Below are 144179 nucleotides of genomic sequence, written 5' to 3'. Positions count from 1 at the left end.
CTGGGATCAGCAAAAATGCAGGCACCACTGTGACTCTCGACTCAATGTCCCCCACAATGGGAAAAGCATGGGCCCCTCTGGGCCCTCTATAAAGAAATGATAGTCATTGTTGGAGCCACGTAGCCTTGAAACAAGCAATGCCAGCAATGTTAGTGCAGCCTGGTCTCCTGGCTGGACCGCTCAGATTCTGTGCCAACAACGGAAAAAGCCTGGGCACCTCTGGGCCTTCTATAAAATAATGGTGCCATTTTTGGAGCCACCTGGGCTCTAAAACAATTGTAACCCACGTTGGAGCGGCCCGCTGTTCTGACTGACACGGGGCCGCTCAGCACCATCACCGTACCTGGACCCGATACCAGCACAACAGAGCCCCATCGCATGCCACTCACCGGCTCACTCTGCTAACCGGCTGGACTCTTGGCTTCTCCCTTCCGGCATGCACTGGAGAGCCCCAGCTCCTCGGGGACTCTCTCTCTCTCTGTCCATTATGGTGGGCAGTCTCTTCTTCACCTGGGCCCCCTCCTGGGACCAGGAACTTCTCCAGATACTATGGGTCTCCCACCCCTCATGGGAGCCTCGCCGACCATCCGCAATACACCTTTCCTCTCCTCTCCTCACTGGGCCCCCTCTTGGGACCCAGGATTTGTTCAGCGGCACTCAAAGAGGCGGGGTAGGCTCATATCCTCCTCATGACGCAGCTGAGCTTCCGACCGCACTTCTCCTGCTTCCGTCCGCCCGGCCCCGCCCACAACCAGGCAGGCCACGGCGGAAACTTCTGCTCGCTAATGAGGGGTAGGCTCCCTCAGATAAAATAAAATTAAGAGGCGGCATAAGCGGGTGGGCGCCTGTATCTAGACATCCAAGTAAGCAAAGTGGGCTCATACAAATAAGAACAATGTGGGGTAAGCTTCCCCCATCACAGGCACCACAATGCGGGGTGGGCACCCGCTCCCGGCAGCATCACGGGGGAATCCCTCCAGTGGAGACTCCCTCAAGCAGCATGCAGCGGCGTGCTGCAGAGCTCCAGCACCTCTTCAGGAGCTCAACCTCAGCGCTCCCAGGGCACAAAAGCAAGAGGAAGCAAAAAAACACTCACCAGGTGCTCGAAGCATAGCCCACGGTCCCTAGGGACAAATAAAAAGCAAAAAGGACCCAAAAAGTCCCTGAAGCATCCAGGGGCACTGCAGGCCCAGGGAGGCAAGCACTCATGGCAGGCCCCTGGGCCCCAACAGCAGCATGCCCCAGCAGGACCAACAACCAAGCGCTGAATCATTTTATGGGGATACAGCCCTTATATTTATAATACATTTTCCCTTTGTGACACAGCACAGAACTGGGGGAAAACCAGATGCAACTGGTTTGGGGGCGCTTTGGAGCACTTTGTTGTGCTCAGCTCCTCTCTCCTTTGTCAGGTGTCTAGGTGCTCGGATGCACCTCAGTAGGTGGAGCCAGCATTGTGGAAGGAAGGCACGGTCCTATTGAGGTCCAAGGTGCAACTCCTCCCTCCCATCTACATGCAGATCTCCCTATTCACCACTGGGCAGACTTATCCTGGCTCCTGGAGCAACCCACATCATCCAGCACCTGTCAATCACAAGCCAGACATGCAATTCACATCAGGCAGGCATACACACAGTACACAGAAATGCCAACTTCTAAAAGTGGCATTTCTCCACCAGTCATCATAAATCTGCGCACAAGGTTATATCAAAAAAAGCCTTTGGATTCTCAAAACACATTAGAATAGTAATCACACAATATACACAGTGCCAACTGGCACTAGGCAATATTTATAAGGGGTTATCTACACATGACAGGGCCAGATGGACCACTGTCAGAACCATCATAAAGCGAATTTAGTAAAAGTAAAACAGATCATAAACGTACAACCAGTAAACACTGGGAATCACGGTACTTAGCATCAGCCTGTAACATAAACTACATTATGCACAGCATCACATCAGGCGCAAATTACATTCTGCGCCAACGTCACCAGCATAAACACATTATGCAATCCTATTGAAAAGTCTAAACGCATTAGACCCTAACCTCCTAAGTGTAACTCACATTAGGGGCATAAACCACAGAGAACATAATCTTGCTAGCATAAACCATAATATGCAAACCAACCTCATAACTATAAAAACCACATTTAGAGGTATCAAACCGGGTGCATAAAACATACTACACACATTACATTTCCTAGCACCACCATCACACTAGGGCCTGGTGCCCTATGATCCTAACAGTCCTCCTGGCCAACTGGCCATCCCAAAAGGGGCTCAAATGCCCTATGTCCCCAAGAGTCAGGGCGCGTTGCCAATGCAGCAAAAGTCAAGGGTGCACAATCTGCGCAGGCCCAAACGTGGCCGCTGGCCCTAAGTGCTGCACAACTGTGAAGGGATGGGGAAAAGGAGTGCATTTCACTCCTAACTCCAGAAAGACATGCCCCCAAAGAATTATGCGCCTGAACGGTGCAGCAGCCCACTACTTGCTGGGCAGCTGTAAATAATGGTGAAGACCTGGCACCTCTGTGCCACTTCTGTCCCTCTCAGGGACTCTCTCAAATAACGGCGCAAAAATGTTGCAGCTGCCTGCGCTCTCGCAGGGCAGCTGGGATCAGCAAAAATGCAGGCACCACTGTGACTCTCGACTCAATGTCCCCCCACAATGGGAAAAGCATGGGGCCCTCTGGGCCCTCTATAAAGTAATGATAGCCATTGTTGGAGCCACGTAGTCTTGAAACAAACAATGCCAGCAATGTTAGTGCAGCCTGGTCTCCTGGCTGGACCGCTCAGATTCTGTGCCAACACCGGAAAAAGCCTGGGCACCTCTGGGCCTTCTATAAAATAATGGTGCCATTTTTGGAGCCACCTGGGCTCTAAAACAATTGTAACCCACGTTGGAGCGGCCCGCTGTTCTGACTGACACGGGGCCGCTCAGCACCATCACCGTACCTGGACCCGATACCAGCACAACAGACCCCCATCGCATGCCACTCACCGGCTCACTCTGCTAACCGGCTGGACTCTTGGCTTCTCCCTTCCAGCATGCACTGGAGAGCCCCAGCTCCTCGGGGACTCTCTCTCTCTCTGTCCATTATGGTGGGCAGTCTCTTCTTCACCTGGGCCCCCTCCTGGGACCAGGAACTTCTCCAGATACCATGGGGCTCCCACCCCTCATGGGAGCCTCGCCGACCATCCGCAATACACCTTGCCTCTCCTCTCCTCACTGGGCCCCCTCTTGGGACCCAGGATTTGTTCAGCGGCACTCAAAGAGGCGGGGTAGGCTCATATCCTCCTCATGACGCAGCTGAGCTTCCGACCGCACTTCTCCTGCTTCCGTCCGCCCGGCCCCGCCCACAACCAGGCAGGCCACGGCAGAAACTTCTGCTCGCTAATGAGGGGTAGGCTCCCTCGGATAAAATAAAATTAAGAGGCGGCATAAGCGGGTGGGCGCCTGTATCTAGAGATCCAAGTAAGCAAAGTGGGCTCATACAAAGAAGAACAATGTGGGGTAAGCTTTCCCCATCACAGGCACCACAATGCGGGGTTGGCACCCGCTCCCGGCAGCATCACGGGGGAATCCCTCCAGTGGAGACTCCCTCAAGCAGCATGCAGCGGCGCGCTGCAGAGCTCCAGCACCTCTTCAGGAGCCCAACCTCAGCACTCCCAGGGCACAAAAGCAAGAGGAAGGAAAAAAACACTCACCAGGTGCTCGAAGCATAGCCCACGGTCCCTAGGGACAAATAAAAAGCAAAAAGGACCCAAAAAGTCCCTGAAGCATCCAGGGGCAATGCAGGCCCAGGGAGGCAAGCACTCATGGCAGCCCCCCTGGGCCCCAACAGCAGCATGCCCCAGCAGGACCAACAACCAAGCACTGAATCATTTTATGGGGATACAGCCCCTATATTTATAATACATTTTCCCTTTGTGACACAGCACAGAACTGGGGGAAAACCAGATGCAACTGGTTTGGGGGCGCTTTGGAGCACTTTGTTGTGCTCAGCTCCTCTCTCCTTTGTCAGGTGTCTAGGTGCTCCGATGCACCTCAGTAGGTGGAGCCAGCATTGTGGAGGGAAGGCACGGTCCTATTGAGGTCCAAGGTGCAACTCCTCCCTCCCATCTACATGCAGATCTCCCTATTCACCACTGGGCAGACCTATCCTGGCTCCTGGAGCAACCCACATCATCCAGCACCTGTCAATCACAAGCCAGACATGCAATTCACATCAGGCAGGCATACACACAGTACACAGAAATGCCAACTTCTAAAAGTGGCATTTCTCCACCAGTCATCATAAATCTGCGCACAAGGTTATATCAAAAAAAGCCTTTGGATTCTCAAAACACATTAGAATAGTAATCACACAATATAGACAGTGCCAACTGGCACTAGGCAATATTTATAAGGGGTTATCTACACATGACAGGGCCAGATGGACCACTGTCAGAACCATCATAAAGCGAATTTAGTAAAAGTAAAACAGATCATAAACGTACAACCAGTAAACACTGGGAATCACGGTACTTAGCATCAGCCTGTAACATAAACTACATTATGCACAGCATCACATCAGGCGCAAATTACATTCTGCGCCAACGTCACCAGCATAAACACATTATGCAATCCTATTGAAAAGTCTAAACGCATTAGACCCTAACCTCCTAAGTGTAACTCACATTAGGGGCATAAACCACAGAGAACATAATCTTGCTAGCATAAACCATAATATGCAAACCAACCTCATAACTATAAAAACCACATTTAGAGGTATCAAACCGGGTGCATAAAACATACTACACACATTACATTTCCTAGCACCACCATCACACTAGGGCCTGGTGCCCTATGATCCTAACAGTCCCCCTGGCCAACTGGCCATCCCAAAAGGGGCTCAAATGCCCTATGTCCCAAGAGTCAGGGCGCGTTGCCAATGCAGCAAAAGTCAAGGGTGCACAATCTGCGCAGGCCCAAACGTGGCCGCTGGCCCTAAGTGCTGCACAACTGTGAAGGGATGGGGAAGAAGATTGCATTTCACTCCTAACTCCAGAAAGACATGCCCCCAAAGAATTATGCGCCTGAACGGTGCAGCAGCCCACTACTTGCTGGGCAGCTGTAAATAATGGTGAAGACCTGGCACCTCTGTGCCACTTCTGTCCCTCTCAGGGACTCTCTCAAATAACGGCGCAAAAATGTTGCAGCTGCCTGCGCTCTCGCAGGGCAGCTGGGATCAGCAAAAATACAGGCACCACTTTAAAAATGCAGACACATTACATTTCCTAGCACCACCGTCACACTAGGGCCTGGCACCCTATAATCCAAAACATAACAGTCCCCCTGGCCAACTGGCCATCTCAAAAGGGGCTCAAATGCCCTATGTCCCAAGAGTCAGGGCTCGCTGCCAATGCATCGAAAGTCAAGGGTGCGCAATATGCGCAGGCCTAAATGTGGCAGTTGTGACGGGATTGGGCAAAGGAGTGCATTTCACTCCTAACTCAAGAAAGACATGCCCCCAAAGAAATGTGCACTAAACGGTGCAGTGGCCCACTACCTGCTGAGCAGCTGCATGTAATGGTAAAGACCTGGCACCTCTGTGCCACTTCTGTCCTTCTCAGGGACTCTCTCAAATAACTGCGCAAAATCGTTGCAGCTGCCTGCGCTCTCGCAGGGCAGCTGGGATCAGCAAAAACGCAGGCACCACTGTGCCTCTGGACTCAATGTGCCCCCACACAGGGAGAAGCATGGGCCCCTCTTGGCCCTCTATAAAGTAATTATAGCTATCATTGGAGCCACGTAGGCTCTGAAACAAACAATGCCAGAAACGTTGGAGCGGCCCGCTTTCCTTGAGGGACTGCTCAGATTCTGTGCCCAACACGGGAAAAAGCCTTGCCCCTCTGGGCCCTCTATAAAATAATGGTGCTATGGTTGGAGCCACCTGGGCTCTAAAAATAATTGCACCCCGTGTTGGAGCGGCTGGCTGCTAGACGGGGCCGCTCTGACTGACCGGGGCTGGTCGGCACTGTCACCATACCTGAACGCTGACGCTGAGAGAGCTCTTTTGATAAATATCCTGCACTTCGCCCCGCTGATTGCGAGCGGCGGCGCTTTTATGCTGCGCACTGATTTTAATTGTAATCTTACTGTACTTTTCGTTATGCAGGTTACTAACCTGAGTCTTGAGTTTCAGAGGTGAGCTGCTGGCTGGGGGCTGATTGTGGTCGCGGGTTCCCAGGGGTAGCGGGCGCCATCTTTTCTTGGGCTGACCTCCACCATACTCTATCCCTGACACTCCACTGATGCTCCGCCCCTATTTAGGAGCGCGACTTTCCCCTCGCCTAGTGTTTGCAAGTAGCCCGGTGGCAGAGGGCTGGCTTGCGGACGCTGAGAGAACTCTTTTGATAAATATCCTGCACTTCGCCCCGCTGATTGTGAGCGGCGGCGCTTTTATGCTGCGCACTGATTTTAATTGTAATCTTACTGTACTTTTCGTTATGCAGGTTACTAACCTGAGTCTTGACTTTCAGAGGTGAGCTGCTGGCTGGGGGCTGATCGTGGTCGCGGGTTCCCAGCGGTAGCGGGCGCCATCTTTGCTTGGGCTGACCTCCACCATACTCTATACCTGACACACCACCGACGCTCCGCCCCTATTTATACGGGCAGTATGTGTCAGCGCAGCTGACGAGCGCAGCGGGCGCGACGAAGGCGCGCCTGAGTTAAGCCCGTCTGCGCCCGTCCGCGGCCGGCCGGGGCAAGGGGCATGTCACTCTGCCTCTTTCCTCACTTATTCCCGCTCCTCCCTTATTTTATGTCACGACCTCACACTCCCCCCACCTGAGTCTTCCCCCAGGCTCGCTTTACTCGGCCTGTTCATGGCCAGAAAATCCTTTCCTGAGATCATTCCTCCCCCCCGCTAACCACCAGGCCCAGGTCCTGTACCTCTCCATCGGTAAGAACCTTAACATCCTCTCTGTCAGTGATGTACCTCAACACCCGGTCCCTGGTCAGCCACCAGTCAGATATTTTTTATCTTCTGGGATCGGAACAGCCTGACATTTTGTTTCTGACCGAGACCTGGCTCACAGATGACTCTTCCCCTGATATCCTGGCAGCCATCCCCTCAGGATATTATATACTGCAAGTCAACTGTTCCTCTGGTAAAGCTGGTGGAGGGGTTGCAGCCATTATTAGGCACCCTATTCGTTTCTCCCCAGTGCCCACCACCAGTATTCCCATGACTGATTGCCTCGTACTCAGATTGGAGCAGCCAGGGTCATCTCTCATTTGCGTACTGGTCTATCGCCCCCCCCCCCCAATCCATGCCCAGCTTTTCGGTCCAGTTTGGTGATCTTATCTCCCATCACACCATCAACAACGCTAACGTTTTGGTCCTGGGAGATTTCAATTACTGGCCGTCGGATGCTCATGAAACCCCAGGCTCACTGGCCATCTCAGACCTCATGTTTGGCTTAAATTGCACTCAACATATACACTCACCCACTCATGTCAAGGGCCATACTTTAGACCAGGTTTGGACCTCCTGCCTGGACATCTCTGCACCCCTTATTCTTCCCTGCCTTTGGTCAGACCATTTTTTAATTACTTTCACTCTAGCTATGCCCTCCCCTGTTACCAAGGTCCGAGAAACCAACTTCTTGGCACGCAATTGGAACAGGGCGGACTTAAACAAATTCACCTCCCTCCTTAGCTCATCTGCCCCACCCATCACTGGAACTTCTGTCTCTATCGATTCTCAGACACAGGGTCTCACTCACTGGCTTACCTCTGCTGCTGACTTGGTGGCACCCTTAAAACTAGTCAGAGCGAGGCGTAGTCATGACGCCCAGAGGTGGTTTACTGAGGACCTCAGAGCCCAAAAACTTGGTCTTCGTCAGGCAGAACGGCGCTGGCGCCGGGGGTACTCCCCCGAGACTAAAGAGATATTCTCCTCTCTGCTTAGAGAGTATAAGTCAGCGATAGCTTTGGCTAAATCTCTCTATTTTTCCAATAGAATTTTGGACTCCTCAAACAAGTCCAAGGATATATTCTCAATTGTTGAGGAATTGTCTAATCCGGTGAGAGTCACTATTGCCCTCCTCCCCTCCCAGTCCCTATGTGATTCCCTGAACCAATTTTTTGTGGAAAAGATTGTCAAGATTAAAACCAGTATCTCCGCCCAAGCCCCGCCAGTCCCCTCTCCGCCTATTGCTTCCTGCCATCATCTCAACACCCATATTTTAACTCAGATTCCCCCTATTTCGAAAGTCAACTTTCTTTCACTCTTGCACAAAGTCTCTTCTGGTTCTCCTGGCGACTGCTGCCCCCCCCCTCGGCCCTTCGGGAAGCCTTTACTTCCTGTCCTGAACCCCCCCTGGCCCTTTTAAACAACTCTCTGACCACTGGGGAGGTTCCTTGTTCCTTCAAACAGGCCGAGGTGGTTGCCATCCTGAAAAAACCCTCAGCAGACCCCTCCATCATGAGCAACTATCGCCCTATATCTCTTCTCCCCTTCTTCAGTAAAGTTCTGGAGTCGCATGTAACCCAAACCCTCAGCACTTTTGTTGAGGACTCGTGCGTTTTGGACCCCCAGCAGGCCGGGTTTAGACCTGCGCATTCCACAGAAGCAGTTATCCTCTCCGTGATGGAGGAATTGCGCAGAGGGGCCGACGCTAACATCTGTCAGGCCCTGGTTCTCTTGGATCTGTCGGCCGCCTTTGACACGGTCGACCATGATATCTTGGTCGACCGTGTCAGAGAGGCTGGCATCCAAGGTACCGCCCTGGACTGGGTTCAGTCTTTCTTGACTAAACGTCAACAAGCCATCAGGCTGTCCCAGTTCTCCGCTACTCAGGTCAAGCTGACCTGCGGCGTCCCGCAGGGCTCCTCTTTGTCCCCCCTCCTTTTTAATTTGTACCTGGCTCCTTTAATACGTTCCCTTCGTGGGTTGAGTGTCACCGCGTTTAATTACGCGGATGATATTCAACTGGTTTTTACCATTGATTCCTCTGACGAATCAATTACTACTTTTCAAAATACGCTCTGCTTCATTAGCAATTGGATGAGCTCAAACCACCTGAAGCTAAACCCCGACAAGACCGAGCTGGTTCTTGTCGGGGGATCCTCCAATCCTTGGCAACCCTCCTTTTGGCCGGCAAGTCTGGGCAATCCTCCTTGCCCTGTCAACTCAGCCAAAAGCCTGGGAGTCGTCATTAGCAACGATCTTTCTATGACGCTCCAGATCAGCGCAGTAGTGTCCTCCAGCCATTTCCAACTCAGGAAAATCCGTAAAATCTCTCGCCTACTCACTACCGAGGGCCTTACTTTGGCCTTACTTGCGTTAGTCATTTCTAGGCTTGACTACGCAAACGCATTGTATGTAGGCATTCCTGACTACCAACTCAAGAGACTTCAGTTAATCCAAAATCAGGCCGCTCGCTTGATTTACCACCAACCTAGAGATCAACACGTTTGTCCCCTTTTAAAAAGTCTCCACTGGCTCCCGGTATCTGCTCGCTGTAAATTTAAGTTAGGCTGCATTATCTCAAAATCTCTTGCAGGCCACGGTCCCCTTTTTATTTCTTCCCTTCTCCACCTGTATGTTCCTCCTCGCAATCTTCGGTCATCCCAGATGGCCTTGCTATCAGTTCCCAGATTTAAGAGGAAGAAACACGGTGGCCTTAGGTTTTCATTTCCAGCTCCATCTTTTTGGAATTCCCTTCCCCTTCCTCTTAGGTTGCCTTCTCCATACTCCAGGTTCAGATCCCTCCTTAAAACCTTCCTCTTTACCGAGTCCTATAATTAGTTGTTACTCTCACGCTCTTCTCTCTGCTCCCTCAGCACAAGCGCCAAGAAACCTAATGGTGTTAGTCGCGCTCAATAAATTTCTTTAACATTAGTAACATTAACATTAGATGAACCCGGTACCAGCACAAAAGAGCCCCATGACTTTCCGATCACCGGAGAGACTCTGGGCTTCTCCCTCACGGCATGCACTGGAGAGCCCCCGCTCCTTGGGACTCTCTCTTTCTCTCTGTCCATTGCGGTGGGCAGTCTCTTCTTCACTCGGGCCCCCTCCTGGACCCAGGACTTCTCCGGATACCGCGGGGCGCCCTCTGCTCATGGGAGCACCGCCTTCGGATAAAATAAAATTAAGAGGCGGCATAAGCAGGGTGGGCACCTGTATACAAACATCCAAATAAGCGGGCTGGGCTCCCGCTAATCCGCATTAAAATAAAAACAAAGCAGGGTAGGCTTACGCCATCACAGGCACCACAATGCGCGGTAGGCATCTGCTCCCGGCAGCATCATGGGCGAATCCCTCCAGTAGGGACTTCCTCAGGCAGCATGCAGCGGCGCATTGCAGAGCTCCAATACCTCTTCAGGAGCTCAACCTCAGCGCTCCCAGGGCGCAAAAGCAGGAGGAAGCAAAAAATCACTCACCAGGCGCTAGAAGCAAAGCTCACAGTCCCTAGGGACAAAGATAAAGCAAAAAGGTCCCAAAAAGTCCCTGGAGCATCCAGGGGCAATGCAGTGCCCAGGGAGTCAAGCTCTCATGGTAGCCCCTGGGGTCCCAGTAGCAGCATGCCCCAGCAGGACCAACAACCAAGCGCTGAACTATTTTATGGGGGCACAGCCCCTTTATTTATACTACTTTTTCCCTTTATGACACAGCACCGGGCTAGGAGAAAAACAGATGCAATTGGTTTGGTGGAGCTTTGAATCACTTTGTTGTGCTCAGCTCCTCGCTCCTCCAAAGGTGGGGGCTAGGTGCTCAGACGCGCCACAGGAGGTGCCACCAGCATTGTGGAGGGAAGGCACAGTCCTATTCAGGTCCCAGGTGCAACTCCTCCCTCCTATCTACATGCAGATCTCCCTATTTACCACTGGGCAGACACATTCTGGCTCCTGGAGCCACCCACATCATCCATCACCTGTCAATCACAAGCCAGACATGCGAATCACATTAGGCAGGCAGACATTAAGTACACAGAAATGCCAACTTCTAAAAGTGGCATTTCTCCACCACTCACCATAAATCTGCACACACCATTGCACAGCATTTATTCTCACGAGTTCACACATACTAAACTCGCCCCTGCACTCCTCTCATATCAGGAATTACCATAGACACACATACCCCCATGCATTCCTATGGGAGGGCAGGCTCATCTCACCACACATACACATGCACTTTACACTGGGCCAAAGTGCTAAAGTGCGCAGAAGCTTAAAATCACCAACACCAGGTTACAGAAAAAGGCTAGGAGAACGCAAAACGTTTCGGTGAACCTGCCAAAAGGGCCAAGTCCAACAACAACAATACCAATAACAGTAGGTTCCACATTCTTACTTGGACTTTTATAATGAGTTTGTCAAAAAAAAAAACATAGTTTGGTATTTCAGAGCACACTACATTAAACTTTCCAATTTCTTCTTCAAACTGTTCAGTGTTAATCACTTCCTCATCTCATCCAACATCGGTAATTTCACTTTTTATGAACTGCTATTCTGAACCAAAATATTGCATTTCAATATCATCACACTTTTGTTGAACATCTGATAAAGAACCATATACAAGACTTGTATTCAGTTCACTTAAACTTAATGCAGGACTTTTTACATAGAACAGTTTCTTTACAAACTTCCACATTTCTGAATGGTGTACTGCTAGCATCCTCAAATGATGAAAACCACTTTCACAAACTTTTTTTGAAAGACAAGCCAGAGAATGCCCATACTTCTCAGTATATTTTGTTTTCTTACATCACATGGATCTAGTCCTTGTAACAACTTAACCTTCTGTTTTATACTTTTCTGAGTATATTCTCATAGCAAATTTTGCATTACATCAATGGATTCCTGTTGAATACTACAAATACTACTACAACTCCACTTATACACAGGAGCTTGTGGATGTTTCCCTTGCACTTCTTCAGCTATTAACTCTCTGCACTTTTACCAACCATTTACTCCTTTGGAAGAGGACAACCATCCTGAACTTCGTAGCAACGACCTCCAGTATCAACTGCAACTAATAAACTATTTTCCTGGAAGTAACTTTCCTCATTAAAAAAAGGTTCAGTAGTAGAAGTATGTCTCCAATGTCCACTAAGAGTTTTACAAAAGTTGGTTCTGTTCACAAGTCTCATTTTTCTACTTTTGTCTTTCAATACTTTGACTATTTTATCCAATAGTTTCATTCTCTTTAAATAATAACTTCTGTCTTAAATTGAAAGCAGTATCCACTAGACATTCAATATGCTGCTTCTCTTTGAAAAGCAAAATTTTTCTTTGATATTTGCAGCATGTTTTCATTAAATTCTGAATCACTCTAGATCAAAAAGTCTCTGACGAATTTCTTGAAATTACTTTTGTCTCCAAGTAGCAGATACTATTTCTTTATCATGTTTACTTATCCTCGTATTTGAAATTGAACTCTGCTTCATCTTACTTGAAATATTCTTCCTTTTGCTTTGTGTGATCTTTTTTATTAAATGTTTGTAAAATCTTTTTCAAAAGTTGTCTTCTACTTTTAGTAGAACAAACTGTTTCTGTACTACTCACAATTTTTTCTACTTGAAGATTTTTACTTTTAGTCAAATCTATTTTTTTCTTCCCTTTTCTTTTTCTTTCACTTCTTCTAGGCATTTCCCAATTTTAATCCAAACAAAATAATTTTCTGAAAAACAAAATATAGATTCAATTATTTTCACATTTGTTCACTATGTTAAAATAATACCATACAATTACAAAACTTCCACTAATGACTTCCAGACCAAGTGCTGCAACATGAAGGAAAAGGAAAGAGGAGCACTAGGATGACAAGTGGTGCCATGGAACATACAGCAAGTATTTATTTAATTATTTACATACACTTTACAATTTATATATAACTGCACTACCTAATACTTTTCACCTCTCTGCCACATCCCACCAACTACACAGCACTGAGTCTGCAACCCACCGCAGACAACTTTATAAATAGTTTTTTTTTTAATGTAATTTATGTACTTAGGATGATATTGTCAACCAACAGCACACACAAACATTTCCATTATTAGCCTAACAATTGTATCTATAACTTTGCAAACATAACACTGCACCCAGGGCTTTAAATGGGGAGGGAGTGTCTCTGGGGATCCGACCACCAGCACTTTATTTTTGGGGGTCTCAAAACGGGTCTTTATAGGGCTCTATATTCGGGCCTCACAAATGTAATCTGTTTATTTTTTTTTATTTATTGCGCTGCAGTGACACTGTGAGAGCATGCACATTGCTCACTACCTAGAAGTGCAGACATCATGCCAAGTAACTCACATTTTAGGAGAAGGGAACTCCTTTAAAGAGAGCCATTTTCTCTCAGGAATTCCCTTCTCTTTCTGCAACGTAGGAACAACATCATTGTGGGGTGATTAGCAGACAGACCACCAGACGTGCAACGCCCATTGCATGTAACTCTCTGAGACAGCTTCCAGGGCGCACACACAGAGCCGCACCTGAGTACTTCACAGTTCTTCAAAAGATTCTTTTTTGTAAAGGAGACTCTGTTTTTTTTCACCCCTTTTTTAAAGCCCCTACATCCCCACTCTGCCTATTGCTGAAAGAATTAGGCTCTCCCGAAATTTTGCTCTGGTTGCACCTCTGCAAACGACCACAAGCAGGCAACCCCAGCACGGACCTGCTCTCACCTTACACACAGTCTTGTTTTAGTGCTATGAAAAACACACGTTGCCTGCCTCACTTAGTTCTCACACCACCTCTTTAATATGAACACAAAAGCTTTCCAATTACGTTTATATTCCTATACTCTGCTTCACATGGAAATATAGACCTCAAGGTTCTCACCACCCCAAATTAGCTCTCTAGTATACTTTCTCAAATGTAAGAAGTACAGGTATTCAGTATCTGTCAGTCATGGGCACTTTAAAACAGTGTACCTATATACAACTTGACAAAACGGTATGTTTCTAAATTAACATCTTACACTTAAAAGCTCCTTTACATTTCTTTTACTAGATGTACCTTTGTTTAAAACACCACCAGAGAAGGGTAGTGAAGTATGCTCCACAAAGAGCAACTCAAAGCTTTGTTATTCTTTATTCAAAAAATCTGCCTGTTAATGCTTTTCGCAAGCCTTTTCGATGCTTTAAGAGGGTAGGTTGATGAGTATAATACGTTGTATTTAGGTTCGGGGCAGACGATGCATGGAATTAAGAAAGTATAGTTGAATAAAGTGCGAGTGAATGCATGACCAGATGCATCAATGCATAGATACATGTATCAATGTATGGATGGATGGAAGTATGAATGAATGCAGGGACCAGTACTTCCGAGAGACGGGTGGGCTGATAGATGTTTAGGATTGGTTCTGGGATAGATGTATCTATGCATATATAGGTGTATGGCTGCATGAATGGCACAGTGCTTACTATAGGCGAGTGCGCTCATAGATGCTTATGATAAGCGCAGTAACAGATGTATGTATGTATATAAGTAGGACTATATGAATCAATTAAAACATGCTTGAATGGTGCAGTGCTTAGGATGGATGGACACTGCGCTGTAAATGGGGCGGGTCTGAGGACCAGCACTTATTTTCAGGGAGCCTCAAAGATAGTAAACATTTTTTTTCATTTCACTGCAGTGAGAGCATGCATATCGATGTACGGATGCTTAGTTTGCTCACTACATAGAACTGGAGACATCACGCTAGGGTACCCATGTTGTAGAATGAAGAGAAATCCTTTAAGAATGTTTTTTTTCCGAACGTAGTATAATTGGAGAGGATTTTCTAAAGCACACAATGATACTTATCTTGATTTACACCACGGCTCAACTTGCATAGCCCACATCCCTTCAAGAGCTTTGCCCCCCCCCCTTTTAGAGCACCCCCACTTTTTGTTTCTCCCACTTAAAACCCTAACTACACCTTATTAACAAAGAAACAGTGTAAGCTTCCATTGACATCTACAAGTTTCATAATTTTCCATCAATGCTATCAACTTTCTACCACAGTACAAGAGTGCCTATCAGCACAAAGATTTCTTATTCACAGAAATGTTGTGTCATTTGTGTACCTGTCTGCTGGAACACTCATCAACAAAAGGTATTAAAACATGGGAATTTGCCAGAAAAACATATGCCATGCCATAAAGCGATTCATAAATGGGCACACTGCCACTGCACCACCCTCTTCCCCATCCTTTCCTTCCTTAACCGTACAAAATCAAAGAAAGAGCTACACCAAACCTAGTAGACACACTATAGCAATAAAGGAACTTTGTTTCAACAACTGTCTGCCGGAACGTTCATGAGCAAAGCTTATTAAAACATGCAGATTTGCGAGTAAAACATATACCATGCCATAAGGCACTTTATAAGTGCTCCAAGTGGTACTACATCAACTTCAGTAGCTCGACATCTGCACGTTGTTAAATTCTGTGTAACCACCTCCCCCACACCCACCCCGCCCTTCCTTAACCATACCAAATCAAACAGAACCCCCCACCATTCCTAGTAGCACCACTATACCCATACACAGGCTTAATTTTAACAGGTGTCTGCAGGAACACTTATCAACAAAAAGAATTCAAGCATGCAAATTGGTGAAAATAACATAAACCATCCCAAAGCACAGTTAATTAATGGTCCCAGTGAAACTACATTACCTTTACTAACTACACATGTCCACGTTACAATGTACGTCTTATAATGAGCAACATACGCACTTCCCCTAACCCCACCCATGCCCTTGCTTAACCTTACATAGACCTAATGTCCACAGGTGTCTGCCTGAACGCTCATCAGCAAAAGCCATTAAAACCTGCAATTTTGCAACTCAAACATACACCATACCATAAGACGGTTTATAAAAAGTCACAGTACCACTACACTACCTCAACAACCACCCTTGCTTAACTTAACAAAATAAAAGAAAGAGCCCCAGCAAACGTAGAAGCACCACTATAGCCGTACAGAGGCTTAATTTCAACAGATGTCTCCTGAAACTCTCATCAGCAAATCATATTAAACATGCAAATTTGCAACTAAAACATACCCCTTGCCATACAGCACTTTATAAGTGCTTTCAGTGGTACTATATCACCTTTAGTAGCTCGACATCTACACATTTCTATATTCTGTGTTTCAATCAGCAACATAACTACCTCCCCCACACCCACCTCCGTCCTTGGTTAACCGTACAAAATCAAACAGGAACCCCCACCATTCCCAGCAGCGCCACTATACCCATATACGATGTTAATTTTAACAAGTGTCTGCCGGAACACTTATCAGCAAAAAGTATTCAAACATCCAAATTGGAGGGTAAAATATAAACCATCCTATAGCACGATTTATAAATTGGCCCAGTCGAACTGCACCACCTTTACTAGCTAGACATCAATATGTTACGAAAGTCCTTTAAACACTCTGTAGAGTGTTTAGCAGTGGATGGGGAGAGTAAACAAAGTTCTAATTCCCAAACTTTTGATAATTTGTCCCTTTACTGTATCTATATTAAAGACTTAAATGGAATGAATACATTGACAAGTGTCTCAAAAGGGATAGTGAAGCTAAGCATGGGTAAAACCCGGACCACTTCAACACCTACCTATATCAAGGACAGGGACACAGCCTAACAAATAGTATCACTTAAAATCACATGTAGTTCTCTAATGTCAACAAAGTAATACAGAAAATATACCGCATATTTTCATTTCTTTTTATCTCCCACACATTTATAAAACATCTCTTCTAAAAAAGCACTCCCCAACCACTTCTATTCCATAAGAACAGACAATAATGAATACGTTTACTACCATATATTTTAGTATATCTACCTTTTCATTAATCACTAGTAAGAAACTACAAAAAGTATTAACTATACCCAAATGCAAACCAGAAACCATGTTCATATTATATCTCTACCAAGGATCACATGATTCAAACTATGCGTACATATAAAAGGAATGTATCACTTTTCCTATCTTCATCTCCTCTCCATGCAATTTTCAAACACTGTAGACCGCCTCACAGTACAACAACCTACCTAGACTTACATTCAAATCTACCTCTCAGTGTCAAAAATGAGACCACAACCTGCCACATAACATTTCTGGGTTTTGTTTTATCGCTTTTAACTTAATAACACATACAACTCCTACCACCACCACCCCACACCATTATTTCAACAAAAAGTATAGTTTGCAAACATGCGACTTTTAGTTTATCTCCCTGAATACATTAAAAAGCCAAATTAATGCTGTACCTCATTTTCAAAACCATACAGTGTCGCGTTCTAATCTAGGACCCTGATCAATACTGTGACCTTATGCCCCTGTACGGCTTTAATCCCTTTGTACCCCTATATTGGCATAACCGATCAAATGCAATATTCAGAAACTTGTCCTCATCAGGGGAACACCAATAAAATTACACCACAGAACATACAGTCATGTCTTGGTAAAACACCCAAAAAACGGGAACAAATTCCTTTCTGGTTAGCGCAGAAAATTACTCAAATAGAGGCAGTATTTCCGAATACTACCCCTATTGAGAAACACAGAATCTTGACCATCTGCCTTCCTGTGGGGGTCGCACCACACGTGGAGGACTGGGACACTTGGGGTACAGTCTTTGCTTCCATTTACACAAAAACACATGGTGTTCCGTCAATGGCGGTAATACCAGAAGTGCTAAAACAGATTCAGAATGAATACGGTCCAGAACCTGCCTTAACTCTTGGTATGAAATTACTGAAAGACTTCAAGCAGGTCTCGGCTATATTATTAGCCAATATAAAAGGAGAAGCAGCATCTGTGGCGATCCGCCAGAAGTTGAAGGAAACAGATATAACAGATCAACCAATTGAGCTTGCCAGAATTATAGAAAAATGTTATGAAGAACTAGGTAGAGACAGCTTGGGTGGAAAACCAGTAAAGCCCGAACTGCTCAAAAATCCTGAAAAATTATTTATTAAAAATAATTCAAATACTCCTAAAAAGAGCTGGGATGGAAATAAACAATCCACTCCCAAGGAAAAAGTTTTCCAGTCCAGAGGAAGGTCTCCTCGACGGAGGGAAAGAACTCCGACTCGAGAACACCAGTCTCCCCAGAGAGAGCCCTCTGAGAAAAGATATAACCTTAGAAATAGGGATAATTTGAAGAAGCCTGATAGATATCAAAGTATTGATACACGTCCCTCTCGATCTTTTTCGCAGAAATCAGAAAGAAGAGGACGGTCAGACCCAGGAGAGCACACCAAGTCCAAATACAAGGAACCTGCTCAGAGTAAAAAATCTCAATTCCCAAAAAAGAAGGTAGCCAGTATTAAAGTAATCGAACATGCCGAGAATACTGAGGACACAGTTGAAAAATGGGGATTGGGCACAGACAATGCTAGACAGTGCAGCAGAAATCCGTATAGCCCGCAAGATCCTGATGAGTCATCTGGAGACAGTGGACATGAATGAATACATTCAGGTTGAAACTGCTGACACCAGGGTTAGCGAGCCCCATAAGATATACGAAATACCATTGCGTATAGAGGGTGATGAGACTAGGAAAATAAGGGGTCTATTGTGGGATAAACTCTCAAAAGGCTATGATATCCTGTTAGCTGAAAAAGATTGGCCCCCAGAGTTTGTCAGGGAGTGCCCTCGTGGCAAAGAAATGATTATGCCTGCCTTCTCGAATCACATTCCGATTCACAAAAAATATACATATGCAAGGAAATGGGCAGTAGCCCAGGCACCAGCATTATATAAAAATCATGTAGGATGGGATGAGGACTCTCCTCCCCACAAAATCCAGTTAAAAAGTCAACCGACTGCACAAAGGCAGTATCCCATTAAGCAAGAAGCTAACAAACAAGTCAGGGAGATTTTAGATCAACTTGAATACCAGGGGGTGATTGAAACATGCACCTCTCAAATGAACAATCCTTTGTTTCCTGTCTCCAAGCCAGACAATTCATATCGTCTAGTTTTGGACTACAGACACCTTAATGCATGTTGCAAAACATTTGCAGTACAAAATTCGCATAGAACTGCACTAATGAATAACATAGTTAGGAAAAAATATAAAACAACATTAGACATATCTAATGGTTTTTTTTGTCAAAACATTGCACCAGAAAGCAGATACTTGACCACTTTCTCAGTAATGGGGTCTCAAAAAAAATTCTGTAGGCTCCCACAGGGATTCAAGAACAGCCCAGGACTATACTCAGCTAGAGTAACAGAGTTACTACAAATATATGATGATGAGGCATTATCTTATGTAGATGATATCTATCTCACAGACGACGACTTGGAGACTCACTTGAAAAGAGTGAACACCATTATACTTGGGTTCGCAGCAGAGGGTTATAAATTCAACTTTAAAAAGTCAAGAATTGCCCATCTGACAGTATTATTTTTAGGATACAAATTGTCAAGTGAAGGAAAAAGCCTAGCAGACAACTTCTTAGAGAAGTGCGCTGTACTCCAAGCTCCGAAAACGCTGAAGAATTTACAATCGATTCTAGGTTTTCTGAATTTCGGTAGAACTTACATTCTAAATTACGCAGAGAGGGTTAAACCTCTCTACGAACTAATTAAACCTGATTTTAAACAAATCACCTGGACTCAAAAACACACAGAAATTTTGAGATCACTGCAAACAGACATGTTAGCAAAAACAAAATTAGATACACGTGACAACACACGCAATCTTGTAATCCGAGTCATCCCAGGAAGATGCGGATTCACGTACCTGACCTCTAATGAGGGATTAAAGGTACCAATTTCAATTAAATCTCACTTGTACACACAAGCGGAAAAAACATTCAGTCCAACAGAAAATACTGTGAAAGCAGTAGAAACTGTATTAGCGAATGAACGAGAAGTAGCACATGGCAAAAGGTTCAATATCCTCACAGCAGAATCCGCCTTCGAGTCTCTATTCAGCCCAGTAAACCTGCCTACAGTGTCACTGGATCCGAAATGGATACAGTGTGTAGATTCTCTTGGAGCTGAAGATGTGAAATACTATTTCGCCCCGCAATTGGAAAAACTGAATGATTTAGAATATGAAGAAGAATATCCTCTGCCAATCGAACTTCTGCCTCTCCCACAGTACGCCTGTATAATCTATACAGATAGATTTGTACAGCATTTCAACGTAGAGAGCAAATCCTACGATGCAGCCTGTGCAATTGTTAAAGGTCGCTGGCTGAGCGGTAAATTCAGACCGAAAATAACAAAAACTGAATCAGTGAGGTACTGTTCGGCTCAGCGAGCTGATCTCAGATCTTTAAAGATGGCGCTTGAAAATGCAGAACGTGAATTCCCGACACTAATCGTGTGCGATTCTCATTTTTGCGTCAACTCTTACAATAATAAGTTGCAGAGCTGGATTGAAAACGATTACAAAGATGACACAGGTGCCACAATAAAGCATAAAATGCTTTGGAAACAGGTAGCTCTTTTACAGAAAGAACTACAAAAGACTCACGTGATACACACTCTGAGTCATCAACGTGATGGCGTTCACGTTGCAGGGAATTCATTGGCTAATACAGCCACAGTGGAAGCAACTAAACCGGCTTCCGTAGCCACAAAAAAGCGTTCAGAAAAATACATAGACGGGGAAACTATGCTGGCAATCAAAGCGTCCGTAAAAGGCGACTGTGCAGCACTACCCGTGAACTATCCACTCAATTATGCATACGTAATCGATGCAAACTCCGTTCCTTTTGCTCGAATCCCAGGAGTGGGGGATAGGGTAATTCCAAACATGAACCGGAGAAAGTTATTAATAGCAGACGCACACATGGGTGAAGGTCCAAGGCACATACAGATGAAGGAATCTCTGAAAGAATTACAATCAGTATACTGGTGGCCAGGAATGAGCCTACACCACTACAAATATGTAAAGAACTGCCCGGACTGCGACAGGGATCGCAGCAATGAGTCAAGCGCATTAATGCCATGGTAGGCATAATGCTGTCTACATGCCATCCAGCGTCCTATTAATCAATAAGGCTAAACCCACTTAAAAAATGTGGCCCCAGCGCTCGGCTGACGCCAGAACGGTTATAAAAGATCTGCGAGTCTTTATCGGCACATACGCAATTGCCATGTTCCATTCTGACCAGGGTCCTGCTTTCAGCTCTTCGAGCTTATAAGGAGGCTATGGCCAGCATGGGCGTTGGATTGCGGTATTCTTGTCCATCACACCCCGAAGGGAACAGTGTGGTAGAAAGAAAAAACCGGGACATAAAGCAATCTATAACAGCGAAGGCATTAGGTTCAGGTGCTGGGTGGGTCAAACATTTAATAAGTGTCCAGTTAAGCCTAAACAACTTGCCAAGAAATTCTCTAAAAGGTTTCAGCCCATACGAACTATTTTTCAGAACTAGAATGCGAATTCAGGACTTAGATAGTCAGGTATCAGTGGTAGAAGATAAGAAAACAGACTTTGACATCAAAGATCGTTTGGCTGTTTTACAGGACTTGAACGAAACAAGAAAATCCTTAATCAACATAAAGTTAAAGCAACAGCCAGCTACCACTGACGAGGCACCACCAGCCCCAGCAAGGCCTGCCTGGATTCCAAAGATTGGGGATCTAGTCAGAGAAAAAATAGCGGTGAAAAAGGAATTTGGCCTTCTTACAGAAAAGCAGTACCTGTCTTAGCAGTCAACGCAACAAGATCAGTAGTACTACCGCCCCTTGTTTTTAAAAAGGAGAACAGAGTTGTATCAATCGACCTGGTAAAACCACAAGCATGTGGCCTATAATCAACAGTAGGCCCAGTGGACTCCCGAGAAACAACAGAATAACCAAACTTGCAACAATCCAAGAGGTTCAAACTGAAAGACTAATCACATTCGATCAGCCTGCAGTGCACAGAGAGGGACTATGCAATAATGCCATGGAACTCGTGCCTCTTGAAACACAGATTGAAACAGTTCGTCAAGAAACACCAGTCTACAATGATGTGGCATCAGAATGTGCTACCGAAAGACAAATTGACAGAACAATCCCAACAAGTGACAGAACTGCCTCTGGCTATTTCATCAATTTCGATAACTTTTCTGAGGATCAAAGCAACCCAGAAGTGATGCCAGAAACAAAAAAGACTTTTAAAGAAAAAGCAACCAAACTCTTTCATCAACTCAAGGAAATTTACCGTATTTCTCCATGGTTAGAGTTCTGGTTTGGTCTAGGTGTATTTTTTTCCTCCTACTTTGGCTCATCATGGTACTTTGTTTGGGAAAATTCATTTAGGGAAAATACAATACAATGGACACAGCAAGTCAGAACATCAACTTAGTCCTCAAACCACACAGATCATCCCACATGAAGAAAAGAGAACTGTCAACAGTAAATGTCACAGCCATTCCAATACCCGGTGGGGTAGTATGGGAGAAAACTGACTATGAAATATATGGTCCGGTCGAAATCCTGAAGTATCCTCATCAATTCAAGGTTTCCTTAAGTGACTTTGTAAAACCTAGTACATTCTCTGATGATTGGGACTTTGAAAGTATTAATAATATGATGTCTGATTTAGTAATGTCAGCTAGATTCACAGATCATGATTATTTACATGGTTCGTCTAGTTATGAACAGATGTTCTGCTACACACACTATGGTGATCATTACTTGCATAAATCTGCACAGCCTAGAAATGTTTTTAAATATAACCAATGGGAACATTGTACTACACCACCTAAAAGCAGTTCTAAAACATTCTTTGAGAAATTTCAGTACTTCTCAGGGTTTAACACCAGTGATGCAGACACGTTTTATTATAAACTGTTAGATAAAACAGGATTGAAAACAATGCTGACAAATACTAAATTGATATATTCAGAAGCATTTTATGAAAGAATGAGGACATTTGGTTTTGATTATTGGAAAAATAACATTGAAACAAAAACAATCTGGGGTACAAAAGAGTGGCAGGTACAAGGCCTAGAAGCATTTTTTCGAGCCTGCATGATCCCAGAACAAATAATGTTTTTAAATGAAACAATTCAACAAACAACCTGTCTTGGCCTAGCTAAGATCAAAGACCTTAACAAACCGTCTATTCCAAAGCCAATACCTGATAATGCAACAACAGATATTGAAATAGACGTATCTAAAATTTTACATTTAAACAGAACACATCCTGATTGGAAAAAGTGGTTAAACTGGCCTACTGGCACAAACAACTGTCAAGATAGATTCCTGAATAAAACACAGGAGTTAACAATGTCCAGACAAGACCCTAGATACTCCCAGAGACAACATCCAGGGATAGTAACAACATACAGTGTAGGGAAGCTGTGCCTTGAATGGCTAGAATCATCCACACTGGCTGAAATTAAGCAACACTTGTCTTTACTTAAAGATGGTGCTGATTAACGCAATTTCATTCTGGGACCACGCAAACAGCGTCAGAAATGCTTCATAGCGGCCAGCATCTATGCTGCATACAACGAGGCTTGGAAAGTCACGCAAATTGAAACAGCTGAAAAAATACGAGAAATTGATCGTATTCATTTGGAAAAATCACTTTCTGTAGTGGACAATGGGTTAATGACTCTGTCCTCCAGAATATATTCACTGGACAGTATTGTATCATCTGCCATAGATATAATAGACAAAGACTTGCTAATGTTACAGCATGGCCAGTCACAAGTGCGTTCTATTGTACAATTCGGCTGGACGCTGCAAAATCTTCGTTCAGGCTATGTGCCTTGGCGTTTAATCAACACAACGTCATTGTTTTCCATCTTTAACCTTACTGATAAACAAATCAGCTTGGCACAGAAAGGAGCAGACTATACAATCCTGAGCATCGAAAAACTTGAGAGATTACCTTTGACAATGTCAGAAAGCCCTGTCATTGAATGGATAAGACACGGGATTATCACAATTCCGATAACAACTTTCCAATTGAAAAATTGCCTTGAATACATACCTACTGGCGAGTATGAACGATTGGGTAAAGGATACATTAAGTCAGCATGGAAATTACCATACACACACACATGCTATAGTGACAGCAACAAAAATGTATTTCTTAGTGGTGAAAACTGTAAACGTTCACTAAGCGGTATACTTTTGTGCCAGGGTATTAATTTACACGGAGCCTGTGAAGGAAATTCTAATAACCTTTCATGCCACCAACATGTCACACCTGCAACGCAGATAGAGCCTTTCTTTATGCAACTCGCAAATGGGAGTTACATTCTAATAACGGATCACAGCTGTTGTGGCCTTTTGCCAGGAAAAGCCTATCTCGTAAGCGTAACATCCATGGTCAAATGCTGTATGCAAGCATTGTTTCCAAACGGCCCTGAAGATACCGAGACTCCCATATGGCCTCGTTTGAATTTCTCTTCTATACGAATTGATACTTTAAGCAGAATGAAGTCTGTGCTTTTACAGACAACAGTGCCCATCACGTCATCAAAAGAGACGTATGATCTCCTGGTTGCAAGGACAACATCAGAGATTCATGACCTTTTATCAACAAATTGCCCCGTGCATTTTGCAGAAATGCTGAGCCAACTCCTTAATATGTCTAGTGCCACAGGCATCCCAGGCATATTTAAGATGATTTTTACGGGACTGCTAACACCATTCAAAACAATTCTAGGAATCATTCCTAATTTTGTCCATTCAGTCTTTGGCGGCATACCCCTATTTTTGGGACTTGTAGCAGGCATTTTATTTTTGACCCTCCTGCTCCGATATGGCAAGCCAAAGCTCAGACATGACTCCTACAAAGATGGAAGAAATGATCCTAGGAATACGCTACCGGGACAGAATAACTAGAGTCCTTGGATTGGCCAGGCTGAGAGATCTAAACATGACCTGGTTCCTTTCATTCAGACCGATATGGCAATCCTGCATCTTACCTGTGCTTCGATGTATGCTATGCGGAGATGAGTGCGTGTTGGACATCTGTCTTGCACTTCCATCAGCAGTACCAATGGATATCGATACTTTGCTAAGTCCAATAACGGCTCACGCATTGTGTTGTCCCCAGCGGCTACCAATCCTGATGACGGCATTCGTTGAGACTCCTGTGTTACGACTAGGTGGTGACAGTGGAGCGAAAAACAAAAGCAACATCACCCAGGTACGACCTTCTGTGAGCATTGCTGATCCAGACTTTGATTATAGCAATCATTCTGACACCTGCCAAGTTACAGCACTATCGAACTTGGTCGAACTGTCACCTGATTTTGTAGACCAATTCTTTGAGAGCCTGTCTGTTATGATGTTCTCCCTTGACAGAAACAATAACTTCAGAAAAGCATTCCGACACACAGCGTTCCCATGAACTCTGAATTCGGCCTTCAGTTTTGATCAACAAAAACTGCTGAAAAGCGTTGAAACTCTATTCCCCCGTTCAACAAGAATTTTTTTGAATTGAACACTTTTTAAAAAATATTTACCTTTTTCTGGCACGAAAATTCTTTGCTTAAAGTAGACCTATTCATAAAGAGCAGAAGCTTCTATTTTTAGGTAAATCTAGAGACATAATAACTTTACATCATCCTCTAGCACATTTTATAACAAATGCATTTATATGTGATGAAATTATCTCACCCTTCTTTTCTGTATTAAGAGATATTTCATGTGTAATTTTTTTGCAAAATCGTTCATTGATTACATATGCTAATATTTTGAATGATTTCTATGCTTAAAGACGTACAGTACCGAAATTACCACGTATTTCAGATACGCCATTTCAAATGCATATATGTATTTTGGGGTGGGTAATGTTACACATGCATCTTTTGCTATAGTGTTAGTAAATTGATGGACATAGATTTGTGGAGTGGGTGTCGCGTTCTAATCTAGGACCCTGATCAATACTGTGACCTTATGCCCCTATACGGCTATAATCCCTTTGTACCCCTATATTGGCATAACCGATCAAATGCAATATTCAGAAACTCGTCTCTGGCCTCACACGATCAGAGCCACATTTCAGAATCTCTTTAGAGCAAATGACACAGCAGAAGCCACTATCTAAGATTCCTAGATTACACTCCGAGTTCTTCAACAAGATAAAACTCAGCAACCTGGGAAAACCCCGCTTGCTATGTTTTGATTAGTAATAGAACTCTAATGAGCACTGAGAGACGATCACTTCTTAGTGACATCTTTATTGACGTCTTATGTCCAAAAACTTACGTCAAACCAGGCACCTTTCAGGTATAAATATTACCAACGTTGCCTTAAGCAAACGCTGCTTCGCTGATACGGATGCTATCGCTGCTTCAACGACTTCAGCGAACGATGGTGTGGTGCACATAGGAGCAGAACAGCTGTCCCCTTCAGAGCCCAGCAGATATAAGCTGCCCGCAGATGCTGCCCCTCCTCCTCTTCCTCGACGCACTGAGAGAGACGCTGTCTTTTCTCCTGCCGAGAAATCCAGCTCCGGAGTTTCCAGCCTACTCTTGCGAGTGACTGGGATATCGAGTCCCTGGAAGGAGATACAAGACCTCCAACATTCTATTCCAGAGGTATGGTGTTGACTAAACCCTTAGAGAGGATTCTTGAAGCAAACCTTGGCAAAACCAACGTAACTTAAACTGCTACTTACTTACTCCCCTCCCAAGTATTAGGCTGAGGGCAGGTACACTGGGGTAGGCGTAGTTAGAAGCACCAGTTGAGTGCGTTAGCTAATGTATATATGAATGTATATATGTTTTATTCATTTTAAACCATTGTATGGCTAAGAAACCATATCAATGCTTTTACAGTATTATTTTGCAATCCTCATCTTACTGTACGCACTTTTTATAATAACTAGTCTTGCAATTGTGGCAATTCATTTCTCTTGCACGAGAAGAAAGACTGTTCAATAAATAATACCTTTTTATTGAAAACGCCCGTCTCTCTATTCTCTGCATATTGGTGAAAGTAATCTGCACAAAACTGACTGAGTAAAATAACTGTCTATTGTTTCACACGACTCTAGAGATTGACTCTTATTCTAAGGAGCAAAGTTGTCATGTTTATGTGGTTGTGGGAAAACTGAATCCCTTCTTGTCTGTACCAGGGAATCTGATCACTTCCTATTCAGTCAAGAAAGTTTCCAGTGACCTCTGAGCTAGTTGGTAACAAACCCAATTAAGTTTAGCATAGCCAGTGGAGACCTTGAAGATCCGCACTTCTACGTCCATACTACTGTTTATGTTATTCCAATGCGCAGGGCCTATTGGGAAAATAGGAACTACACTACAACAGTCCAATAAAGATGACAAACTACATTTCTTCTTTGTGAAAAATTCCTAAACATATATAAAGTACTTATTTAACAACAGCTCAAATGTTATGCATATTTTATAACCACTATCAAACACTACAATTTACTAGCACTATATTACTTTAAAATAAAAAATACTTTTAAAATTAAAAAGATCACCTCAAATACTTAATCACTACTACAGAACACATAACACACCTTTTTCATTTCTAACTCACCTTTGTAGTTTTTATCCAGACTTCAAATGTCACACACGCATATAATTCTTTCTTTGTCACATAGTACATGTAAAGCACCGATTTCATCAAGAATGGAACCCGGAATGGCACAATCTCTGTCGCTCCACACATAAACACATGTAAAGAACAAATCAGAATACTTAATTCCTTCAAAGACATTCCAAAACTTATCTCCATTGGTTATTGAAAAAAATTTCATACGAAAAGCTACTTAATATTCAGTGCCACATACAGGTCAAAAATTCAACCTATTTTATCACCACACTTTCTGGAACATTCTATGACACCTACAGGTTAAAAGTTCATCCTTTTTTTTGTAACCTAACAATATACTTTTGCAACATTTTATCAAACATGTAATGGCGCGTTCAGGTTAAAAGTTCACAATAGGGGTAAGTAGTTCATCAGCTTTAGCCCCAACTCCAGCAGCACCTCACCTTACGCCCCAAGAGCCATCAAACCCATAGGAGTCAGTGCTTTCCACTTTCCAAATACCAAATTAATTTCACACACACAAATTTACCTTCGCACTCCCTACATAACACCCTCTGAGCTCCGTACACAAGCTACAATGTTTGAAACAAAAGATCCTCCAAGTATCTATAACTACATACTGACTCTATTTGGACAGATGTGGCACAGCGGCCAGAGCATATGACTTCACAGCATATGACACACACAGTTTGGGCTCACGCTTTCATCCCGAGTCCTGCAGCAGTTCAGCAGCTTAGCAGCATGGGACTCTACACACTACCTGACATATTTTCCGTACCCCAGGACTTTCAGACCAGTACGGGTCAGTAGTTCATCCTAATAGTTATAAACACATGCTGACACTACTTCTACAGCTGTAGTGCAGCAGCCACGGCACATGACTTCACAGCATAAGACACAATTTGGGCTCACACTTTAATCTCCGAGTCCGCACCAGCTCACCTTAGCAGCATCAGACTCTAGGCAATACCTCTTTTAAATTTTCGTAGCCTAGTTCTTTCAGACCGGTAGGTATGAGTAGTTCACTTAGAACCCCCTGTATAGCACACCCTAAACACCCCACAGAGGTTACAGTGCTCCTACCCTCCTCTTTCCTACTTTTTTTGCCCTTTTTTCCCCTTACTCGCTTCAACGGAATCATAAAATGGTGGCCAACACTTCCTAGTTGCAGCCACTCGCATCACTTGCGGCCAATAAGCAGCAAGCTTGTGCTCGAAACGCCTCAGCCAATCAGATGGCAGAATTCCCAAATATTCATATCTGTAAATCTCGATATTTCGCAAAAGCTACTGAACAGATTTACACCAATGAAACAGAAGCGTGCTTTCTAGACCAAGACCCTTCTCGCTGCAAACTTTGGGATAATTCTGTTCACCCGTTGGACCTGTAGCCTTGTCTAAAGTTTCCTATGGAAATTAACATGGAAAAAACACGTTTTGGGACCCCCCTTTTTTCTTGCCCCCCCTTGACGAATCACAACCAAGATTTCAACATAGGAGCTGATATCAACAAAGAATATGTTTTGAAAATTTGGCGAAGATTCATCAATCGGCGCCAAAGTTATTGGGAATAGAATGTTGTGATTTTCCTATGGTAACTCCTGACTATAACTACCTACTGGCAAGGTAACTTTTCAATTTGAAGAACGTAGGAGCCACACTGATCCAGGTACGATTAAGTTATTTTATTCTTGGGCAAAAAACATATAAATATTACAACAACTAGTATCCAAATTCTTTGACATCAAATGGAAAACACACACTGGAGCAGTTAGTTAAAGTATCCAATACTGGATACACTATCATTCTCCTACCACGGGCTGAACAATTGCTGGCCATTTTGTTACGTGGTATTGTGTGTCTCATACTGTATATTTCAAGCAAAATAGTGAGTGAGTATAAAAAAAAGATAATACTTTTTTTTTTAAATCGTCATGTATTGGGCTGTACATTAATTCATACAAGCACCCAGCTGACTCCGTCGCCAGGTTATGTCTACATGAAAAAAGTCATTATGCAATTCTAGACTTCCGGCAAATAAATCAAGCAGTTACTTTGTATTCAAAATATATATCAGTGCGTTATTTCAACATTTCAAATTGCATCATAATTGTGCCCTGAATGGACTTTTACCAAGCAGCGATTTCATTTCACAAAACATTTGAGTTACCCACGTTTCTATTTAGCCCTAATGGGCATATTGTTCTACTCTAATCAAACACTTAATCATAAAGTACATTCACCTCTACAAGAATATATAATTTCAGAAGTGGCATATATATTCAATTCATGTCTCCTGTCATATATTTCCAGATGCACCCAAAGTTCTTCATCATTATTAAGCCAATCGGGGCCTTTGTTTGAAGATCTATGATTTACCTGGACTCCAGTATGAGTAGTCTTTTGGTTCTATCGCCCCCTCTTTCCCCTCTCTCGTGGAATTGTTCAAAGTGACGTGCCACTGCATAGCTCGCATCTTTGTTTGTTATTGCGCGCATATGCTCAAGGATACGCTTTTGTGCTAGATTGTTCGCACTTCCAATATAGCACTTATGACATGGGCATTCTAAACAGTATACCACATACTCTGGGTTACAATTGAGAAACTTTTTTATTACTTTGGTCGGTCTAGGATCCCCTGGTCTTCCCATGTAGGTGGTGTTTTTGTTTACTAAATTTACGTGCTTTGCAGCGTAAACATGGACAAAAACCCGAAACATTCATCTTGTTGTTGGTTGCTGTTGTCAGATCAAAATGTGTTAAATGATCACTTAAAGATTGGCAGCGTTTGTACGTTATTAATGGACGAGACGGTAAGTGATATTTTAGGAGCTTTCCATCTGTAAAATGTGCCGATTTTTTTGAAAAATGTGCACCTCTGCACTAGATCTACTATTAAAAGTAGTGATCATTCTTATATTGTTGTCCTGGGTGCCAGGTATTTTCGTTTTGGCCACCAGAAGACTCTTTAGTTCCAAATTCTCCACTCTGACCTCAGCCTGTTTTAAGATGGAATTACCATATCCTTGTCACTTAAATCTTTCTATAGCTGTGTTTTTGGCTAATTCAAAATCTTTACTGTTAGAACAATTGCATTTAATGCGCAATAGCTCCCCAAACGGAATATTCCTAATAAAGCTTCTCGGATGATATATGGCTGTATGTAATACCGCATTTCCAGCAGTCAGCTTTCGAAAGAGTCTAGTTTGTAAAGTCTTGTTCTCAATAAAAACGTCCAGATCTAAGTAGTTTAACAAGACTTCAGTGATTTGTCCTGTAAATTCCAAATTCAACCCATTGTTTTTTAAGGAGGATATGTACTCCTCAGCCGAGGAGCGACTTTCCCTCCAAACAACAAATAGATCGTCAATATACCTGGCCCATATAATAATACTATCTAGCCAGATTTCAATTGCCTCTCCCCAGGCCACGTGCTGCTCCCACCAGCCCACTAACAAGTTTTCGTAGCTGGGGGCGAAGCACGTGTGCATGGCGGTACCACGTTGTTGCTGGTACAATTTGCCAGAGAATAAAAACATATTGTTGTGTAAGCAAAAATCAATAATTTCTAACAACATGGTGTTATGTGTTTTGAATTTTGGAGCCCTTTTGTTTAAAAACATTTTACTGCTTTCAAGCTATCTTGGTGGCGAATTCAGGTAAAAAGACCTGTAATATCAAGAGTAATTAAAATCATATCCAGCTCCCACACAATTTCCTCCATCAGTCGTAAAAAAACTTGTGTATCTCTGACATATGATGCCAGGTCTTTGACTAGCGGGCTTAGAAAAGAATCTATATACAAGGATGTATTTTCCAAGAGGCTATTGATTGATGCCACAATAGGCCTACCAGGGGGGTTAACAGGGTCCTTATGGATTTTGGCTAAGTGGTAGAATGTTGGGAGAACCGATGACTCACAATATAAAAACAAGAATTCATCTTGATTCAACATCCCCTCAGCCCTACACCCTGTTAAGAATGCATGGTGGTTTATTACACAGTTAGAATGGTCTACTCTATTAACCCCTTCGCTGCTAGGCCTTGTTACCCTCCTGTGCTAAGCCTTTTATTGGCTGTTTGCGGTAGTACGGGCTTAGGCCCCTGTAACTTTTTGACCACATATGGTTTCCACGCCAATTTTGTGTCCTTTTCTTTCAACATCATGGGGATTCTAAAAGTACCCAGGGTTTGTGGATTCACTTTGAGGGGTCCCAGAAATTAGCCAAAATACAGTAAAATTGTGTTTTTTCAAAAAATGGGAAAAACGGGCTACAAATGAAAGCGCCTGGGTTTTTCCCTGCAAATGTTATCAAAAAAGGGTTTCTGGGGCTGAAATCACCATTTTCCCAGCTTTTAGGGAATGACAGTCTTTTGTCAGAAAACCAAAATTTTTTACAAAGCTTTGGCATTTTCTTGGACATGGCCTATTTTTGCTATTTTTTGTGCTTTCAGCCTCCTTCCAGTTAATGGTAAAAATGAGTATGAAAGCAATACTGGATCCTGGAAATCTATACATTTTAGAAAAGTAGGTAAAATTCTGAATTCATAAAGAGGTCATTTGTCTAGATCGATTAAGGTTTCTTTATAGAAACTAACAGTTAAATATTGGAAAAATTGAAAATTAGTTTTGAAAAACAGCCTTTTGTGTCAATGTTTTCACCTGCAACTTCTTGTAATTATGACAGCTCTTTGAAAGCAATATACTGTTACATCCGCTGGACCTTCCTGGTTGTGGGGATATATAGAACTTGCAGGTTCACCAAGAACTAGACGAACCCAGAGTCAAAAACTGAGTAGCAATTTGCAATGGCTTTTTATTATGTACCAGGTTTATAGCAATTATTGTGCGAAAATGTATACATGGAATAATCGGTATGAAAGACAACCATGTATTTCTGAAATGGGTACAAATTATAGAATTTAGAAACAGTACATATTTCCACATTTTCAAAATTGGGAATACTCATACTAGCATGAGAATTATTGGTGATTTTTCAAAATGACTTCTTTTTTACACAATGTCTTTCATTCGGAAGGCAGAAATGCATCAAAACTCAATAGGCAATAACAGTTGCTTTACAAATCTGAATTATCCTAAGTCTCCCGATAAAAATGGTACCTCACTTGTGTGGGTAGGCATAGTGTCCACGACCGGAAAGGGCTCCAAACCCAACGTAAACACACCACATTTTCACATGGAAAATTTACCCTTTTTTTGCAAAGTGTGTAGCTGTTGTTTTTAACCCTAGCTCTGCCGGCACATTTCTGTGGTTGAAAGTTTTGGAATCTGCGTGGATCCACACATTTCTACCCACCCTGAGTTCCCCAAAGTCTTACAAGAAAAACTTTACCTAACTTGTGTGGGTCGACCTAGTGCCCGTGACAGGAAACGGCGTAAAAAACCACATGGTCACACCTCAATTTCGCAGTGAAAAATGACCCTTTTTTGGCAAAGTGCCTAGCTGTAGTTTTTGTACCCTAGCTCTGCAGGCACCTTGGCAAACCTAGCAAACCTATACATTTTTCAAAACTAGACATCCAGGGGAATTAAGGATGGGGTGACTTGACTGCCTCCCACCAGGTTCTGTTACCCAGAATCCCTTGCAAACCTAACAATTGTCCAAAAATACACATTTTCTCCACATTTCTGTGGTGGAAAGTTCTGGAATCTGCGTGTATCCAAGAAGTTCCTTCCACCCCGCATTCCCCAAAGTAACAAAATGGTACCTCACTTGTGTTGGTCGGCCTAGTGCCTGTGACAGGAAATGGAGCAAAGCGCAACGTGGTCATGCCTCAATTTCACAGTGAAAAATGATCCTTTTCTCGCAAAGTGCCTAGCTGTAGTTTGTGAACCGTAGCTCGGCCGGCACCTAGGGAAACCTACCAAACCCACACATTCCTAGAAAGTAGACACCCGGGGGTTTCCAAGGAGGTAGGACTTGCGTGGATCCCGCAACGTTTCCATACCCAGAATCCCTTGTAAACATCAATTTTATCTGAAAAAATCAATTTTTCACACATTTTTGTGTGGAAAAGTGTGGCATCACTGGGCTCACACAAATTTCCTACCACCCAGCATTCCCCCAGGGCTTCCAATAAAAATGGTGCATCACTTGTGTGGGAGGTGCAAGTACCCGCGACAGGCAAGGGCCCAAAACATAGTAAGGCAACATCAAACATGCTTATCTCAAAACCACCTGCTTTTGCAAGGGGGATCACCTGGGTTTTTGGCCCCATGCTCGCCAGTGTGGGAGGCACAAGTGCCCGCGACAGGCAAGGGCCCAAAACATAGTAAGGCAACCCCAAAAATGCCTATCTCAAAACCACCTGCTTTTGCAAGGGGGATCACCTGGGTTTTTGGCCCCGTGCTTGCCAGCCATCTAGGGAAACCTACCAAGCCCACACATCTGAAAAGTAGACACCCGGGGGCTTCCAAGGAGGTATGGCTTGCGTGGATCCCCCAACGTTCCCTTACCCAGAATCCCTTGCAAACCTCAATTTTAGCTGAAAAAGTCACGTTTTGGGCCCTTGCCTGTCAAGGGTATTTGCGCCTATGATGCAAGTGAGGCACCATTTTTATCGGGAGACCTGGGAGAACGCTGGGTGGTATGAAATTTGTGTGAGCCAGGTGATGCCACACTTTCCCACACAAAAATGTGAGATTTTTTCAGCTAAAATTGAGGTTTGCAAGGGATTCTGGGTAATGGAACGCTGGGGGATCCACACAAGCCATACCTCCCTGGAAGCCCCCGGGAGTCTAGTTGTCAGAAATGTGTGGGTTTGGTAAGTTTCCTTAGATGACCACAGAACATAGGGCCAAAAACCCAGGTGACCCCCCTAGTTAAACCAGATCGTTTTGACAAAATTAGTTGTTTAGTTCTTCAGCGTGAGAATTTTGGCACAATATTGCAAGGAAAATGTGACAGACATTGTGAGGTTTGCAGAACATAATGGATAAAATAACTTCTTAGAATGCACCGGAGAGACATCACTATGTTCTCCCATGGGTTTTCAACAATAACTACAGTTGGTAGGTTATTCTTAGGTGGAATGTACACCTTGGCAGAGAGACTAAAAAGACAAAGATTCCTGCACAGCCATCTATTCCTCAAACACACACATTCTGGTTGGATTTGGCACTAGGGTGAGTGATAGTTCAGTATATAAAATGTTATTAACAAGAGATTTCACAAAAATGAAATGTACTGTCAATTAAATGGACAAAAAAAATTAACCATTGACTCACAGCTCTTGAGCTATAAAGCCACAACAAGGCACCAACCTCTTTACAGGCCATTCACACCACCAGGCACGAAAGCAACACATCACAACATTCACAAAAAGGGACAAGGAACACCCTGCTTCAAAAAGACAAAAAGACATATTACTGCAAAGCCATCTAATCCTCAAACACACACACATACTGGTTGGATTTGGCACGAGGGTGAGTGATGGTTCAGTATATACAATTGTATTAGCAAGTGATTTCACAAAAATGAAATGCACTGTTAATAATTGAAAGGACGCGAAACTGAACCATTGACACACAGCTCGTGAGCTGTAAAGCCACGACAAGCCACCAACCTCTTTACAGGCCATTCATACACCTTTCATACATGTGACACATACAAAACATTCACACCGCCAGCCGCGGGCCCATCACATTATAACAGACAGCGTCATTCAAGGGCCCATCACTTTCACATGCCCACATTCCTAACACAGCAACTACACAAACTGATGGATTGCATGGAGTGGCGCTCAGCTACCAGTGTGTGTAGTGACCAGCATCAAGTCACTGCTCACACACCGCCAGCCGAGCGTCAGTCCATGCACACCGCCAGCCAAGCACCAGTCCACGCATACCGCCAGCCAAATGCCAGTCCATGCACACCGCCAGCCAAGCGCCAATCCACGCACACTCCCAGCCAAGTGCCAGTACAAACACACTGCCTGCCAAGCATTAGTACACACACACTGCCAGCCAAGAGTCAGTACAAGCACTCCGCCAGCCAAGCGCCAGTCCACGCACACCGCCAGCCAAGCACCAGTCCAGGCACACCGCCAACCAAGCACCAATCCAAACACACCGCCAGCCAAGCGCCAAACCACGCACACCGCCAGATAATCACCACTCCACTCAAACCACCATCACATTTAGGATTTTTTTTATATAAATAAGAAAACACAAACAAATTGCAAATTGATGCATATCTACTAATACAACAACTAAAACTAAATACACTACAAAAATGCCATCCTTGAAACTGAACAAAAATTATTAAACAATAGAGGCCAGGCAGTTCACTTTACAAGTCAGGGATGCTGCCAAACATTATTTTGTGTGTGGTACATTCTAAAACAAGCAGGCGCGCACAGCCCAGGGGTATAAGGACACTCGGGCAGTACATTCAAACTTCCTTCCGCATACCTCTTCGCCAACAGACTCTACATCTCCTACTGGGAAAGTCTTTTGAGGATGTGGGAGGAATGTGATCAGGAAAGTGGCGATCTTTCAATCTAGCAACATCCTCCATCACTCCAACTCTAGGAACACTTGCCTGTTCCACTATAAACAAGGCTGCCTATTGCAGACTCCTGAAACTTTACAAAAGTCATCTTTGACTCAGGACAAGATTCCTGGAACACCACAAAAGCATTAAAGGTTGCCAAGTGGAAAAGATGGATAGCCAACTTCTTGTACCAAATGTAAACCTTATGAAGTGCAGCATAAGGTTCCAGCCTCTGATCTACTCTGTCAACACCACCCATGTGCCTATTATAGTCTAAAATGCACACAGGTTTGCACGCTTCAGCAACCTCTCCCCAAACAGTCACCGGTTCAGTGCTTTCTTCAGGGATGGTAGTCAACATGTAGACATCTCTCCTGTCTGAAATTGATGTTTGCAAGGGATTCTGGGTAAGGGAACATTGGGGTATCCACGCAAGTCATACCTCACAGCTAGAAGTTCCATGCAACGCAATGCACTGCACTGTCCCCGCACAAGCTTTTGACAAACAAGTTCTTTTGGGAAACCTTTACGGTTACAGCAGATTATGCCACAAGCAACAGTGTCCACTTTGGCCAATTCCCTGAACAACCGCACACCAGTTATCTACATATAAATGGTGGCCTTTGTTAAATAATCCTCTACCGAGTTCCCACACAATTTTCTCAGTCACTCCAAAAGTGGGCGGACAACCAGGGGGGTATTCCTGGATTCCTTACCAGTGTACACCCTGAAATTAGAGACATATCCAGTCCGACTGTCGCACAGCATATACAGCTTAATTCCATAGCATGCCCTCTTACTAGGAATGTATTGCCTAAAAACCAAGCGGCCCTTGAACAACACCAAAGACTCATCCACTGCAATTTCTTTCCCTGGAGCATAGATCTCAGAAAATCGATCAACAAAGTGATCAATGACAGGCAAATCTTAAAAAGACGGTCAAAACCAGGGTGATCTTGTGGCAAAGCTAAACCATTGTCGACAAAATGCATCAAACGAAGCAGAAGCAAATACCTATCACGATTCGTGACTGCCGGAAATATAGCAGTTGCCATCAAGGGACTAGTAGACCAATATGAAGCCATTAATGGCTTCCTTAGCAAGCCCATCAAAAAAGTTAAACCCAAGAACCTCTTCATCACTTCCGGATTTGTGAGAGTACACCGGGTAGCTCTAGAGAGGGTCTTAAGGCTGGCACTGTTGTCCCTCAAAGGCTGTTAGGCATACAAATTAGTCTGCTCAACAATCTCTGCCAAAAACACATCATCCATAAACATCTGAAAAAATTGTATTGGCAAAATGTTTTCAGTGTTCACCCTACACCCTGGAACACCAGTAACATCTGGCAATGCCAGCTGCACCATGCCTGGGGCAACCCAGAGGTAACCACTTTCAACAGGAAATCTTGCAGCCCAGGCTGCCGGCCAGCTGCCTCTTGTCTCACTATATCAATGGGAAGTCGTGCAGCTCCAGGCTGCAACCCAGATGCCTCTTGTCTCACTATAACAACAGGAAGTCTTGCAGCCCCAGGCTGCAACCCAGATAACTCTTGTCTCACTATACCAACAAGAAGTCTTGCAGCCCCAGGCTGCAGCCTAGAAGCCTCTTGCCGCACATCAATGTCCTCCTCTAACACAGGCACTTGCCCCTCACCAAGAGTAGCTTAATCTGCACTGAGAGTATCTTCATCATTGGATGATGTCATTTGGAGAGAAAACTCACTGCCTGAATCTTCCCCTCCCACCTCTGCCTCAGAATCAGAGTCAGTCACTGGACCATGGTCAGAGGAAGAATCAAAAAGCATTCCAACAACCTGCTGAGCTGAAATCCGGCGGCTAGCCATTATCCTTACTAAGAATGGAGACTGCAGAAATAAGTCAACAACCAACACTGTGCAAAGTAAGTAAAAGAAATGTGTGCCTTTATCACAAAGATCTATATACTCAAAAACGATACAATTCAATTCACTTATAAGAAACAGGTACACTCACCAGCACCTACTCAGCAAAGACAAAGCAAAAAGTCAACGATATCCCACTAGAAAGAAGAAAAAAAACTATTAATCTACAAAAAAAATACACATCAAGCACAAATGAAAAACATTTTAGACACTCAAAAAACAGAAACCAAACATACTGGTATTATTACACACTTTGCAAAAAACACATTTACATTGTAATTGTACAAAAAAAATCTCTTACCAAACACATGCAACTACACAAACAGCAGAACCACCAGTAATGAAACTGCAACCTGCAACAGTCTAAAGAGCAAAAGCCTTGAACTAGAACAAAAAAAGGGGGAAATAAAACATTACAATTCACAAGAAATAAAAACAATACACATTATACCAGGCTATGCCACTACACAAATGGGGGCAGAAAGGCCAAATAAACTAGCTGAATACACATAAACAAATATATGTCCCCTGGAAGCAACCAATTTCTGCCCCCCCCCCCCCCCCCAGGCCAGAAACGCCAAAAATATAGGTGATCTGACCCCAAGGGGGGGAGAGGGGGGCAGAAAAGTCTTACAAATTAATTAAGCCCATAAGGAAGCGACCCTTGCCAAGGGGTTGCTTCCTTTTTTATATATATTTTTATTGTTCCACAGTTGTAATATAAGAGAGAACGCAAAATCAATAAGTATGAAGCCCTTATAAATAATAAAAATACACCATCATAATAAAAAATACATGATACATCATGTCTGCATGTGATCATGGAGGACCCCCCAAATATACATACCCATTGTACGCGTTCTTACCCTCTTTACAGAATACAGACTTCATTCCAAATTAAATAAATTATACAATTTGGCCCACCAAAATTCAAATGTAGGAGGCTCCGATTGCAGCCAATCTGATGCTATGCATTACCGTGCAGCTGTCATTGCAACAAATAAGAAATACCTGTGTTTATACAAGGGAGTCCCTTTTTCAACAGCTTGACCTGTCCCTAATAACATAAGAGATCTTAAGAGTAGTTCGAAGCATTTCTGACAAAAAATGTTCAATACCATACAGAAAATAAGACAGTATACCACACATAAAAAATATGAAGACTGTCTGCCTTGTTGCTTCCACTTCGAAAGCATTTGACATCATATCGACTTCCCCAGTTACGCATGCAATCCGGGGTAGAATACAAATTAAATGCTGTTTTAAAAAAATGTGATTTAAATTAGCTGAGAGAAGAACTTTCTCAGAGGTCATAATAGCATTTTCTATTGAAAAACCTTCTTCCCCCAACAATGACTGCTAATATGCATTATATTTCTCAATATCATCTGGTCTAGTTAATAATATTTTATATAATCCCCCTACTTTCTCTTGCCGTCGGACAGCCTCTACCAAGCCATTAGGAGTAAGGGCCATATGCTTTCGCCTAAGAAAGTCACAAATTTGGAGGTATTTAAAAAAATTGAGAGTTAGGTAAATCATATTTCCTCGCTAGGTGTTCATACAGCAATCCCCCAGCCTCATAAAAATCTCCAATTTGCACAATGCCCTTATTCTGCCAGTCCCTAGCAACCATGTCCCAAAATATAGAAGGGAGCAATTTAAACGCATTCATTGGTGTATAATAAGTTAGTCCATCCAGGACCAATATTTTACATAGCCTCCTCCATACTTTAAATGCAGCTTCCAAAACTTTGAACCTGGTCCAGGTCCATGGGGTTGCTTCCATATAAAATTTAAAACACTCCCTGGTGTCTAGTGGTGTTTTCTGCTCCCGCCTGTGGGCAGAAAGGGCAATTAAACAAACTGATCTGCCCGGGGGGGTAGAATATACTTTAACACCTTGGCTGCTAGGCATATTTTTCTCCTGTGCTGACCTTTGATGTTTACCCATTGTTCATGACGAGCTCAGCTCGTTATCAGCACAGCTCCACTGTGCCTCATGACGAGCTGAGCTCGTCATGAGCATCGAAGGGGTTAAAAAAAATATGGCCCCTGGAAGCAAGGGGTCGCTTCTAATTTGAAAAAAAACAATTCCCTGGCTCTAGTGGACTTTTCTGCCCCCCCCCCCCCCCCTGGGGACAGAAACACCACAAAATCAGGCTATCTGTCTCTAGGGGTCACTTCCGATTTTGTTAAATAACTAATCACTGGCTCTAGTGGGCTTTTCTGCTCCCCTGGGTCCAGAGTCAGCCAAAAAAAGGCAGATCTTCCCGGGGGGGGGAGGGGGGGCAGAAGAGTCTGAGGTATTATTTGCCCCCAAAGAAGTGACCCTTGCCCTTTTCACACAAAAAATCCCTGGTGTCCAATGGGGGCATTCCTGGTGCACAATCGTGACGCTGTGTACGATTGTGCACCAGGAATGCCCTGCATTGGGACATCAGGGTAGAGGAAACACTGTTTCCTCCCCCTATGCCTCAAGGCACCGAGAAATGGCCCCACCGGAGGCCCAAACCTACCTCCTCTCCCTGGACGCCCTGGAAACAAATGGTTTCCAGCGCGTCCAGCGCTTCCTGATGACGTCGGCGAGCGCTTTGCGCGCTGACGTCATGGGGAAGCGTGTGGGAGGTCGGGGTGGCAGCGGAAACTCTTCCACTGCCATCCCTGTTTGTGTGGCAACATCGATGCCCCGGGGGGGAGCGCCAGCTCTCCCCCCAGCGCTTCTGTCATCAGCACAGCCCAACCGATGCAGCTCTCTGGCACATACTGGAGGTACCTGGTGTTCTAGTTGGCCCCAAGGGACCCTCAGGATTGAAGAGGAATTAAATCACCAGCTTAAAATATACCACAGGGTGTGTTTGCAGACATGTCACCTCAGGCCCCTCCCCCTTCCTTTACCATTGTGCAAACGCGCCCCCTGGCGAATTGTAAGTTGGAGAACTAATTCCTCTTCAATACTGAGGGTCCCTGAGGGCCAACTAGCCCACCAGATACCACCATTATGCCCCAAGGAGCTGCGTTGCAGAGAGGTGTTAAGAGGCCACGCCCATTGTTTACACCTCTCTGCAACACAACACAGCTCTGTGGCGCTTACTGGAGGTACCTATTGGGCTAGTTTGACCCTAGGAAACTTCAGGATTCAAGGGACTTAATCTCCCAACTTAAAACAGACACAGGGTGTGTTTACACAGTGGGGAAGGGAGGTGACGGGCCTGACGTAACATGTGCAAACACGTCCTGTGGTGCATTTTAAGTTGGAGAAATAATTCTCCTTCAATCCTGAGGGCCCGTGGGGTCTATCTAGCCCACCAAGTGCTTTCAGTAAGCGCCACTGCGCTGCGTTGCAGAGAGATGGTCCAGGCCATGCCCCTTTTTATACCTCTCTGCAACGCAGCTCTTTGGGGATTACTGGAGGTACCTAATGGGCCAGTTGGACCCTAGGAACCCTCAGGATTCAAGGGGACTTAATCTCCCAACTTAAAATGGCTACAGGGTGCGTTTACACAGTGGTGAAAGGAGGGGATGGGGCCTGAGGTGACGTGTGCAAACATGCCCTGTGGCGCATTTTAACTTGGGGAAAAAATTCCACTTCAATTCTGTGGGCCCCTGGGGGCCAACTAGCTCACCAGGTGCTTCCAGTACGCGCCACTGTGCTGCGTTGCAGAGAGGTGGTCTAGGCCATGCCCATTTTTACACCTCTCTGCAACACAGCTCTGTGGCACTAACTGGAGATACCTGGTGGGGTAGTTGGACCCAAGGGACACTCAGGATTGAAGAGGACTTTATCCCCTAACTTAAAATGGCCACAGGGCGTGTTTGCTGACATGTCACCTCAGGCCCCCCCTCCCTTCAACAGTGTGTAAACGCGCCCTGTGGCACTTTTTAAGAGGTAGTTTTAGTCCCCCAGCCCTATTATGTACTAGGAGCTTACAGAGGAGCCCATGGTATTCACAGGGGTACCCCAACGCATAGTGTTCCCTAGTGAATGTAGGTTTTTTCACTGAATACTAAATGTTTTTTTAGCATAACACTAGCGGGAGGACTGGTTAGTTAGAGTCAGTTACCACCAGTACCCATCAGAAAAAGTTGAGGGTACAGGATGTTTTTGCAACAAGGCCTCTTTCTACTCCTCTGTTGTTCTTACTGCACGTTTTCCTTCTTCCTGCACTTTTCTTCTTCTTTGAGGACTTCTGTTGCTTTTTTTGCTTTTCTTTTGCTTCTTTCTGCGCTTTTTTTTTCTTTCTTCACATGTCCTACCTCTGAAGGCACAGTTAGAAGCTAGCATTAAAAAAACCTTTGAAATTCACTGAAAAAAGCATAGGTTTCAGGCACGTTATAGTTAGAAATTAGCATTTAAAAAATCTTTCAAATTTATTGAAAAAACCAAAGGTTTCAGGGGCGTTATAGTTAGCTGGACATTTCACTCGTACAAAACCATTAGTTCAGCTAACTATAACTTGCGCGCCCGCAATGCACTAACTATAACGGGGGAATTTCAATGGTTTTGTACAAGTGAAATGTCCAGCTAACTATAACCCCCTGAAACCTTGTTTTTTTTCTGCGAATATATATATATATATATATATATATATATATATATATATATATATATATATATATACATATATATGTATATATTCCTGAACTTCGCCACTCGTCCACATAGGGAAAAGGGAACGGACCACAGTAATGTGCCTTCTTAATACTTTATTTTTCCAGGGTGCAAAGTCTCGCCACATATATATATGTATTCGTGCCATATATATATATATATATATATTCAACTACAAATGTTTGCATCTACCACCCTCTCTCACCCATGTCAGCTGGAGTGTGATGCCAGCGAAGCCCACGGGACATATTATAATTTCAAAAACAGAGTAGACGCTCACTCACTGATGGTTTGTCCACAAAGATTTAATCACAAGTAACGCGTTTCGGAGAACCACATCTCCTTTCTCACACACCGGTCAAAATGTCAAACATGTCAATACATGATGGAACTTGTGCTTCACTGTACAAGGGGAATGGATTAGACAGCACATCCTGTGATAAGGAATGCCAAACTGAGAACTGTATTCACACTAGTGGCTTTGGGCTAGCATTGCATAGCCCGGTCTAAGCGTGAGCTCAAAATCCGTTCCGCTCGCAGATTTCGCGGATTTTCGGTAAATTCGCAATCCGCGAACTCCCGCGAATTTACCAAAAATCCACAAATCCGTGAGCGGTGGATCCAGGGGGCAAAAGTTCAAGCCTTCAAGCTTGAAGTTGTTGTAACTATTTTAGGATGGCGCCAGCAAGCTGCAAACGCCATCCTAAAATAGTTACTAAGTTAGCTTCAACAGGAAGCACTAATAGATAAAATAAAGCAGGTGCTCGAGCACCTGCTTTATTTGATCTATTAGTGCTTCCTGATGAAGCTAATTTAGTAACTATTTTAGGATGGCGCTGGCAGCTTGCCGGCGCCATCCTAAAATAGTTACAGGATGATGGACAGCTCACTCAAGGGACCCCTGCGCACATCGGTGCGATTGCATAGTCACACACACATGGTCACTGGAACTAGTTGAAGCTCAAATTTAGTGACTCATTCATCAGCCCAAAAACAATCGTGAGCATTGTCGAGGCTGGGCAGGTGTGCCTTCTTCCCAAATCTACAGTCAAAATCAGCTGTGATGCTGGATGGAGGCCTTTGCATCCTTGACTTTCACAAGCGCAATCCTCGTGCTGTTCCTGTGACCAGGAGCTTCTTTCTCTTGATCTGCTGCTCTGATCGGTCTCTGACCTTTTATACACACAAGAGGCATGTGAACTCGCATGGAAGCCCCGCCTGTTTGGCCCTGCTCACACACTGGCGGTGTGCACCGTCTTCCCGCCATTTACCCACTATGATGGACAGCTCACTCAAGGGAGCCCTTCGGGGCTATTGCATAGTAACACACACATGGTCGCTGGAACTAGTTGAAGCTCAAATTCAGTGACTCATTCATCAGCCCAAAAACAATCGTGAGCGTCGTCGAGGCTGGGCAGGTGTGCCTTCTTCCCAAATCTACTGTCGAAAATCAGCTGTGATGCTGGATAGAGGCCTTTGTATCCTTGACTTTCACGAGCGCAATTCTTGTGCTGCTCCTGTGACCAGGAGCTTCTTTCTCTTCATCTGCTGCTCTGATCGGTCTCTGACCATTTATACACACAAGAGGCAGTTGAACTCGCACAGAAGACCCCCCCATTAAAAAAGTCTGCAAAATCCGCGAATCCGCAAATTCGCGGATTTTGCGAATCCGCAAATCTGCAAATTCGCGGATCATGGATCCACGAAATCTACCCATGCTTAGCCCGGTCCTCCTACTCGGTGGGTCATACGAGTGTTGTAAACTAATATGGTAGAACCCTTCCACTGTCTTATGTTTATGTATCCTTTCGCCAAGTTGCAGAAAAATGTCTATTGTTCCTGGCCTTCTCCTTCTATTCTATCTGTTACTGGTAAGTAGTTGTCTAAAATTCCATGTTGCTTCTATGTATGTGGTTGGTGGACACTAGCTTATAGTGAACACACTCCTCCTGTGAGGACCGCTACCCTAAGTCGGTACTCCTATATACATGTATACAAAGAAAATCAATAGCATAATAACAAAACAGTCAACTTATCTACAAGGCGCTCTTAAATCACGAAGACCGATTTTGAAGAAAAGGGTAGGCGACCTCTGTCAGCATCTCCTCTCAGGAGAAAGAAACGCATAAATAACATGACATTCTGTTTTCTATGGTCGTAATACCAGTGAAAAAGGAGTCTCTACACTGTTGCTTAGGACTGGGAAACTTAATCTTCCTGTTAATGTATTTCTAATTCCTCATCTAAATTCACACATCCTGACATTCTTGTCTGGAGTTCAATGATATGCCATGATTCCCTCTGTCTAGGTTGAAGGCCCCTGTTCTCCCCTCTCAGACTCTTTTGTACTTGCTCAATAGCATAGTATTTGAGCATAGAACTATTGGACAGATGGTACTTTTCGAAGTGCCTGGCCACCTGATAATGACTATCCATGTTGTTTATGGCCCTCAGATGTTCCAATATCCTCTTTTTGGCTGCAAAGTTAGTACTCCTTATGAACATCAGTTTACAAGGGCATTCCAGAATGTATACCACATGTTTAGTTCGGCAAGTAAGAAATTAATTTATAGTTTTATTTTGTTAGGTGTTTCATACGTTTTCTTCATGTAGCTATACTTGCATGCTTTAGAGTGACCGCAGGGAAAAATCACTGCAGATTTTGAAGTCCTGTGAGTCTGTTACTGATGTCACTTTTCACTAGAAGGTCCCTCAGGCTCCTACCTTTTCTGTAAGTTACCATTGAACGATTTGCTAGTTTGTGTCCTATGATACGATAACTTGTCCAATTGTGTTGGATACCAAGTTATGTGTCAAAATTACCTTAGGTGTGTTGTTGGCTATTTCCTGATTGTTCTTAATAACTGTATCTGTCAGGGTTTGTTCTCTTGAAACTGTCTTTGCTTTGCTCATAGCTCTTTTGAGTACCCAATTCGGATAACCTCTTTTTTGAAATCTTTCCATCATATCTTTACTTTCTGCCTGGTATGCTTCATCAGTGCTAAAGTTTCTTCTTGCCCTCAGCAGTTCCCCATAGGGGATACTCCATTTAAGTGTATGTGGGTGGCTGCTGGAGGCAAGGAGCAAACTGTTCCCAGCGTTCACCTTTCCATGTAGTTTGGTAGTCAGTGTTTTGTTCTTGACCTCTACTAAAACGTCTAGAAATTCAATGGATTGTCTGCTCGTTCTTGGTCAGCTTCTTAATGAGGTTTGTAGAACTTTCTTCACTTCCTTTCCAAATAACCAATACATCATCTATATACCTCATCCATATAATGGCTTGATTCAGCACATGGGAGATAATTGATTACAAGCTTGGAGAAGTTTATAACTGGGCTGATATATATGCAAGAAGACGTCAACAAAATTACCCATCAAACAGACAATCTGATGAAACATCATCTTCAGATGACTCTCAATCCAGGAGACAACCACCGAGACCTCAACCCCCAAGAAAAACTCAAGAGCAACCAGTGGCTCAAGTAAAAATGGGAATTCTTTTTTGGAGAGAGGCCAAAATCAACCGAAGAACCAGGAGGGGCAAAAGGTCAAATACCAGAAGACTCAATCTCCAGAAACACCAGGAGTCAAAAACCTTAGTTATAAACTTATCTAACCATCCAATATCAAATGCAGAGATAAAAATTTTACAAAAGGGAACTACATTTGTATCAACCTTCCATTCAAAACTTTTGGATACTCAAATATGCATTTACAAATTCATGAGGAAGTTACGTTTGAGGCACTTTTTCAGCAATGTCGTCCAAACCACAGAAGAACCTCCCAAGGACACCTTAAAGGGTCTTAGAAACAAAAGCAAATTCATTCCCCCGGTGAGCCATAAAGTTCTAGACGCATATGAAAAGGTCATAAGTAAAGAAATAGAGAAACTTTACAAGCAGCCTAAATCAAAAGTTTCCAACCTCTCAAACAAAGAACGGAACATTCTGAAAACACTAGCAGAAAACACGGATATTACCATCCGTCAAGCGGATAAGGGAGGTGCTCTTGTTATTCTAAACACTGAATACTATGAAAACCAAGTCAACGAACATGTCAATGATTCAAACATCTACTACAAAACAGATACAGATCCCACGAAAGAGTTCACCGATATCCTGTCCTCACTCATAAATCACACAATGGATTCAGGCGTAATTGGACCCAAAGAAAAACAATACCTCATCAAAACCAATCCATCGGTACCATATATATACATGATACCAAAGGTACATAAACATCCTACTAACCCTCCATGTAGACCAATCGTGTCCACAGTCAACTCTACACGAGCCCATTGGAAAGTACATTGACCGACATTTACAACCTTTGGTACAATCCATGTCTACTTATATCAAAGACACCACTCACTTTTTAAACATCCTTGAGGACCAAAAAGATTCCTTCACCAATGAAATGATACTGTGTACTATTGACGTTCAGTCATTATACACCTCAATCCTGCACAATCTTGGTTTGGATGCAACTGCGTCATTTCTCATGACTTCAGAAATGGAAGAAGGCTTGAAGTTATTCATCATGGAACTTTTAAATTTCACTCTATACCACAGTTACTTTTCATGGAAGGAATCATTTTACATTCAAAGCTCAGGTACTTCTATGGGCAATTGTGCCGCACCGGCCTACGCAAATCTTTTCATGTACAGGTTTGAATTGGACAACATTCTGAGCAATGAACAGTGGTCAAAAAATCTCATAACATACAAGAGATATATTGATGACATATTCGTCTTATGGAAGGGTACACAAATGGAGCTGGAACAAGCCATCAAAAATTTAAATGAAGTCAATGACCGGATCAAATTCACTCACAACATACAAAGAAATAATTTACCATTCCTAGATGTTTTCATCCAGAAAACCCAAAACAAACTCGAAACCAGTGTCTTCACTAAAAAAACGGACAGAAACAACCTCTTACACTTCGCCAGTTTCCACCAATATTCACTAAAAAAACATCTACCATACTCACAACTTCTACGAATAAAGAGGATCTCTTCCACCACTGAATCATTGAACCAAAGCACACAAATCTGCATTGACAAATTCCATGAGCGAGGGTACCCTATGGAGATTCTAGAAGAAGCCAAAAACAAAGTATCCATAACTGACAGAACATCTTTACTACAAACTCCACCTAAGCCCAGAGATGAAGAAAGAATGGTATTTGTTTCAAAGTACTCCACTGAAAGCACCAGATTCAAGAAAATCATATTGAAAAATTGGTCTTTATTGACACTAGAGGAAGATTTCAGAAACATCTTTCATCAAAATCCACGATTCGCTTTTCAAAGATCTTTAAACATCAAAGAGATACTAAACAAAAAACCACAAAGCGGCAGCAACACATACAAAGGAACGTTACCTTGCCACAACTGTGGTAACTGCAATGCAATCATAAAGGGAACAGAAATCAAACATCCAACTCAAGGGTTTTCAATAAAACTGAGAGTTACAGCAACGTGCGACAGTCGGAACTTGATTTACTTAATCAAATGCCCTTGTGGCTTGGCTTACGTGGGAAAAACTGAAAGGAAAATAAAAACACGTATGATTGAGCACAAAAGCAACATTCAAACCAAGCAAACAAAATCTCCCCTGGCTTCACATTTCAACAATCACAATCATTCTCCCAGTCAAGTTTGCTTTCTTGTGTTGGAACTAGTCCCGGTTCTACCGGGCAGAGACAATACCCAACATCTACTAAGAAGAGAAATAATTTGGATTTCGCATCTGAACACGGCACAGCCGAAAGGGCTCAATGAACGTGTGGACTTTAATTGCTTCTTGTAAATAGTCACATCATTGTTTGAACTTTATTGAACAATGCGTGCCAAGAAATCGTTCAAAAAAACGGCCAACGTGTGTTAATGGACTGTACACAGAAAGTATACACATGCTGTTTTATTAAGGACTTGGTAAGGTATTCACCCTTCTTCACCAGAGGAATCCTATTCATTACTATCTGTGCTCTTGATTGATTATGAGTATTTGACATGTTATATATTTAAGTTTTTGACTTATGAAAATTGTATCATTTTTGACACCCGAGCAGTCGCTTCAGGTAGTGTACCGTTCTCACATAGACTCCACACATCTCGTTCTCCTACCTATTTTACCATTATTATTATTTTTATTATTTTTTTCAATCAAGCACTCGGTGCTCGTATGTTTAACTCTTAGAAACTACACAGTGTCGGTTCTTAGTTTCTTATCCCAACTCATCACTTCCGGGCCGGGAAGGTTACACGTCCGACTCCGGTTTAAAACCCCGCCAAACACAACTTCTTCAAACACACGGCAGGAAGACCATGGTGTTTTCAGGAAACGCCAGACTTTAGGTGAGTGTTCAGCAACTTCACATCTCGTTGAATTGCGAGTCTATTCTTGTTTGATATCGGCGCATAATACTGAACCGACATGGTTCTTTTTTCAGAGCAAAATGTATTGACCCGAGCAAAACACAGATCACGCCCTAACCTGATGGTGGCTTTCTACATTTCCAGGTACGACCATTACAGTAACTATCGACTTTACACACATTTTCCGATAGACCGATTTTTTTTACAAAACACTGTTTCATTTACCACAGGTTAGCTGTCTTGGGCTTACGTGCACCGACTTAATACTGACTATACACTTCCTTCAACGAGGAAGGTATGCTTGGCTCATTTTTTTTTCTTAGATTCGCTAGTAGAACATTCTTAGAGTGACTGGTTGTTTCGTTTCTTTTACAATTTTAAGACACTGTTTTTGCTTAACATTGAAGGCATGAGATGGGGTTATTCATTTCTTTCTTGTACATTGTTTTTCTGTACTGTTGATAAGTTGTGTGGGTATACACTACCGGAAGACAAGTAACATCTTGTGTACACTTATGAGAATGCGTTTTTATGTTTCATGAAGTCATTGTTTACTGATGTAAGTTCATTCAAACATGCCTGTGTATAGGTGTTATAACACACCATTAGTACGATTATGATTTTTGACATGCAATGTATTACGAATATATTACAGTTGTGTTTCATCTTTTTGTAGAACATCAATGCCCCTGAAGAAGGGCAGCATTGCCCGAAATGCATTGGGCCAATTATAAATTTGATTTATGAAATATGTGATAGACTAAGGATTACAACATTCAACGTCACAAATAAAACTTTATTTTGAAAGAAAACTACAAGTTCAAAGGAATTTTTTCTACCCAGTGTGCGTCGGGGGCCGCCATTCCCGACTGGAATGGCGCTATCATAAGTAAAGCGATTACATCCATGGTCATAAGCATATAATTATCCTCCCATGTGACATTATTCAATTTACTCAGTGGTGTCACATATGGTCTCAGGAAATGGTCCACATATTTCAATATGTTTTCTGCCACATTTCCAATGGAGGATACAATAGGTCTTCTGGGTGGTTCTGCTGGATTTTTATGAATTTCGGGGAGTGGATAAAATATGAGGAGTCTTGGATAGTCTTTTTTAAGATACCTGAATTCTTCTTCTTGTGTGATACCTCTCTCTCTCCAGTCATTCAGCTGGTTCCACACTATGATGATGCTTTCATTATATTCTATACTATCACTTTTGGTATAAAATGTTCTATCTTTTATTTGTTTCAGAGCTTCTTTTATATAAAGACTTTCAACTCAGACCACAATTTTTCCTCCTTTATCTGCCAGGTGAATAACAATGTTTTCGTCGCTGGCCAGAGATATTATTATTTCTCTTTGTGCAAATGTCAGATTTATTTTTGGTTTTTGACATTAGTCTTTCTTCTTGCTTGCATCAACTCCTGTATGACTGTGTCAAGAAACTTGTGATATTATCGTGGGGCACGTTGGGGTAGAATTTAGATTTTGGTTTGAAATCTGTGATAGCTAATTGGTCCATAGTAACTTCCATCCCTTCCCAAATATTCACTATGTCTGGATTAGTTTCTAAAAGTAGACCTTGCAAGATGAGTAGTCTATTTGCATCTTTGACTGTCAGGAAGGTTTCAATGTCATTACTCATTCCAATGGTGTTCCCAGGTTCTTCTCTCCCTCTTTCTGTGGTAGCTAAAATGTTCTAATGGACAAAAGGAGAGGCCTAGGCACAGTGTTTGTTTGTCTAGAGTGTTAAGTGGTCGATTGGATAAGTTCACAATGGTTTTATTTACCAATATTTTGTCCATCATATTTGGTTCTTGGGACCAGTTCCTCTGTTTATCGTTGGTCCTTTTTCACATCCTCTGTCTCTTCTGTTTCTCTGCCTCTCTCGCTCTCTTCTCCGTGTGTTTCTTCCCAGGCTCTTCCCCAGCCCCTTTCACTCTGACCCTGTTCTCGTATTTTGGTGGTAGGTGTTGCTCTCTGTGTTTGTTGTACCATTCTCAAATGGGGTTATTCATCTAAAAAAGTGGTCTGAGTTTTTGCTGTGCTTTCCTTTGTCAGCGTTTGACTTGAAGTTGGGTCCGGCGGGTCCTCTGCATCACTGCTTGTAATGGACTCTTTTTCACTTGAAGCTGCTGTCATGCCTTCTATTGATTCTCCTTGTATGTGTTTCTCATACATGTGGTCATTTTTATGGCTCTAATTCAGATACTACCTGATTCATAATCTGTACAGTCTCTGTGCAACCTCCGTTGTTGGCGTGCTTTTATATAATCCTCATATAGTATGAGGCTATGTTTCAAGTCCTCTGTATTTTCATATTATTTCTTGTTCTTTGTGAGTCTTTAGATCTTCTTCCAATGTTTTTAATTCTTGTCGAATGCCTTCCCCATCCTCCCAGAAATATTGAACTGGAATTGTTAGCATTGTTTTAGAACTTCTCATGGAAATCTCAACCCATTCCTCAAGCATTCTAAGATTGAGGGATTCATGAGAGGTGGTGGTATAAATCCGCAGACCGTGTGGGACCATCTCCTTATCTATATAATCTTGGAGTGAGATTGCTTCCCACCATTTAGACGTTTCGGCTTTTTTTAGTTTTTCAAGGTTATTAAGTTTGTCATGGAGAGCTGTATCCTTCATAGTCGGTCCTTTGGTGGGTTGGCCCTTGTTTGGTGCTCCTCAAAAGAGGCTTAGGTCTGTTGCCCTCCTTTCTGCTTCCTTTTGTATGCCTTTGGTGATGACATTTGTGCGTTCCTAAAAAAGAGTGTTACTTTACGCTAGTGTATGGCAAGCTAGACAAATTTCCCCCTTCCTTACTGTGTGGAAAGTTGCTACTGCTGAGAGAGATTTCCCATGCCTGTCCCTTTATGTTGACACGTTCTCAAAATTGGAAATTGGAAGACAGTTATAGAAGTCCTGTTATATGCAAACAGGTGGCTTCCAATCGTAGGATTGAGGCTTTGTATTTATTGTTATAATGCCTGGATCATGCTGGAAATATTTGCAGGTGAGTATATCACTTGATGTCTATTCAATCGGTATGCCCGACTCTCTATTTTTTCATGTCATGCCTTGCGAACGGGGGTGCAAGTGCTCAATGTCTTGGTAGCTGATCGCCATCCAGAGACATAAAGGGGTTCAGCCGGCGTAGACAGGTGCTAGGAGAGATTGCACGCATCTTCCGACCCGTGAAAATCCCCCCAACCAACCCTCCACCACCTGACTGAATCCTCCTCACCTCTGGGATGCGGTACTCAGCGTTCTCCTCAGTTTTCATCTCCCAGAGTGGTTGATAATTCCTGATTGGCACTAGCAATAGTTCCTCATAGCCCCATATGGTTTCTCTAGCCTCTTACTGACTCCTCGCAATTTACCTTCATTAGTCGATCAATAAATGAACCATAAATTATTAGTGCTTCTTCCTCTCATCGGCCGGCAATTATAAGGCATCCATAATATTTAAATACAAATGTTTGATTCTACCGTCCTTCTCTCGACCATGGCAGCTGGAGCATGATGCTGGCCACCTGCGCACTTCAAAGATATGCCTCTAGAAGCTTCTCCCCTCTTCAAAGGCACACCTGTATATAGATACTACACCTCAAACCTGTGGAAACTCGTCCAGGACGAAGGACTGCTATGCTGATGAAAGGATTGCCACTAGGCTGAACTGCTGCTCTGAAGGAACTCCTGCCCTCCTGTGCTGACCTGCCGCCTTCTTGTCTGGAGATAAGGAACTGGACCTGTAACTTTATCTTGAACCCAGGGTTCCTAGAGTGACTTTATACATCGAAGAGGAGTGAGAAGTATATGGTAAGGGTATACACTCGGCTTCCCTATTTTACTATGCAATTAACACAAGGAGAGGGGAGATCCAGTTATTTGTGACAGAGACTGTCTTGCCTGTATCTGAGAAAAGTACGCGTAATGCACCCAGGTAAATCAGTGCTTCCTTCACAATTTCTCAGACATTAAACTGTCTCTGAGATGGTGTAAAAAAGAAATATATTTCAGGGAAGTTATAGTTAGAAATTAGCATTTAAAAAACCTTAGAAATTCATTGAAAAACATAGGTTTCAGGAACGTTATAGTAAGCTGGACATTTCACTCGTACAAAACCAGAGAAAGTCGGCCATTATAGTTAGTAGAGTTAACTATAACTCACGCCCCCGCAATGCACTGCTGATGACGTCAAATATCACTTCACTCATTACATGGTCAGTGACATCACTGATGACATCACTGATAACATCTCAAATGACTTCACTGACGACATCATCCAGTGAATATGTGTTTCTTTAAAGTTTAAATTTGTTTTATAAACATTTAAGCTAAGGTGTATTGAAGAATGAGTGGGTGTATGTGTCTGAATGGATGATTTAGTAGGTGTGTGACTGATTGTATACGTGACTGATTAAGTGTATCTTACTGAATGCATGAGTTAATGAGTAAACTGTGTAAATATCTGTATCATTCTGCCAGTTGGTGTATAAGCGGCTGCATGGGTTGGTGAGAAGCTACATGGCTATCTATAGGGATTATTGATTGGTTGTCTGAGTATCTGTATGGGTACCTGAGTGTCTATGTGAGTGGGTGGGGGTGGATGACTCTGTGCATAGATTTGTGAGTGGGTGATTCACTGGCTGTATGGGTTCAAGAGTACATCTGTGAAGTGGGTGGGTGAGTGTGGGTATGGGTGTGTTGGTGAGTGAATGGCTGTCCCAGTGGTATATGTGTGAATAACAAAGGCAGTATATGTGAGTTTTGGGGTATATATATGACTCTACATGAGAGTGAGTGATTGTGAGAGTGGCTATATGGATGAGTGTCTGCTTATATGAGTGATTGTATAAGAGTAAGAATGTGCTAGTATTTGTATATTTAAGTGAGGTGGTCTGTGTATAACTGTATAGGTGAGTAAATGGGTGTGAATGATTCTTTACATGACTGAAGAGGTGTTTGAGTAAGTCTATGGATGAGTGGCGGTGAGTGAGTGTATGTATAGGTGTATGAGTGCATATGATAGTGCTGTATTGATGAGTGACTACATGTATGAGTTACTGTAGGGGTGAATGAGTGGATGTGTATGTAAACCTAAGAATCAGTGTGTGCATATGTAGTAACTAGTATTGGTGTGTCTATGGTTTCGAAAATTGTAGTCTGTATTTTAGAGTGGGTGCATAAAAGGTTATATTAGGGTGTGAGGAGGTGCATCAGATTATCACATGGATGATTTAATCAGTGATGTCATCAATGATGCCATTTGAGATGTCATCAGTGATGTCACTGACCATGTCATGAGTGATGTAATATGTGATGTCATCAGCAGTTCATTGCAGGGGCACGAGTTATAGTTAGCTCTACTAACTAAAACGCCTGAATTTCTCTAGTTTTGAACGAGTTAAATGTCCAACTAACTATAACGTCCCTGAAACCTATAGTTTGTTTCAGTGAATTTTGTATGGCTTTTTAGATGCTAATATCTAGCTATAACATCCCTTAAATCATGATTTATTCAGTGAATTTCTAAGGTTTTTTTTAATGCTAATTTCTGACTATAACTTAATCATAATGTTCATTAAACCTATGTTTTTTTCAGTAATTTTGACATTTTTTGTGTGATATTTTGTAACTTTACTATCCTAGAAATAGTTTTTCTAATTTTTTGTGTTTGTTACTAAAAGAATATAATGTCTTCTTTTTTATTAAATGCTAAAGTATATATATATTCTTTTCAAAAATGGAGTTGCACACCCATCATGTTCCTATTTCGCTGAGTGCGCAGATTCAACCAGCCATATTGGTGAAGTCGTGAAAGATGCGTGTGTCAGCCAGCCCACTCCACTTACGCTTACAGGGAAGGACGACAGATCTTTCCTATAGTGATCTGCTGGTCACAGTCTAGTTGTCAGCATGCCACAGCCACTCCCTCACAACTGGTTTACTCCCACAACATACCCATGCAGCACAGGCATCACAGAACATCTCACCCTGTCAATAAAAAGGACCGGCGCATGTGCTCAACGCCATTTCCATTCTCTCCCATGACTTGAAGTGCACAGAGTTGGTGGCAGCCAAGGCACTTTGCCCAACACGGGCCTCCCACCATGTGGTGCTGACTTGAGTTTGACTGAGTTAGTGCCACCAGAGCTGAGCGGGTGTGCAGCCTGCGATGATGCGTAGGCCTAGATGCACCATCCTGGCAATCAAGGCCCGATTTGAATTGTGAGCTCGGATTGACCACGTGTGCGCCACACAAAGAAGAATCCTCGGCGCAGTGCATTGATATGTTCTTGGCCATTGCGATATCAAGACCCAGAATCAAATGTGTGACCTTCTGGCTGCCAAGGACGCGGGCCCTGGGCACGTCGTGGGCCTTCGTGGACACATGCTGGTGGCTGAAGGTGAGCAGAGATGCTTGTTTGCACAGAAGCGGGCAGTCACCTCTGGACGGCGGGAGTGGATGGGGTGCAGCAGCCTGGGTGCACAGGGGCGGGACAGCGATGAAGATGTGTGCAGTTGTATGTACTCTGCCATTACTGAGTCAGATGAGTGAGCTTGAGGTCTGCAGTATGTCCCAGCATGTGATTGGAGATACACCAGTGGTGAGCTGTGAGGGTTTTGTCCGTAGTGTCAGCACTCACCCTCCCTCTCCATCTCTTTCTTTCCCTCTCTCACTCTATTTCTCTCTCTCTTCCTCTCTCTCACTCTTTCTTTCTGTCTCCTTTGATGGGCGCATGATGCACATTCTTATCTTGTTTTTTGACTGCTTTTTTGTCAGCAGTCTGTAATGCATGCCTTTATATCATGTTTGCACAAACTTAAAATCTAGTTGACCCAGCAGTGCTCTTGACCAGCAGGCGTCAATTTCCACAGCTCTCTCAGGAGAAAAAAAAACATTTTTCTGTATTTGTAATGTCCTGACAAAGTTTAATCTTTGTTTGTGTGTCAGACAGCTTCTTCTCAGTGAGACAACTTAAACACAGCTGTTTGAAAGCTTTTTTTCTAGTGTTGAAAGTAAGCATGGTCACAGTCTATTTAAAAGTCAGGCATTTCAAGCCAGTCAAAATCTATTGTTTTGTAATGTTGTGTTTATTTCAGCAACAACCAATTCACTCAGATGATGTGAATGCCATTTAATATCTAATACAATGTTTCTAAGGAGAATGCTGTAACATTTAGTATTTTAGTCCTAGTTATTGTAAAGCACACAATTTCATTTTTTTTTTCTTCCTTGCTATGAGGCCTATTTCATTCCTATTGAATGTGAATTGTAATTTATCTTTATCATTGTGTCAATTTGCACATATCTATAGTTTCTTACTTTGTCAATTTAATGGTAGCGTGCAGCTATTTAGCATATGTTACATAATTCATTTCAGTTTTTTTTTAAATGTAATTTATTCAACGACATTTGCATAACAGAATGATGACAGAAAAAACACATTGAGTTAATTCCAGATATTTTCAGAAGGGGGTTGTGAGAAGTTGGCCTGGCATATGCTGTCCACTATTCTAGTGAGCACCTTGCACGAGTCCAAACGACCCTTATTGATGGTAGGTTTAAAGACAACTTATATAGACAGCTGTCCTAGTGGTAGCTGTGGAGAGCAGCCTTCAGGCTAAGTCTTGAAGGAATGTAAAGCAGCTTGTTTTACCAGTCTATGAGCTCATGAATGACCAAATGAAAGGAGAACCACACCAGGTATATATATAAAATATATGTATTTATTCTAACCACATCCCTCTAGTCTCTTTATGAGGCTAGAGGCAAAAGTACAGAAGGTAAACTTATTTAGCACACAGTAAATTAGCACAGTATATGTTTAGCCCTAAGGGCCTCACAAACCATATACTAAGAAAGTGGAATAAGAACCACGACTGACAAAGTTACAAGGCTTAGAGCCTGTAGAACCGCTGGGGTCACCAGGAACCACCCAAGGTAGTGACACAGGGGCCCTACGGGGGACGCGTGCAGTGTCTAGACACAGCCGTGAATCACCATTTACTTCTATAGGGGTAGTCGCGGTTGGAAAATTACAAAGGAAGGATACATAGAGGAGGACTTGGAGCAAACCCCTTTAGAACTAGGCAGTTCTAAAGTCAATACCCATAGGAGCACTGGGGTACTCGAGTTACCTCACCCCGGGAAGCCAGGTGCATAGGTGTTTTTTGATGTCGGGTTTTGTCGTCGTTTTCAATGGCGAGCTGGGGAAAAGTGCTGCAGGCGACCAAGTCGAAAGTGTCCGGATGGATCCAAGCCTGGATCAGAGTCAAGAAGAACCTGAAAGCAGAGGGGACAGAGTATGGGTCACTAGCCAGTGACTAGAAAGGCAAGGAGATAACGCCAACCAAGGTCAGGCGATTTCAGGGGAAGAAGGTAAAGCTTGACTCTTCAGTCACAAGGACCAGGAGGCGTCGATGATGACTAGGAGCTGGATTCAAACTGTCCCATGAAGAATGTTGAGTGCTGCAGTGTCGGATTCTAGATGGGACTCAACAAGACTTGCCAACAGCAACCCATGCAGAAAGCAGAGATTGGCTTCGGTGCAAACCAGCAAGGATTGTGAGACTCACCCTTTGGAGCGGAGTCAGGGCATGTCTGGGGCAACTAGGAAAGTCCAAGAAACAGAAGAGTTACCTTTGTAGGGACCCACCAGTTGACGAACCAGTGATCGCAAAGGAGCCTCAAGTGGAAATGCTTGAAGCTGGCCAACAAAAAACTCGTGGAGTTTAAACCCACAATCTTTGGAGCAAATGGTGTTCGGGGCTTGGACTATGAGTAGCCCAAGGCACAACTTCGGGAAAGCTCGGGAAGTTGATGCACTTGCAAATGTGCTCAGTGTCCAGGAGTTATGGTCCCACGTCTCTCGTGATGGCTGCGGGTCTCAGCTTTGCTGGGATCTCGTGTCGGCCTCGGACATGTCTGGAAGTCCTGTGTCACAAATCCATCAGGATCCGGCGGAAGCCTTGCAAATGCAGACTGGCAAGATTCTTCTTTGGCGCCTGTTTGAATAGGGGAGTCACTCCTTGACCCCAAGGGAGATTCTTCTGTCTTCTAGTCAAAATAGAATGTCGAAGTTCCAGGATATATGTTGCAGAGTTTCATCCAGGGTAATCTAAATTTCTAAGGACTGGGTTCCTATACTTATAGTTGGACTTACTCTAGGGACCCACCTGTGGGTGGATCCAGGAAGTGGGTGGTTACACCCCTTTCCATTTGTCCAGTTTCGAGCCAAAGCAGGGGATGAGTGCCCCTGCAACTGGTTTGAACTGGGATATGCACAGGGACACCAAGTGTGCCCCCAGCAGTGTCTGAAAAGCATTCACTGAATGCACCCACCCAGCCAAAATACACTAAAGCCTGACTGGGGAGGTGGTTACACCATGCTGTGACAGGAAACCTATTGTCCAGGCCTCCCCTGCTGGAGTTTCGTCCAGCAGCAGGAGGTCAGACTCGTGTCTGTGGCTGTAGCATCCATTCTGTGATGCTGGGGCTCTTTTAAACTATTACCGTTCAGGTAATTGTGAACATGACTTCTCCCTCTAGAAGGGTAGAATTCTACCCCCACCATTAGGAATGGCAGGGGTAGGATTCCAAAGTGTTTGACACCAAACACGACATGTTTCCATGCAGCCATTCCAAAGTTAGCATTTACCCCGAGATTATAATGCACTTAAGAGTATGTGGTCTGGCTGCATCACAGAAAAGCTACAGAGAATAGATTCCGAAAGCTGCAGAGGGGTCCTGCTCATGCATGGGCACCCTCTCACACAAAACCAAGCATTCTGCCTTCAGGATTGATAAGGCCTGCCATAGGAGTGTCTTATAGGTTTATATGTGTCAGTGATTAAGGGTAGATATAGGTAGCCTATATCTTAGTAAGGGGTGTATGCACCACCTTACCCAGGTTGCAGAAGCAGACCTGTGGTGCCACTTCGGAAGGCTTCCCAGGGATGGCATAATACATGCTTCAGCTCTTGGTAGGCCTAAGGGGTACATATGCCCTTAGTACCTAAGGTACCATAACTAGGCACTCCCAAGGATAGCCTAGTAACCAATCTGGAGTGTACCTAATGCACATGCAATCAATTTAGAGAGGAAGCAGCTGCGCTGGGGTCCTGGTTAGCAGGGCCCCAGCCAGACTAAAGTCGAGAAACAGTGAAACACCAGCAAAAAGTGGGGGTAGCCATAGTAAGCAGATCCTACTCTCCTACAGGGGTCATACACTCAGAGCACACAATACAGCGGGCCCGATTCACAGAATGAACTTAAGACTCAATCCTAAACTTACTACTATTTTGGTATTCACAGAATGCACTTACTTATTTCAGTATTCACAGAAGGCACTTACTCATTTCAGTATTCACAGAAGGCACTTACTCATTTCAGTATTCACAGAAGTTATTAGTCCTAACTTTAGGACTCCTAAATGCCTTCTGTGAATACCGAAAGTCTTAAAATTAGTATTTTTCTCAGTTTAGTAGTAGTAAAGTTAGGAGTCCTAACTTTAGGACTCCTAAATGCCTTCTGTGAATACCGAAAGTCTTAAAATTAGGATTTTTCTCAGTTTAGGAGTCCTAAAGTTAGGAGTCCTAACTTTACTACTACTAAATTGAGAAAAATCCTAATTTTAAGACTTTCGGTATTCACAGAAGGCATTTAGGAGTCCTAAAGTTACTAAGACTACTAACTTCTGTGAATACCGAAATGAGTAAGTGCCTTCTGTGAATACCGAAATGAGTAAGTGCATTCTGTCAATATGAAAATAGTAGTAAGTTTAGGATTGAGTCTTAAGTTCATTCTGTGAATCGGGCCCAGCGTGCTTAAGGCTAGCCATTGTTACACAAAGAGCGCAATCACTACTCACTCACACAAGTACCACCAATGTCAAATCACAAACCACATAGACATTCAAACACACAATCAACCCACAAATCAACACTTAGGACAAAACAAAAGACAGCCCACAGACTGTACTTCAACTAAACCTTTTAAATACTAATTATAAGTCATATTTGCAAGAAAAGCTCTCAAAAGTAGTCCAAAAGAATGCACAAAAACAGCCCAAAAGACAGTTCAATGTTCAAGAAGCCAAAATACACCAAAAAGCGCACTGCATATCACCACTTATGAATGTTACTAAGTGCGCAGATCAGGATCCTTTTTTATGTACATATTTAGTGCCATGGGTTACTTAGTCATCAAGGAAGAAATACCTTTTGATACCTAAACCTATTTAGGTATCCCCTCTAGGGCAACAGGCTGAGTTCATTCAAGATTCACATTGGTACCTCCAAGAAAGCAGCACATTCATTGAAGTGTGCTTAAAACAGGCATGCCAAGAATATTGCAGCATATACAATATTATACACAAAGTAGCACTTAACTTTAAGTGTGCAATTTAAGTTTTCTCAATTTAGAGAAAAATCTCCTCATTACCTGCCTAAATAAATTGCAATTTACATATAATCACACAAATCACGATAATCATATTATTGGCCAATACAAGTCAAGCACATGTCGACGATCTTACCAAGCACAAATCTCCAGCCTCTCACTGCAAAGTTCTGAGTGACCTAATGGTCGTTTTAAAATACTCACGCCGAAGTTCTCAGTTGGCAGCGGCAAACACTTGGAGGATCAGATCAGAAAGACCAGAAATATACTGGGCTGGAAGGACAAACAATCTCCATGCACAGGATACCTCCTCAGTAGTTTCCTGTCCTGTCCCCCTCAGTAGATTCCTGTCTTCTGTCAAGACCACTCCCTTGGATAGCCACTTTTCCCATGAGATCCACGTTAGGGCACCATTTGAAGAAATTAAAAATTTCTAAGGGGTTCTCTGACACACCTGGTCCTTTAAACCAACATAGAAGAAATTGGCAAGGAAGCTGTAATATATACACAATGTATTTATTAACCTCACATGAGGGAGACTGTGTCGTACAGTGTCCTCAGGCCACTGCAGGAGACAGTCCAAGGAGTACAGAGAACAGGGGCCTTATATATGCATTTATTACATAGTCAGCATAAAACCAAGGGGAGGTCCTGGCGCATACAAGCATGCTTATTGGCTAATATGGGTATACAAAATGTGCTTGCTCCACAAAGTGGGAGGGGAGACATTTCTCCTTACATCAGCAAGAATAGCCTGACAGTTCTATACTAGGAGCAGGTGCATTCTACCAGCTAGGCCTTTCTGAGCATGTGCAAGGCTCTGGAAGAGGGAGAAAGCACATAGCGAGTGCATGGCTAACTAAAATGGCTGCTGTTTGACTTGGCCCTTTTGGCAGGTTCACCCCTAAACTTTTTGCCTTTTATGTGACCTGATGTTAGCAGTTTTTGGCCTCTGCGCACTTTAGCACTGTTGCCGAGTGTAAAGTGTGTGAGCACTCTGAGTGCGTGTGGTGAGATTGGCCTGCCCTCCCGTAGGAATGCATGGTGTATATGTGTGTGTCCATGGTAATTTCTGATATGAGAGGAGTAAAGGGGAGTGTTTTGTATGTGTGAACTCGTGAGAATAAATGCTGCGCAATGGTGTGCACAGATTTATAGAGACTGGTGGAGAAATACCACTTTTAGAAGTTGGCATTTCGGTGTACTGTGTGTCTGCCTGCCTGATGTCAATTGCATGTCTGGCTTGTGATTGACAGGGGCCGGATGGTGTGGTTGGCTACAGGAGCCAGGATGAGTCTGCCCAGTTGTGAATAGGGAGATCTGCATGTAGATTAGGGGTGGGCAGGAAATTCCGTTCCGCTCACAAAGTTTGCGAAATTTCGGCGTTTTCGCATTCCACGCGGAACGCGAAAATGCCAAAACATCAGCGATCCGCGGAGGAACAGAATTGTATTGAAAAACGGTGGTGTCTTCTTGGATAAATATGCAGGGCAGGATTCTTTCTGGCACAGTGCTCCTGTCACAAAAATTAAACCTCAACAGGAAGCACTTACAGATAAAAATAAAGCAGGTGCCCTAGTTGAAGCTCAAATTCAGTAACTCAATAATCAGCCCAAAACAATTGCGAGCTTTGTCAAGGCTTGGCAGGTGTGCTTTGCCTTTCTCCCCATATCTACCGTCAAAAATTAGCTGTGATGCTTGATGGAGGCCATTGCATCGTTGACTTTCACAAGCGCAATCCCCGTGCAGTTCCTGTGACCAGGAGCTTCTTTCTCCTCATCTGCTGCTCTGATTGGTCTCTGACCTTTCATAAACACAATAGGCATGTGAACTCACATAGAAGCCCACCCGTTTGGCCTGCCCCACACACTAGCAGTGTGCACCCTCTTCCCGCCCTTTACCCATTACGATGGACAGCTCACTCAAGGGACCCTGGCACCCTTAGGTGCGATGGCAAAGTTACACACACATGGTCACTGGAGACAACCCTTCTCGCCCTTTACGCCGCTGTAGTGTAGGAAAAACACTATACAATTACGCAACAAGGTAGCACTTACTGATTAGCCTGTAAGAAGTATTCCAGTTGGGTTGAGGTATCTCACAAAATAGTGGTGTCTTCTTTGATAAATATGCAGGGCAGGATTCATTCTGGCACGATGCTCCTGTCACAAAATTAAACCTCAACAGGAAGCACTTACAGTTGCTTGAGTTGAAGCTCAAATTCAGTAACTCATTAATCAGCCCAAAAAAATCGTGAGCTTTGTGGAGGCTGGGCAGGTGTGCTTATTCCCCATATCTACTGTCGAAAATTAGCTGTGATGCTTGATGGAGGCCTTTTCATCCTTGACTTTCACGAGCGCAATCCTCGTGCAGTTCCTGTGACCAGGAGCTTCTTTCACCTCATCTGCTGCTCTGATCAGTCTCTGACCTTTTATAAATGCAAGAGGCATGTGAACTCGCATAGAAGCCCGCCCGTTTGGTCCCGCCCCACAAACTAGCAGTGTGCACCATCTTCCAGCCCTTTATCCAATAGGATGGCAAGCTCACTCAAGCGACCCTGGCGCCCTTCGGCGTGATGGCAAAGTTACACACACATGGTCAATGTAGACAACTCTTCAGGCCCTTTAAACAGCTGTAGTGTAGGAAAAGCACTATAAATGTATCCAACGAGGTAGCACTTACTGGTTACCTAGTAGGTAGTACTTCAGTTGAGTAGAGGTATCGCACAAAACGTTGGCGTCTTCTTGGATAAGTATGCAGGACAGGATTCATTCTGGCATGATGCTTCTGTCATAAAAATTAAACCTCAACTGGAAGCACTTACAGATTATTAACGCAGGTGCCCGAGCTGAAGATCAAATTGAGTAACTCATTAATCAGGCCAAAAAAAGTGTGAGCTTTGTCGAGGCTGGGCAGGTGTGCTTTCTCCCCATATCTACTGTCGAAAATTAGCAGTGAAGCTTGATGGAGGCCTTTGCATCCTTGACTTTCACAAGCGCAATCCCTGTGCAGTTCCTGTGACCAGGAGCTTCTTTCTCCTCATCTGCTGCTCTGATCGGTTTCTGACCGTTTATAAACACAAGAGGCATGTGCACTCACATAGAAGCCTGCCCGTTTGGCCGTGCCTCACACACTAGCAATGTGCATCGTCTTCTCGCACTTTACCCACTATGATAGACAGTTCACTCAAGGGAACCTGGCGCCTTTTGCCGCGATGGCAAAGGTACACATACATGGTCACTGGAGAGACAACTCTTCTGGTCCTTTACGTAGCTGTAGTGTAGGAAAAGCACAATGAACTCGCAAAGAAGACCCACCCCTGAAAATCTCTGCAAACACGCAAAATTCGGCGTGTTCGCAGAGATTGTTTGCAGAAGTTTGCGAAATATAATGTAGATGGGAGGGAGGAGTTGCACCTGGGACCTGAAAAGGGCTGTGCCTTCCCTGCACAATGCCGGCTCTACCCCCTGTGGTGCATCTGAGCACCTAGCCCTCACCTGACAAAAGAGAGAGCAGCTGAGCACAACAAAGTACTCCAAAGCTCCCCCAAACCAGTTGCATCTGGTTTTCCCCCTGCCCTGTGCTGTGTGTGACAAAGAAAAGGGGTGTATAAATGTAGTGGCTGTGAACCCAGTGTTCTGCTGTGCTGGTCCTGACGTTGGGGGCTGCTGCTGCTGGGCTTCAGGAGGAACCGCCACAAGGGAGTGCCTCCCTGATGGAGGACCCTGTGTGCTGGCCTTCCTGAGCCCAGCCTTGTGCCCCCCTGAACTTTGCCTTTATTTGGAAGAGCGCTTTGCTCTTTATTGCTGGCCAGAGCGCTCCATTCTTTTCCCCTGGATTTGGGACTTTAAGCGCCTGGGAAACGCTATATCATTATTTTCTGAAGAGTGCTTTATTTTTAATTTCTGGAGAGCACTTTACCTTTGTTGGGAAGAGCGCTCCTGTTGTTCATTCTGCAGCGCGGGCTGCGGCCTGGCAATCCACACAGCGGGTGCCCATCCCGCTTTATGCTCATTTCGTGAACAGGTGCCGACCCCGCATTTCGGTGCACGAGCGGGTGCCCACCCCGCATCTTTGCTGGTTTCTGAGCATATTTACAATATTTACTTACAACGGGAGCCTACCCCATATTGCCTCCAACCTTGAAGAAATCACTGCGGTGACCCGGAAGTCCACAGAGCGGCCTTGTTGTGGGCGGGGTGCTCCAAGAACCAGAAAGCGTCCTGGAGCCTACCCCGCGCTCCTGTGTCGATGGGAGAAAGCTGGGTTCTCTCCACCGGGCACCCGACAGTGAGGGAGAGCCCCCGAGTGCCAGCTAAGTAGAAGAGGAGTGCTGCAGTGACTGGCGGGGCTCCCGTGTAGTGAGCGAGAGCCCCGCAACGTGTGCCCACCCGAAGCTTGAGGGATCCTGGAGGCAGGGCTCCCGCAGCTGTGGTGTGAGCCCTGCGTGTCCTGCCTGCTTGACGAGTAGATTACAAAAAACAATTTGATGGACAGAATGTAGATCAATGTCTTACATTCACCCCAGTACAAGGATCTGGGCCTAAATCCATCGTTTTTTGCACTCCACACCACCCTGGTTCAGATAATGGCTTTATGCAAATCAGCTCTGACCCTGTGCCCCATGGGAACAGTCCAGTCCGAACTACAACAGCCATATCTTTCCCAGACCGGAATCAAGCATCCGAGGACCGGACCGGTTTCGAGGTAACACCTCTCATCAGCCCAGCTAGCTTGACTCCAGTGGTGTGGAGGCTCTGGGACCCACGTCTGAGCTACCCCAGTACACTCAGGGAGAAAATTACAAAAAACAATTTGATGGACAGAATGTAGATCAATGTCTTACATTCACCCCAGTACAAGGATCTGGGCCTAAATCCATCGTTTTTTGCACTCCACACCACCCTGGGTCAGATAATGGCTTTATGCAAATCAGCTCTGACCCTGTGCCCCATGGGAACAGTCCAGTCCGAACTACAACAGCCATATCTTTCCCCGACCGGAATCAAGCATCTGAGGACCGGACCGGTTTCGAGGTAACACCTCTCATCAGCCCGGCTAGCTTGACTCCAGTGGTGTGGAGGCTATGGGACCCACGTCTGAGCTACCCCAGTACACTCAGGGAGAAAATTACAAAAAACAATTTGATGGACAGAATGAAGATCAATGTCATACATTCACCCCAGTACAAGGATCTGGGCCTAAATCCATCGTTTTTTGCACTCCACACCACCCTGGGTCAGATAATGGCTTTATGCAAATCAGCTCTGACCCTGTGCCCCATGGGAACAGTCCAGTCCGAACTGCAACAGCCATATCTTTCCCAGACCGGAATCAAGCATCCGAGGACCGGACCGGTTTCGAGGTAACACCTCTCATCAGCCCGGCTAGCTTGGGGCACAGGGTCAGAGCTGATTTGCATATCGCCATTGTCTAACCCAGGGTGGTGTGGAGTGCAAAAAAACGATGGATTTGGGCCCAGATCTTTGGACTGGGGTGAATGTGTGACATTGATCCACATTCGGTCCATCACCTGTTTTGTTTGCTTGACGAGTAGAGCCACGCGTGCAGCTGCAGAGTAAGCATGGGCGCAAAATCCGTTCCGCTCGCGGATTTTGCGGATTTTCAGGAAATTCTCAATCCGTGAACTCCAGCGAATTTGCCAAAAATCCACGAATCCGCGAGCGGAACGGATCCGGGGGGCAAAAGTTCAAGCTTCAAGCTCGTGTGTGTATAGGCATTTATATAGCGCACTACTTACCCGGAGGGTCCCAAGGCGCTTCGACCGCTGCGAAACCCTTCCTGGCTTCCCTGAGAGATGGTCCCTTAATGGGTATTTCCAGGGTGAGACCAGGCATCCCCGGCGGTCTGGTGGGGCCGTTAGTGAAGATGAGGCAAGCTAATGCCCAGAGTTGCCGAGTGTGATCGCTGATCAGAGTGGGCACCGAGGCGAGAGAATTATCGAGTCCGCTGACCCTGGTCCAGAAACCTGCCGCGCCGGGAATCGAACCCTGGTCCCGGGCCGTCCTCTGCTCTCGGGTCTGCCGCCTCTAACCAGTGAGCCACACTACTTCACTACGTAACTATTTCAGAATGGCACCGGCAAGCTGCCAGCCCCATTCTATAATAGTTACTAAGTTAGCTTCAACAGGAAGCACTAATAGAAGCAGGTGCTCGAGTTCAACTGAATTTGAGCACCTGCTTTATTTTATCTATTATGGCTTCCTGATGAAGCTAACTTAGTAACTATTTTAGAGTGGCGCTAGCAGCTTGCTGGCGCCATTCTAAAATAAAACAGGAGTGGGGCAGAGGGCAGAAGGGCACAAAGACGAGTGTGGCAGAGGGCAGAAGGGCACAAAAACGAGTGGGACAGAGGGCAGAATGGCACAAAAACGAGTGGGCAGAGGGCAGAAGGGCACAAAAACGCGTGGGGCAGAGGGCAGAATGGCACAAAAACGAGTGGGGCAGAGGGCAGAAGGGCACAACAACGAGAGATCTCGCAAAAAAAACAGCAAACACGCAAAGCGCCCCGCGAACACGCCAACAAAAAAAATCTGCAAATTCGCACAAATTCGCAAATTTGGCGGATCGCGAATTCGCAAATCTGCAAACTCGCGAATTACGAATTCGGAAAATTCGCCCATGCTTACATGCAGTTGCGGGCCGCTGCAACATTGTGGGCAAAGCCTATTTTCAGAGTTCCGGTGGGGCCCACGAGGCATCAGGAGTGCCAGACAGTAACAGTGCATTCTTTTGCAGCTGCCCTGCGAGAGTGCAGGCAGCTGCAACCTTGGGGGCATTCCCTTTTTGGGGGCAGTTGGCACAGAGAGTGCCCACATTTTTGCCTTCATAGCTGCCCAGCAGTTAGTGGGCAGCTGCCACATTTAAGGCAGTTTCGCTCACTTTGCTTTGCTGCTTTTGCAGCCCGCCCTGACATTCTGGACGTTGCGCATTTGAGCCCCTGGAAGAGGCCAGTTTGCCTGGGGCCAGGTTCAATGTGTTGTGCCCCCGATTGGGGCACACTGTTTGTATGCTAATCTGTTGCCAAGGGGTTTATGCTTGTGATGCCTAATGTGATACTATGGTGCGGCCTTCTGGTAGGTCGCTCCCCCCTCCTCTGCAGCGCCACCAACTCCTGTGCCAGCCTTGCCTTGCCACCTCTCCTCTGCTCCCCTCGCCGCCTCCACTGCCATTTTCACTCCCTGAGTTCCTGTGACCCTTTTCTCTGTGTGCCCCGTCTGCTTGCCAGCCTTGCCTGCTGCCACCTGCCGCCGATCGGGCCTGCCTGGTTCCCTGGCCTCGCAGTTTCTTTGCTGTCTTTCCTTCCGTTTTCCTTCACACCGCTGCCTCCCCTGTGGCCCCGCCCCGGTGCCCATTCGCTGCCCTCTTTGCCGCCTCCCAGCTGACCCTCCCTCCCCACCTCCCCTATATGTCGGCCACTGCGCAGCCGCGCCACTGGCCCCCCAAAGCTGCGCCCATCGCACCTGGACCGCGCCCAGTGCCAGAATCCCTTGCCCCCATGCTTGCGATGAAGCAAAACTCCACTACGACGCCAACACCCTCGCCGCACTCAACCATGGACGGCCCTCCAACTGCTACAAAGCCACCCCCAAGCACACCCAAGGCCCTTTCATCTGCGAAAACTGCACCTTCACCTGCACCAACGATGCCAAAGTACCAACAGCAACGGGACCCAACCAACTGCAATGCATCCTGCTCAACAACCGCTCCGCAAACAAGCACGCCGTCGAGCTCTGGGACCTACTCACCACATCACCAGACATCGCCTTCCTTACCGAGACCTGGCTGAACGAAACATCCACCCCAGCAATGGCCATCCTCAATGGATACAAGATCTCCCGCAGAGACCGTGTCAACGGAGTCGGAGGAGGAATCGCCATCATCCAAAAGAACACCATCAAGGTTTCCACTAACACCGACGACACCCTCACCACCGCCAAAAAACATGCACTTCAAGATCCACATGGACCTCAACTTCATCGCCGACTTCATCAGCACGCCCGCACTGACCTCTCCCAACTACATCCTGCTCGGCGACCTGAACTTCAACCTGGAAAACAAGAACGACAGCAACTCCTCCACCCTGGTCGACAACCTCGTCACCTTCGGACTGAAACACATCGTCACAACCCCAACCCACAAAGCTGGCCCCACGCTCAATGCCATCTTCTCCTCCAGCCCACATGTCGCCTTCGGCCACGCCTCCGAGCTCACCTGGACCGACCACCACTGCATCCACTTCACCTTCCAGAAACCCGTCACTCACCACCGCACCCCACAGATCCCCCGCCGACGCTGGGGCAAAGTAACCAAGGAATTGCTGGAAGATCACCTCACAATCAACCCACCGACCAGCCCCACCGACCCAGAGGAGGGGCCCGCACCCTCAGACTCTGGATGGAAAACTGCGCCAACACCGTAGCACCAGTGCGACTATCTGCCGACAGAGACACAGCCAGAGAGCCAGCTGGTTCACCCTAGAGCTCCTGGCCTCCAAGCGCACCTTCCGGAAACTCGAAAACTTCTGGCTCAGCGATAGAACACCCGCTAACTACGCAGCCACAAAGACGCCAGTCGCAACCATCACCGCCTCATCAGGACCACCAAAAGAGCCTCATTCAAAGACCGCCTCAACAACAATGCACACAACAGCAAAGAGCTCTTCAACATCGTGAAGGAACTCTCCAGTCCCAGCTCCTGCACCAACGACATCCCGCTGTCGCAAGCCCTGTGCGACACCCTTGTTGCCTTCTTCCACCACAAAACCACCAACATCCACAACAGCTTCAACCCCCAGACAAACCCAACGAACCCCACTATGACGAACACACTCAACCCCACTGACCACTACCTTCTGACCACATGGACCAACGTGAGCTCCGAAGACATAATCAAGACCATGAGCACCATCCACTCAGGCTCTCCTTCGGACCCTCTCCCCCACCACATTGCCAACAAAGCCAACAGCCTCATCGCACTCCACCTGCGTAAACTCATCAACCTCTCCTTTGAAACCGTCCCTCTGCCTGAGAGCTGGAAGCACGCCAAGATCATTGCCCTACTAAAGAAGCCCAAAGCGGACCCGAGCGACCTCAAGAACTTCCGGACCGTCTCCCTGCTCCCCTTCCCAGCAAAAGTCATCGAAAAGACTGTCAACACCCAGCTCACCCGCTACCTGGAAGACAACAGTATCCTGGACCCCTCCCAGTCTGGCTTCCGCAGCAACCACAGCACCGAGACTGCCCTCATCGCCGCCACAGACGACAACAGAATCCTCCTCAACAACGGCGAGACAGCAGTCCTCATCCTCTTGGACATCTCCGTAGCCTTTGACACCGTCTGCCACCACACACTGCGCACACGCCTCTTCGATTCAGGGATCCGAGACAAAGCCCTGGATTGCACCACCTCCTTCCTCACCGACAGAACCCAGAGAGTCCTCCTTCCCTCGTTCCAATCCGGTACCACCAAAACCATCTGCGGCGTCCCGCAGGGATCCTCCCTCAGCCCGATGAGGTTCAAGATCTACATGGCTCCCCTCGCTTGCATCGCCAGACTACACAACCTCAGCATAATCTCCTATGCCGACGACACCCAGCTGATCCTCTCCCTCACCAAGGACCCCCTCATCGCCAAATCCAACCTGCACCAGGGTATGAAGGCCATCGCCGACTGGATGGAGGCAACCAGACTCAAGCTGGACACGGACAAGTCGGAGATCCTCATCCTCGGGCCCAACCCCTCGGCGTGGGACGACTCCTGGTGGCCTCCATCCCTGGGAACCCCCACCCAGCACCGACCAAGCACGCACGCAACCTAGGGATCATCCTTGACTCTACGCTCAGCATGACCAACCAAGTCAAAGCAGTCTCCTCCTCCTGCTTCCACAACCTCTGCATGCTCCGCAAGATCTACAGATGGATCCCGACAAACACACGGAAAACAGTCACCCACGCCCTCATAAGCAGCCGACTCGACTAAGGAAACGTCCGCTATGCTGGAGCCCCGTCCAAACTCATCAGCAGACTCCAAAGAATCCAGAACGCCACTGCACGCCTGGTCCTAGATGTCCCGCGCAGAGACAACATCACCCCTCACCTGGAAGACCTACACTGGCTACCCATCAACAAAACAATCACTTTCAAACTCATGATCCACACACACAAAGCACTCCACAAGATCGGCCCAGCCTATCTCAACAGCGGACTCTCCTTCTACGTACCCAACAGGATACTCCGCTCTGCCGACCTTTCCTGCCCACCGTCCCACACATTCACAAAACCAACTCCGGGGGCAGATCCTTCTCGCACTGCGCCACCAAGACCCCTCCTCCTACGACAGACCCCAGACCTCCTGGCATTCAGAAGACTGCTCAAGACCTGGCTCTTCGACCACTGGCTGCAGCTCCCCCCCTCCCCACCCAGCACCTTGAGACCCTAGCGGGTAAGTGGCACGCTTTGCAAATTCCTTGTTTGATTGATTGATTGATTGATTGATGGTGCTTATGCATAATGTATTTATGCCCCTGAGGTTTATGCAGGATATGTTTTATACCTAATGCTAAGGTGATAATGCTGAGGTCATTATTGCGCCAGTAATTACTGGCTGTGCTCTACATCTATCATTTGTGCTACAGTTATTTTATGTTCTACATTTGCTAATTTCTACTAAGTGATGATTCATACGGTGGTCCATGTGGCCCTGTCCTGGGTATATAATCCCCTGTAAATACTGCCCAGTGCCAGTTGGCACAGTGTGTATTGTGTGATTACCATCTAATGTGTTTTATGATAATACAAAGGCTATTTTTTATATAACCTTATGTGGAGTTCCTTTTGTGGTGTGCCTAGTGTTGCTGCTGTGTGTGTGTGGTGCGCAAACGCTTTACACATTGCCTCTGGGATAAGCCTGACTGCTTGTGCCAAGCTACCAAGGGGGTGAGTAGGGGTTATCTTGGCATGTAACTCTCTTGCCCTGACTAGAGTGGTGGTCTCTGCCTGGCTTTGGCACAAGCCTTAGCCAACCAGAGATTCAATTACTAACAGCTGCCAAGAACAAAGAGGCTTTCGGCTCATCCTAACAGCGATTCCTGCAATCTTTAACACCATTGCAAAATGATGGAACTGATATTTGAGGTCATTCTTGCCATAAGAGATTGTAAACTTGTTTAATTGGGAGTGTCAATGCCAAAATGCCTACCAGAGAGAATCTTTAAAGGTACCCATGATATTGCTGAAGTACCCATGACAAATGTATTGCACTGTCACAGTGTATGTACTCCTTGGCATAATGTTTCAACAATGTAAAAATGCTTAGCGGAAGTAATTTCTGACTTGAGACATTTTTTAAAAATGTATCTACTCCTAGTAAAGACCAGGCTTCCCTAACGCCCCATTATAGTACTGGAATTTTTCATGAATGCCCTTTAAGGGTCTGGCGTTTTTACAAATTTCACCCTACAAGTTAAAAAGAATTCTCTGGGAAGAAGTCCATTCTCCCTTAAACCACCTACAAAAAATCTGTTTAATCGTTTTGGACGCTGACATTTGGGGAAATATCACACCGTACTACTTACATAGATCTTTAGCCTGCACTAGTAAGCAGAGTTTGCAGGGTGTAGAGGAACAGTTTATGTATTTTGTAGGTGACTGAACTCCCCTCAGAAGCCAACAGGAGTACAATAAACACTATTTCTCAGTGGCATCCCACGCCTTCTGCCCCAAAAAATATTATACTCAAGGTAAGCAACCTGTGTCCAAAGACAAAGCCCCGCTCCAGGGTCGGCTTCTTAATGCTCTTTTTCTGTTAATCACATATGGGCAGGTGACTGCTGCGATGAACATCCATTTTGTAAAAAGTTAAACTTTGATGTAGGTGGCTCATTACCGGTCCGTAAACCCAAACTTCTGTAAATTTCAGGCTTACCGACCGGGATTGAGCCATTTGCAATGTAGGTGATGATTTGGTAAATACCGAATCGGTATTTACCGATTCGGTATTTACCGAATCATTATTTACCGATTCGGTATTTACCAAAACGGTAAATGGTATATAGGAAGTACTGTTAAGAGTGCTTATGTGCTCTAAGGATTTGTTATTTACGACCAACTATAAGTTGGTGGTAAATACTGAATACCTTTGAAAATGCAAATCTGTGCATTTTCAACAGTGCCATGTGACAGACATACATGCCCTTAGGGCATGAATGTGTGCCACATGTGCACACAAGCACTATTCAGGGGTGTAACAGGGTGTCAATGTGACACCCTGCCACCCTTGAATGTTTCCCTATTTTACCGAATCAGTATTTACTAATTCGTTAATTCACATTCATTCCTATGGGATTTCAGGCCCATAGGAGTGAATGGAATGAATGGGAATTCCCGAATCGGTAAATACCCATTCGGTAAATACCGAATCGTACCGATTCGATAATACTTACTGAATATTTATTTACATAGCTTTTACCGATTCTAAAATACCAAATCGGTAAAATTGGCTATTTTAAAATCGGTAAATTTACATTACCTACATCTAGCCCCAAATCTCAGAAGTTCTGAAACACATCCGTTAACTATGGTGCTTTCAAAAAACACATCACAACACTTTACAAGTATTTTAACTTTTCCACACTGATGCATGGATTTATGTCAATGGTTGCAGCGCATTAGTCATTATCAGTTGTAAACACATTTTAAATTGTATTTGTCTTATTTTCTCGAAGTTTTAAGCATGAAAGGAGAAACAACACCTGACTTAGGTGATTTTACTAACTTTTGTCCTTGCCATGTCATTAAAATTCAGTCAGGCCTGTATAAAAATGGTATACGCCAACCTTATGTGTGGAATGTAACAACCCCAAGTGTTTGAATATTGAGCTGTAGCATTTAGACTAGGGCAATGATCTATTTTAGAGCGACTGAATACTTTGGGTGAAAGCTAGAGATGTTGGCATGAGGATAGGACAGGTGCACTAAGGCCGGTGACTCACTGGCTACTCCACTGATAGCAGCAAGAAATGAAGGGTCCTGGAGGTGAGGCTTTTTACATTTGTGTTTCGAGCTTAATATTACAGTCAACTATTCTTCTTCCTCAACTATTCAAGGTCTCATGATGTGAGAACACAGTACACCTTTCTTTATTCTGCATTGGGGTCAGCTGACTGGTGTTGTGGGATCGCCTGGACCATAATGGAGCCAGATAAATCCCAATGTCGTACCCTAAAATGATGGGGCCCCCTTACAGAATGTATTGAGGGGCCCAGAAATACCCATATCGTCCAGATGTTCATTGGCCTTGAGATGACTGGTCTCAGATCATTAATCCATTATTAGTAGTCACCATTTGTGCACAATTGTATATTGAGGATGGGTGCTGGTATCTGGAAGGAGGAGCCTAGCTCCTGCTTAGGGGTACAGGGTCTGATCTACTGCTTTAAGTGGAAACCAACTGTTGTGAAAGAGACAAGCACCTTTAAAGTTGATGTAGGCTGGCCTACGAGACAGTTGCAGGCCTGGTGCTTGTGTTTATGAGTTGCTGTTGGCTCTACTCCACAGCCAGCATCACTGTGTTTTGTGTAGTTGCCGTAAAAGACTAAATGAGAGATTAACCCTTTGAAAGCTACCATTAATCAGATGGCTGTGTGAAAGGATGTCAGCAACCAGCTTCCATTCTGTCTGAAATGAAAGGTGGCATCTTGTTGAAGGACCGCATCTTGAAATTATGATTAAATGGCACCCTGACTCTCATGGGATATGGGCTCTTTGGAGGTAGACAGCTGTTACTCTGGATTCACTCACTTCTTTTGGTCCCTCAACATTTGAACTCAATGATTTTCTTCTGTACATCTTCGCTTTTTGAGTCACTGCTTTGCCACCAGTTCTTGTAGATTTCCGTTTTCTGTACTCCTCTTACTAGTTGTCTGAGATGATGAAGCAGTGGTTTTAACAGTTCCATGTAATATGGTGTCCCCAAACTCCTTTGCAAACTACATGAAGATTACAGCTGGAGAGTTGGTGATTTCAATCCCAATTCCAGCAGTTCTTTCTATGCCCAATTCCATTTAGGAAGCTTTCTGGAGGTACAAGAAGCATTTGCCTGCGTGTAGGGTGACAACTTCCTGCCATGTAAACACGGACACTGCTTCCAGTCATGCATTTCAAACTCAGAAATCATTGGTATTCAGTGTTTGTCTAATTCATTCGATAGAAAGAAACTAAGTCTACAATACAGCTACCACACACAAAATGCCTGGACCACTACCCACCCCTAAACCGTAAAATGAACTTTAGCTCAATTAACCACTACTCTATCCTCAATATGCTCTGTATATAAACTAAATCTACTATTTGTATTGTGGTGCCTGCTTGAAAGTAGATATGATGGAATCCAGGGCTTGTAGGCTACCTCCCGTAGGACCAAAAAGTGGGCCCTCCATGGCCCACCTGAAGGCACCCTTGGCCCATCCAGATGAAAATTCCTGAAGCTGGCCCTGATGCATACCCCCACCCCTTCCTGTTCTCACCAATTCCGCCAGGCACAGGACTGAATAGACCTATATGCATGTAGAGTGGTGGGAAGAGTAGCACCTGGGCCTGAATAGAACCGTGCCTGATTTTGCAGTATAAGGATTGGGGCCCAGATCCCAGGACTTTGGATCACTTCTGGGAACACAAGACAAACATTTGCCAAGGAGAAGAACCAAGGAAGCTGAAGGAGTTGGGACTGCCCATTTGCTAGTGTGCTGTTTGTTGGGTTGGTCTGCAGAGGTTTCTTCATTGCCAAGGAAATGAAAAGGAACTTTCATCATCTTGCAAAATATTTCTCCAAGGGCTTGAATCTGAACTTGCCTCCTGACCGAAGTCTCAGGGATACCTGACTTCACCCCTTCTGTTTGCCTGCATCTTGAACTTGCTGTTCTAGCTCCGACAGAAGGTATTCTGCAACACCGATGCCGGCGAGTGATGCCATCATCTGCATTAAGGCTGTGAGCGCTGCTCCGACTTGCAACGTAGACCCGATGCCGGCCGCCATGGTACCTTGACGACAGCAAATGACATTGTAAGCCTGCAATAGCCATGAGAACTACTCCGATTTGCGATGTAGGCCCGATGCCTGCTGCTGTGCGGCATCGACTCCGAAGCCGACATCATTGCGGAACCGATTCTCGACGTGGGTGGTCAAGAATCTATCGACATCATGACATCGTGCAGAACCGTAGTTTCGGCACCATTGTGACGTTACCTCCTCTCCCATCAGGATCCAACGTTTCCCCTGCCTGCGCAAGCATCCAGGTCCCGACGTATCACCTTCCCCGAAGCAAGGAACTGATGCCGCAACGCGCCGACGATGCCACACCTCCCCGACACCGTGAGCTTTCTTTGTTTTTGCTTTTCCAAAGTACTGTTCTCTGTGGGTCTGTTTTGACTCTGGGCTTGACAATGCTCACCTCGTGGTCGGCACTGTACTTTGTGGATTTATTTGACTTTGGGTTCGTGATAACTCCAGTTGGGGTTATCTGTTGCTAAAGACTGCTTTTAAGTTAATAACCTATTTTTTAACTATTCCTACCATCTTGAAGAATTATTATTGATTACAGTATTGTGGATTTTTGTCGTTTATGGTCTTGTGATTAGTCTATATGAACAATACTTATTTTTTTAAAACCTGTTTGGTGTCCATCTGTAGTGTTTTCACTGTATTACTTATGTGTTCACAAATGCTTAACACACTGCCTCTGAGATAAGCCTGTCTGCTCGTGCCGATCTACCACGGGGGTGAGCAGGGGTTATCCTGTAGTGTAATCCCCTTTCCCTGTCTTAGAAGCAAGGGTCCCTATTTGGTCAAAGGGGTATACCATTGCCAACTAGAGACCCCGTGTTCTAACAGGTGTCTTATAGTAAGTTAGTGCTCAATAAGCATGATAATGGTGCCTTTTACCAGATATCCTCTAATCCCTAGAGTAGGTTTATCAACAAGGGTGAAAGCTAGCTGTGTAGGGAAAGTGGCCTTAAAACAATACATTTATTTGAATGGAAGCTAGTAGTATAGGGAAAGCAGCTGTATTTAACATATTGGACTGCAATGGTGAATTGAAATGGCTGAAGTTGCTGCATTTTGAGTGGAACTGAAAGACGAACTGGGTAGGGGTTACTATTAAGAGCCATGACATATCATCCTTTAAGTTGATGATGTTGTTTTCTCAAGCAATAAACCCACGTCTGATCCTTTAAATAGAGACCAAAGTAGTTGGGCACACACTCCAGTACCACCCATTCTTGTTCCCATTAGCTTCATATTCTGTGAAGTGATGTGTCATGCAGGTGGTACTGTGCTTAGATCTTCTGTCACTTTGATGTTCCGGTATATTTATTTTGAACTTTCTTGAGTTCATGCCGATGTACCTGAGATTGTAAGGAAATAAGTGGAATTACAATGTATATCTTTTCCAATTCCCCATGGTACAGGAGCATCTCCTGCAGGGGTATTGGCCTGTTACAAGGGTGAAACCTCATATTGTAGTATCTATTTGTACTGCAGGATGTTCCTTCTGTTTTGATTCTGCTTATAGGAGATCCAAGTGGGCTCCTATCCTATCCCGGTGGCTTCAACAGCTTCCCATGTTTAGAGACGCCTTCTGCATACTATTCAAGAAATGAGAACACGTAGCAATGTAGGTGATCCTGCCTGATTTTGGTTTACTATGATATTCTTAAGTGAACTCTCTATTGTTATTTCATGCCCATTAAAGGAATGGTTTGATGATCTTTTCATAGGAAGTGTTGGGCCCACAATTTGTGTGATAGCTCCTGTGCTTGTTCATTACAGTTTAGTGTGAAGAAACAATTCTGAAGTATAATCAGATGTTGTCCATAACATAGATTATTCTCAAGGCCCATGGGAGGTAACTTTTGAACCCGAGGAGATTATTTCTGTCCCTAGATTTTTGATACACGTGAATTTGGACCCCTTCCTAATTCACTGTGATCTCTGAATCAAGGAACACAACACTTCTCTCACCAAAGGGGGGTGGGTAAATTTTAAGTAAATAACTTGGTTAGGGAGCCACTCAATGAAGTTATAGATGTATTAAAGTCATATATCCATATAATTAACATATCATTGATGTATCAACACCATAGCTTAATATTAGAAAGGAAGGTGTTATTGTTGTAGATGTGTTCCTCCTCAAACTGGTTCACATAGAGGCAGGCAACACTCCAGTTGAAGTTATTGCCCTTCGGGGTGATTTGGATTTGATTATACATGGGCTTGTCATACTCAAAAAATGTGTGGTACAAGCTACTATGTAGCAGGACTCATTAGCTGTCTGATGCCTTCTAACCCTGGATTCACTCCTCTCCATGTTCTGTAGTCTTTGCTGGCCCTTTTGACTCTTATTGTACTTTGGGCATTTTGGAACTACAGCTGCAACTTTTAGCGTCCTACTGCTATGCAGGGCTTGTTTATTTAAGGAGGTATTCAATATGAGAGCCTTCTTGTGCTTAAACTATGTTTACTCTTTACCAAGCAACATATTCCGGGTGATGGTGCACATTATTCAGGAAGCATCAGGAGCAGAGGCATTCCTACAGAGAGTCTCCCATTCATGAGGCTGTGCTTTGGAAACAGATTGAAGGAGATCAATCTCATGGTCTTACAGAGGGACTGGTCTGGTCCCAAGGTAAGGAATGTTTGAAGTGTTAAAGGCCCACTAGGGCACCACCACCTAGGGTGCCCACGCAGGAGGATTTACCTGCCTCTCTGCATGAGTATCTTGACTTCGGTCGGGCTTGTTATCAAACATCAGGTTATCAATAAATGAAACCAGTGTAGGCAAGTAGTTAGTTTTGATGTATTACACTACATCCTGATGTCTGTGCTTTTATTTAAGCGAGATCCAGCGCCACACTACATTCGTGATGGGATGTCTGCCCAACGCTGCGGCCTACTCACATGGCCTGAATAGTGGAGCTACCACTGGCACCTGTTACAGGGGAGGCCCTTACCAACCTCACTGCAAGCAGCCTACAGCTGCCTACCAGGTGGGCACTACCTATTGGCCCTGAGTGTCATGACATCAATCTGACTTCTGCCAAAAGTTGATTACTCCAGGGAGCACCTGTTCACTGGGGGTTTTGCTACACTTCGGCCAACTGCCGACTGCCCCATGGGAGAGCATGCTTGCCTTGCAACCACGCAACGCTGCTGCCTGCTATTTCCACCTGCCTGCAGGGCCACAGCCATAGAGTGCCTCACCTGCTCCTCCACTGTAACGCTTCCGGGCCCAATGCTCACCCTGCATCACATCCTGTGACTCCTCGTGATCACCTATTGTGCCATTGGCTGCTTCCAATGCCTCCCGTAGTTCAGCCATGCTTTTCTTGCAGTCACCTGGGGAAAGTAGTACAAAGGGGGCAGATATCAACCTGCAACAGGCCCTGCAAGCTGCTGCTACTACCCCAGCATGAGGCACATCCCTGCCCTGGAACGCCGACAAAAGCCTTGTGTAGAGTGCCTTAAGACATACTTCAAGGTCTTTGCATTGAAGACAGTAGGAAGCGTCTTCTGCTTTTTCACCTGGATGGGGCTGATGTGCATCAGGTGTCCTCTTGTGAAGGAGTTACCGCATAGGAATTGCCAAGTTTTTAACTATGCCGATGATACCCAACTGCTTGTTCAGTTGGAGAATTCGAGGGAGGTTCAGGAATCGGTAAAGAACTTGCTTAGATTCACTGTAAATTGGATGACCAGCAAACTTCTGAAAGTGAATGCCGAGAAAACGGAGGTGTTGGTTATTACCAATCAAGAAAACCCCTGGTGTGATTAGTTCTGGCCCTCAGAATTAGGGAAAACACCAACTCCAGGAAGAGTGGTCAAAGGTTTAGGTCTGAAGATTGATGCAGACCTTTCTATGGCCCCCCAAGTTTCGGCAGTGGTAGGTTCCTGCGTTGGTGTGCTCAGGCAACTCCTGAAGCTGGTACCCATTCTGTCTACCCGCACATTGCAATCCATAGTGTCCACCACCATTATCTCTCGGTTGGACTATGGCAATGCTTTGTATTTTGGCCTCCCGCAGAAACTCCTTAGGAAACTGCAGGTTGTGCAGAATGATTCGGCCAGGTTTATCTACTCTCTGCCGAGGAGCTCTCATGCGACCCCCCCTTCTTTTGAAGCTGCACTGGCTGCCCGTCAAATTTAGAGTACAGTTTAAATATCTTTGTGTGGCCCACAAAGCCATTTTTGGTAAGGCTCCTAAGAATATCATAGAGCGCTTGAGGAAGTACACTCCGGGGAGAGCCCTACGGTCGGGCAAAGCCTGTAAATTGATTGTACCTAGATTTAAGCTTAAATCTTAAGGTGGCAGGGCTCTGTCCGGACTCCTTCCACAACTTTGGAATGAGCTACCTGCATTCCTGCAGGAAGACTCACAACTATTTTCTTTTAGAAAGAACTTAAAGACCTATCTGTTTAAAAGGATAACATCAACACCCTAATGAGGTTTGATGGTGGAGGGCGCTTTTTGGGTTGTAGCAGGTTATGTACTTTTTCTGTGAAAGCGCTTAGAGACCAGTGGTGATTTGCGCTATACAAAAACATTGTAACATAACAGAACATAACAAATTCGTAATGGAATCTGGTCTACCGTACACACACACAACGTTCAGAATGCCTTCTCCACCCACTTTAAACTCTTTGCAAACCCTAACTATGAACGCTTTCTCCTCCACTAAGCATAGCAGAAACCAGACGAATGGGTAGTTGTGTTCCACTCCTGGCTGCAAAATCTGGCGAGTAAGTGCACCCTGCCAGATCAGGACGATGAGGTGAGGGAGCAAGTTTTCCAAGGACACGAATCTACGAAACTTAGAGACACATTTTGCAGGAGCCCAACATGTTGATGTGGGACATCCTGTCACTAGGGTTGTCTAAGGAGCTCTCCAAAGCAAGAGCGGCACACATCAAAACAGCAATGAAGGCATCCATCGAAGAGCAGCACATCCGTAAAAAGACCGGGAAGACAAAGCCAGAGACAGACAAACCCAAACCAGGAAGCCGACACTGCAGGTGGTGTGATGGTCTCTACCCCACCAAAGCGACTGCGCAGCACAGGGTAAGAAGTGTGCTGCATGAGAGAAATAGAATCATTTTTCCAAATGTGCTGCTCCACCCAGAGACAGCTTGTGCCCCAGCCAAAACAAAGTTCCCGCTCCGTCAATATGCACCCAACATGCTGACCGAAAGTGACATGGATAATGACAAGCAAGAAGTTGTTTATGTGGTGCAATCAATCACATCACCATGGACAAGGCCCCAGTCAATGCACATGTGACCCCTCAGAGGTTGAGGCCAACCGATTACCAACCTAGTCAATACAGGGGCCACTATCAACCGAATGGCCGTAAATGGCCGCGAACCTATACCACAACCTGCCTACCCTGCCCACCGTTCACTCCACCAAAGTCAAAGTCTACGATTTTGGCAATCATTCACCCCTGCAGCTTGTGGGAGTCTTTCACACTTGAGTTCACCATCAAGCCACCTCTGTCAATGCCAAAATCTATGTTTCTCAGGAAAGTGCTGGCTTCCTCCTAAGTTGCCAAATCGCCCAAGATCTCAAGCTGGTGTGTTTCGCTTTCAGTGTCCACGCATGCGTCATCGACAACCTGACACAAGAATTTGCCCCCCTGTTTGATCGCATAGGATGTCTCAAGGGCAAAGCACATTGATAAATCAATTGAACCCATTCGGGGATCCTGCTAGCGGATAGCATTTCATCTTTGCCTCAAGGAGGAACAAGAACTAAAGCACCTTGAAGAGGCCAGTATAATTGAGAAAGTGACAGGACCTACTTCTCGGGTGTCCCACCATCATAGTGGCTAAGAAACCCAAACAGCCTAACGCTGTACGGATCTAAATTGAGATGAGTGTGCACAACCTGGCCATCAAATAAGATCGCCATCTGACACCCACCATAGATTACATCATTGAGGAACTCTCTGACTCAAAATGGTTCTCCATAAAATAGCTCAGGTCGGGCTATCACCAGATAATGTTACACCCAGACTCACACTCCATAACAACCTTCTCAACCCTTGTGGGTCTCCAGAGGTATATACAACTGAACTCTGATATAGTAAGTGCTGCAGAGGTCTTCCAACACATAATCAAAGAAGTGTTAACTGGTCTGCTAGGTGGGCAGAACATTAGTGAGGACATCGTGGTGCATGCCCCAATTTTGGAGAGCAACATTACACGCCTCCTGGCAGTGTTCGCCATGCTGAAGGATCATGGCGTGACAATTCACAGGGAAAAATATGAGGATTTATGAAGGAGCAATAGTTGTTTTGGCTACCAGTTCTCCGGTTGCCAAATAGGGCCCGACCCAGTAAAGGTGAAGGGCATTCAATGCGCCCCAGCTCTGACCTCAGTATCAAGGGTCCACAGCTTCCTCAGCATAGTGACCTACTGCGGACAGTGCACAGAGGAAGAGTCCCAGCTTGCAGTGGACGCCAGCATCATCGGACTGGGAGGTCATGCTGTCTCAGCCTCAGAACTGTAGAGAGTGGGCGCCTATGCGAGCTGAAGCTCACGCCTACTAAACAACACAAATGTAGAGGGAAGATATGTACCTCTATGGCTAATCTACGGCTACCCTTTCACCAACCACAGGGATCACAAACCATTAATCCTGTTATTCAAAGGTTCTACATATAAACCACCACTAAGAATTGACAAATTGATCCTGCAGTTGCAAGAGTTCAACTTCAATGTAGACCGGCAAGAGACTCACATACCTGAAGACCTCTTGTCACGCCATGCTCAACCAGCCATTTCCGCTGAAGCTAAGGAGGCCTAGGGAAACCAAAGTGTATATCTGCCTCATGGTAAAGAGGTCCAAACTGATCACCATGTCCTTGTCAAATGTCGTGGAGGCCACAGAACAAGATGACTGCCTGCAAATCACAATTAAAGCCATACTAACCAGTGAATGGAGCACATTCTGTCCATCACACACAGGAGAAGCAAAGCTGACAATCCAATCTTTATACGATGTTCGGCAGGAACTCTGATTGACAGTAGAAGGCTATGTCCTGCTAGGCCCTTAATTTGTTCTCCCTGTAGCTTGAGACACTGTGCCATCCTCCTATCTCACTGAGCCCACCAAGGGGTGGAAAAATTCCAAAACAGATTTAAAAGCAAAATCTGGTTCCCCTACCTGGGTCAACAAGTGGAGGAAGCCGTCAAAGACTGCCATTCTGCCAGGCAGCCGGTCAGCTTGAACCTCCAGCACCTGTCATCATGCAGGAGAGACCCACCACACTGTGGTAACATGTCAGTGCAGATTTCAGAAGCCTCTTAAACAGCACAGTGCCTTACACCACGGGGATGGAAGTCATCCCAGAAATTGGGAAAATCATAGCTGCCCATGGATTGATCGAAGAATTTCACACCAACAATGGCCCACCACCCCACAGCCAAGAATGGGCTGAGTATCTACAGTCACATAACGCAAAGAGTCGACACATCACACGGAGGTTGCCACACACCAATGGAGCTATGGAGGGGTTGGTAAGACAAAAGTCATATGCATTGCCCTAGGAGAAGCCAAGAATGTGGAGTGTGCCATTTATACATTCCTACAAGACGTCTCCCTCCACCACTAGCATAGCCCCTAACTGCCTGTGCCTGGGCCAGACCAGGACCAACGTGGCCCTCCTTACTGCCGTGAATCTTGACGAGTTACCAACAGTGAATACACCTCACACTGGCGGTATGCCAGGCATTGCACCATTCACCCAGGAAACAGGGTGCTCGTTAAAGACCGAAACCCATGAGGCAAGTTTCACCTACCATTCGAAACAACATCAATGGCTCTCATTAAAGGAACTATGATAACTGCCAACCACAGACTCAGAGGGGAGGCACAAGGCGATATCATCTGAGGTCCAACCCGACCCCATCCCAACGATATGCTGACATCATGGCTGACTAAAAGAAGGAGGGTCCAGTGTAACTCCCCCAGAGCCTCTCCCTAATTTCTGTCGAGTTTGTATTGCTCAGTGACTCAATTAATGAACTTTCTATTTTGTTCAAGTTTTACTACTCTGGGATAAGGGAGGAATGTAGTGTGGCAGGCCTGCTAGTGCATCACCACGTAGGGAGCACATGCAGGGGGATTTAGCTACATCCCCCATGAGCATCATAACCTTGGTTGGGCCTGGCATCACACATCAGGTTATCAATTAATGGAAGGGAGTCAGTGTTGATGTATTACAGCACATCCTGGTGTCCGTGTCTTATTTAAGCGACATCCCACTCCACACTGCAGCACTGAGACGCTTACTTAAGTCTTGAATGTTATTGCCCAACCTGTTAACAGAGAGAATGTTTTGAGACTTGGGCATGGTGGAGAAAAGACTTGTATATCTTTTGGTGAGGCAAACAGAATGGCTCAAAACCTAGAGAAGTGAATGATTATTGCGTGGCAACTCAAGTTGTGTGAAAAAGGGCGTTTAGTTTCATAAGATTTTCTAGTCAATCAGCAATGTACTACCTGCTGAAAGGATTTAGTTCAAGTTCAAGAGACTATGATTGATCTGTACTGTGAATGGGAGGTGTATTGTACTGCTTATGGTGAAGTGCGAAGAAGCCTTCAGCGATCAGAGAATTACGTTGTGGTATGTGAATATTTTCCTAGTACTCTTCCACTGCACTGCTTGTTGAATCATGACTGTCTTAAGGAATATAAATTAGCCAGGCAATATCTGTTACATTGCGCCCAACATTACACAACCCAGTTTCCAAAAGTCCCACCTGATAAGGAAGTTGTTCTAGAGAGAGAAGATGGGACTAATCATCGTTCTTTCAGGTGATGACAAAGCATATGATGCAAAGTCATCATTTGCAATTTCCCTAAAAAGGACTAGGCTAGGGAAGCTAATAGGTTATCTATTTCTATTTCAGATCTCCTCCCCTGCTGTTCCCACCCTAACACCCTTTCCCACGCCTGGCAAAGGCAAACTTCTGTGCCTAAACGGCAAGCAGAATTGGTGCTGCGGGGAGGTGGGCCATTTGAGGATTGCACCGATCCCGAGAAGCGACGTCCCTGACAGCATGTCCTTGCTTGAAAAAAGCACCTTTTCAAAGATATTTACCCCAAAAATAACATGCCATGAAAAAATTACATAATGGCTATCGAAATATGATCCTATATAGCCTCGGGGTTCCGGTGACATTTACAAACCACTCAGCACCGTCCCAGGGTTTATGATCTCCCCATAACCCTTTGTTGGGAATATTGGACCATGTTACATGGTTACCCATTATGTATCCTCCATGTATGTGTTATATGGGTAATTATGTATCTCTTGCTCAGAAGCGAATGATAAAAGTGACGTAATGTTATGAATCATCTAAATGAAGACACTGCAGATCACAGTTCGCCTAACACTGATGTCATTGATGACGTCATTTGAATAGTCTTTTGGGATCTCATCATTGATATCATCAACTTTATTTGATATGCTATCAGTGATGCCATGCATGATGCCGTTTGAGATGTCACCAGTGATGTATGTGTGACGTCAAGAATAGCAGTGCAAGGTGCAGGTGTGAATTATCATCAGGTAGCGAATTTCAGTGTAATTTAGGTACTTATGAACATATGATAACGCCATACGATTAAATGAAAACTTAAGTTATTACCCCTAACAAGCAATCCTACTTGTTTATTTTCTTCGTTCAAATTGATTAAGTCCGAATTTTAGCTTAATGTCATGTTTAGAAACGCTCTGTTGATTTTAGTTTTTTGCTGTTTTTAAAGCAGAATATAAAAGAAAATGTACCCTAATGGCCATCACTTGTGAACACTCGAGAAAAGATTTGCTGCACTTTCAGTGGAGTGAAGTAGAGACGTGACAAATAGCTCGGCGGGAATTGCATTAATATTGATTGAGCTGGTATCTAATTCACTTCAGCGGTTTGCCTTTGCTGAACGCTGGGCAGCCAGTCAGCCACAAGAGCAAATTGTATTCTGAAAAAATCTATACTAATGAGGGTCCCAGAGAGGCACTTGCAGAGAAGAGGATGAACAATTATCATTCAGTCTTAGCCCTGAAATGGCATTCTCTCCATTTAGAACACCATTGGAGGCTAAAATTGTGTTATTGTAAATTAGGTTACAACATTCAGTGGCCCAAATGCGATGATAAACAGCCCTACACTTCCATCTTGAAGCCAAATACTGTTTTAGGTAGAATCATTTTAATAGATTTTTTAAGAAGGGCTATAGGCCGAATGGCAGGTTATTTTAAAAGGCCACATTTTTTGTCTGCTGCTTTGCAGGATGGTTATTGCAATTTTAAGTTAATAGCTGAGATGCTGCTCTATCGAGGGCGCAGAGTTTTCAAGTCAGACGTTGTGTTCTTCACAGAGAGATGCATGCCGGTGCGTTGATGTTGCAGTGACACCATGTTGTTTACTTGAGCCTTGAGCTCTCTTCATGCTTTAACAATGCTGAATTACCATAGAATCCAGTGGGGGGAGCAGCAGCTTCTACGGGAGGTTTTCCAGTGAAGTAATAGGAGATAATGAGATTTGTCACCACCTTAGAGGCTGCAGCCTTCTGTGGTATGGAGGAGGCCATGCATAAAAAGGATCTCAAGCAGTGGTCACCCTTTCTTCATCGAAGGAGCACAAATATGTAGAAAAAGTGACAGAAAACTGTGAGTGTAATTTGACTTTTGATACCCTTCGATACTGACAACAAAGAAAACAACCCTGTAGGAACAAAAGTACATCATTAGATATAAAAAATGGCATCGTCCAGAGCAGTGCCTTCTCAGATAGCGGCAACCACCTACCATCTGCGGAAAATTTCATCTACCAGACTCACTCCGCTAAGATGGCCTCTATATCTTCTCAAAAAGGACACAGAGAAAAATAGATGGGGTATGTTGAACTGAAACACAAATTAGCATAGTTAAGGAGTGAGAGTTTGGGTCAGAGATATAGAGAAAGAGTTGAGGTGAGGGAAAGTCAAAGGCATCAGGGAAGATGCAGTGATATCCTGGAGAAAAAGAAAGCACCGGAAAGAACCAGTGCAGAAGGTGTTGACCAGAGCCAGAACAAGCTCGGCAAGCTTTCAGTTTGCTCTATGTTTATAGGTACCCTGGTTTCAGAGAAGATGCTACGTCTTGAGTTCAAGTCAAGTCAAGTCGGAATTTATATAGCACACTACATACCCAGAGGGTCTCAAGGCGCTTGATGAAGGGGGGAGGTTTATTTATCGAATATCCAGGTTTTAAGCTGTTTTCTGAAGGCTAGGTGGTTTTGAGTAAGGCGTAGGTGGGTGGGAAGGGAGTTCCAGGTTTTGGCCGCTAAGTAGGAGAAGGATCTTCCCCCCATTGTGGCTTTGTGGAAGCGCGGCACAAAGGCGAGGGCTTGGTTGGACAAACGCAGCTGGCGGGTGGGGGTGTAAAAGGAAAGGCGCGTGTTGAGACAATCAGGTCCAAGTTCGTATAGGGCTTTGTGTGCGTGGGTGAGGAGACGGAACGGTATCCTCTTGTTGATGGGGAGCCAGTGAAGGTCTTTCAGGTGAACGGAAATGTGGTCTGTGCGGGGGATGTCTAGTATGAGTCTGGCTGAAGCATTTTGGATGCGTTGGAGTTTTTTCTGCAGTTTTGCGGTGGTACCGGCGTAAAGGGTGTTTCCGTAGTCCAGACGGCTTGTAACCAGTGCGTGGGTGACCATTTTTCTTGTTTCAGTGGGGATCCAGCAAAATGTTTTTTTGAGCATGCGTAGTATGTTGAAGCATGATGATGAGACGGCGTTGACTTGTCTGGTCATCGAGAGTGAGGAGTCCAGGATGATGCCTAGGTTCCGTGCGTGATCCGTCGGTATGGGGGCTTTTCCTAGTGCCGTTGGCCACCAAGAGTCGTCCCAGGCGGAAGGGGGTGCGCCTAAGATAAGGACTTCCGTTTTGTCCGAGTTCAGTTTCAGACGGCTGTGCTTCATCCACTCGGATACTTCTTTCATCCCTTCATGTAGGTTGGTTTTGGCGGAGATTGGGTCTTTGGTGAGTGAGAGGATCAGCTGAGTGTCATCAGCGTAGGAGATGATGTTGAGGTTGTGTTGACGTGCGATGGTTGCGAGGGGGCTCATGTAGACGTTGAAGAGGGTGGGGCTGAGTGATGATCCTTGCGGGATGCCGCAGATGACTTCGGTGGCCTCTGACTTAAAAGGGGGGGAGGCGGACTCTCTGAGTTCTTCCAGCGAGGAACGAGATGATCTAGTCTAATGCTTTTCCTTGAATTCTGATGTTTCTGAGGCGTTGTATCAGGGTGCTATGGCAGACTGTGTCGAAGGCTGCAGAGAGGTCAAGGAGGATGAGGGCGACTGTGTCTCCGTTGTCCAGTAGTGTTCGAATGTCGTCTGTTGCTGCGATGAGGGCGGTCTTCCATGCTGCAAATGCACCATTAGGGTTTTTTTCATAAGTTAATAGGTACCCCCTGCCCAGAATTGTCTCTTGGACTTGGTGTTTCAAGAGACAGAAAACAATGGCCAAAAAGCACATAGTTCCAGAAAAAATATCCTCTTTCCCACTAAATGTCCTAAACCTATGCTGAGGGGTAGTCTTGTTTCTCAATCATCGAGTATAATCAATAAACCACCCCCACCCTTTGTCTATGAACCTTTGTTAGCCAACAAGGAGAGATGATAAGAAGGAATTATTTACTTCAAACACCATGATCAGTCAAGTTCAATTGGGGCTCCACAAGAATATCGATAAAGAGATTTGGTGTGTATTTAAAGAGTTTTATTAACAAATTAATTGATATCAATTTATTCATTCAACAAGAATTAAATGTAGTCATCATTGTTACTGACTTAAATAATTGAAAGGCAGACCTTTCTATGATAACGTCCATGAGGCGACCTCCAACAACAGGCCGCCGTTAGTTTGGTCAATGATAAGGATTACTTGCCGGCCTTAGGATGGCCAGAGTAGAACGGGCTGCAATATAACAACTAACATTTCTCATTGGTGTGAATTACAACGTATAGATCGCCCTAATTATATGGGCATACTAAATGTCATGACGCTTTGGAATAATATAAGCCACGCACTGGATTAACATAACAGTGGGGATGACAGTCCCATGAGATTAATCGCCTGGCAAGAATAGGAGCCTTTTGAGGATAACTTCCATGATTTGAGGATTAATTCCATTGTTAAAAGAATTAGGCACCATTTCACTTCCCCTCCCCCGTCCTGAAGAAGACCCATCCATGACCTATAATTTAGGCGTCAACAGGGTCGAAACGTCGACAAATCTTTCCAATAGGACCATTTTGCTGGGGTCAAGTAACTTGAGTCTATTAGGGAGGCTTACTTGACCAAAGAGGCATCATTTAGAAACTGGCCTTAGGACAAAATATTTTTCCATTTTACCCCCTTTTGTACCTTTTCACAATTGTATATAGAGCACTATTTATGTCACTGAAGTCACTGAATGTCACTATTCACTTTTTATATTGTTGCGCCGTTTAGTAGGAAATATTAATGGCTTCTTTTGTTTCCAAAGCATCTATAGAGGGTCTATCACATGTAAGATATGGACTATAAATTTAATGAATACAGTGATTAAAACTGCTTATGACCCTTACTTATTTGGTTGGTTTTGCATTTGGTGAATTTTTCTAAATTTGTTCTGAATCGTTCTTGAAGAAAACAAAGGATATGTTGATTTATAACACATATGTTTGTTGATAAGATTTGCTTCTTATTGTAAAGTGAGATTACCCGACAGAACCATTGTTTGTATCTAATTAAATAATTCACTAGTCGATATTTTGACAGACGATAAAATACTACATTAGTTAGAATTTCAAATGGAATAGAGAAAATGCAGCGAGTGTGTTCCATAAAGGAAAATCAATATTCTAAAATAATGGGTTTCTGAAGCATAAAGGGTAAATTCTTCATGAGGCAAGGTAAGGTATCAGTTTCACTGATGTGAAAATAAGAATGCATAGGCATGAAACCTTAACACTCAAGCAAAGGGAATTAGAAAAAGCTGGGAAGTATTCACAGCTCAAAGTCAGCAGACATCCCCAAATTCTACAATCTAAATTCTGTAGCAAGCTCTCTGTACCTAGTTTTCTGGGTGAGAAATGGAAGCTTTCTGAAGGCTAGAGACCTCTTTGGGAAGGGCTCTAAAGGTGCTGCAGAAGAGCTCTGACTAATCTATGGAATGCACACTGATACATTTCTACCAAAAATCATTAACAACAAATCTTGCATTATCCATTCCCATCAACCAATCATTCTCATGTCTTCACAATGCACTATTAAAGTGTTTCCTTAGTTCATTACATTTGATCAAATCTTGTGGGTCGGACAGTTCTTCAGAAGAACCATGTTTCCTGCCATCTCTTCTCCTCCCAGTTAGAACCTCACTATCAGTTTTTCAATACATAACAAATGAGATTCATTACCTATCAGAAGGCTTCTGGAAAATTGCAGCATCTGCAGTAGGAAAGAGAAAAACATCTGGTGCAAGGCAACAGCTTAGTATCAAAAAGAAGCCTCTGACCCCTAACATGTAAAGTTGACATTTAAAATGGCATCAGTAGTTAGACTAACTGAAGTCAATGCATTATGTACCTAAGTGTCATTACCTACAACAATTTAGTTTTTCATTATTTATGTGTATATTATTCAGCATTGTAGTTTCGCATTTCTCACTTAAATGTGTTACATTTTCAAATAAGGACATTTGCTGTATCCTGAGGTAGGAGAAAGCAAGGGGCACCATAATAGAGTCTAACGTGAATGAAGTAGTGGGAGCGAAGCACATTTTCAAACCAAGTCCATCAATAAAGAATGCTGGAAACTGGTTACAGATCACTTCATATCCAGGTGCCTCATGGGCGGCTGTCTGTGAATAAAGAATAAACATTGCTGTAGTATTAAAAGTATTGTATGATGCACCCCATGCTGCTCTCCATAGCCTGCTTATTTTCAATAAAAATAGAGATAGCTGAGCTAGTAAAATGCACTGTACAATGACGTTCAGCAAAGACAAATGATAGTAAATCTATAAAACTAGAATTACAAATAATATTAAAAAAATATTGGCAACAGACTCCACATATTTAAATACTAGGGGCCTCATTTATGAGACTGTACGTCACTTTTACGCCGCTGGTGCGTCACTTTTTGTGACGCACCAGTGGCGGAAAAAAAGCACCTTGTTGCGCCATATTTACAAAGTGACGCATCTAGGTAGATGCGTCACTTTGTAAACCCCTGCGCGACATTATACCTGCGCCAGGTATAATGTATATAAGGGGGGCGTATTGACGCAAGAAAGAGTCGTAGAAGTGACGCAGTATAATCTATAAGATTTCACTGCGCCACTTCTGGGATGCAAATGCGTCAATATCTTACGCCTGCGTCACAGCAGGCATAAGACTGACGCAGGCCCTTTCACATGGGGCTTGCCCCATGTGAAAGGACGCATTGCTAGAGTTGCATCACTTTTGTGACAAACTCCAGCAATGCGTCGCTTTTGCGCCATACAGATACATCAGAAATACTGACGTATCTGTAACTCTGTGCGCAATGATGCGTCATACTGTAAATATGACGCATCATTGGTGTCGCAAGGAGGGCGCAATGAAAAGTGACGCATCGCTGTTTTCACGCAGCGATGCGTCACTTTTCATAAATGAGGCCCCAGGTACTATAGATAGTCTGCCTCAATACCCACATATCAATTCATCAATCATGGACTGGTGAAAGCAAGAGCAGGCCCTGACATGATTCATCACATCGGTAACTGAAGGTCTCTCTATGTCTCTTTTTATATCTGCCATCATAGTATCAAGCACACAGTCAAAAATGCTAATAAACGCTATTCTAAATTTTATTACAAGAAATGGAGGATCTATCATACATTCATTTCTGCTATTTTATTTTCACAGTAACCTCACCGTTTTTTAAGAAATCTAACAAAATACAAAATATTAAACTACATTTCCTATCATTCCCACAGCAAAAAGAGAAAAAGATCTCATGCCCTCTAGTCCACATAAGGAAGCGTTCTCCCATTTCCTCTTTCCTTGCTGCCACGTACTGGCTACAGATACGTAAATTTACACCAGTTAATTGCATTTGCCAGGTTGCATTTCATGCACATTTTCTGATTGCTGCGGCGTAAGCATGCAGCACTTCCGATTATCCTAGTTCAAACAGTCAAGCTGCCTGTTCTGAAAAAATGGGTGTTTGTTATAGCGATCTTGTATGCTTTGGCTCTTTGTGAATTCTATTCACTGCATATCTGTCCACTTATAAGAGGTAATCAGTGAACTCTGGGGGGTGATGATAATGAGATAGACGAAGAGGAGCTTGTTAAGAAATCATTATATACATTTTTAGACACTCCGATGTGACAGTCTCTATAGGCCGGTATGCCCGCCACCCCTCCCAACACCAATTCCCCATGGGAGGAGACAGACACAGATTTGAACTTTTGGAAGGCGGGGGGGCCTCACGACCCCCCCGGCCATATTTATTAAAATATGAAAGAAAATTTAAAACTTTAAATTAAAACGTTTCATGAATCATGTACAAATTCAACTTCAATTACATCTTGATGAAGACAGGTTTTTCAGGCTAACCTTAACAAATCTCTAATACAAAGGTTTCCTAGCCGAGTCTAGCATCCTGATAAATGCATTACATTTGAATTTGTACAACCTAACATTAAGGGCCAACGGCAAGGTCTTAACTGGTGTCAGATCCCTATCACCAACTTCCCGCCCTCACGGTGTGAGTGGGGCATGCGCAGAGGACTTTACCCTCGCCGCCAATTGTAACTTCCCTTGTCGTGGGGGCCCCCTTTCACTCGACGCCATCTTAAGGTCGTCTGAGTTCGTGTGTGAGGTATCCGTAAGAAGGACAGCGTGGACACCCCCCCTTCCCCACACTCTCTTCCGCCGGAGCGGATATCCGGCCCCCGTGAAATTCGTGGGAGGGTCATATAGCCGTCTCCCCCTGAGAGGGGCCTATGACCGTCTCCCCCTGGGCGACCCATCCGTAGTGGGTGCCACCCCCCGTGGGAGGGGCCAATGGCCGCCTCCCCCCGGGCGCTCCCATCCATAATGGGTGGCGCCCCCCCTAGGGACCTTGAAATCACTGCTCACCGATCATGACCTTACCGCCCGACCAAAAAATAAATACGACAATTGTTTTACCTACTAAGGAAAGAAAACTATGACTAAACTTGCAACAGCTTGATAAATTCACAGACTTCAACATTGCTACAAAGGGAAAAAAGGTCCTAAAGCAAAGCACAATCTTTATTGAATCCATTCCTTTACCTTTCTACAAAAGAAAAAATGGCCTACAAGCAAGTATTTAATTACATGCATACCCTCGTCATACATTTATGATGCAAGAAATGATTGCCATACATGTTTTATTACATCAAATAACACCATTCGATATTTCTTTATTTGCAAACTCTGCAACAAGGGGCTGGTGGGTGGGTCAAAAAGGTGCAGCTTGTTCCCTTGAGGGCTCACGAGCGGGAGGGCGGGGCCAAGCCTTAAGCACACCCATCAGTGCACGGACTTCCGGGCGGGTGTTTAGGACAACCTCTTTTGGGCGGGAGGAGCGTGTTCCGGCCACGCCGCTTCGGGCATACCAGCCGGGACACGCCCCCGCCCACAATGGTTTCCCGGGGGATCGGGGCACCCATCCATACGTTCGGGGGGACCGAGTGGTCTCCCCTTTCCATATGGGCCGGGATGTCCGCCACCCCTTCCAACACCAATTCCCCATGGGAGGAGACAGACACAGATTTGAACTTTTGGAAGGCGGGGGGGCCTCACGACCCCCCCGGCCATATTTATTAAAATATGAAACAAAATTTAAAACTTTAAATTAAAACGTTTCATGAATCATGTACAAATTCTACTTCAATTACATCTTGATGAAGACAGGTTTTTCAGGCTAACCTTAACAAATCTCTAATACAAAGGTTTCCTAGCCGAGTCTAGCATCCTGATAAATGCATTACATTTGAATTTGTACAACCTAACATTAAGGGCCAACGGCAAGGTCTTAACTGGTGTCAGATCCCTATCACCAACTTCCCGCCCTCACGGTGTGAGTGGCGCATGCGCAGAGGACTTTACCCTCGCCGCCAATTGTAACTTCCCTTGTCGTGGGGGCCCCCTTTCACTTGACGCCATCTTAAGGTCGTCTGAGTTCGTGTGCGAGGTATCCGTAAGAAGGACAGCGTGGCCTCCCCCCTTTCCCACACTCTCTTCCGCCGGAGCGGATATCCGCCCCCCGGGAAATTCGTGGGAGGGGCATATAGCCGTCTCCCCCTGGGAGGGGCCTATGGCCGTCTCCCCCTGGGCGACCCATCCGTAGTGGGTGCCGCCCACCCCATGGGAGGGGCCAATGGCCGCCTCCCTCCGGGCGCTCCCATCCATAATGGGTGGCGCCCCCCATAGGGACCTTGAAATCACTGCTCACCGATCATGACCTTACCGCCACAGGCCAGATAGTTGACCGACTATCTGGCCCCCCCACACCTCCTATAGGTCATGTCTCCTCAAGCCCACTAGCCAAGCTACGATGTCTCCTATCAGTAAGTCATTACCAGTCCTGGACAGGTGCACCCCACCATTCGAATAACAGTGATCGCCCCTGATACACCCATGAGAAATGCTTTGGAGATGAGCAGAGCGAAACAGTTTCTCAATGTTATTGTTGATCCTCTTTACCGAGTGGTTCAACGCTGTCATAGACAAACCTCCCCGCCATATCCTCCTGGGAATCATGTGGGACCAGGCAATCGTACATCCCGGGAGCCTTTTGGCTAACCAGCTAACTACAGACAGTATGTGCTCAACTAACACCCGTCTTCCCAGTCTCACCAAGTCATTGCCCCCTACGTGCACTATGACTACAGATGGCGGTGACCTGTGCCGCCCTAATAGTTCCTCCACAAAACTTTGCAATCGGTCAATACAGAGGCCGCCCTTCCCATGGAAGGTCACTCTGAACCCATATTCCTCAGATGTGTGGATCGCATCACCTGCTTTGAATATGTCCCCGGCACGCCTCACGTATGAGTGGCCCACGACCCAGACCACTTGATCTCCATTCCGTGATCCTTTCCCGCTGGTCAGCTGATGCTGGGCCGATCCCAATTTCCGCCCTGCGTCACAGGCTCGCGAAACTGTAATCCAAACACAAGACAACAAGCGTGAGTGCATTTCACTAGTCTTTTACAACATGTGCAGTGGCACATATCTCTTGAAACAATTCAAGGACCAACGGCCTAATTGTTTCACCTCGTCTGCCTGCAGACCCCGAGCCGTAGCTTCTGTAGCGCCCCCTATTCTAAATGAATGGGTCCCAAAATCACACGGGTTCAAGCCCGCTGCTGCAATCGTAATTGCCAGCACCCTCTGAAATTGAAATCTCGTCAATGGGGTGCCGTCCATATGTCTAAGCAGGGCCCCCCCCCCATGTTGTCAACCTCTGTTTCAGGTAGGCCTCCACATGCCTCACTGGACAACCGGGATTCCCCAGAGCGCGCTGCAACACCACACTATTTCCCAGTGCCTCCTGGTCCGTTTTTGACCTGGCTATCGAGATCATCAGAGAATCCCCCCTTACTTGGATGTGATCCCTGCGTAGACCTCCTTCCACATCTCTCTTATTCCCTGCCACAAGTTCACTCACCCGCAGGGCCCCATAGAATGCCAATGTGAAAGCTTCTCGGAATAGTATTACCTCGCTGGGCGAGGAGCATGTCTCATCCAGTTTTGCCAGTAAGGTGGTCAATTTATCAAACCCAATCGGGTGCCTGGTATCCTGTCTGCGACCCTCCTGGTGCGCCAGCCGCGGAGAGCCTTCCTGACTAAGAAGGAGTTCATCGGGTCCCTTATCCCGTGGAGCTGTGCCATAAATGATATGGCGGCCTTATACCTATTGGCGGTTGCCGCCGACCGGCCTTCCTTATGAAGTGCCACCAAAAATTGGAGCAAGGACTCCTCCTGCCCCCATCTATGCTCCCCTACCGGCCCCAGAAAGGCGCAGTATGAACGGAACGCCCCTTCATAAGCTTTCCTCGTCCTGGGCGCTAAACTGGCTGCCACGAGGTTTTGCAGTCCGGGGCACCGATCTGCCATAGTGCTTGGGGAGAGGTGCCGCCACTAGCTGCGCTGAGGGTAGACAATCCCTGAAAGCCTGCATTTTGGAACGAGAGAGCGCATCAGCTGCATTATTTAGTACACCCGGCACATGTTTTGCCCTGAACTGTACGTTCAATCGCATGCATCGCAATACAATCTCTTTCGTAAGATCCATTTGCAGCGTGCTGTCTGCTGGTTAATGCACTCAACCACTGTCTTGTTATCTGACCAAAACACCACCGAGCGGTCCCTAAAGTCTTCCGGCCATGCCACCAGAGCCACCCAGATGGGGAATAGTTCCAGGAAACCAATGTTACTCGTCAGGCCGCTTGTTCGCCACCACGCCGGCCATGTTTGTGCCGACCACCGGTTTCCGAAGATTGCACCAAGCCCCACGCTGCCCGCCGAGTCGGTCCATAAGCCGAGTTCCACCGACGAGGCTGGGGGTTTGCTCCATACTACTCGGCCGTTGAAGTCCACCAGGAATGCCAGCCAAATGAGCATGTCCTGGCGAACCTCTGCCAACAGTCTTGTGCAGTGGTGCCCTTCCCTAAGGCCCACCATGGATTGCGCAATGGATCGAGAGAAAGGGCGAGCCATCGGTATCACTCTCAATGCAAAGTTAAGCTGACCCACTGTCCGTTGTAACTGGTGCAGGGTCACTTTCTCCGTCCGGAGACACTGTAACAGGGAAGCCCTAAACTTGGCAACCTTCTCCGTCGGCAAACGGAAGCACCCCTCCTCCGAGTCTAGTTCTATACCCAGAAACTCGAGGGAGGTAGTCGGCCCTACCGTCTTACCTGGCGCCAACGAAACCCCGCATGAGCACGCAGAAGTCCTGCAATGCCCCCGCGCAGTCCCGAGTGCCCGCTGGGCCAAGAAAGAGGAAATCATCAAGATAATGCATCACATGTTTGTGCCCTGTGGCATTCGTGAACACCCATTCCAGAAACGAGCTAAACATTTCAAAATAGGCACACGAAATTGAACAACCCATTGGCAGGCACACATCCATGTAGTATTTCCCCTGAAACGTGAAACCCAGCAGGCGCTGGTCTTGAGGATGTACTGGGAGCAACCTGAATGCAGATTCAATGTCTGATTTAGCTAACAATGCACCGGGGCCCAGGCGATTCAACAGTACTACTGCGTCATCGAACGATGCATACTTTACTGAGCATACCTCGGGGTCAATCGCCTCGTTTACTGAAGCCCCCCTCGGGGCCGATAGATTGTGAATGAGTCTATACTCCCCCGGGTCCTTCTTCGGAACCACTCCTAATGGGGGAACACACAAAATCAACCACTGGTGGGTCGCCAAATGGTCCTGCCACTCGCCCCAAGCTAACCTCTGTTGCTATCTTTTTGGCGGCAACTGTTGGGTTGTGTTGAATGGACAACTGGTTTTTACAGGAAGTGTTCCCACGAAAATTGCCCGCCGGGATCCTGAAGCCATATGAGAAGCCATCCCTCAGAGTCCCGGCGGACGCATGATCAGGGTATCCGTTTAGCCAAGGGGTCAAAGCCAAGATATCTACGGGCGAAGATGTTTGCTTCCGAGGCACCGTATCAATCCTGCTTGGGCCCCCCCTTCCCTCCTGTGCCATTGGCCTTAGATCGGCAACTGGTTTCCGGGTGTGAGGGGTTTCCACAGCCCGAGCACGCGTGCCGGAACCTACACGTTCCTTGGGGCCTGTTACATGTTGAAGCCCCAACACACCCCTCGCCTGCTTCCGTTCCCGCCCGATCTAGACTGGGACTCCCCCCGGAGTTCGCACGAAAGGGCTGTGACTGCCTCTGAGGGAATACCCCGGAGCCGTTCGTGCTCGACCCTGAACCACTCGCTGATCCTGGCAAGAGCTTTGCATGCCATGATACTGTATCCAGACAATCCCATGTCAAGGCCTCGTTAAACTCCTTCGTTTTTCTAAAAGCCATATCATAGCCTTTCCATTCATCACCTCCATACGTCGCATGGAAGTTTGTGATCCTGCTCTGATAACGTGCCAAGTCACTCAACACATCTGGTGTACGTTCTGCGATAATCGCCACAAAGATAGAAAAGGCCCTGATCCAGTTCATCATTGTCTCATCGACCCTGAATTCCGCCATCTTAGCCCGCCATTCACTGGGGTGCCATAAATCCTTCTGGGTCTTTGCATACTCTAACTCTCGATGATCAGTCAACAGTGAAAACATGTTAATGTACTTGTTGGCCCACACCATCTCTTTCGTAACCATGGGAACATGTTGAGCCAAACTTTCCCGCCTTGAGGGTACCGCGCCCTCCCCCACCATTGGTAACGATCTCTTACCGGCTTCCGCCGCGCTTCCAGCCACATCCATTGCTTTCTCTTGGTTGTCAGCCGTGACCACCTTCGCCACTTGCGGGGAAATAGAAGGCACATTCGCTGTCCCGGCATCCCTTGCCTGCCGCAACTGCTCGATAATTATTCTGGCCTCTTCGGCCGGGTCTCCCGCAGCCGCAGATCCCCCCGCTCCCTTTTTTTAGCCACGGTAACACTGCCGCTAACTGAAGCGCTAATTCCGGGGGCATCTGGTCATCCACCAGCGGTGTGATAACCACGGGGATAGGCAACCCCCCATCCGGTCCTGGTACCAGGCTGGCCGCTGGTGCTACTGGAATTGGTGGAGTCTCTACCGGAACTGGGGCCTCGTTAGGACCCGTTTTCCCCTTCCTCTTCTTACCCTTATCCCCTGGGGTGAAGTTCGGCAAAGCCGGTCCTATGACCCTCTTAGGTCGTCCCGAGGGGGCATTCTGGGCCTCCACCTGTTTCCTGAGGGCCGCCAAGCCGCGATCTAGCCGGTCTACTTTACCGAATTTTCGGTCCGTCACCGCCACTTGGTTCACCAACGTGCGCAGCATCCTTTCCATCTCGGAGCTCTTTCCGGACTTCTTGCCAGGCATGTCTGTGTTTGATCCGCACGACCTGTCTCACGGAAACGACTCGATTTCCAGCTACGCGTTGATGACTGAAAGAGAAAAACAAAGATTACAAGTTCTCAAAAAGGTGCAGCTTGTTCCCTTGAGGGCTCACGAGCGACGAGTGGTGCAGCCTTCAGAGCGCAGGAACAAGAGGAAGCTTCGTTGGATTCCCGCAATTTTTATCCAGCTGCGGGAGGGCGGGGCCCAGCCTTAAGCACACCCATCAGTGCACGGACTTCCGGGCGGGTGTTTAGGACAACCTCTTTTGGGCGGGAGGAGCGTGTTCCGGCCACGCCGCTTCGGGCATACCAGCCGGGACACGCCCCCGCCCACAATGGTTTCCCGGGGGATCGGGGCACCCATCCATACGTTCGGGGGGACCGAGTGGTCTCCCCTTTCCATTCAGAATGTCGTATCATCTTCTTTCAAAGATGTGGCACTTGCCATACAAACATTTATTGCCAAAGAACCTTTAGACAAGATGACCCTACCTGCGGATAATAGTAGATTGTGCCTCTATCGTAGCTATCCTGTGTCAGCCCCCCTCCAACGCCTCTGGCTACCCCTACCTGGCAGCAGACCTCCATCCACCGCTGTGTGCAGGGTTGCCTTCGTCCAGCCCTCTGGCAAGTGCTTCTCTGCTTGCCTGCCTTTGCTTCCCTTAACCATAAGGGTTGTAAGTGCAACCGCTCTGTCACATTATCTGCCGTTTTCACCACTTGTAGGGTCCTGCCCCTACTGCTTTTGTGCCATTTCTGTTGAACTACTGTGTTCATGTTAACTTTATTTATATACTTGTTGCCATTAGCACTGCTCAAGTCAGTTATCCTTCGTTTCTGGATTAATTAGCCCCACGGGCTGCTCCTGTTTTCCGCTTTGCTTTTAGCCCACCTCTTGCCACTCAGTGTCTCTCCCTCCCCCAGGACCTTATTGGAGGCTGCAGCGTGCCCCCATTGAGCAGGTCCTGTGCAAGCTCCTGATGCCTTTTACCACCTCTGCCTGGTAGTGGACCTCCATCCACTGCTGCATGCAGCGTTCCATTGGCCCAGCCCTACGGCAGGTGCTTCTCTGCTTGCCTGCCACTGCTTCCTACTTGACCGTATGGGTTGTAAGTGTACCCTCTCCGCCCCATGGTCTGCTGCTTTTTCCACTTGTAGTGGCTTACCCTTGCTGCTTTTGTACCATTACTGTTTAGATGCTGTGTTTTCTTTTTTTACGTTATTTGATTGTAGACACACGGCACAAATTTGGTGTCACTAGCAACACCCACAATGCACAGTAATTGACAGCATTAATGATCTCAACATTTTCAATAGTATCAAACCTATGTTCATATAATAAACTGTAGTAACCAAGCTGACACACGATTGGTATGCTGGTTATTTATTGGCTACATGGATAGCAGAGCCAACAGCTCCAACAGGAATCTCTTGGATCAACACAGTTGCTAAGAGACCACACATTCTAGAGTCTAAGCATCATCACAAGATTAAAGGAGAATACATAAGATGCAGCACAACATATCTTCTCTTCCTCCAAAACAATACAAACAAGAAAACAAAAAACACAAGCTGTACCTGGCAGGCTTAACGATATTTCTAGAACATTTCCTAGAACATATTTGGTCAATACAAATTGAATCACTTTCTTCTGAAGATGAGGTGGCATTTCTTACTGAACCTTCACCACCCTGTTGAGATTCCGCCAATGACCACCCTCGACCATTATTGCATTTTCAAGAATCTTAAATAACTTTCAAAGGTTGGCTGTACTTACTATCACCTTTCTTAGCATGAACAGCAGTCTTAGTCTTGATCATGTCCCCCACTTCAAGCGGAGCCACTTTTACACCTTTACAGGAATCAAACCAGAGTTTCTGTTTAGCTTGTGAAACCAACATGTTCTCTCTCACCAAAGACATTAACTGGGCGATATTGGATTCAGACTTAACCCATTTGCTCATCCAAGCAGGCCTGAAACTAGTATTCGGCTTCTGTCCCCTCAACAGTTTGAAAGGAGAAATTTTAGTGACAGAATGAGGTGTAGTCCTATAGAACCAAACCATGGCATCAAGTGCTTTACAGATATCATGACAAGCAGACCTAGCCCACCTAATACACTCCCCCACCAACCGATTCATTCACTCAACCAAACCATTTGTTTGAGGGTGATAAAGTGAGCTCTTGAGGTGTTTCACACCAGACTCCAAGAGGAAAGATTAAAACTCAGTACTGATGAACTATTTTCCATTATCTGAGACCAAAATCTCCAGAAAACCCTCTCTCAACCACACGTTTTTAAGAAACTCAATAATAATCTTCGTGTTAGCTTAACTTCAGGCCACTTTGACGTGTAGTCCAGGAGAACCAAAATAAAACGGGATCCACCTGGAAGACTCAAAAGGCCCCATGACATCAATGCCAAGTTTCAACCACGGACCTTTGGGGCACTCAATCGGCATCAACGGGGGAACAGACACTTTTAAAGTTTTTTCAGCAGCACCGCAGACACAATTGTTGAAAACTGAATCAATCCTGCCATGCATCCCTGGCCACCAATAAATGTCCCTGATGCGCCGCTTGGTGAGAGAAGAGCCAAGATGACCATCATGAGCTCTTTCCATGATTGTTTTGTGAAAAACACAAGGGGGCACACATTTTTCCTCCCTAAGCGACAAGCTATCCTCAATGGAAAGTTCACTTTCAACCTTCCAGAAAGGTTGGAGAGAGGTAGGGAGCGCTTTTTCTCTGGGTCAACCATTTCTGACAAAGGCACAAACTTCACGTGTCACACAATCAGGTTTAAGGGCTTGCACCCAATCAGTCTCAGAACCTAGACTCAGATCAGGAAGATCTAGCAAAGCAACCAGACAATTATCACAATCTTCACTAGAAAACTCATGCAAATGACATCATCGTTTTCACTCGACTTGATGGGAAAACGTGATAAGAAATCTGCCCTTCTGTAGTAGAAAGATTCACCAGAAGACATCTTTTAGTTTAATCAGGTAAGTAGTTTATTTGCATGAATCTTCAACCACGGCCAGGAGCAGCGCATCCATGAAGGTTAGATCTTCAACTGAAGAAACTGATCGAACCTCAGAAGATGCAAACTCTAAGCTTGTGAACCATTAGACAATTAGGTATGCAATACCTAATACTACACGTCACCACAGCAATAACGTAATTACAAACCACTACACACCTCCACCTTTACACAACCAAAAACAAACAAAAATACAATTCTTTAATATGTCAATATGTAAGAAAATCCTTGTACCTATATGGAGGTCTTCTAATACAACCACCACCTGTTTGAGTTGCCTCCTGATGCACTGAACTACCGACAGAATCACTAACAGAAGAACAAGTCTCTTTTGAGGACCCCTGACTGTCAGGAAATCAATGAGTCCACTCCAAATCATGTTCAGCAAGGTTGGATTTCTTGCTTTCTATTATTAGAGCGTGTACTTACTTACCCTTACCAGTTGCCTTTTGTTCCATCAACCTTTATCTTGTTAGAATGCTGACCTCTACTGACCCTACAGACTAGTATGGGATTTGAAAACACAGATTCCCCTTTCTTCACCTTAAAATGGCTTTTTAAACATAACCCAATCCCCCACAGCTATTTCTAGGATCGTAGAAGGATTTCCTCTGTCAAATTATTCTTTCATTTTTACTTGTCTTTCCATCACCACCTCTGCTACATTTTTATCACCATCACTTCCACCAGACATTTTTTTGTTGCCCAACCAAGATGGCAACAAAGTAGAATTGACCTTTCTGCCCCTTAAAAGTTCAAATGGGGATATACCAGTTGAACAGTGTGGAGAGATATTATAGTTCCAAACTATCTCTTCCAAAAATGTTTTCACATCATGCCCAGTGGCCAGCGCTGTCTGAATTCCTTCTTTAGGAACTTTATTACCCCTTTCCACCAGTCCATTCGCCGGTGAGTACAAAGCTACTTTCAGACGTTTAATATCATGACTCTTCAAAAATTTGCGCATTTCATCTGAAATAAAATGTGTTCCACTGTCAGTCACCAATGATCTAGGAGTTCCCTCAAGTAAGAATACCTTACTCAAAAACAAAACAGTTTTATCAGTATTAGGAGAATCAACAAATCTGTAATACATCCACTTGGAATTAAGTATGGGAGGAAAATCCGTTACGCTCGCGGATTTTGCGGATTTTCGGTAAATTCGCAATCCGCGAGATTTGCGAATTTCCCGCAAAATTCGCACGCAGCGGATTTTTTTTTCTTGCTGATACAATTTTGGGGCGCGCGACGTTGGTGATACAATTTTTATCATCGTTTGCCGAGTTGTTTTTCTCGATATTTTGCGAGTGCTGCGCCATTTTGGATCTTGCTGCGGGATCCCGCGGGTATTTGGCGAGCGCGATTACGTCATCGCGGCTTGCCAACTTGCACAGCGAGAGTTTGTCAACGCGAGTACGGCGAGATCACGTCTCGCGGTACTTCGCAATTGCGAGATTTGAGATGCGGCGAGCAGCAACAATCTTGCACAAGCAAAAATATAAAATTTGCAATTCTGCACAAGAAATCCACCAGCAAGCAGCATAAACCTTCTTGAAATGATGATTTTTATCTGAATAACTCCTTAGGTTGACATTTGCCTGCACTTTTTTAGCGAGGAGTCCATTTTGGGGAGGGGGGTGGGAGGAAGGAAGTGCCCCACAGTCTTCAACTTCCTGTTCCTGTCCAGCAGGCTCCTCCCAGTGCTTTGTCCATCTCCTGGTCACTTTTCATTTGGATCTGGAGCTGGAAGGATTACTTTTTGTGGATGCTGCTGGATATTTGGATTTGAGGCCTTTTTGACTTTCTTTGGATCACTGTTGGATTAGAAATGTTACAAGTAAGTTTGTTTGGGGCATTACAGTTGCTGCAACTACAATTTTGGAATTTTCGATTTTTGGGCTGTTTTGGGGCCTTTTGCCCAGGGGTACTCAGTGGTGGGTGGGCTGAGTCTTTCTGTGGGGAGTCTTGAACTTAAACATCATGGAGGGCATGGATGGATTGGGATTGTGCTGATTTTTCAGTGATTTTCGTTTTTGGGGGCTGTACTTGTGGCCTTTTCACCAGGGGTATTTGAGTCTAGCATGGGCCTAGTCTTTCTGTGGGGTGTCTTGAACTTAAACATCATGGAGGGCATGGATGGAATGGGATTGTGCTGATTTTTCAGTGATTTTCGTTTTTTGGGGCTGTACTTGTGGCCTTTTCACCAGGGGTATTGAGTCTTGCATGGGCCTAGTCTTTCTGTGGGGTGTCTTGAACTTAAACATCATGGAGGGCATGGATGGAATGGGATTGTGCTGATTTTTCAGTGTTTTTCGATTTTTGGGGGTGTTCATGGGGAGGGACAGGCCATGTGGCTGGTGGCCATTTTGAGTGCTGCTACAGGGCCTGGCCATGTGCTGGGAGGCAAGTGGCCATTTTGAATGCAGGCATTGTTGTTAGGCCTGCAACCATTTTGCCTACTTTTCAACCTTTATGCCCAGGGGGAGTGAGTCTTGCATGGGCCTAGTCTTTCTGTGGGGTGTCTTGAATTTAAACATCATGGAGGGCATGGATGGAATGGGATTGTGCAGATTTTTCAGTGATTTTCGTTTTTGGGGGCTGTACTTGTGGCCTTTTCACTAGGGGTATTTGAGTCTAGCATGGGCCTAGTCTTTCTGTGGGGTGTCTTGAACTTAAACATCATGGAGGGCATGGATGGAATGGGATTGTGCTGATTTTTCAGTGATTTTCGTTTTTTGGGGCTGTACTTGTGGCCTTTTCACCAGGTGTATTGAGTCTTGCATGGGCCTAGTCTTTCTGTGGGGTGTCTTGAACTTAAACATCATGGAGGGCATGGATGGAATGGGATTGTGCTGATTTTTCAGTGTTTTTTTATTTTTGGGGGTGTTCATGGGGAGGGACAGGCCATGTGGCTGGGGGCCATTTTGAGTGCTGCTACAGGGCCTGGCAATGTGCAGGGAGGCAAGTGGCCATTTTGAATGTAGGCATTGTTGTTAGGCCTGCAACGATTTTGCCTACTTTTCAACCTTTATGCCCAGGGGTAGTGAGTGTTGCATGGGCCTAGTCTTTCTGTGGGTTGTCTTGAATTTAAACATCATGGAGGGCATGGATGGAATGGGATTGTGCTGATTTTTCAGTGATTTTCGTTTTTTGGGGCTGTACTTGTGGCCTTTTCACCAGAGGTATTGAGTCTTTCATGGGCCTAGTCTTTCTGTGGGGTGTCTTGAACTTAAACATCATGGAGGGCATGGATGGAATGGGATTGTGCTGATTTTTCAGTGATTTTCGTTTTTTGGGGCTGTACTTGTGGCCTTTTCACCAGGGGTATTGAGTCGTGCATGGGCCTAGTCTTTCTGTGGGGTGTCTTGAACTTAAACATCATGGAGGGCATGGATGGAATGGGATTGTGCTGATTTTTCAGTGATTTTCGATTTTTGGGGGTGTTCATGGGGAGGGACAGGCCATGTGGCTGGGGGCCATTTTGATTGCTGATACTGGCCCTGGCCATGTGCTGGGAGGCAAGTGGCCATTTTGAATGTAGGCATTATTGTTAGGCCTGCAACCATTTTGCCTACTTTTCAACCTTTATGCCCAGGGGTAGTGAGTCTTGCATGGGCCTAGTCTTTCTGTGGGTTGTCTTGAATTTAAACATCATGGAGGGCATGGATGGAATGGGATTGTGCTGATTTTTCAGTGATTTTCGTTTTTGGGGGCTGTACTTGTGGCCTTTTCACCAGGGGTATTTGAGTCTAGCATGGGCCTAGTCTTTCTGTGGGGTGTCTTGAACTTAAACATCATGGAGGACATGGATGGAATGGGATTGTGCTGATTTTTCTGTTTTTTTTTTTAAATTTCGGGTGTATAACTGAACTGATGTTCCTCTGTCTTCCATTGTTTTTAGGTGCACAAGACTCAAGAGAACCACCAGTGCCAGGAAGAAGTCCTGCAGCGGTGTGTGTGTGCAGCATAACCTCACGCGACGTCACGCCTGGCCTCAGACAACTCTACAATTCGTGCAACTGCGGCCTGCTGTCTGACCTGCTCTGAAGAAGATGGCCCCAAAAAAAGGTCTCCGTAGCTCCTCTAGCAAGAAAGTTGCTAGTAAGGAGCAGAAGAAGCAAGTTACCAAGGAGGCTGGTGTGCCAACCGCCACGTTTTTTGGGAGCAAAAAAAAAAGTACGCCTGCAGCAGCAGGATCTGCTGGGGACCAAGCTGGGAGCAGCACCCCCGCTCCATTGGGTTCAGTGCCTCCACCACCACCCCAAATTAAGTCAAAGCCCTTGAGTGCTTCAGAGGCAGTCAGTGTACTTCTCCAATCACCATCGACCAGTGATGTTGGCTCATCGCAAGAAAGTAGCAGCAATGTCCCTGAATCAACACAGGTTGTTGTAACTCATCTGACAAGTGTTGAACAACCACAGCCGCAACAACAACATGTGCAAGTAGTACAAGCCCAAGTACATGTGGAAGTTGAAGCAGCGCAAGGATATGCGCAAGCAGAGGTGCATGGAGGGTCACAAGTGCCCACAATAGTTGTTCCTCCCGAAGTAGGGGCACATCAGGAAATTGACAATCAGACCGAGGTATCATTTGAGGAAGCCACTCCTCCTGATGATCATTCATTATCTTCCACATCCCTAGCAAGGAAAAGATCAAGGAGGGTGTCTACATCTTCTTCAAGCTCACCTCCTACTGATGATCTGGATGATGAATGGGTACCACCACAGCAGCCTGAGAGTGAGGCACACCATGATCTGACAAAGATACCTAAGCGTAAAAGGAAGGTCGTCGAAAAACTCATACCTATGGAGTGTGATGAGGCTCAACAAGAAGTGACGCATACTGCTGCTGATGAAGCCCTTCACGACGACGATCCAGTCATCATAATGGTCACTGCAGCCCCAGCGGGCATGCAGCAAAGAAACATTTTGACCCTATCCCGAGAAGCTGCTGAGCGTGATGATGATGTCGACGAGGAGGCAATGGAAATGGAAACACAACAATCATTAGATTTGGAGTTAACTAGTACACCAACACCTACCGCTTCCATATTTCTTCCTCGCAAGAAGGGACCTCCATCCACCTCGACCTCAATTCGTGGTGGTGAAAGTGCAAAACGTACTGAAGTTCGGCAATCCACATCCTCCACTTCATCTGGCATTAGCAGCAGGACCACCACCACCAGTATCGCCGCCTCCTCCGGCCCCCAAAGACATTTCAAGTCTCCAGTTTGGGACTTCTTTAGTGTTTGCCCAAGAATGGAAAACGTAGCCATTTGTAGCATGTGTAAGTTTCGAGTTAGTCGTGGTAAGTTTGGTACCAACTATGGTACCGGAGGCCAGAGAAGTCATCTTAAGAGAGCGCACCCTGTCCAATGGTTTGCGCACCTAGAGGCGGTCAAGGAAGCCCGAATTGCACGTAATGAAAACGTTGATTTTTCATCTGATGATGACGAGGAGGAAGAAGACGATTCAAACACTTCACTTACACCCAGTACCCCTGTCAGCAGCACACCCCATGTGAGGCACACTAAGAGTGTGGGAGAGAGTGAGACATCAATGCGGAAAAGTTCATCAGCGAGCGTAACTGGGTCGAAGATATCATCATCATCCCGTAAATCCTTGGTCCAGGGCAACATTAAAAAGATGTTGTTTACAGAAGCGCAATATGAACGCAACCACCCACTGACGCGTCTGTATAACACTAAGCTGGCTAAAATGCTAGCTCTGGACCTTCTCCCTTTTTCTTTTGTAGAAGGGGTTGGTTTTCTAGAATTAGTGGCAGCGCTCTGCCCTAAATGGAAGGTTCCTAGTCGGTTCTATTTTGCCCGAGTTGCGGTTCCAGCACTACATGAAGATGTTCTGAAGGTGATTGGGGCAGCTTTGCAGAAGAGTGCTGTTCACACTATACATCTGACAACAGACATGTGGACCAGTGGCGCAGGCGCTGATTACATGTGCATCACTGCACACTGGGTCTCTTTTTCAGGGGCTAAAGCAAAGCTAAACGCAGGTGTTGACACGGACATTGTTTTTAAAGCTGCTCGGAAACATGCAACACTAGCCATGTTTGGTTTGGAGAAACGTCACACAGCAGAAAACATTTTGGATGTCTTTAACACAAAGGTCCTTAACTGGCTGTCCCCACTAAAACGCCAGGTTGGTTATGTTTCCACGGACAATGGCGCCAATATAGTTAAGGCCATGAGGGAGGGTGACTATTTCAGAGTACCGTGTTTGGCGCACTGTATAAACCTGGTTGTCCAAAAATTCATGGGTAATAAAGGCAGTGCATCGTACAGAGTATTGGACACCTGCCGAAAAATGTGCAACCATTTCAGCCATTCTTTTAAGGCCCGGAAGCAGCTGAGGAGCCTGCTATATCAACGTCAAATGCCAGTGAAAGCACTCATCCAGGAATTGTTAACACGTTGGAACTCAACCTTCTACATGCTTGAGCGTCTGTATGAGCAGTATACGGTACTCGATCAATATTTCTTAAAAGAGGGTACAGCTCAGGAGGACCTGAGGATGGGTGCGGCGCAATGGAACATAGTTCAAAGCCTGACACGCATGCTTCGTCCTTTTGAGTTCTTCACGCGTACAGTCAGCAAGGAGGACTGTAATTTGGGAAAAGCTATCCCATTGTTGTACATGCTGGAGGACCAACTGAAGGAGGTGTGTTCTGTGTTTGAAAAAGATGTAAAAAACCAAGACTCTTTTGTTCTGGCTGAGAAATTATTACAGCTCCTACAAGGTGATGAACGTCTTAAAAAGATCCACTCAGAAGAGCATTACATTTGTGCTACTATTCTGGATCCACGCTACAAAAAGGCGCTGGCAGGCCAAGCATTCTTTCCTTTTGATGATGAACATGTTCCAAAGTACAAACATTGGCTAGCCTTGTCAGCCAAGAGGTTTGAAAGAGAACGGCTGAAAATTGAAGGAAATGGCAGTACATCAGCAGGCCATCCCCAGTCAAAACAATCCACTTCTGCACCTGTGGCTGTGGCACAAGTGACCTCTCAGCCGTTAAAGACACCGGCAACCGGATCATCTGCACCAGACACAACAGAAACATTGGAGGCTGAAGAGGATTGGCTAGCTCTGCGTGGGTTTGGTTCTCAAAAGGTCAGAGGCACAGCAAGAGCTAAGCAAAGTGGAGGAACCTTGGATGAGGACCTTGAGTCGATGGTGAAGGACTATCTGAATGACTCAACAGAGGTCTATGTTAATTCTGACCCATTGGCGTATTGGCATGGGAAAAAAGAATTGTGGCCACAGCTCACCAACCTGGCTTTAAACTACTTGTCTTGCCCACTCGCAAGCGTGTCTTCTGAACGTGTTTTCAGTGCTGCTGGTGGCATTGTAACTCCCAAACGGAGCCGCCTCTCGCCCAAAAATGTGGAGAGGTTAACAATGATCAAGATGAATCAGCACCTCATACCACCAGATTACAGAGTACGAGAAAGCGCGCCGGATGAAGACGAGGTGGCCAGCAACATAGATGAGGGAATTTCTACTCTGTCAGGTGACACTGAGCTCACCCTGCCTGAATTCGCAGAGTATGATGACGAAGCCTTATTCTCATTCCTGGACCGTGATACCGAGCCCTGAAAATGAGACAACGAATCAATAACTTTCTTTTTCGTCCTTATTCACTTTTATTCCTGTGTGTCTGTCTTTCTTTGTTGTGCACAGTTAATATATTTCAAACTTTAATCAGATAATCACAAAAACAAGCCCATCAGCAGAACTGTCTTCACTGGTTTGCTAATTGATTTGAAGTTGCCGCAGTCTGCATTCCTCAGGTTCACAAGTTCAGAAGAACATGCTCCTCTATCCTCCTCCTCCAGACTCCTATTTCCATCAAACCAGAGGGCTGGTTTACGCCCAATGAAGAAAGACTCAGCACTTGTGGGGGTGTTGTTCTACCTCTTTGCAGGTGAGTTGATGGCTCTGGGACCATTGTTGGGAAGCTCTAATACCGGATAAAAGTGGTTTGGACCAAATCCGAGGCGCAAATTTTTTAGTGTTTTTGCTGACTTGCTTGCCTTTGAGGTGCTCTTAGGCGGGGTTCCGTCTGTTTGTGGGTGAGTTTCGGGGTCTGGGAGCACTGCTGGGACACTCTAATCTTGATTGCATTTGCTTTTCAGGAAATCCGTGGTGGCAACCCCGACTTATGGCCTAGCTACGCAGCGCGTTTGGACCGAAGGCCGAGAAATATTGCAAGTATGAGATTTTGCTTTTGGCCTGTTTGGGGGTGTTATGCTTCTTGGCGGGTGGGTTGGCGGGTCTTGGGGCATTCCTGGGAAGGTCTAATACCGGGTAGAAGTGGTTGGGACAAAATCCAGGCCGATTTTTTTTGGGCTATTTCTGACATTTTGCTCAATGTAGCGTTTTCGGGGGCCTGTTTGGGGGGCTTCCTGGTGTTTGTGGGTGAGTTTCGTGGTCTGGGAGCACTGCTGGGACACTCTAATCTTGATTGCATTTGCTTTTCAGGAAATCCGTGGTGGCAACCCCGACTTATGGCCTAGCTATGCAGCGCGTTTGGACCGAAGGCCGAGAAATATTGCAAGTATGAGATTTTGCTTTTGGCCTGTTTGGGGGTGTTATGCTTCTTGGCGGGTGGGTCGGCGGGTCTTGGGGCATTCCTGGAAAGGTCTAATACCGGGTAGAAGTGGTTGGGACAAAATCCAGGCCGATTTTTTTTGGCTATTTCTGACATTTTGCTCAATGTAGCGTTTTCGGGGGCCTGTTTGGGGGGCTTCCTGGTGTTTGTGGCTGGGTTTCGGGGTCTGGGCGCACTGCTGGCTATATATAGTTTACTTTGCAAGAGGTTTGAAGCAAATCCATGGTGGCAGAGGGGAGTTAGGGCCTAGCTGCAGAGCGCGCGCGGAGTGATTTGGGAAATTTGGGAAAAACTGACAAAGTCCCCATTTTTGTACTTTTGCTCTTTGGCTGTTTGGGGGTCTTCTACTCGTTTTCTCCTGGGTTGACGGCTCTGGGGCCATTGCTGGGAAGCTCTAATACCGGATAAAAGTGGTTGGGACAAAATCCACGTCGATTTTTTTTTTGCTATTTCTGACATTTTGCTCAATGTAGCGTTTTCGGGGGCCTGTTTGTGGGGCTTCCTGGTGTTTGTGGGTGAGTTTCGGGGTCTGGGAGCACTGCTGGGACACTCTAATCTTGATTGCATTTGCTTTTCATGAAATCCGTGGTGGCAACCCCGACTTATGGCCTAGCTACGCAGCGCGTTTGGACTGAAGGCCGAGAAATATTGCAAGTATGAGATTTTGCTTTTGGCCTGTTTGGGGGTGTTATGCTTCTTGGCGGGTGGGTTGGCGGGTCTTGGGGCATTCCTGGGAAGGTCTAATACCGGGTAGAAGTGGTTGGGACAAAATCCAGGCCGATTTTTTTTTGGCTATTTCTGACATTTTGCTCAATGTAGCGTTTTCGGGGGCCTGTTTGGGGGGCTTCCTGGTGTTTGTGGGTGAGTTTCGGGGTCTGGGCGCACTGCTGGCTATATATACTTTACTTTGCAAGAGGTTTGAAGCAAATCCATGGTGGCAGAGGGGAGTTAGGGCCTAGCTGCAGAGCGCGCGCGGAGTGATTTGGGAAATTTGGGAAAAACTGACAAAGTCCCCATTTTTGTACTTTTGCTCTTTGGCTGTTTGGGGGTCTTCTACTCATTTTCTCCTGGGTTGACGGCTCTGGGGCCATTGCTGGGAGGCTCTAATACCGGATAAAAGTGGTTGGGACAAAATCCACGTCGATTTTTTTTCTGCTATTTCTGACATTTTGCTCAATATAGCGTTTTCGGGGGCCTGTTTGTGGGGCTTCCTGGTGTTTGTGGGTGAGTTTTGGGGTCTGGGAGCACTGCTGGGACACTCTAATCTTGATTGCATTTGCTTTTCAGGAAATCCGTGGTGGCAACCCCGACTTATGGCCTAGCTACGTAGCGCGTTTGGACCGAAGGCCGAGAAATATTGCAAGTATGAGATTTTGCTTTTGGCCTGTTTGGGGGTGTTATGCTTCTTGGCGGGTGGGTTGGCGGGTCTTGGGGCATTCCTGGGAAGGTCTAATACCGGGTAGAAGTGGTTGGGACAAAATCCTCGCGGAAAAGCCTTTTGGCACTTTTTGTAACTTAGGGTTAGTTAGGGTTAGCCCTAGCAGCAGGATTGCATGTGTTTCGGGGTGTTCTAGATTTTTGCAACTGAGTTCTGGGGTCTTAGAGCACTCGTGAGAATGTGTAATTTTGGTTGCAAGTCATTTGAAGAAAATCCATGGTGGGAAAGGGGGGATTTGGCATAGTTAAAGAAAGCCTTTGCCACTATTCTTAACTTAGGGTTCGTTAGGGTTAGCAGTATTTCTATTGCATGTGTTTGGGTGGGGGGGTTTTCGAGTCTTGGAGCGATGCTGGCTATGGATACTTTTGCTTGGTTGCTTGCAAGTGGTTTGAATGCAATCCACGGTGGGTAAGGGGGTACTTGGGCCTACTTTTACTTTCAAAGTACGTTTTGTCACCAGTTTTCTGCTAGGCCTCGTTTTTTGAGATTTGATTGGGGGTCTTCTACATTTTTGAGACTGGCTTTAGTAAGGGTCTGGGACCGTGGGAGCACTGCTGGGAAGATCTAATTTTGTTCTAAAACACAGTTTACAGCACACCTAGCTTGAGGGGAAAGATCCGCTACATTAATTTGCCCCTACTTATTTATCCTTCAAAAGGTGACTCAGACAGAGTACGCACTTTCAAAAATATTGTACTGTCTACTAGGAAAATCAAAGTGTGACTTTTTGCACTCCACAGCCTACATACCTTATATTTATTTATCAGTGGTGTTGTAATATTATATCACTTCCTGTTTTTCGTTGAATAATTACAGGCCGGGTTTCAGTCTCTGCAATGGGGAAAAAAGGATGGAGTCAGGCTTCACATTAGCGAGCCACAATTCAGTATCAGGCAGGCAGTGGACAGGGTGTCTTCTGATCACCAACATTGATGGACGAAGCGTCAGCTGCAATGGAGGAGTGCCGCTAATGAGAGGAATTTTTTTCTGAATGCAACTTACTTACCAAATTCAACAGGACAACTACAACAACATACAGATACAGTATCCTTAGTGTTTTTCTCTGACTGTGACTGCATTTCTTGGATCTCTCTCTGCTTCTAAATTGATCCCTTAACACATCACTTAGTCCACTCCACTATCACATCTGCACCACACATAGTCATTTGTAAGTGCTCCTACGTAATTCGCAAGTCGCAGCACGCCCCAGCCCGTAGAGGACTGGGATGGCCCCAATGATGAAGCATGTCACCAAGGGGCAACCCTGGTGAGTGAGGGGACACCTAGAAAAAAAGCAATTTCTCCTTTTCTATCTACTATACCTTCCAGACCAACCCCATTGAGTGTTGTGAATGGATTTATAGTGACCAGCAAGGCTCTCAGGTATCTGGCTACAGAGACCTTATGTTGAATATAGTTATCAATATTTCCACACACGCCCTGTACTGTCGCATTCTTTCTTCCACAGTTGTCGAAAGTACTACTTACTTTTCACTGACATGCATGCAGTAGTGCATGCACTTTCAAAGATTGATGGATAGGTTTGTACCCAAAGATTTGTTTATGTTCAATTGTTTGTCCATGCTGTGCTTTTTTTACAGGGTGTCTTCTGGTGACCAACATCGATGGACGAAGCGTCGGCTGCAATGGAGGAGTGCCGCTAATAAGAGGATTTTTTTTCTGCAGGCAGCTTACTTACCACTTTCAACAGGACAACTACAACAACATACAGATACAGTATCCCTTGCCTTTTTCTCTGACTGTGACTGCATTTCTTGGATCTCTCTCTGCTTCTAAATTGATCCCTTAACACATCACTTAGTCCACTCCACTATCGCATCTGCACCACACATAGTCATTTGTAAGTGCTCCTACGTAATTCGCAAGTCGCAGCACGCCCCAGCCCGTAGAGGACTGGGATGGCCCCAATGATGAAGCATGTCACCAAGGGGCAACCCTGGTGAGTGAGGGGACACCTAGAAAAAAAGCAATTTCTCCTTTTCTATCTACTATACCTTCCAGACCAACCCCATTGAGTGTTGTGAATGGATTTATAGTGACCAGCAAGGCTCTCAGGTATCTGGCTACAGAGACCTTATGTTGAATATAGTTATCAATATTTCCACACACGCCCTGTACTGTCGCATTCTTTCTTCCACAGTTGTCGAAAGTACTACTTACTTTTCACTGACATGCATGCAGTAGTGCATGCACTTTCAAAGATTGATGGATAGGTTTGTACCCAAAGATTTGTTTATGTTCAATTGTTTGTCCATGCTGTGCTTTTTTTACAGGGTGTCTTCTGGTGACCAACATCGATGGACGAAGCGTCGGCTGCAATGGAGGAGTGCCGCTAATAAGAGGATTTTTTTTCTGCAGGCAGCTTACTTACCACTTTCAACAGGACAACTACAACAACATACAGATACAGTATCCCTTGCCTTTTTCTCTGACTGTGACTGCATTTCTTGGATCTCTCTCTGCTTCTAAATTGATCCCTTAACACATCACTTAGTCCACTCCACTATCGCATCTGCACCACACATAGTCATTTGTAAGTGCTCCTACGTAATTCGCAAGTCGCAGCACGCCCCAGCCCGTAAAGGACTGGGATGGCCCGAATGATGAAGCATGTCACCAAGGGGCAACCCTGGTGAGTGAGGGGACACCTAGAAAAAGAGCAATTTCTCCTTTTCTATCTACTATACCTTCCAGACCAACCCCATTGAGTGTTGTGAATGGATTTATAGTGACCAGCAAGGCTCTCAGATATCTGGCTACAGAGACCTTATGTTGAATATAGTTATCAATATTTCCACACACGCCCTGTACTGTCGCATTCTTTCTTCCACAGTTGTCGAAAGTACTACTTACTTTTCACTGACATGCATGCAGTAGTGCATGCACTTTCAAAGATTGATGGATAGGTTTGTACCCAAAGATTTGTTTATGTTCAATTGTTTGTCCATGCTGTGCTTTTTTTACAGGGTGTCTTCTGGTGACCAACATCGATGGACGAAGCGTCGGCTGCAATGGAGGAGTGCCGCTAATAAGAGGATTTTTTTTCTGCAGGCAGCTTACTTACCACTTTCAACAGGACAACTACAACAACATACAGATACAGTATCCCTTGCCTTTTTCTCTGACTGTGACTGCATTTCTTGGATCTCTCTCTGCTTCTAAATTGATCCCTTAACACATCACTTAGTCCACTCCACTATCACATCTGCACCACACATAGTCATTTGTAAGTGCTCCTACGTAATTTGCAAGTCGCAGCACGCCCCAGCCCGTAGAGGACTGGGATGGCCCCAATGATGAAGCATGTCACCAAGGGGCAACCCTGGTGAGTGAGGGGACACCTAGAAAAAGAGCAATTTCTCCTTTTCTATCTACTATACCTTCCAGACCAACCCCATTGAGTGTTGTGAATAGATTTATAGTGACCAGCAAGGCTCTCAGGTATCTGGCAACAGAGACCTTATGTTGAATATAGTTATCAATAATTCCACACACGCCCTGTACTGTCGCATTCTTTCTTCCACAGTTGTCGAAAGTACTACTTACTTTTCACTGACATGCATGCAGTAGTGCATGCACTTTCAAAGATTGATGGATAGGTTTGTACCCAAAGATTTGTTTATGTTCACAATTGTTTGTCCATGCTGTGCTATTTTTTCTTGTCTCCCAAAACCTTTCCCAAAAACCCCCGTACCCATCCATTTTTCAAACCCTAACCCTCTTCCCCCGGGTTGTGTGGTTTTGATTGATGTGTGACTAAATTACAGCAATAAATCCACACACTTGCTGGGGAGGATAAGGTGATAGCAACAGGCTGGTGAAGAAATCCGAGGATATATTCTTACTCTGCTTGACAAAGACCCATGGCTAATGTCAAAGAACTTCAACCGAATTAGTAGTTATACTTTACCATTTGTTAGGCTTCAATGTGGCACTGTTCTAGTGTACTTCTGTCACCTGCTATATTCTCTATTGTACCGTTGAATTGCTCAGGAGGACGAACCAGATTTAATTTTCTTTTTTTTCATAGGCATGCAACTGCCACTGTGTCACACCACTAGTACCACCGCTATGAGGAAGTTTTATCCGACCAAGATTGCCAACCTTATTCGCTGTTTCCCGTGGAGCCAGCCCTGGGTCTAGCCCTACTTTCAAACACAAATTACAGGTAAGATAAGCGTTTGGTGGTTTGGGGGTATAATGGAGTATTAGGAGGAGAGACGAGAGACTGACGGTAGTACTACTAAAGTCCTAGGACTCTTGAATTCACTTCACTTACTCTGTGTGAGGCACTTAGTGTTGAAAACATTTGGGCATTTACACTTAAAGGAAGAAAATGGAACTAAACTTTCAGGAAACAAAGTCACTGTTAAACCCCCACCCACCAGGCAAGCAGTAAAAAACAGGTATGCTCAGATAAAGTTTGAAAAAGTATATTTATATCCCTAACAAAATAATCTCCCGCAAGACCCTCCCTAACCCCAACGATTGTCCTTCAAAAGTCCCCAAAAACCCAACTCCCAATTCCCACCCCCCAAAAGTCTCTAAAAAAGGGGCAAGGGACACTATGGGTGGATGCTGTCTACTTTTTGGGCCAGGGCATCATGCTCCTGGCGGAGCAAGGCGTGCTCTACGCGGAGCCCCTCCAACACATTTGAAAAGTGGTGGAGCTCCTGCTGAAGGCGGGACACCATCAGGGTACTGCGGCGCAGGCGTGCCTTCACTGCCTTGCAGGTGCAACGGCTGTGAGAGGAAGCTGTTGTCCTTGCTACTCGGCGGTGGCGTTTGGCTTTGGCAGCCCGGCTCAGTCTGGGTGGACCACTGTGCTGGGTGGCAGCCCGTGGGGGCACGGAGGCCGATGCAGACGACGTTGTTGTTGTGGTCGACTGCACACTTTCTTCGTCCTCCAGGGCCACCAGCCGCCGATATTCGGCCACAGTGGCATCGATCCTCCGTTGCCGGGCCGCTCTAGCCAGCTCCTTCCTCCTTGTTCGTTTGGAAGGAGCATCTATATGAAGAAAGAAAGACATAGTCTGTAACCAATGCTCTTTAAGATTAACTCAATCATTCAGCAGAAATTTGTGTTGCAGTACAACTAGCAACTTGCAAGCGCATTACATAACTATTGAGGCCAGTATCTATCTAACCTCACACTTCTTCATCCTTGCTCTAACATTAGTGGGAGTTTAAGGAACAAATTCTACGAGCACTATGGACTTCCATTGGAGTCGACTATGAAAGTACACCAGTCTTATTCTTCTTCTTGTCTCTTGTTTAGGAAAATTGGTACGTTATCTTCTGCAAGCCGGCATAATGCCAGCGCAGTAAACTTGCACCCGAGAAAAAGAGACGCACGCCATGATGAGTGACCTAGACTTGCGTTGCGTTACTGTACCCGTCCAGTACATGCAGGTGGTGAAGCTCTTACTTTTCTATTACGGGTGGCACTGAGAATACTCTGTTACAACTCAAGGGCTACTGCTTAATTAATTTAACTTTCACCCTACAGTGCAAATGAGTACTAGAAATGGAAAATTGAAGAAGATAAATAATCTGATTATCTATCACTTCACATGAGATGTTTTTGCTTATATATGGGTTGACTTTAGGTGCTTTGCTTTTTATTGAGTGACCAGTGATACATCCACACATGAATGACTGAGTACTACTAAACTTATTAAGAGAGGTAGGGAGTGGCCACCGTAATAACCGGATCTATGCTGTGCTTGCAATACAAACTACTGCTACTATTGATGGTAGTATTTGGACAAAATTAAAACTTCTTTTCCTTGCCTTTCCTACACTGGAACGGACGTGCGGGTGCAGTGTTACATGCTCTTCAAAGTTACACTTAGTTCATCCACTGACCGTCTACTCTCTCTAGATCATGGGTACTCACAAACTTTCTCTCAGGGGCTAAATTTACAGTGTAGTTTGTGGCCGAGGGCCGCACTGGTGGGGGCGGAGTCAGAGGGGGCGGGACTAAAGCAAAACGAAAACTTGTGACCATGAGGTTGCACACAGGTCCCTGCAGCAGATGCCTTCATCCACTGAGCCACCAGACCCAGCATTTACATACATCTCTCTCACTCATGCTCTCCCTCCTGCCCTCCCTCTCCATCTCTCTCTCCCTCCTGCCCTCCCTCTCCCTCCCCCTCTGTCATCTCACTGTGTGTGTGTCTGTCTGTGTCAGCCTTCAGCCCGGGCTGAGACAGCTTCCTCAACGCGCACACACAGACAGCCACACCAAAGTACTTAACAGGTCTTTAAAAGACCATTAACATATTATTGAGGCTTTGTTTGTTGTAGCGCCCCTGCATCTCCACCCTGACAATCACTGCTTGCCCGGCCCCACAGAGCAGAGGCTTTGTTCTATTTCACCTCTTTGTGGCCCTGCATCTCCACTCTGCTCTGTGGGGGCCGGGGGAGCAGTGATTGTCTGCAAGGTCTGCACACCGCCAAGGAAGGCTTGCCGGGCCGCCACCGGCCCGCGGGCCGTACTATGAGTACCCCTGCTCTAGATACACATATGCTATCTAAGAGTCAGATAGTAGCATGATCCAGGTATATGGACACATACAGTTTCTGTGTCACCCACCCAGGCTGTTGTCCTTCCACCTATCATTGCTTCATCATTCACCCAGCCATGCATCTCATATTCTTTCCTTCCCAGCCACGTCTTCAATCTCAATAAGTATGGAATGTATAAGAGCTTACCTCTGCCCGCCACCACCACCGTCTGAACTCTCACAGCCGGCACTGGAACCGCCGCATCCTCCCCTGAGGAATTGCCCTCCGCCTCCGTGTCGAGCACCACCACCTCCGCGTTGGCCCCGCCACCAGATGTTCCACCTACAAAGTACATTTAAGAATGTTAGAATAAACCACTCACTAGTATTTGGTCTAGGAATGAAGACATGTGAAAACAATGTAATGCAGCACTTTTTGGCACAACTGATGAAGGCTGGCTTTTTAACACGCACCATTTTTTTCCACACAACCAGAAGATGGACTTCTAACAACAAGATCAAGTTGAAACAAGGTGAGAGCTCGGCTCGACCACAAGAAATGTCTTCAATTAATCGTCAGCACTAACCACTTTTACATTCTCAGTTAAAGGTTTCGTTTTTTTATTATGACTTCATTTTAATAAATGTGTTTACTTTTAATAAAGCTTTTAAACTTAGAGAGACTCTGTGTTTTTTGGTCCAGAGTGACTAGAGTGACTGAGCGAAAGGTTTTGCAATTTTTGCAAGCATGAGTCCGTGCCTCTGACACTTCTTGACTCTGACTCCGTACTCTTCAGCTACGTTGGATAATAATCATCATTGGGGATCAATGATCGATGAATTCGGGAGGTAAATGACTGTGCCACACTATGTAGTCAGTCAGTAAGGACATTGGGGGTTCAAAGTCTGTTATCACAGAGGTATGTGGAAACTCTAACAGCGCCTATTATAATTGATAAGCAATGCACTATTTATTGTCCATAGTTCTGTTTCTGCTGAAGAATTGTCCGCGCCACTGTAGTGGTATGGATTGTCCTCCTATCCAAACCAAAAGGTAGTATCTTATTCTTTCTTGGTGGTCATTCACATTTTATAGTTGGGAATTTTCAAAGCAGATAGAACACTTCAAAAGACATTATGGACAATCCCAGAGGACTGCACTAAGTTGATAGAGCTATTGCTGACTAGAATGGGAGTTTCGCCAACCGTGCAATCTTAGTTAGCTACACAGACAGACTAATAAGAATAATCTAGTAATACCACAGGGAGTCATAGTAGAGGCAGGATAAGAATTTAGATACAGTCTACAAGAAGATCAAAGACGATTTTGAAAAAATCAAATGAGGAACGCTAGGAAAAATAGGTACTAGTCTAAAATGAAAACTTACTGGGGCCAGCAAAGGAGCCCTCGCCTGCCCGATCCTGGCCCTGTTCAACAGCATCCGCCGCCTGCTGCTCCTGTGTCCTCCCCTCGCCCCTGGGGGTAGCTGACTTACAACATGAAAGAAAGAACAGAAAACATGGATGATTGTTGCTTGTCAATGTCAACCAAATCAAACATTTCAAAAGAACAATAACAAAATATTTCCGCGAAATTATATTGATTAGGGTTAGTTTTCATTTATTTGCGGACCTGTGACTTCGAAAGTCACGTAACTCACTAAACAAAGTACTGAAACGTTCACGTAGGACTGGCAGGCAGCAGTCCGCAGGCAAGACGCAAAGTGACAGACAAACTCCATTGTGATTTCAGTCAGATCAGTGACAACACTAACAGTTGCCTGCTACATTACCAGTCATTTAAATAGTCAAACTATCAATCCACCGCCACTATTTTCTTATTATTAAACAAAACAAGAGCCAATACTGGAGTGTCAATTTATAGACTGATAAATTTCAAAAAAGGCTGCTTTGATTAAAGCAAAAACAACCTATTTTTCTTTAACAACATACAAGTTTATTCTATTTTATTAAGCATTCTTTTTTCTTTTTTTGGCACACTATTCGTCGTGCATGGAAAATACAAAATACAAAATGCAACAGATTTTATATACAAAATGTACAAACAGATGAATACACAATTTCAAACACACTTGGCCATACATTCACACACAGACCATTCACAACAACTGTAAATAAGAAAACAATGCGTCCAAGCATCGGTCGATCAATCAGTGGAAAATGTTTCTTTTCATATTTCGGCGATCTATTATAGTTGTAATTGTCACAAGATGTCTTATGAACCCAAATAAATGCAACGACTGTTCCAAAATGATAATAGTGACCAGATGCGGGACAAAAAACTGGTCGACGCGTTTCAAACCCCTTTCAATTTTGTGGGGGTTCTCCTCAGGACCGGATTGGTTCTGAAACAATAAAAAAGGCTGGCTTAAGCACGTTTGTTCAGGGCATGAACAAGTAAATGAAAAAAAGAAAAAAAGAAAAAAAGAAAAAAAAAAAATGGATCAACTCCCTGTGTCCAACTGATGCTCCCTACCTTAATCCAATAGTCAAAAGAACACAATCAATGGCGGGCAGATGAATATCCAAAGTGGAATTGTATTTCCCAATAGATGTGATCACAGCAGCTGTGTGAGGGAGAAATAATACAAGCGACAGCATTCAATCTAGTGTCACACCTTCCCAAATCATTCGTTCTGCTGATGTGGGGGAGGAACGGGGAACGTTTAAACTTACCCGCTGGCGAACAGCTTCGAACTCGCTGATCCGTCAAATAGTTTATTGGGCGGCCGCTCCTTTGCTGCAAAATGGAGCGAAATGGTTGTTTAGCTGACTGGCGTTGAGCACGCGAGCATGTTGATTCTAATAAAAGCGTGACAACATACCGATGCGGGAGCAAGGCGTCAGTCCTTCTCCTTAGGTCTCCTCCCTGAGCCCCACGCTGTTTAATGTTTATATGCAGCCTCTGGAGAAGATCGTTCTCCCCTTTGGTGTGCGGATTGTCACCTACGCTGACGACACCCAACTCGTGGTCTCTTTGGACCACGAGGGGGGTTCGTCGAACTCCTTGGGTCCATGTCTGGAGGCTGTAGCTGGGTGGATGCAACTTTCCTACCTCAAGCTCAATGGGGAGAAGACCGAGATCATGGTGCTTGGCAATTCCTCCCCTACCTCCTTCCTGGATGATTGGCCTCTGTGTCTCGGTACTCCCCCCCCTCCTAAAGAGCAGATAAAGAGTCTGGGAGTCTGGTTGGACAGAGCGCTAGACTTCTCGTCCCAAGCCACTATCACTGCCTCGGTATGCATAGGGCTTATGAAAATGCTCCGGAAAGTGCTCCCTCTGCTCCCATTCCAGGCGAGGAGGGTCATGGTCCAGGCCCTGATTCTCTCCCGCCTGGACTACGGAAATGTTCTATATCTTGGGGCCCCGGCATCAGTGACAAAAAAACTTCAGGTCACTCAAAATTGCGCCGCCCGCCTACTGTTTAATATCCCCCGCTGGCAGTCAGCGAGAAATGCCCTGAAGGAGCTTCACTGGCTTCCAGTGGCCTCAAGATCACTATTCAAGGCCATGTGCATTCTGCACAAATCCCTCCATCAAACTGGCCCGGCAGTACTGTACCCTTTAGTACAGCCGTATGTACCGCTTAGAACCCTACGTTCAGCTTCACTGCACTTGGCAACAAAAGTAAAAATCAAGAGAGCTCGATGGGGCGGCCGCTCTTTCACCTATTCAGCGGCGAAGGCATGGAACTCCCTACCCCTGTCCCTCAGGAAAAACAGCAACCTGATGTCATTTAGGAGAGAACTGAAAACCCATCTGTTCTCAAAAGCGCATTAATCTTTCCCTGCAGTCGCACACAGAATTCAGTCTCTAGCGCTGCGAGGCCTTTGGGTGGTTATGCGCTATATAAATGGAATTTTCAATTCAATTCAATTCAATTTCTTAGGTGGTGTGCATGTTTCAGATAAATAGGATCACGCAACATAAATCGCGCATCCGCAGGGGGGTGGAGAATGCCCCATTAGTCAACCATTGGACCAAGTGTAAGCATGAAAACACAGATTTGCGATGGACAGTTCTGTCCAAAATTGAAAAAGACCCCAGGGGCGGTGACGCTGATGCCAAATTGTCACAACGTGAAGCAATGCTTATAATGAAATTTAACACCGCCACGCGGGGATTAAATGAAATATCTGAAATTTATAAGCCTAATGCCCAAGCCTGACTAGCCCATTAGACTGCTTAGTCCACTCCAGCCTCCGTTTGAATTCCTTGTCAAACCATCTCTGAACTACAAGTCCCAGAAACCCCGGTCCTCCATTATCAACCAGGAAGTACCGAGGCAACACTTCCACTCGACGACTTCAGCAGTGTGAACCATGCACACCACCTAAGGAGAAGGACTGACGCCTTGCTCCCGCATCGGTATGTTGTCACGCTTTTATTAGAATCAACATGCTCGCGTGCTCAACGCCAGTCAGCTAAACAACCATTTCGCTCCATTTTGCAGCAAAGGAGCGGCCGCCCAATAAACTATTTGACGGATCAGCGAGTTCGAAGCTGTTCGCCAGCGGGTAAGTTTAAACGTTCCCCGTTCCTCCCCCACATCACGCACGAGCAGAACGAATGATTTGGGAAGGTGTGACACTAGATTGAATGCTGTCGCTTGTATTATTTCTCCCTCACACAGCTGCTGTGATCACATCTATTGGGAAATACAATTCCACTTTGGATATTCATCTGCCCGCCATTGATTGTGTTCTTTTGACTATTGGATTAAGGTAGGGAGCATCAGTTGGACACAGGGAGTTGATCCCCTTTTTTTTTCTTTTTTTCTTTTTTTCATTTACTTGTTCATGCCCTGAACAAACGTGCTTAAGCCAGCCTTTTTTATTGTTTCAGAACCAATCCGGTCCTGAGGAGAACCCCCACAAAATTGAAAGGGGTTTGAAACGCGTCGACCAGTTTTTTGTCCCGCATCTGGTCACTATTATCATTTTGGAACAGTCGTTGCATTTATTTGGGTTCATAAGACATCTTTTGACAATTACAACTATAATAGATCGCAGAAATATGAAAAGAAACATTTTCCACTGATTGATCGACCGATGCTTGGACGCATTGTTTTCTTATTTACAGTTGTTGTGAATGGTCTGTGTGTGAATGTATGGCCAAGTGTGTTTGAAATTGTGTATTCATCTGTTTGTACATTTTGTATATAAAATCTGTTGCATTTTGTATTTTGTATTTTCCATGCACGACGAATAGTGTGCCAAAAAAAGAAAAAAGAATGCTTAATAAAATAGAATAAACTTGTATGTTGTTAAAGAAAAATAGGTTGTTTTTGCTTTAATCAAAGCAGCCTTTTTTGAAATTTATCAGTCTATAAATTGACACTCCAGTATTGGCTCTTGTTTTGTTTAATAGTATTAGTTGGACTCAGCCATTCTGAGTAATGAGTCAAGGCCCTTCCTGATTCTTTAACTATTTTCTTATTGTCAGGGGTACAAAGGAAGGGGCAGATTTAAGCCCCTTGCGGCTCTTTTGCTCCGTTCTTGCGTGACTTTTGTGACGCAGCAGCTAAACAAAAAAGGGTGCCATGGTGCGGCGTATAATATTATAACAACGTGACGCATTTGGGAGATGCATCCCGTTATAAAGCCCTGCGCCATCAGGGGGCGTTCCGGCGCAAGGGAGGGCATTCCTGCGCTGGAACACATCCTAAAAGTGGCTGAGGGAAATCTACAAAATTTCAATCAGTCACCTTTAGGACAATGATGCGTCACACAAACCCTGCACCTGCTTGATGCAGACGTACGGCTTGACCCAGCATTGGGGAGATAGGGTACCCCAGAGCATTGCTGGAGCTGCGCCATCGTTGCGACGCAACTCCAGCAGTAAAGCTTCGGTGACGTTTTGGGCCCATGGTGCGCCGCATTGCAAATACGGCGCACCATGTTTGGTGGTGGTAGCGGGCCGCACAATTAATGGCGCATCCCTGCTACTTTGCAGAGATGCGACGGTAATTGCAATTCTGCCCCTTAGGGGCATACTTACTTACGCGTTCTGGCGCATCTTCAGAGATGCGCCAGATCAAATGCGTCACGCAAAACTACCCTTGCGACACGGCAGATGCGCCTCATTTACAATGTGGCGCGCCCTGGCGCAAGGGTAGGCACTTGCGTGACGCATCTCGTCACGTAAGAGCGGCGCATCGCTGGAGTCACGTCGCCAACGCAATGCAACTCCAGTAATGCTCAGGGCCACCCAATACTTAACATGCTGTGTCAGTCCTTACGCCTGCTTCAAGCAGGCATAAGGAATTGAATTGACGTAGCAGCGTCGCAGAAGTGCCTGCGTTAAATCTTGTAGATTTCACGCAGGCAATTTTGCGAGGCGCACAGCCGCCGGACCGCCCACCCTGCGTACTAGGAACGCACCCATTGTGGTGCAGGCCCATGGCTTTATAACGTGACGCATCTCCCTAGATGCGTCATGCTATAAATGACTCGCAGGGATGCGCCACGTTTACGCCGCTGTTGCGTCACGCAAGGCAACGTAAACGTGGCGCAAGGGGCTTGTAAATGTAATTTGCCCCCTAGTGTCTAGCATTACGCAGTTCTGTAAAGTACACTCATACATAATAGTTACTCAGGCCAATGAGACCACAAAATAGAAAACAAATAAGCATAGTAGCAACGCCACTGAGAAGGAGAGCAGTGCACCTGAAATGCACAGAAGATTTTGAAATATAATTTAACTACAATGTAATCGTCATCAGCGGCATTATTGGCTTGCTCCATGTAAAAAACAAATATTTGCAATACAACAACACAGAGCAGGAGAAAACATCATAGTAGTGAGTGATGAAATGGCTACTACTACTCACCAAGCCCGGGGATCTCCAAGCCGAGCTGGTCCAGCAGGTCCCGCTCCCGGTCCAGGAGGTCCGTCCAGCGATGGGTGACCTGGCTGTAGGTGCGCTGGACCCCGTAGAGGTGGGATAAGGCCCAGCACACCTTATCCCACCGCTTCCGGCGCTCCCGGATGTTGTAGCCGCCGGCCGCGATCCTGCCGCCTCCCGCGATGGTCCTGGGCAGGCGGCGCTGGACGAAGTAGACCAGCGCGCCCACTTCCTCCGGGCTGAAGATCTCCCGTCGCATCACCTGCTCCCCCCTCAATCGACCGCATGGTGTCGTGGCACGGGGTCCAGGACTCCTCCTCCCCGCCGCCGCTGCCGCCCTCAAGTGCCTGGGCAGCTTCACGGCGCCTGGCTTCACCATGGTCTGGGCAGGTAAGGTAGGAAGTAGAAAATTAAGAAGGAATAGGATAGGGAAGAAGAAAAGAAAAGAGTTTAAAAAAGTAGTTTAAAAGTAAAGAAAAATAGCAGAAAAAACAAAAATATACAGCTAGGAAAAGAGAGGGATAGATAAGAAGCAAAATCGTTAAAAAAAAACTGAAAACAAGCAAAGGATGGCAAAGATAGCAAGAGGATTAAACACCATGCCCAGACACAGGAAATGAATGAAAAACAAGATGTCCGGCGCCCGTTCACGAGCGCGAAAGTAAGTTCGCACGAGATTTTCCTCGCGATCTCGTGCGAACTTGTACTCGCAATGCGCTTACTGCGCGAGATTATACATAGCGGGCGGAAACGGAAATACGTCATGCAAACAAAATGGCCGCGCCCGTACTCGACCTTGGGGTAAATTCGCGTGTTGCGCTGCAAGCAGCTCGCGAATACTGCAAAAAAACTCGCGAAACAACAAGCCGCAAAAAAATATAAAGCTCATTCGCACGAATTGGCGGCTTCCGCGGTCGGTTTCGCACGACGCCGCGCCCCGCGAATAGCGCGAAAAAATCGAAAAATGATTTTTGCAAAAGCAAAAGCAATGAGCAGGTGCAAAAGGTCAACCTCATGATTTGTAACGATTCCCTGTAGTGCTTCCTGAGGGGGCCCTCCAGAATTCGGTTGCCTGCTTGCAACTATTGTGTGACCCTGCTCTGACCTTAACTGTATGCCACAAAGGTCCTGATTTACAGCTAAGGGAGCAGACAAGCAGGTGCCAGGCTGGAACTTCAAATTCAGTGACACATTAATTAGCCCCTAATTCATTATTGTCAGTTGGGGCAGGGCAGGTGTTGTTAATAAACTAACCCCAAATTAATTCATGTCAGTTCAAGCAGGGCACGTGGGCTTGCTTTCCCCCCCCCCATCTTCTACAGTGATGATGAACCAGAGGGTGGCATTGATGTAACAGAGGGTGGCATGGGTCAAAGAGAGGGTGGCAGTGGTGAAACAGAGGGTGCTGGGAGGCTGTGATGATGAACCAGACGTAGAAACAACATAGTCGCGACCGTTGCGAGCCAACAAGTAAGTTCGCAATTGCGAACTAGTACCAAATCCTCGCGAACTGGCAGAAACACTTGCGAACACAAAAAAAAAAAAATCGCGAGAATTCGCGGATTTTGCGGATTGCGAGTTCGCAAATCCGCTAAATTCGCGAACGCGAGATTCGCAAAATTCGCCCATACTTACTTGGAATGATAATCCACAGCCAAAATTAAATACCTTGACAGTTCAGGGAGAACATTATAGGGCCCAGAAAAATCCAAACCCACTTTTTCCCAGGGTTTTTCTGGGAACTCAGTGGGATGCAAAGGCACTTTAGGTAGTCAACAACACATACGGAGAGAATAGGGTCCAAGGGAAATATTTAAAGACCCAGACACAGTTATAATCCCTAAATCAGTACACTATATATTAATAATAACTGTGGGTCTACAGAAACTCAGAACTCTGTGTTCAAAAATGTGTCTAATCTACTACAAGATACGCTTGAACCCATCACTGTGCGATATGGATACCCATCAGTTACGCACTCTGGACCGCCCTTTTTGTCATCATTTGGGCCAGTCTCAACAAGTGGTATGTCCACAACGTACAACTTGTACACTTAGATAGTGGTAACTGAAAAGCAGTGCACAAAAAATGAGTGAAAGTGAGTAGTTAAAAATGGATAGTGGGTGCAAAAATGACTTTAATGAGAGGCAATCCACTTCCAAGATTAAAAAACGTGAAGTGCACCTATAATTGCCGGCATTGGGTCCCTCTTGGAACCTTTATCGACGTTTTTGGATATTTTTCTGCGACCGTTGGTCAAACTGATGCCAACATACATCCAAGATACGAAAGATCTGCTGAGGACTCTGCCCAACATCGAGTTCAACACCAATTTGGATATTCTGGTATCTTTTGATGTAGAATCCCTCTACACCTCGATACCACAAAATGAGACACTAGAGGTGGTCAAAATGCTACTACAAGAACAAGCATGGGACTCCATTACCCCGGTATCCTTCATCATGGAACTAGCCACCATGGCGATGAAAGAAAACTTTTTTCGGTTCGAAGAGACAGTGTTCCTCCAGACATCAGGGACCAGTATGTGCAGCGTTTTTGGCCCCGTCTCTAGCAAACCTATATGTTCATAAGTTCGAACAAGATCGTGTACTATCATCCACGAATCCCTATTTACCATCGATAAGGTTTGGAAATGCTACATAGATGATATTCTGGTGGTGTGGCGTGGAACTGAAACAGAACTAAAGGCCTTCCATCTTTGGCTGAATAAACAGAACTTGTTCCTTCGCTTTACGATTGAGCTTTCAAAAACTACCCTGTCATTTCTAGACCTTCAGATCACGGCTACCTCAGGAGGCTTGGTGTCTGAATTATACAAGAAACCCATGGCGCGAAACTCATTGCTTCAATACGACAGCTGTCACCCGAAGGCGCTTCGGGACAATCTGCCCTTCGGTCAGTTTTTGCGCATTCAGCGCAACTGCAGCACAAGAGAGAGTTTCTGTAAACATGCGGGAGAACTTGAGCAATGTCTCAGAGACAAGAAATAGCCCAAGAAACTGATCCGAGACTCTAAAAAAAGAGCTTCGAACAACAATCGTGAGTCTCTATTGAAAGTGACCCTCCCAAACCGAAGAATGAAAGGATAGCGTTTGTAAATACCTTCAACACACAATCCAATGGCATCAAAAAAATCGTAAAACAACACTGGAGGATCCTTAACACTGGCCCGGACAATCTTCCAGAACCTCTATTTGCATACAAAAGAGGAACAAGTATTAAAGATCAGCTAGTGCATACGAGACCAGGACCTAAGAAAGTTAATCAAGTGGGAACTCTATGGGATTTGCCACCGGTTGAGGGTCACTACCCATGTGGGAATTGTGCTGCATGTCCTCAAACAACCCATTCCACAAGCATCGACATAGGGACATCGAGACGTTGGGAACAAAAACAATTTACTAATTGCAATAGTTCCAACCTCATCTATTTATTTATTTATTTATTTATCGATTTATTAAGCGCAGTTGCTGCCCAGGGGCGTCCAAGCGCTGAGTTTAGACAGAGACGTGACGAAACACAGGAGGAGCTAGAAAGGCTTCCTGAATAGTATGGTTTTCAGTTTTCTGCGGAATGGGAGTAGGTCGGGTGTGGATCGAAGATCAAGGGGGAGTGCATTCCACAGCCTGGCGGCGTTCAGTGAGAACATCCTGCCCCCGGACCTAGCTCTCTTTACTCTGGGTACCGCTGCCAGAAAAGCACCGGTAGACCGGAGGTTCCTATTAGGGTGGTAAGGGGTGACAAGGCTGGTGTTGATTGCTGATCCAGTCTTCCAAAAAGCCCAATGTGTGATGCACAGAGCCTTGAATGCCACTCTCTGTCTCACAGGCAGCCAATGTAGGCTTTTCAGTCCCTGTCTAACGGACTGAGACCGTGGAAGTTGGAGTATGGTACGTGCTGCGCAGTTTTGTACCACCTGCAGCTTTCGGAGAGTCATCTCAGGCGCCCCCAGGTATAGGGCGTTGTTTGAGTCTAAACGGGACTGGATGAGGCCTTGTACCGCCACCTTCTTGGCATCTAGAGGTAAAAGTGGAAGGACCTTCCTCAGCGTTCTTAATAGGCCAAAACAGGTGGCAGACAACTTGGTGGCCTGAGTGGAGAAGGAGAGTTTGTGGTCTAACCAAACTCCCAAGCTCTTAACACTGTCCTTGGGGGTAGGAGGTGCTCCTAGACCGGCGGGCCATAAGGAAGAGAAGGGTAGTGGTGAGGCTGGGCCTAGGAGCATAAGTTCAGTTTTTCCCCCGTTCAGTTTGAGGGAGGAGTTGGTCATCCACTCCCTCACGCTCTCCAGGCAGTTCAGCAGGCCGGCTGAGGCTTGCCCACCGTTCTCTTGGGCCAGTGAAACCACTAGCTGGGTATCGTCGGCGTACGACACGATTTTAATGCCGTACGGTTCTACTACCCCAGCCAGCGGTTTCATGTAGGCGTTGAACAGTACAGGGCTCAACGATGAGCCCTGCGGAACTCCACAGCTAAGAGGCTTGATGGTAGATGTTATGTTGCCATCAAAGATCTGGAAAGATCTGTCGGCCAGGAAGGAACTGAACCACCTTAGTGCGTTTCCCGAGACTCCGATGTTCTGGAGACGGTTCAGCAGAGTGGCATGGCTGACCGTATCGAAGGCAGCACTTAGATCAAGGAGGATCACTGCCACTGATCCGCCCTGATCCAGTATCCTTCGAGACTCTTCGGTAACTGCTAGCAAGGCGGTTTCAGTCCCGTGGCCAGGTCTGAAGCCTGTCTGGGAGGTGTGCAGTAGGGAGTGATTCTCCAAAAACTGGACCAAGAGGGCATTTATGTGTTTTTCCAGTACCTTGCCAGTCCACGGGAGCAATGAGATGGGGCGATAGTTGGAGTGATCGTTAGGGTCCAAATTAGGTTTTTTTAAGAGCGCCCGTACAGAGGCTTGCTTCCAGGCAGTGGGAACTGTGCAAGTGGACAGAGATGAGTTTAGCAGTTCCAGGACTACAGGGAGGATGGCATTGCCTGCCTGCATCAGGATTTCTGGGGGGGCTGGGTCGCGAGGGGAGCCCGACTTAACCTGGCGAGCCACTTTCTCTAAGGTGACAAAGTCCAGGAGATGGAAATGATCAAGAGTCGGCTCAGTAGTAGACAGGCCTGAACAGGGGAGATTTTCCGAATTGGGTGAGTCGGGCACCTCATGATTCAGGGCCATGGCTGGAAAGGTGGAATATATGTTCAACACCTTGTTGTGAAAAAATTCCGCCAATTCATTACATTGCTCCTTGGTCTTGGTTAGAGGGGGAGCAGTGAGGACATTCGTGCATTGCTTTACTATGTTAAAAATTTCTTTAGGCTTTGATCTGGCTTCCAAGATTTTGTCGGAATAATAAGTTGCCTGGGCTGCCTTGACCCCTTCTTTATAGCTTCTGATCGCCTCTCTATAGGCGGCCTTTTTTTCCGGAAGGAAGGCTACGCGCCAGGCTCTCTCCCGTTGCCTACATCGACGTTTTAACTTTCTCAGCGAGTCAGAGAACCAGGGGGCTGATGTCTGCGCTCGCTTAGAGGACGATTTGCGAAGAGGCAGGAGAGAGTCTAAAGAATTTGTGATCCAGCTAACATAGTTTCCATATGCCAGATTGGGGTCTGAGCAGGATGGCGGACGGGTAGCGTCTAGCTCAAGCCTCCAAAGGTCGCCGGGGAGTTTTTTCCAGTTTCTTCTCATCAAGGTTTGGGGGGATAGTTGGGGGGTTTTATGGGTGGACCAGGTAAACGGCACCAGGTAGTGGTCTGACCACGGAAGGGGGATAGGTTGGGCCGTTATTAGATCCATACTATTGCTGAAAATAGGATCGAGAAGGTTCCCTTTTTCGTGGGTTGGGGCTGTAACCAACTGGGACAGTTGAAGGGCTTCGAGGTCATCAATTAACTCCTTGGCAGAATGGTCGGACGGCGAGTTAAAGTGCAGATTGAGATCTCCCAATACTGTATAACTAGCCGCCGATAGAGATCTTTTTGCTACGATCTCTGGTAGTGCTCTAAGGAATAGTTTTGCAGACTCAGGGGGGCGATAGATCAGCGTACCAGAGAAGGAGTGGTTGGCGTTGAACTCTATACAGAATTCCAGACTTTCACAGCCAGGGATAGTGGATGTTGTGGTGCGGCAGTGGTACTGGTCCTTTGTAATAATGGCCAGCCCACCCCCCCTCCCTTCTGGTCTGTCGAGTCTAAAAATGTGATAACTAGCTGGTAAGGCTGTAACAATATCGGGCTCGGATTGGGTCGTAAGCCATGTCTCTGTTAAAAAGAGCGCGTCTGGCTTGTGCTCCTCAAGCAGCATGGCGATTTGTGTGCAGTGCTTGGGCAGTGACCGGCAGTTTAGTGCATACATACAGTATTTCGGAACAGCGGCCACTGGGTTATTCCGGAAAAGATGTTTACAGTCTGGGCAGCTGGGGGGAAGTTCTGTAGGGACGTATATATGCGTGCACTGGGCAGCGACGTTTCTTCCTATGCTGTGTAGGGCTGCCGAGCTATATGGCCTGCCTTGGGAGGTCGGTGAGCCAAGGAATATGGCCCCTGGTCCCATCAGGTCGCGGACGGGCGCAGACGGGCTTGCCTTTGGCGCGCCTTCGGCGCACCGCCGGCGCGCCCGCTGCGCCCGTCCGCTGCGCCTCTGTAAACAGCACATTCTCAAATATCCGATAAGGAGGGCGTGACCTAACTCGGTGGGCGGAGCCCGGGAGGTCGCGGCGGTTGCCTGCTGACTGCTTCAGCGCCTCACTCGGCTGAGCAGCGACACAGAGCAATCAGGTGAGCAAAGTGCAATTAGTTTTAAAACACAGGTACAAATCACGCAATACAATTTTTAAAATCAACTTTCAAGGAGGTCCCTCGCTCTCGGCTTTCCGCCTCAAGAGCTCTTATCTAAGCAGCGCTGACACCAGGGCGCGCCTAGATATAGTAAAGGGGGCGTGGCCTAACTCGGTGGCCGGAGCCCGGGAGGTCGCGGCGGTTGCCTGCTGCCTGCTTCAGTGCCTCACTCGGCTGAGCAGCGACACAGAGCAATCAGGTGAGCAAAGTGCAATTAGTATCTATCTCATTAGATGCCCTTGTGCCTTACAATACGTTGGGATGACGACGAGAAAAATTAAAGTAAGGATATCGGAGCATAAAAGCACGATCCGATGCAAAAAGCAAGCCACTCGCCTCACCAATCATTTCTTGGAGGTAGGACACGCACCCACGGATTTCTCTTGGACCGTCCTGGAACAACCACGGATCCCCCCTCACGTCACCGACATCACTAAGCATCTCTTCAAATTGGAGCAGAAATGGGTGTATCGTCTCAATATAGATAAAGATGGTCTTAATGAAGACATTCCCTGGACCTCATTATAGAGTGATCTTTGTTATTATTTTTTGTTCTCCGATACCACATCTCTGCCTTGAGCTGACAGGCTGCCAGAATTTTTTTGCCTCATATGGCGTAAGATTCCATATACTAGCCTTAGGAGCATTGAGAGATCCTCTATATAAACTCTGTTTTCTCCACTGACATAATCATATTGTTTACAACACAGTCTATACATCGAATCATCGATGTTCAGTGATAGACCGATCCACTTGGGACTGTTTCTATGTCTCCGATAATACAATGAGAGAATAAATAAGTATTATCTATCGGTGTAAGCAGTACTGATTGAAGACACTACGTCTCTTGGCCTGATAAAACAAAAACAAACATAAAACTATAACCATAAAAAACTATAACTGATGAAAGCGCTTCCAATTAACATAGTGGCAAGATTAGGGATTGGACCTACACTTTCTAGCACACAAGTCTATTACTCATCTCGGAAGGTGGTGTCTGTGACGCTAAGCATGGTTCCCCCGTCTTTCGAAATTGAAATGCCAGTACATTATAATATTAAATACTTTTGCTGGCTATGCATTATTAAAACTTGCTTCAAATACTCGACATGATTTATTGGTCGGAGTCGGTTTTTATTCCACCATGTAGTTTCCCGACTACATTTCCCATGAGCCCATCTGATGCATTGGAATGACGTACGCAGCCCTCGCCGGCGTGTATCGGCGCATGCGCATTAGCTCTGGTACGTTATTGACGTTTCTCCCTCAGCTAGAAATACGGTGTGTAAACATTTCCCGGTGCCTCCCCGAACAGCGCAGATGCCTGACTGGAGTACGGACGGAAAGGTATGCCTAAAATCCCCTTCGTATACTGGATTGCGCGCTAACCCTCGATGGTATTGTGCGTTTGAGCTGACCTTTGCAGCGTTGCTGTAATATTAACATCTTTAGATACCAGTTCGGCAGTGGGCGTTTTTAACATCTAAAACAATACTACTTTACCCGCAATGGTTAGAAATGTTTTCCTGCTGGTTGGAACACATCTAGTGAGCATTCTGACAAAACAGAACTAGTGTAAGGCACAATAAGATGTGTTCATTACCAATGTATACAGGATAATTGCAATAGGTTGACGGATCGGTGACTGTGATTTGGCGGTTGCTATGAGGATTTTCACTATTATTTTTGTGGTTTTAAAATAGAGCGGTGCCCCTATTTCCTGAGCTGTGGCCAGGTGAGGAGCGGCGCCGGTCCCTCAAACTCTAGGTGAGTGAGAGGCACATCTAAATAATAAATGGTTGGGCAATGTACTTGAGATATATAAGTACACAAGTAATTTCAATTGTTGAAACTCAGGAGTGATAACTTCCATTAATGTGTTGTCCCATTTTCTCTGTTTTCTTCTATATGTGTCGTCTGCACATGATTCCTCTCGCTTGTGGAAATCAGCTTCTACTAAACAGGAGCATTGAGAGGGCCTACTCAGGTGATATCCCAATATTGATAATTTCTATTATGCACGCACGCACCTTTTTAAGCAGTAGCAAAATATATTCCTGGTCCTGAAGAAGCAGGTGATGCACTTAGTATCTGTTAACTGCAGAAACATGTCGACCTTTCCATACATGCAGTAGATATTTGTTTAAAACTACTGTTATTTTGCATTTCACGTTTTTTAATCTTGGAAGTGAATTGCCTCTCATTAAAGTCATTTTTGCACCCACTATCCATTTTTAACTACTCACTTTCACTCATTTTTTGTGCACTGCTTTTCAGTTACCACTATCTAAGTGTACAAGTTGTACGTTGTGGACATACCACTTGGTGAGACTGGCCCAAATGATGACAAAAAGGGCGGTCAAGAGTGCGTAACTGATGGGTATCCATAACGCACAGTGATGGGTCCAAGCTTATCTTGTAGTAGATTAGACACATTTTTGAACACAGAGTTCTGAGTTTCTGTAGACCCACAGTTATTATTTATATATAGTGTACTACTTTAGGTAGTCTCCAGTGTTTATCAGACACTAAACACTCCTCACAACCATCAATCAAACTCCTAACTTGAGTCTCCATTGCAGGCCACCAGTAATGTTCCTTAAGTCTTATGCATGTTTTAGATACACCCAAATGTCCTTCATGAGCGACCTTAATTAACGCATTCCTCAAACTGACTGGAGGAACACATTTATCTCCTCTCAGTAATAACCCATCCTTAACAGAAATTTCATTAGCTAGAGCTGTTCCTAAGTTCACCAGATAAATCTCTTGACTCGGGCCATTGGCTTGAAGAATATTCCACCACCTTGGACTGGACAGTGTCATTGGAACATGCAACCTTCCAACCATACTCTGAAATACTTGAGCTGCAGTTTTCAATTGCATCAATAACTGCAACACACTCAACTTCATCTTCATCGACATCTTCCTCATCATCTTTTTCCATTAACATCCTAGACAAAAATCCACTCTAAAAATGTTACCTCCTTGTATATGTTTTATATCAAAATTATACTCTTGGAGTTTTGAAATTAATCGGAACAATCTAGCGGACATGGTATTGCTGGAAGCTTTACTAAAAGTAAATGTCAGAGGTTTGTGGTCAGTCAAAATCTCGAATTTGCGACACCAGATGTAGATTTTAAATTTCTGGGACACCCAAACACAAGCTAAAGCTTCCCACTCTATTGAGCTATAGATTTTCTCAAAGAGTTTAAGCGACCTAGAGACAAACGCTACAGTTTGTTCTTTTCCATTCACTCTTTGACTGAGTATTGCCAATAAACCATACATGCTTGCGTCAACTATGATAATAGATGGACAGTCATCACGAAAAGCATGCAATGCCTGTGCTGACATTATCAGGTTTTTCAACCTTGCAAATACAATATCCAAATCTTGCGACCACACAAACATTTGGCCCTTCTTCAGGAGACCCTTCAGAGGCTCAACAATTTGAGCATTTCCTACAAATCTGGCATAGTACTCAACTAAACCGAAGGGGGTTTTGCCTCTTCTAGAGCCCTAATGACTGAAAATGTAGGTTTAATACCTTCACAGGAAACAGTGGGAACAAGATAATCAAGTTCCTTCACTCCAAACTTACATTTGTCTGTTCTTACTGTCAACCCATGCTTTTCCAACATAGGCAGCACCATTCTCCGTTGCTCAGTAAGTTCCACAGAATCTTTTGAAAAAATTAGAATATCATTCAAGTAAGTCTGAACACCTTTCAGACCTTTAAAAATTGTATCCATCAGTCTTTGAAAGACACTATCTGCAGACGCTACTCCAAAGGGCAGCCTCAGAAACTTATAAATACAGAAAGGTGTGACAAATGTTGTAAGTTCATGAGATTCCTTAGCTAGTGGAATCTGATGATATGCAGATTTTAAATCAATTAATGTAAACCACTTCGCACCCCCATAATTTGCTAAAAGTACATGAATCTTGGAAAAAGGGTGACAATCTATTACAATGTTCTTTTTTAGGCCTTTTAAATCCGCACACAGCCTAATCCCCCCTGACTTTTTCCGTGCGACCACTATTGGGGCCACCCACTGTGAAGACTCAGTGTATAATGCCTTGCAAACACAAATCTTCCAGCATGGATCTTAAATTCTCCCTAGCACTTAAGGGAACAGGTCAGACTTTATGCACCACAGGTTGAGCGTTAGGAAACAGTCTTACCTTGTTGCACTTTTTCTTCCTCAGCTTGTTTGCGCTTATTCTAATGTGTTTCTTTCCAACAAAATATTCGGAGATTCCGAAACAACTTTTTGAAGCCTTGCTATAGCCTCCAAATAATTGTTCAACTGCCTGTCGCCAGATTGGCCAGTAGAGGAGGAATAGGAGGCAAACTCGGAAAAATCTGTTGTGCTGCCAAACCCAGACTGTCAAACAGAAGTACGAATTTGCGTTCAGGTGAGTATTCAGAGGCATCAATGGCAATTAAGTAATTTTCAAACAAACCAAACTGTTCTAGCCAGGGTAAGCCCGGTTTGCCTGGTTTTGTCACAAATGGAGGAGGTTGAGTAATTTGATGGAGTGGAGTAGCCATGGAGAAAAAATAAATAAATAAATATTTACTTATTTAAATTGTAAAGAACCATTAATTACTTTACAATAAATATGAAAACTGAGAATAGTAACTGGTTGTGGCTTAACTGAAGGTGTGCCCATCACCGAGATATGCAAAGAAATAAAACTTGCAGAGCAAAATCAAGGTGTGCGCATCACCGTAACTGCGCTCAAAAACACAAACTGTGCCCAATGGGATTAAGGTGTGTGCATCACCGTGATGCGCGAACAGTATTAATATAAAGAACGAAGTCCAGATGATTGTATCACCAAAATAACATCCAATGAAGCACTCTGCCGAATCGGACAATTTCCAATCCAAAATGGCCGCTCGAAGTCCTCATATAGCGTGAATGCGTCCAAAAGCATGTGACTTCCTTTCACAGAATACGCTGTATCTGCCCATGAAGATCCTCTGCGCTTGACACTTAAGACAGGTGAGCACCTAACTAAACTGATGCGTGCAAGGTAGGCGCGTGAAGCAGCAACCAGCGGCACTGTGAGCAAAAAGCACCGGGGGGTTAGCTTTTGTCCCAGCCTTAATTAAAAGAAATTGATCCTAGGCTTTAAATGTTCTCAGGCATCTCCGGCAACTGAAAAGCTCCAAAACTGTTGTAAATAGGATCTTGAGACTGGCACGTGAAGTTCAAAGAAAATGTGGCTGAAGAGACTCTCCGATCCCGATTGTCACCAATATGTAGTAGAAGGATTCACCAGAAGACATCTTTTAGTTTCATCAGATAAGTAGTTTATTTGTATGAATTTCCAACCAAGGCCAGGAGCAGCGCATCCACGGAGGTTCGATCTTCAACTGAAGAACCGATCGAACCTCAGAAGATGCACACTCTAAGCTTGTGAACCATTAGAACATTAGGTATACAATACCGAACACTACACATGTCACCACAGCAATAAACCTAATTACAAACCCACTACACCGTCCATTTTCACCACCGGAAATGTGTTCCACTCCAAACTGATACTAAAGAAGTTTTGTCACCATATGCATGATCCTAGGGGAACAACACTATCGGGTATTTCAACAGTCACTAGGGGAGTTGGGCATTAGTGCATAGATAGTCACAAAATACCTCATATGCTTCACTCCAGCTGTGGTATTCTTCTGTAAATATGCAGCAGAACTGTAGCTCGATGTAAATGAAGGTTCATAAGTCACCAAAACAGCTGCGTGGGTTCCTCCATGTAGCCATGATCATTGCCACAATTGTGTACTAACGAAGCTGACACAAGATTGGTATGCTGGTTATTTATTTGCTACATGGATAGCAGAGCCAGGAGGACCAGCTCTGTCAACAGCTCCAACTGGAACCTCTTGGCTCAACACAGTTGCTAAGAGACCACACATTCTAGAGTCTAAGCATCATCACAAGATTAAAAGAGAATACATAAGATGCAGTACAACATAAAAGTACTTGAATATAACTCTTAACAACAAACAATAGTGCCATACTAGAATCACATAGGTCTTAGATACATATGTCTTAGCCATTCGTTATGAGAATAAGTATAATCAACATCTATGTCATAGCACGCAACAGTTATCCTGGCAATTCCTCTACAGCAGAGACTGGAGAAAGAGGTTCCAAACACAGCCCTATGTAATCCGGCCACCTCTTCCATATTTTATAATGTTTCTGAGGACACACCCTCGCCGTAAAGACGGGGATCTCCAGACCCATAAAGAAGTCAAGGCCCTTCTTCCATATTGCGACTGGTGGCAGAGACTTCTCCATCCATGCCCCGGCGATATCACACTTAGCTAGCCTGATGCCAAGAAAGAGCAGATGGCACATATATCTATTGCAGCCCAGTACCTCAGTAATGTGGAGCAGGAGCAGTTGTGGCGCAAGCGGGATATTCCATCCCAAAACCTCTGACAGGCACGTGGTCACCCCCCTCCAGGACTTCGATAAAGTTGTGCAACGCCATATCGTATGAAGGAAGGTACCCTCAGTGGCCCCAAAAAACAAGCATTTGGGGAGGCGATCAGCCCAGCGCGCCACAGCTTGTATCTGGTAAAATAAACCTGTTGCAAATATTTTAATTGGATAAATTGCTGGCAGTCCACAATTACCATGCTGAGTGGGGACTTCAGCACCTCCACCCAAACATCTTCGTTGAGGGGGCCCACATCCATCTGCCAGGCATCCTGAGTCTTATTTAATGTAGTAGGAGGGTTGTTTAGGAGTGTGCAATATATTTTGGTTATCTCCCATAAAGACCTTAGCCTCTATAAGGTTGGCATCAGGTATATCCACTTGTTGTGTCTGATACAGGGAGAGGGCATGCTGAAATTGGAGATACCTATAAAATTGGGAGTGGGGCATTGCCTCCCATCCCCGAAACCCAGATATTTGCGCCAACTCTGACAGCTGGCTATTATGCCACAGGGTGGTTTCTCTCGTCAATTTACCCCACCATCCCTTTGTGCGAAGGACACATTTCCAGATCATGAAAACCGTTTGGGTTGCAGCTGGCAATGCCCTAATCGCTGGACCAGAATATAGGACCATATGTAGCGATGCGCCTCCCAGAAGTCAGCGCTCAACCGCATACGCCGGAATCCTCCTAGCTCCGTACCACCAGGGATTGAGGACAAGTACATGTGAGGCCGTGTGATAATCCTGGATATCTGGGGTGGCGATGCCCTCACAATAGGTGGACTGAAAGCAGGTCCTCAATGACACAAGCGCTGTGTCACCCCCGCTGTAGTGTTCTCTGTTCGCTGTTCCTTTGACCTTTCCCTGAGTGTCCCCACACTCCAGTACCAATCACCAGGTGGGGAGGAGGAATATCTGGCCATTCAGTTTCCCCATCTTAACATTCAAAAATTAGAGTGAGAATGGACACTTGTAACTGCGTTGACGCAGTAGTGTCCAGAGATAGGTAATGACCCTCAAAAATATTCAAAACCTCTTTAAAAAGAAGCCTACTCCCTTTAGTAACTTTTAATAAAAAATTGGGTGAGGGATGTTGTTAAAACAAATAGGTGGGTATACTGTTGGATCGTGGTACTAGATCCTGTTATACCACTTAGAAGGCGGTCAACATGTTTCTGCCCCACCATGCCCTGCCGGGTCTATGGGGCATTCATCAGGACTTTAAAACAAATAGTACTTACACTATTTGTGTAGTAATTTAAGTGGTTTCTATGTAGCCACTGTGTTTCTTTTGGGGAAATGATGTACCGCTGTTGATTCTCATGCGCGTAGCTTCAGGGGTTAAGAATACACTGATCCCAGGCCGCTTGCAGTGTTTCTGCGTCTTGTGCTGGCTCTGCCCCCGACACTACTGCGTCAACCAGAGGTTGCCTCAGGCTTGAGGCTTGCATACAGTACAAATAAGAAACCCAATGATGATGCAATAACGCATGTGTATAAGCGGAGAATCAAGATATACCGCTAACGATCTTACCATTGCGTATATGAGGGTTTTTTAAAAGAAAGATGAAACCTAGGTAACGCAGTTACAAGTGTCCATTCTCACTCTGATTTTTGAATGTCCCCACACTCCCTCTCGGTCCCATCTTCTCTGCTTTTTCCCACTGCTCCATCATGTCTCCTTTTGTCTTTGGTGTCATGAGGTGTCCTTCCATCATCAGTCCCCATGGCTACTAGAATGTTGCTTCTCTGTGTGCTCCATCTCGGATTTCCCATTAGGATCCTGGATCTCCTTACAGGGACCCATCCCCACTCACAAAGGAAGCATACGCAATACCTACCATGGTGACTCAGATAGCCCTAAATTGAGTAGGAGGAGGTAGAAAACTATGACAGGGGTTAATGCAAGGGGAGCAACCACACAAAGAGTAAAGGGAATGAGAGAAGTCTTAGGATGACACATGATATATAGGTTTGCAATTAAGAAGAGCAGTGGGGAGAATAAAGGGGCTATAGTTGTAAAGTGAGTGGATGTTGGTGCAGGAAGATGGTTGTGGTTAGGAATAGGTTTGAGTTCATTTATAGAACAAACCCCTCAATGGGTAGTCATGGAGGCAATTCCATTGCAGTACTGTGGGTCTATCTGTCAATTTAGTGCCTTCCACCTCAAGAAGAATCTCTCTAACTTTTTTTTCTGTCAGTATGCTTCTATTGGACTTGAACCTATATCATCGGGGGTGTCCTAGACAGCAATGTCTGAGCCTCATTCTATTAGGTCTCTCTCATATGTTTGGGCCCGCTGAGATCATCATATGATGCATGTTGTGCACCTGCACTATTTCAAGGACTGGGCATTTCTTTATTTGCTGGTTGTTCTCATTTGGTCCTGCATGGGACTAGCCTGGGTCATCTTCATATCCCAGAGCTGCATGTCAATATGCGTGCCCTTTTGGGTAAGTTTGCAGTATCACACATGAATTCCAAGCATGAATGTACTATTGTTCACCCACCTTTTTGCCTTCATCATTCACAAAGTCGCTCAACCATTGCCTCAAAATCTTTGTTAGCGATATACATTGGCAGCCCTCCTTCCTCATGGTGGGCTTCTTTGCCTCTGAATTTGTGTACTAGATCGTTGAAATGTTCAAATTTGGAGATCAGCTTGAAGGTGTTTCAAGTAATTATTTTCAATAACTGGATTAAATTTTCTTTTCCTCAGGGTTCTTCAGTATTCTCCCTTCATTCATGCTGCCATCCTCTCCTTTCAGCCTTTGACTTGTTAGACCTGTCAACCTTGGGGTGGTCCTACCCAAAACCTTTGGCCTGCCTCCTCCATTTGTGCTGACCTTGTATTGGTTGACCTTTGAACTCTACACACTTTTCCACTTCTAATCAGTGAACATGTGTGTGTGCTCACTCCTTAAAACATGGTAACAATGCCATATACCAATTTGGCATATTTAATTTACTCAAAAGTCCCTAGTAAAGTGGCACTGTAAATTAAATCCTACTAGTGGGCTTGCAGCATTAGTAGTGCCCCACATTTAAGTAGCGCTTAAGTAGCCCTTATATGTCTCAGGCCTGAAATTGAAGCCTGAGTGCAGCTGTAAAACTGCCAATTCAACCTGGCAACAGAAACGTTTTTTCCAGGCCCAAACATTCTTTTTTCATATATATATAATTTACCCCTAGGATAGGCTTGGTACAGCACAGAGAGCAGATTGCAGTGCTTTTAAAAAGTTGGACATGTACTTTTTAGGTTTTACATGTCCTGGTATTGAAAAATGCTTACATTTGTTTTTCCCTACTTCAAGGCCAACCCCTCCCATACACTAACATTGGAGTTACCTTATTACATTTAATAAGCTGCAATTTCCAAATGGGAGTAGGTTAAGAGTTTGTGTTTGGTATCTTTCGAATTGTAATGAAAACTCCTAACTTACGTTCAAGTTGGGGTTTTAATTGCAATTCTGCAAATGCCACTTTTAGAAAGTTATTTATTAATAATGATTGGGCATCCCAGTCTAACCATGCGAGGTTGGGTAGAAGAAAATATTGAGTCAGGATGCCTATGAGGGATTTTGTTTAGTAAGCAATTTCGTAGTTTACAACATTACTAGAGAATGCCCTAATGGTAGCATCAAAAGTGTACATTTCCAATGTAAATTCTGGAAATCTACAGTGAATAAATCTCAACAAAGATAGGTGTGTTCATTTTGTATCAGTTTATGATCAGACGAACAAAGTTAAGGATACACATTTGTCTCATATACAGAGGTGACAAAAAACAGTCATACGAAGAAATGTGTCCTAGTCACTGATGTACTGAAACCCATTTCAAATAATAATCGTTTTCAAGAAAATAACCTAAACATAGGACATATATTAACTATGCAGAAAACCTCTCCTGCAAAATGGAATATGGGTTAATGCATTGACGTTTCGGTCTTTTATGTTGTCCATCTATAAAACCATCTTCAGGATATGAAATACACAAGAAGAACAAAGACAGTTTAGAAAGTAGATCAATAAAAATATTAGTATCCACATATGTTGTTACCATTAGAGGGTTGTGTCTGCAATCAGTGAGACATATTGATTCGCTCTTCACCGCAATGTGTTGTGTGTCATTAACATGCTCTGTATATCGCTGTCGACAATCACAGTGTCTGTATTGCATGTCGTCCACACTTATAGAAAGTTGGCATTTCCTGCCTTATCTATTCAGTGCCAGTAGCCTGTAGCTGGGTTACAGTTACAGGACTGGGTGTACCTGGCACTTGAGCTTTGTGCATTCATCCAAGACAGCAAAACACAATAGAGAGCTTAGGTGTGCCTAGATGGGCCACCACTGACAGTATTGGAGGTAGAAGCCGGGCGCAGTTCTACTTACACTTGAAAAGGCTGTGTCCTGCCTCCACACAAAGGGGTCCATACCTCCTGTAGTTAGTCCGGAGCTAGGAAAGAGGAAGCACTACCTGTGGACTTCAAACAGAAAACTCTAGAAGCACAACTAGGTATAAATTCTCGACCTCAAACACCCACCCATCAGTACACTTCTGGACCTGTCAATACTCTGCCTGGAACAAGGTTTGCTGTGATGCTGAAGGAATGCCACTCTGCCGCCCGGCTGGATTGCCGCCTTGCTGTGTGGCTTTCTTGCCTTTTTTGGAGGTGGACGTGTTATTCCTGATGGAACCCTGGCTTCATGCGGAGTCAGGACCTGATGTCACACATGCCCTGACTTCTGACTATTACTTATGTTGGAGAGGCTGGACTGATAGGAACAATATTACTTAAGAGGGAATTAGATTCTTCCATGGACCCCCTAAAGTTCTCCAATTGCAAAAGCATGACCTTTGCCACTACACTGTCCCCGACGTTCACCTTCTCAGGTGTGCTTTTCTACAAGCCGCCTATCCCGGGCCAATGTATCCAGGCCCTGCCGATATAATTGCCAGTCTGGCAGTCAAGAAACTAAATTTTACCATATTGGGAGATCTTAACGTACACCTGGAAGAGGCAATAGGCTTGCAAGCCTCCAAGCTCCTTCAAGATCTCTCTGCTGCTATTCAATTATCCCTAATAGTACCTGCTCCTACTCATGAAAAAGGCAATTTCTGCTCAATCCTATTTTCACTAATGACCCTCATCTAAATATGCTGGATCTACTCCCCATAGTGTGGTCTGGCCACTTCATGATTCCCTTGAGCTTGAACACTCAGTGCTCACCCACATTCCAATGACCAATCACCTGTGGATACCACAGTTGAGTCTGGACTTGGGCATGGACCCTCAGGAAGCAAATGTTAAGGTCACTCAGTGAATCCAACATTTGCTGGTTCAAGTTATCCCTATAAAAATTCAGACTGTACATACCAAATACAAACTCCCCCCTCAGTACACTCTCCACCTACAGACACTAAAGAGAGAGTGTAAAAAAGGCAAAAGGAAATGGAGAAAAGACTATGGTGAGTTAAGCAAATTAGATTATCAAGAAACTCTGAAGAGATACCACTGTCCGATGTCCCTGCTATGAAGTAAAAAGCAATTGTGCTTCTAACTCCCCGTGTGAAATGTTTCAGATCGTTAAGTCTTTATTGGAGCCCACTTCAAACAGCTTCATTCCCAAACAGACAGTATCTCAGTGCAATGATCTTTCGAAAGTTTTCCTAAAAAAATCACTGTTATTTACCTAACGTTCCAAGAGTCTGATAGAGATTAAGACCCTAACACATAGAAAAGTAGGAAAAATGGACTCTCAGAATTTCCCAGCATGACTCATGATAGTTTTGTAGTTCTTTTCAGCAAAGTTA

The sequence above is a fragment of the Lissotriton vulgaris genome, chromosome 5, assembly GCF_964263255.1.
Source record: "Lissotriton vulgaris chromosome 5, aLisVul1.2, whole genome shotgun sequence".
NCBI classification, from domain to species: Eukaryota; Metazoa; Chordata; class Amphibia; order Caudata; family Salamandridae; genus Lissotriton; species Lissotriton vulgaris.
The sequence above is the reverse complement of the archived record's forward strand: the minus strand, read 5'-3'. Positions refer to the sequence as shown.